The sequence below is a fragment of the Marmota monax genome, unplaced genomic scaffold (assembly GCF_021218885.2).
Source record: "Marmota monax isolate L192 unplaced genomic scaffold, Marmota_monax_Labrador192_F-V1.1 WCK01_AAM20220418_F8-fsc00125, whole genome shotgun sequence".
NCBI classification, from domain to species: domain Eukaryota; kingdom Metazoa; phylum Chordata; class Mammalia; order Rodentia; family Sciuridae; genus Marmota; species Marmota monax.
The window spans coordinates 2,202,769-2,346,947 of record NW_026695235.1 but is presented as its reverse complement, the minus strand read 5'-3'; the positions used below and the strand labels follow the sequence as shown (position 1 = coordinate 2,346,947).

Below are 144,179 nucleotides of genomic sequence, written 5' to 3'. Positions count from 1 at the left end.
CCACTCGGATGGATTAACTGGGCGGTGGCAGTAAGCAGATAGGGTGTGGCTGGAGGAGGTGGGCCCCTTGGGGTGTGCCTTTGCATATGCTGGTGAGCAGAGCTCCCTCTCCCTGCTTCCTGTGCCATGTCCTGAGCTGCTGTCCTCCACCATGCCCTTCAGCCATGGTGCCTGCCTCACCTTGGGCCCTGTGGAGTCGGCCATCTGTGGACTGAGACCTCTGAAACCATGAGCACCAAATAAACTTTTCCTCCTCTAAAATTGTTTGTGTCGGGTCTTTGGTCACAATGGTGAAAAGCTGCCTAAGACAAGGGACAAAAGGTAACGTGTGATAAATGGTTACTGTTGTTATTTACGCCTGACGTTCAGCTGGGGCAGAACAATCTGTCAAACACTGACACCGCTGTCACTCGACAGCTCTGCCCACACGAGAGTCCACAGCTGACCCTCAGTACTTAAAACACCATGCTACGCCTTGGGTATGGTTTGCGCATGCTCCCTAAAGGTCCACATGCTGGCAGTTTGGTCCCAGCCTGGTGTTGAGAAGTGGTGGGATCTTGCAGTGGTAGATCTTAGCGCAAGGTAATCAGGTCATGGGAGGCGGGGCAGTGCCACCCTTGGAAGGGATCAATGCAGTTCTAGTTACTTCTCTTGAAAGGGTGCTATGACAGAAAACAGCAAGTCTGGCCCCTTAACTTTCTGGCTTCCTCCCTATTCATGTGATCCCCTCCTCTTGCATTTGCTCCCACATAATGCCATCTGCTGTACTGTGATGTAGACAGAAGCCCCTCACCAGAGCTGAGCGGATACTGGTCACATGGGTTGTGCATCTCCAAAACTGTGAGCCAAATAAACCTCTTTTCTTTAGAAAGAACCCAGCCTTGGGTATTTTATTACAGCAATAGAAAATGGACTAATATAAGATGTATCCAGTGTGTGTATGTGTGTGTGTGTGTGTGTGTGGTCTTTCTGTTATAAACAACAGCTGGGTTATTAACAATGCAGATATTGGCTGCTGGGCTTTGGTAAATCCCATTGGTCAGAGGATGAATGAGCTCTTAGCAATCATAATGAACTCTCCCATTCTGAGGCAGAACCAACTCCACCCTTGTTCAGTCTGTACTTGGCACAATGTGCTGACTACTATGACATTATCAGAGGCAGCCCAAACTTGGCTTGTTCAGGAAAAGCAAACCCAAAAAAGAAAAAGGCAATTTCTATGACTGCAAAGAGCAGAGCACATTTTGTGGGCAGTGATAAAAGGATGAAAGAGGGTCAGGAGGACCCAACCCTGGAACATGATATGACGGACACCGTGGCTGAATCACCAGCAGCCATTCCATTCCTTCTTCTCTAGAAGTAGCAATAAGAATCGATTTTGCAGGTGGGCAGGCGGGCACATAAAACACCACGCCCTCGAATAGGGATCGCAATTGGCCAAGGTGACCTCGCCGGCTCCTTCCCCTGGGCCAGTGATTCATCTAGAAGTGAGCACGCGTGACCCAGTGCTGGTCAATGAGACATAGAGGAGTCTACGGGAGACTTGCTGAGAAAAATATTCATCTTTGTCAAAAGTAGAACTCAGTCAGAGCCCTGTGATGCACTTACCTTTTTATTTGCTTTTTTTTTCTCTTTCCAGTATTTGGGATCAAACCCAAGGTCTCATGCATGCTGGGCCAGTGCTGTACCACTGAGCTCGTCTCTAGCTCCAAACTCCTATCTTCTGTGCGGTCACTTGTAGGACGTTGCCGGTTGCATACTGCAAGCTTCTAAAGAACAGGGATGACTTCTTGGTCACATTTTTACCCCTCCAGTTTCCGGTTCAAGTAAAATGTTTAAACACTGGGTTATCATCAGGTGTGTTCAACACATACATGTTGGATAAGATTGCTCTGCAGCAGTGGTCCTCAGCCATGGGTGACCCCACCCCAGCCCACCAGGAGACATTTGGGATTGTCATGACAGCCACGGGAAGTGGATGCTGCTGGCACCGGGTGGGTCAAGGCCAGGGGTACTGCTAACCATCCTACAATGCTCAGGAAGGTCCTCAACACCATCAGCCTGGGACATCCATGAGGGCAAGGTTAAGAAGCCCCGCTCTGCCGAGAACCAAATAGAAATTCTTTCTCTTGATTCACTTTGGTAAGACTAAAATAAATGTATGAAAACAAAGATTTTTTAGTAGGGTAGAATCTTAAACTCACTATTGATTAACAAATATACCTGAATGATTCTCTCTTAATCGGGACAATCTTTTTCCATTAGTCTATGGTTTCCATTAGCCAAGGTGACCCTTCAATAAGCAGGTCAATGTGGCTGAGGCTCGTTCTCTCCTGTATCTTACCCCACGGGGCAGGTTCTGTAGCATAAAGGTACACCAGTCATGGCAGCCACTCTTGGGTCATTGTGGTGGGATTTCCATCTGCATAGATGGTGGTAACTAAAATCCTTTCCTTTCGTTACTGAGGTGAAAAGTCTCTGTCAAAGCGAAATCTCTGAGACCCACCCCTCATCCGGCCTTGGCAGCAAGGAGAGCCCAGAAGAACACAGTGACTTGAAGGATGGTCAAAGCAGACTAGAGGACTAGGACATGGCTGGTTCATGCTGAACAGGTCTAAGGCCCAGCCCCCAGCCAGGGGACAAAGTCCTCTCTGGGGCCTGAGGAAGGTGGATCTGGTCGCCATCCCAGTCTCTCACCCCAGACACCTCCCAGGGTGGTTTGTTTCATTTTCACTTCCAAAAAAAAAAGCTGCCCCTTGCTATTTATTCCCCCCTGATTTCACAGTCTGGGGTGATTGGCAGGCCCCTAGATTGGCTCCTCCAGAAACAGCCCTGGCCTGAGCAAGACAAGCAGATTTGTTCCGCCTCCCTCCTCTCCACCAGCCAGCCAGCACAGGCTTGGTTTATGGGCCCCGAGTATTGGTGGGAGAGGGGTTCCAGGACCCCCACAGATACCCAAATCCAAGATGCTCCAGTCCTTTGTATACAAGGGTGCAGTATTTGCATATGACTTCCATAAACCCACACACTTTAAACCGTCTCTAGATGACTTAAACACCTAATCAAAGTCAGTGCTATGTCAAGTGTCGATATATTGTATGGTTTAGGGAACAGGAGAATAAGTCTGCCCATGTTCTGTGCTGAAGCAACTTTTCTCAACTGTTTTCTACGGGAGGTTGGTGGAGCCGCCAGTCATGCAGACACTGAGGGTGGATTGTATTTCCACGTCACCAACACAGTGGGGTGCTCTTCCCGTGAACCCCTACCTTTAGCTTTGGCCCGCCAGGTGCTTTCCCAGACGGCTGTTTGTCTAGTCCTCAGACGCCCCAGATGAAGACAAGAAATAGGAGGGAGCATGTAGGGGTTCTCACCCCACCCTGAGCGGAGGAGGTAAGGAGGATAAACAGAGAAACACTCACTCTCTCTGGGGGCCCCTGGTGAATTCATGTTTTAATTTAGGATTTGGGGAACTGCTGGTGGGATTGGGTGAAGTCCAGGATGGAGGAGGGCCCCTGAACAGCCTTGGCCTCTCGGGCCTCCTCCCAGGCCTGGAGCTCATGCTGTGGGCCCTGCCCCCCATCTGGAGACAAGCAACCTAATAAACGCATTCAAACTGGGGTGTCAATGACATCATGCTTCTTCTCAGGGGGTTGAAAAGCGGCAAGGGGCCTCTAAAAGAGAAATTCTAGACTCTGCTGTCAGAGCACAGACCTGTCTGTTTTAGGTCCTGGGAAACGTTTCCTTCACTCTTCCATTTGCTGAGTTCTCTATAGACCAGTCCTGCAGGTTACCCCTCCGCTCACCCTCACCTTCCCACATCCCCAAATGGGAACCCAACCACTTGTTGTGTCAGATGGGCAGGTCTTTCTTTTATATCTTACGGGGAGAAGAGAAGACAAGGTCTGGATGCACATGGCCCCAAACAGTGCTCAAGCTGGATGCTTTCCATCTGCCCTGAGAAGAAGGAAGAGAGAATGAAGAAAGGAAGGGAGGGAGGAAGGAGGGAAAGAAGGAGGGAGGGAGAGAAGGATGGAGGGGGGCAAAAAGGATGCATGGATGGATGGGTGGATAGATAGTTGTGTGGATGGTTGGATGGATAGGTGTGTGGATGGGTGGATGGGTGGGTGGATAGATGGGTGGATGGATGGGAGGACAGATAGATGGATGGGTGGGTGGATAGATGAACAGTCAGATAACATACCAGTCCCCTCTTATCCACATTTTCACTTTCTGAGGTGTTAGTTACTCACAGTCTGAAAATATTAATATGTATCTTGCTTTTTTTAAGAAAGAGTGACCACATTCACATAACTTTTATCATAGTATATGATTATAATTGTTCTACCTTGTTATTACTTATTTTTAAAGTCTTACTGTACCTAATTTATGAATTAAACTTCATCATAGAAAAAATAATAATCTCTGCAGGATTTGGTACTGTTTGAGACTTCAGGTCTCCTCTTGAGGTCTTGGAATGCATCCTCCGTGGATAAATGGGGACCACTGTACATGGAAACATATCCCTCCCTTCACATGAGGGGAGATTTGAGGCATTTGGGGCTTCAAAGATGTGAACTGAGCAGCCAGAGAGATGGGCCGCCATTGCTGCCTGGGGACCCAGTCTCCTCCATGTGCCCCAGAATAGTCAGGGTGGCCGGAGACCCAGGAAGAAGTGGGAACAGAGTGGTCCCTGACCCTGTGGCCAAGGTTAAGTCTCAGCTGGTTCCCACACTTTTGGGAAATTGCAGTCACTTTGGTTGGGGAGGGGGTCTTGTCTAAAGTTGCAGCTCATGGGATATACCTGTAGAGCCTGAATTGGTCTAAGGTGGACCCAGGACCCACATTAAGAAACATCACCATGTGGCTCAAAGACAGGTGGTTCCCTGCAGGTCTCCATGTGGCCCTGAAAACCAGGTTCCTAGAGAGCAGTCTATGCTTAAGTGGGGGTCACAGAAAACATGTAGTCTTCTAAGAAGTTGCAAAGAACTAAGAAGAGCTAAGAGCCTGCAGGTGGGCTCACCTGAGAATATAACCCAGTCCAGAGAACTCTTGCAAAAGGCACAGTCACAGTGACCCCACCTCATCTGAAGGTCACACAATCCACCCAGTGGCATAGACCTAGCACAGGTGTGCAGAGCTATGGGCAGGAAGTGGAGCTACCAGCAGTTAACACAAGGGTCTCCTGTGTTCTCAAGGTCTAATCAATCTCTCACTTACGGTGAGCTCCCTGTAAGCATCTGCTAAGTGACAGTCATGCACAAGGAAGGACTATGATGAGTTAGTAAAAACCACATATTTTAAAAATTCTCAGCCTTGACAGTCTATGGAAATCTCTTGGGAAGTTTAAAAAAAAAAAAATCTTGTTGTTTGGGTTCCAACCCTGGAGATTCCAATTTAATTGGTCTGGAATATGACCTGGGTTTTGTTTTCATTCTGTTTTGTTTTTAAAGCTCCCCAGTGAATCTCACATGCAGTCAAACTGAGAACCCCTGCTTTAGCTGTTAGCAGACTTGTATGGATTCAGCTGAACCATATAAAACAGGCCTACAAAAGTGGCAGCTCCATATGGCTAAACTCAATATTTCTCTTGAAGCTTTGCTTCTCTTTAATTCGTTTCTGTGTTTGGTTATTGAAATAAAAACACCTGAACACAAATAAAGCCCAGGCAGTCCTGATTTCAGATGCTGGATGAGACATATCTAAAGAAGAGCTGGTCCCAGGTGAGGAGAAACTGCCTTCGAAGATGGTGATGGCCCTCGCGGAGGTCTTGAGAGGCTTGCGCCCCAGTTTGGGCCAAATCACAAAACTATTCCGTGTCTGAGAGCGAATAAGAGATGCTGATATGAAGGCTTCTCAATTCAACTTCTATTAGAGGAAAGGCTTAACTGATTCATGTGTAAAATTCTCTGCTTACATGAAAATGAGTGCTCTGCAAATCACCTGCACTTCCTCATTGTTAACTGGAACTCAGTTCCAGCAAGGCCCGTGAAGAACCACTGAAGAGGAAGGAGAAAGGATGACGAAGGGGGGCCAAGACCCAAAGTAAGCCACAAGGGAGAAATTAAGCTTCAGGCTTCGCCTTCTCTCTACGGTTCAGGTCTTGCTTGGGAGGAGGCGAAGTGCGAGAACCATCCAGGAGAACAACCTCACTTTTAACACCAACTCCAAGTTCAGGAGGCACAGTCCCTACCTTCCCTGGAGCTCAAAAATTAATCATGCACACTCACAGGATTCACTGGAAGCTGTTATACGCATGTTTATTGGCTATTACAGGGAAAGGATTCACATTAGACTTAGCCTAGGGAAGAGGTCAGAATCCAGGAGTGTTCCAAATGTGGGACATCCACTGTCCCCTCTTCTTGGGAATCAAGGCAGCATTACTCTCCCAGCCCTGATGTGGGACAGTATTCAAGGAGTATTGCCAATGAGGATTCTTCCCTGAACATCAGCAACCAGAGTTGATTGGGGGACTCCATCACTTAAACATGGTGGGCCACCCTGTATGGCTAACCTCAGACTCCAGTCCTTCCACGGGTTATCTAACATGAGATGAACTCAAAAACCCAAATCTCCACCCTGAATCACATTTTTGGTAAAGCTCAAAACTCTAGGCAAACAAAGATATTCCATAAAATGAAATCCCAAGGACTTAGAGATCACTTCCCCAGAAGCCTGTGGCAAAAGTCAGATCTCTCTTTAGGCAAGGTTGAAATTTCACTACACCGTAGATGAGATCTCCTTCTCCCGTCGCAGAAACCCCATCTACTTCTCTTCACTTGGCCTTGTCAGTGCAGGCTAAATCAATCCCTCAACCCATGTGTCTTTTTTTAGATCAGATACTGCTATAGTTGGAATCTGGAATATTCCCAAAAGAGCATGTGTTAAAGTCTTGGTCCTCAGCTTGGTTCTGTTGGAGGGTGATAGAAATTTTAAGAGGTGGGGGCTGCAGGGAGATCTTTGGATTATTGGGGCTGTGACTTGAAGGGGATAGTAGGGCCCTGCCCCTTCCTCTTTCTTTTTTGCATCCTGGTCCTGAGGTCAATGGCTTTGCTCCACCCCATCCTCCCTGTTATGATGTGCTGCCTGACCACAGGCCCCAAAACACTGGGGATCAATTGAACATGGACTGAACTCTCCAAAACCATGAGCCAAAATAAACCTGTTCTCTTTATGAGTTGATTGTCTCACGTATTTGTTACTAACAAAGATGCCACCTCCAAATTCTAATCTTAGTAAGTCCTGAATCTATGGGCTCATGGATGTGAGCAGAGGCTGGAAAGAACTGAAATTTTTGCACCTTATAAAACCTCCCATGTAGGTGATGCCTAGATGCCTTAAGTATAAGCCAAGTCTGATTCCTTTTATTTTTTAATTTTAGGAATTTGTCACCTAAAGTGAAGGTCACCATCAGGTATAACATGAATTTGTCCAATACTTGAAGGATATTCGTTTCTGCAATAGAAGACAAGGAAGAAAATGAGTTGTGTGAAATTGATAAAAGGGAAGTACGGAGAATAAGTTAGCAAGTAGCTTTTGAGAGATGAGCAGAAGTCGTAAGTAATGTTAAGCATAGATAACAGGTTGGCACTGTCTTAGTCTGTTTTCTGATGCTATTAATACAATACCACAAAACAGGAAAGTTATAAAGAAAAGAGGTTGGTCTACAGTCAAGGAGCCACATCTGGGCACGGCCTTCTTGGTGGCAGAGTCCCAAGGTGGTGTTCAGCATCACAGCAAGAGTCAGGGAGGAGAGAGAGAGAGAGAGAGAGAGAGAGAGGGAGAGAGGGAATCTGGCCACACTAACTTTTATAGCAGGCTCATTCTCAAGATAACCATTAATCCATGGAACGAGTTAATTGCATAATGGATCATTCTATTCATGAGGGACAGTACTAATCATGGCTCAAAAGTCCCACCTGGATCTACCTCTTAATAGCTCATAATGGGGATTAAATTTCAACATGACGGGGTTGGAGGTAGAGCTCCATGGTAAAGCACGTGCTTAGCAAGTGTAAAGTCATGGGTTCAATCCCCAGCACCAAAGGAATAATACATTCAACATGACCGTGGGAGAGTCTAACCATAGTGGCAACCTGTATGAGATGTATGTGGTTAAATAAAATGAACTAGCAAGAAAAAATGGACTAGCTACTTCTATATTGAAAGGAACAGAAAGATCAAGTTTCAAGGCATGTATCATGCCACCTCCCAGCTGATGGTTTGCCATCCTTATGTTGGGCGCCCATTGGTGGAGCTCAGTATGGCGCGTTTTGGATCCATTCTGAATCCCATGTGCTTTGCCCAAGAAATGCAGATAAAATCTTCAGTTTTTCAGTCAGCTGGTTGGCAGATTACTACTTTCCCCTTAATAATTCCCCATCCTTTTGTTTGTTTGTTTGTTCTAGGGATCAAATCCAGGGATGGTCTACCACTTGCTGAGCCACATTTAAACATTTTTAAAGTTAAAAAAAAATTATTGTAAAAGTTTTTTTTTTTTTTTTTAATTTTTGAGACAGGGTTTCACTAAATTGCCCAGGCTGTTCTCAAAATTGCAATCCTCCTGCCTCAGCCTCCTGAACCCCTGGGTTTACAGGCCTGTGCCACCATGTTCCTCTAGTCCCCCTAATACTAAAATGATCCTAGGAGAGAGTGAAGGAAATAGATGTGGAATGAAGGTCCTTGGAGCATTGTAAATGACCTCACTAAGTCATTCCAGGAATGGGGATCAAAACCAATAGCACAAGCCCTTGGGAGGGTTTTAAACAACTGGGGGAAGTTATCTCTGCTTGAGCCAACAAGACACTCATAACTCGCCGGGTGGGCCTGAAGATGTAAAGGATTCTGATTTCAGGGTTTTTTTTCTTATGATTGTGAAATAACACTGTTATACCAACAAAAGTTGCAGGCATTTATAAAATTAATAAAAGCACAATAGTTAGGATTTGTCAAAATCATGACCCAATGCAGTCTTGTGAGACGACAGCCTCTTGCCTTTGCCTTCCATCATTTGGAGGTTTCCTTTGGAGAAAGCAGAGTTGACAACTAGCACTGTTTTGCCTAAGGAAATTATCCAGTTCCTGGACTCTCTCTGCCTGGCTGGGACTCCACCAACCCCACACCCCAACCCTGACCTGCTGTCGGCATGTCTTCCACATTCTGAAAAAAATAGGACCAATAAGCTCTCAGAACCCGGATTCCTTTCTTGCTAGCACCTTTTCTTCTCTCCCCAACAGAGAAAATTGGGATTTGGAGGTACAGCTGAGTCTGGTTCCCCATGAAATGAAGTTGAAATGGCATCATTAAGACATATCCAGAAGGGAATGTTCACATGACCTCATTACCCGACTCTTGTTGAAGGACAGATTTTATTCTGCGTGCTGGAAGGAATTTCCTATTCCCTCTCTTCCTCAGGCTCCTCTGACTCCACTAGGAAAGACATGTCAGTCAATGCTTGAAGCTTCTGTGTGGCAGAAACACCATAAGGCATTTCCTTGTGCTTTGGACTGTCTGTATTCTACCTCCAGAAGCGATAGCTCTATAAGATGCCAGGGGTACAGATCTTCCATAGATCTCATAGAAATGGAGCAATAGTTCTGAACACGAAGAGTGGAAAATTCCTGCATTGTCATCATTTGGGTTTTCCCAACCATTTTCTGGGCAGAATTAGTGCAGGATGGTTTCTAGAATTTCACTGGTCACCAGTATCATGACAGGCATATCATCCTCTCATTTTGCAGACAGTGAGGTGCAGAGAGAGTAACTTGCCGAAGGGTAAAGAGTTTTCATTTTGCACACCCTGACTTCAAACATCTGGCCTCAGAACTCCAAACTTGCAAACCATAGAGCAGGACCATGTGAAACAGAAACACTGGCCAAACCTCTCAGCTTGGGCTTCTTTTATAAACTGTAGTGGTATATTTTGCCTGAAGCCTTTGAAACTTACAAGCTGGGGTTTGTGGCCAGCACGGAGGTCCAAAAACACTGACCTGCCTTGAAATTCCCGACTGTGTCCGCCCAGGAGCTGTTTTGGCACCACATGGACGGGGACAGGCTGGGCGCCAGAGCTGCGTGCCTGTTCCCGCCATCAGGTGATGGTGTCTGGCACCTGCCTCTCATTCATAATCCCTGAGCTTTGCCAACATGGTTCCTCCAGTAATGTCCCCACCAGGGACTCTGAGAGGGCAATACCCAGGACACCCCACCACTCACACTTCTGACTGTGAGCCCACTGCGGTCAGCAGCCCAAGAGAGGTCCAACTGGTGGAAAAGCCCCGGGAGCCTGGAGACTCCTGAGCCCCTCCAAGGTGAGCGTACCCCATCATCCGTGTCAGTAGTGACAGCAACCCCATCTACAGCGCTACCCAGGAGGGCTGCCTTCTAGGATCCTGCATCTGGCTAATGTGTCTGTGGCCACAGGCAATTTCAGTGCCAAAAAAAAAAAAGAGAGAGAGAGAGAGAGAGAGAGAGAGAGAGAGAGAAAGCCCCTCCGGTAAACTGGGACAAGGTGGTCATCCTACCCAGGTGTCCCTGAGCCCTCCATCGTTCTTCCTATAAAGCCTCAGGTGTCGATCCTTCGAGCCCTCCTTCGACCAGGGGAGGGCCAGTGCTCTTTGCATCATCTCCAAAGAACACCCATCAGCCCTGGGCTGCAGGCTGCCCCAGCAGATGTGAACTCCCAGGACTATTAGTTCCAGGCTCTTGAAGGTGAGCCAGGTCCAAAGCAGGCTTCAGAAGAGGGTCACAGGTACAGGCAGGTGGAGGGAAAGCACACAGGAGCCAGGCAAGCACACACAGATCAGGAAAGGGAACTCGGGGACCTGGGCAGAGCACCAGGCTGTCCCCTGGGGCTATTATCCTCTCATTTTGCAGACAGTGAGGTGCAGAGAGAGTAACTTGCCGAAGGGTAAAGAGTTTTCATTTTGCACACCCTGACTTCAAACATCTGGCCTCAGAACTGTGAAAGAAGAAACCCCTGCTGCTCTGGACCCCCCAGTGTGTGGTGCTGGGTTACAACAGCCACAGGGACCTGACAGAAGGGATCTGGGACTGTGGGTTGGAGGGTGTGGCTATGAGTTCCCTGGGCAGCTGGGGTGTCCTGAGGTCCAACCGTGCTGGTGTCCTGATGTCAAGGTCAAACCCAGTCCCTACTGGCACAACTCTCCCATCATCCATGGTTAGCTTGAGCCTCATTCCCTAAGAAAACCCCAAATTGCTATCTTCCTTTTTGAGCCTCAAGAACACATAATGGAAACCAGGGCTCCCTCTCGTCTCCTTTCCTGGCACTGCCGAGTCTGGCAGCTTATTGTGTCAACAAGCTAAAGGAGACTTGTGTTTCCAGCACTCCAGGAAGTCTCTGTACCATCCCAGGTCAGGCTTGCGAGTTGCCCAGGGCACAGTAAACCCCGTGACATGCTGAGCTCCCAACCTGGGACTCCTCTCTGCTCCCCATGACATCATTTTAGGGACTCCTCTCTGCTCCCCATGACATCATTGTTAGGAGCCAAGCCATGGTCCCTCGTGGGAATATGAGGCTACCAGATAAATAGTACTCATGGAGAGGTTTTAGTGTCAGGGCCAAATGCTTTTGCTATGTATAAATGTCTTGTTTAGCAAGTAAAGATGGGGGCAACAAAGATTGCATGTGCAAATAAGGCTTTTTAAAAGTCTTGAAATACGGATATTCTTGATGTTGTTATACGATAGTTGCATATGATGTTACCCCTGGGCACACCTATTATGATGGTTGTTATTTTAAAAAATTAAAAGTAACAAGTGTTGGTGAGGATATGAATGAATTTGGAATTCTAGTACATTGCTAGTGGAGATATAAAATGGTGCAACTGTTGTGGAAAACGCTAGGTTCATGCCTGTAGTCCCTGCCAAGGTTGAGGCAGGAGGATTACAAGTTCAAGACCAAGTCTGGGCAACTTAGCAATACCGTGCGTCAAAATAAAATGAAGGGGGGCTGGGGATGTGGCTCAAGTGGTAGCGCGCTCGCCAGGCATGCGTGCGGCCCGGGTTCGATCCTCAGCACCACATACAAACAAAGATGTTGTGTCTGCCGAAAACTAAAAAAAATAAATAAATATTTAAAATAAAATGAAGGGGAAAAAAATGGCTCAGGATGTAGCTCAGCAGTAGAGTGCTTGGCCACCAAGGGCAAGGCCCTGGGTTCAATCCCAGTACTCTAATAAATAAATAAATAGATGTGAGGTAGAGCTGGGATGTAGCTCAAAGGTACAGCAACCCTTGTTCAAGCCCCAGTAGAGTGGATTAAAAACCAACCAACCAACCAACCAAACCAAAGCAAACAAACAACCTCCTAACAATTACCAGATGATCCAGGATTTCTGCTTCTAGGTACATGATGAAGAGAAATAAAAGCAGGGATGCAGACATGTATTTGCACATCAAAATTCATAACAGTGTTATTCACAATAACCGAAAGATGGAAGCAGCCCAAGAGTCCATCAACAGATGAATGGGTAAACAAAATGCAGTATATCTATACGATGGGCTATTATTCTGCTATAAAATGGCAGGCTGGTGTGTGTGAGGCCCTGGATTCAATCTACAGCACTGAAGGAGGGAAGAAAAATGAATGAAATGTTGATGCAGGCCACAGCATGGGTGGATCTTGAAGACATTCCTGATATTATGCTAAGTATAATAAACCAGTCACAAGAGGACAAACCCCACATGGTTCCACTGACACAAGATGCCTTGAGTGGCCAGTTCACAGAGACAGAAGGTAGAATGGTGGTTGCCAGGGCCTGGTGGGAGGGAGCTTGGCCAGTTGTTTGAGTTTTGCAAGATGAAGAGTTCTGCACCTGCATGGAGGTGACGGTTGTACAACAAATGGGAATGTCATAACCTAAAAATGGTTGAATGGCACATTTTATGTTATACATATACAGATACAATTTAAAAAAAAACAACCCATAACCATCACTGGGGAATCTGGGGAATGGTACATGAGAATTTGCTGTACTCATTTTGCAATTGGAATTTGAGTCTAAAATTATTCCAAGATAAAATTTAAAAAACAAAAGATAAAATTAAAAAAACAAATGGAGGAACTATACAAAGGGGTAACAAATGTATTTATAAACACACAAGAACAAATTAGGAGAATACTCTAAATGTTTTAGCTCATGGGGTTTGGGGTACCTTTTTTTTTCTTCTACTTTTCTGAGGACTTGCAGAATAAGCCCTATTATCACAATGGGGTGGGAGTGGGGGCTTACTTTCCTAAAGTTCCCTGTACTTTTCTTGTAACATATAGACAGTGATTCTGACAGTGATCATAAGCCTGACTCCCTAGCAACATGGAGGAAGAGTCCTCAGCCTTCCTTATCAGGACTGTCCCACTTGTGCATGTCAAGAGGTGAATGTTGCTTCTCTGGCCTTCCCGGGAGGCAGAACATGAGACTGGCAAACAATGAGCTGTGCCCTTTCCTCTCTGAACCAGAAAATTCTTTAGCAATGTTGGCACCTATCTATCCCAGCCATAGGACAGAGCTTAAAACCAAAAACAGGTGTCTAGTTATGCAGCATCCAGCAAATATTTGCAAAGCACCTAATGTGCTCCAGGCACAGCTAGACACTGGGAATGCAATATGAAAAAGATATTCCTAAGCTTGCAAAGCACATAACTGGGTGTGAGGCTGCTCTCCTTACAAGAACACCAATGCTATTGGATTAGGGCCCCACCCTCAAGAACTCATTAAGTCTTGATTGCCTCCTCAAAGAACCCATTTCTGAATATAGTTACATGGGAGATTAGGACTCCTACAGAGAAAGGGAATTCTGTGTCTTCTACATAGAATTCAGGCCATAACAGATGGGAGTCCAGTGAAAGAAATGAAAAAAAATGTCCATTACATTTGGCAATGAGGAAGTTTCCAGTGACGCTTGAGAATAATTTCAATGAAGTGACAGAAGAAGAATCCAGAATGCAAAACTACAAGATGAACCGGACAACATTAAGAAATGGAGGTAGCAATTTTGATTTCAATAAGCTTCAATTCAACATTTCCAATAAGTTTGGGTAGGTAAAGATGACAAGGGAAGAACAGAGTAGATTCTAGCCAACCGTGTTGGGTCAGGCCAGGGTAGTACTGGAGTAGCTTATATCCTTTATGAAGACTCATGAAATACAACTTGGTGGAGGTTTCTGGGGTATGTCCTTGCTGGATCACATGCAGTCCATCTAAGGACAGAATAAATATTTCTAGCTCTTTGTACCACGACTGTTTGTCCATCCACTGCAGTGGCTTTCTGTGCCCCCAAAGGGGTATCCTACGAGGCTTGTGGAAATCAAAGACTGATCTGAAGAGGAATTGTGCAGAGGCTAGACAGGGGGCATGTGGCTTCACACCTCTGTATAAATGAGAGCACTTTCAAGAGCAAAGGCTCTCTAATTTTATATAAACTAAAACATTGGGCACACAAGATATGTGACATGTTAAAATGAAATATTTGGAGAAAATGCCAAGAACAGACGGCCAAGACAAGCGTGATTGTGGTTGTCACAGAACGTTTAAGGAAGGAAGGATAGGGCTATCAGTGAAGCACAAAGGACCTTCCCCGTCACTCACAAGAGCAGGGGAGATGTTGAAAAGTTCAGCCTGTGGGACGGTGAGTTTCACGCATGGAGGCTGATATGTTACATTTAGATGGAAGAAAACTTGAACACCAGGGAAATTTCTGTGAACATTTGCCGAAGATTTTGATTGATGAACTTCAACTAAGAAGCCTTGGCATTTGCTCTGGTTCTTTGAGGGAGATTTAAATATAAAAATAAATAAATAAAAAGCACACCATTTTTGAGAAAAAAAATAGTCACTGATCACGGAACATGGTGTTTCTATTATAACCCAGAAAAAAGGCTTCATGATTTGTAGCAGAAAACTTCCACATTGAGACTTAGAAAAAAAAATACCCATTTCAAAACCGAAAGTGCAGAGAATGCTAATTTGTTTTCTTAACATCAGTGACATTGTTCATGCTCAGATCATTTCACAAAAGCAGAGAGCTGATCAGATTATTTTATGCATAAATACTAAAGTGATTAGTAAATGTTAAATACGTTTTAAAGAACTCCTGCTATGATTCATTTCTCAGGAATGAGAATACTTTGGCCTGCCACTAACTTTCTGTCACACGATTTTTGGTGAAACAAATGACTTAATGCACTCAATCACCAGTCGATTTCGCCAGATACAATTCCAAATGACCTGCAGTCATTACTAGGTTTTTTAAATGCACCCACAAAGGAATGGGATTTGCCATTACTGGTAAATGTCAAAAGAACATGATGGACTAGAATTCTTTGGAGAAATGGTTGGTTCCAGGGCCGGGGCAAGGAAAATATTAGATGAGCCTGGAGCATCTGGTAGTTTTAGGAGTTAAGGAAGTACTCAAAAAGCAAAGGGGAGGAAAGCGTGTCCCAGGGACACTTAACCAGCTGGAAAGAGTAGCTCACATGCTGAGTGACATCATGCACCTGCCACAGACTCCCCGGTGTGACATGGTGAGAAGGTACTTCCCCTCTGTGGCATTCCTTACAAACATGCATAGCTCCAGTCTACTCACGATGACAATAACAGACAACCCCAGGCAGGGGACATCCAATAAACAGAACACAAGCCAGTTCTTCTCAAGACTCTCAGGAAAAACAGTACAAGACCGACTAACTGCCCCAGACCACAAAACGTAGGAAGAAGACATGACAATCAACTGCAATGGGGTGTCCTGGATTAGATCCCGGGGCAGGAAAATCTCATGACATTCAAATAAAGTCTGGAGTTGCGTGCACACTAATCCCCAATGTCATTTGTTTGTTTGTTTGTTTGTTTTTGACAAATGTTACCATGGTTGGGTGAGATGTCAACAATGGAAGAAACTGGGGGAGGGGTATTCAAGAACTCTTTGAACTTTCTGTAACTTTTCTGTAAAAGTAAAATTATTCCAAAATAAAAAGTTCATTAAAAAAAGGTAAATTCTGTGTCAGCTTTCCACTAGTATAATACCTGAGAGCATCAACTTATAAAGAGAAAAAGGGTACGTGGCTCACAGTTTTAGGGGTTTTAGTCCTATTGCTTTGGGCCTGTGGAAGCAGATCATGATGGGATTGTGAGCTGAGTAAACCTTTCTCCTTGTAACTGGGAAGCTAAAGAGGAAGAGGAAAGGACTAGGACATCCCACAGACCTCCTTTAGGTCAAGGGATACCCCCAATGACCTAAAGATTTTCCACTAGGCCCCACCTGCTAAAACTTTCATGACCTCCCAGTGGTGCCAAGGCTGGGGACCAAGCCTTTACCTAGAGGTTTTTGGGGCCATTCAAGATCCAAACCACAGCAAACTCCAAGGTCAAAACAGAATCCCACAAAAGCATTTTGAAAGGTGGTAGTAGCAGGAAAACAGGTGTTCAGTCTCAAGGGGATGAACTCAACTCTAATTTCTGTTCTTGTGCTGTTGATGTGGGATTGGTCCTTCAAGAAAAAGGTGACTTTGTAAACTCCTTAATATCAATCAAGGCTGAGAACTCAGATTTCTGACTCTACACAATAGCATAATGTAGCCACACAGTACAGTAAGTAGTATTTCTATAGCACTCTCCTGTACTAGAAAGTTGAGCCTGGTATAAACTATTTAATTCTCACTTATACTCTTTCTCCAATCCCTATATGGCAGAGGGTTCCTGATTTGATGTCTTCCACTGCACGATGCTAAATAGCAATGGTGGAAAGAGAGTGGGTGTCAGGCCTTCCATCTGGAGGTTATAGGAAGACCTTTGCTAGCCTTTCATCTTTGGAAAGATGGTGGTGGAAGAACTGAGGGGAAATATGAATGGGCTAGATGTGGGGGTGATTTGGGAAATATGAATGGGCTAGATCAGGGCCAGTTGGAATCTGTGATGCCCTTCACCATAAGAAGGAGCTCAGAAAAGAGTCTCTGGGGAAATGAGATCACTGGTCTTAGACATCCTGCCTTGAATGTGGACTTTCTCTGGAATTTAATAAACGTGCCTAATGCCACAGGGTCCATTCTGTTTTGAGGATTCAGTTTTGGGGTCAGCAACATGTTGATAATCTGGGCTTTGCAAAGGAATCACAAACAACCTTAAGATTTTATAAACCCTCGGTATAGTACTTCCACAGTTAAGTGACCCTCAGTTGTTTCTCTGTTCATTTCTAAAAGTCTGTCAGGAGATCACCAGACCCTGAACTCCAGCGTTGGCCTTCCCTGGCCTGCCAAACCCTCTGCGTGGTCAGATGTGGATTCTTCTCCCATTTCAAAAGACCCTAAAGTTTCCACCCAAAAGGCCACTTCCTAAAATCTACTCCCTGGACATCTCAAGACTTCACTGAGTTAAATCCCCCACCATGCCCAAGGTGCCATGCCAGGTCCAAACCTGGGTAACTTTCAGACTTGGTGACAGCAGAAGGGCCCTTTACCACTGGAGTGGGTTGAATGGTGTCTCCCTCCAAATTCATGTCCATTAGAAAGTGGCCTTATTTGGACACAGTGTCACTGCAGATGCAATTAGTAAAGATGAGGTCATACTGGAGGAGGGTGGCCAATGTCCACCCATGAATGTCATTAGACACACACCAGGGAAAACACCGCATGACGATGGAGGCAGAGAACCCCAAGCACCACTGGGAACCACAGAAGCAGGAAGTGGCAAGGAAGGAGGCTCCCCCAGGAACCTCAGAGCCAGGGTGGCCCTGCTGGCATTTTGCTTTCAGACTTCTGGTCCCTAGAACGCAGGGGAATAAATTTCTGTGTTAAGCCACCAAGTTTACGGCGATTTGTTAGGGCAGACCTAAGACACAAATACAATGGAGACATCCTGCCACTCCTGGAGGCACTAAATACACATGCGGATGATGGCCAGGCCATATAATGTGACAAGGGGACTCTGATCCTTAGCTCTGCAGCCCTGAGCCAAACCTTTGCAGCAGTTGTCCTGGAACAGTCAGGACTTGGTCAAGGACCATCAGCTTCCCTAAGTTTTGCCCTCCTGCTTTCCAACCAGAAAGAAGCCAAATAAGTTCCCCAAACTAGTCACACACAATGTCCTGCTTCTGGCCGGGTTGCCTCTAGGCTCCTCCTGTCAGCAGGCTCCCCTCAGAGCACACTCTTCCTCTACACAAAGACATTGGGACAATGATACAGGCTTTACCATCCACAGCTGCCGTGCTCCGTCTGTCCTTGTGTCTCCGCCAAATGCAGGTGACGGTGGCCGACTCCCTTGCACAGTCAGGTCTGAGTGAACTCCTGTCTGTTCTCAGGGGATGGGCTTCATTATTTCTACACCTGGGGTTTGTGGGTGTGTTACGTTGCTAGGGCCACTATAATTAAATACTACAGATGAGGTGGCTTAAATGACAAATTTATTTTCTCACTGTTCTGAGGATGAGAAGTCCAAGATCCAGAAGTTGCTGGTTGGGTTCCTTCTGTGCCTCTCTCCTTGGCGGGCAGATGGCAGCCTTCTCACTGGGTCTTCACATGGGCCCTATTCTCTGACCTTGAATCCCTCGTGTGGATCTCTGTCATCCAAATTTCCAGTTGGGCTAGTTTAGGACCTATCCTAAGGACCTCATTTTAATTTAGTCACTTCTTTAAAGGACCTACCTCTAAACAAAGTCTGCGGCAGGAGGGGATAGGGTTTCAATATGAAATTGGGGAGACAAACTTCAGGCTATAAACAGTGGGGAAGTGACTAGGTCAGCTGGGGTAAGAGGGCATTGTGTGGATGCCATCTGGATTGGTTCCATGCCTCCTTGTGAAAACTCATTGTCCAGCTGATTGTGGACCCGGGTGGTCCGTGCACAGCACAGCTGGGAGCTTGGGCTGACAAGACTGAAATTGAGGATGACACACTCTTTCAAAGTCAGTTTCCTTTTACTTTACTGTGGAGCTTGGGTCTCCAGACACCAGCCTGATGAACAACTTGGTGTGTGGAGGGAGTGGCAAGGTGACTGTTCTGGCTTATCTGATGGTCAGCCTCATCTGGCCAAATCCCTACAGGCTCATCAAAGGAAACAATCAAATGCATTTAATAGAGGTTTTACCATACAACTGAGGTCCCTGATTCCTTAATTCTAGGGCAGTGAAGGGACCTATGTCAGAAGGATCTGTAAAGGATCTTAGTACCCAAAGTCAGGCCTTCCTTCTTTAAAAGAAATCACATATTTGAAAACTTATGCTCTGGATTATGGGAGTATATTCTTTTCCCTTAACTGCCCCTCCAGAAATCCACAAATGTAAGCCATATAATTCCTTTTAACATTTACTCTCAGTCCATTCATATATCCACCTATCAGTCCATTCATCTACCCAACCATCTATCCATCCACCCACCCAACCATCTCTCCATCTATCACCTACCCAACTATCCCTCCATCCATCCATCCACCCACTCACCCAACCATCCCTCCAGCTATACACCCATTCGACCATCCCTCCATCCATCATCCACCCAACCATCCCTTCATCCATCCACCCACTCACCCAACCATTCCTCCAGCTAGCCACCCACCCAACCATTCACCCATCCATCCATCCACCCACAGATACATCCATCCATTACCCACCCAACCCTCCATCCACCCATCATCCACCCAACCATTCATCCACTCACCCAACCATTTGTTCATCTATCCACCCACCCAAACATCCATTCACTCACCCACCCATCCACCCATCCATCTACCCACCCACCCATCCATCCATCCAATCATCCACCTATTCATATATCCATCTGACAATCCACAGGGACTCCTTTAATTCTAGGTTCTCCTGGGTTAGAAAGAAGAAAACTGAACTTGTAGACAGATGTTGCCACCAACAAACCATGAATTTTTCAGTATATCATTTCTCCATTCAAGGCCTCAAATGCAGCCTCAGTAAATGAGGGCAGTTGGACCTGGCCCCTGCTTCTTCAAATTATTCCCCCAAAGTCCCAAAGCAGACAGGATGATGAGGGTTGTACTCACAAAACTCACACTAATTTTACACCAGTACGTGTGACCCATTAGTTTTAAGGAAAATGGTTTTGTTGTTGAATTAGCAGAGTTACAAAAACCATGCTCAAGGAGCTGCACTGGGCTTCTCCAAACTCCTGGGGATCTAGGCCCAGAGGCGAGTAAACTCCAGAGTCCCTGTGGTTCTCTGACGTGGGCCTGACTGTTGTGAGAGAGCATGGCTCACGTAACTGAAGTGGCCGTGGGTGGGAGGGACACTGAATGGGCTATTTGGACGCTCTGACTCAGATGACACATTCATCTTTCAGCAGAGGGGGCGACTGTCCAGCCCGCAGCCCCACGTCACACAGTTGTGAGTAATGGTCATGATAAGTCTGGGAGCATCACTGGGCTCCACATCCACTCTAGGTTTCCCCTTGCTCCCCAGGACTCTCCCTTCTCATATGCAAATGAGCCATTTTGTTGTTGTTTTCCTTTCTTTTCTTTTCTTTTTCTTTTTTTTTTTTTTTAAGAATCCATTCTCAAAAGAGAAAATGGGCTTGAGATGGAAAAGAACTCAAAAAAACTGAACTGTACAGACAAGGCAGGAATGAATCTGAGAGTGTGAACTCAGTGGCAAAGGTGGACTCGTGAACCGGGCGGCCTCCCGAAGCCTCGCCATGCCAGCGGATGGCTGGAAATCCACCGCTGTGGTCTGAGTGTGTTCCCCAGCCTGCATGTTGAAGTTTAGTTTCACTGTGAGGCATTAGGAGTGGGGGAAGCTTAATCCAACTATGGTATTTAGAGGTGGGATCCTTGGGAGGTGACTTAAACTAGATAAGGCCATTGGGGTGCAGCCCCTTGGGTGACTACTATTGGTTTTATAGAAAGAGAGGCCAAGGATGTAGGAACACATGCACACTCCCTGTCTCTCATCACGTGATGCCTTGTGCCACCTTGACACTCTGCCAACAAGAAGCTTGTTTTGGCCTTGGGTCAGAACCCCGAGCTAAATAAATTTCTTTTCTTTATAAAGTTAACCTACCTTAGGTATTTCATTATAGTAATGAAAAACAGACTAATACATCTACCCAAAGCAACACAAGAGTGTTAAAGAGATAAGCCAGGCTCTCTGCCCACCTCCTCTTTCACTTAAGTCAAATCATTTTGCCAAACTCCTGACCTGTTCATTACTATTATTAACAGACCCTTCTGCGAGTCCAGAAAGCCAGCCCGTGGTCCCAGACACAATAAAAAGAGTTTTATCTCTCTCTGTCTCCAAGTGGTGAATTCCTAAAGTGATCATTTGTTCTGTGTGTTGATTGAGTCCTAGACAGAATTTTCTAAATGGAGAAAATATGACACGATACAGAGTTCTTGTGAAGATTAAATCAGGGTTAGCAAATCATAGCCTGGGAGCTGTAGAAGTCTGCTGTGATCTGTTTTAATGTCTACCAAAGATAAGAATGGGTTTCACATTTTTAAGTGGCTGTAGTATAAAAACTAAACTGAAAAAAAAAAAAAAAACCCACAGGAATATGCAACAGTCTGCATGGTGATCCTCTAGTCACTATCTGGTTCTCTGCAGAAAAAGTTTGCAGATCTCGGGGTCAAAGGAGGAAATATTCTTGAAAATAACTGGGACACTAAGCTTAGCACTCAGGGAACATAAATAAAAGGTCACTCCCCAAATAGGAAACTTTCTAAGAGTAATTTAGTTGTCAGAAAAGGGTAAATGTATTCAGCAGATCAAACTTCTAAGATATGTGGACTATGTAAATATTACTATTTGGCCTCCCCCCCCCCCCCAGGACAGCCTACTGGGGCTGCCATGACAAAATACCAGAGTCTGGGCGGCTTAGACAACAGAAATGTACTTTCTCACGGTTCTGGAGGCTGCCAATCACATCGGGTGCTGGCAGAGATTCTCCCGAGGCCTCTCTCCTCAGTTGGCAGACGGCTGGCTGCCTTCTCCCTCTGCCACCCCTGGTCTCTCCAGCGCCCTCTTTATCTCCTCTTACATGCACACTGGTCAGATCAGATTAGGTTCCACCCAAACAGCCTCACTTTAACGTGGCTGTTTAAATGCCCCATCTCCAAATACAGTGACGTTCTGAGGTACTGGGAGATAGGGCTTCAATGTATAAACTTGGGGAGGACACAACTCAGCCCCCAAACACACCCCTTAAACGAGACATTACAATTTCCCAACGCTAATCCCCTTATTTAAGAAAAGCGGCACCCACCAAGAGATGCTATAAATGGTGTCACGATGGGGCAAGGCCAGTCTAGTTGTAGGGTACCTTTAAATGTCAACTTTACCCTCTAAACATAGTGGCCACATATACACGGCAGGTATTTGTACCTTCCCTAAAGTGACAGAAATATCATCTGTATCCGAAATAGCCATTTGCTTTCCCCATTTCCTAGCCCGGAAGACGAGTTGCAGCCAATGAGCTGTGAGGGGAAGTGATATGGCCCTCACAGAGCACTCAGGGCTGGTGGGAAACTCCCCAGCTCTCCCTTTCTTGCTATAAGTGGCTGGAAGCAGCCAGGATCCCTGAGTCACCACAGACGGCTGCTTTGGAGTCAGTGAGCCTCATAAAAACTTCAGTAGGAAACAAATCTTCCTTGGGAAGGTCACAGAGATTCGGGGTTAAATATGTTACCTAAGAAAAGCCTGGTTGCCAGAGGGGAGAACAGAAACGAAGGGGTCACGGTCACGGGAAGGAGACCTGCCACGAATCCATCACCTGTTTTAGACAAGAAGCCTTGTTCTGGTGATAGGATGGCAGTCTATCCTTCTCCACCTGACTGTGGCCACAGGTCTAGGAAAAAATGAATTTTTGTCACCATATAGAGTTTACATATAAGTTAAAGCCTTTGCTTTCAAAATAGCTTTCAGGTCATTTTCTGAGTAGGGAATGCAAGCAGCTGAGGCCCTTGAATCAGAGCTATTAATTTTTTCACCAATAAGTAACAGTTTCCTGGCATCGTCCTTTCCACAATGTGCCATCCTGTCAACGTAAACCAGTCCACTCCAGTTGATCCCCAAGGCTGCTCCACATCAAGCTATTCTATGCCCCCAGATGTGGGTCCCCAAATGCCTTATTATCTGAACACCAGCTCAGATGTGGATACTTGGTGGGGGGGTGCAAAGCCTGAGATGCTCCTCATCTTCTCTCAAAGACCTCTGCTCCACCTCCCCAACTCCCCCTTCCTGGATGCCCACAGGCAGCAAATCCCAGGCATAACCGTGTGTTGCGGAAACACATCCACAGAAAAGAAGAACAAATATGTGCCCCATTTGTCTTTGGAACCAGATGTCTGAAAAGCTCCCTTGACAAAAAAAGCTGCCACAAATAATACACTCATTTACTACTCAGGAAACACGCTCCTTTCATTGAAAAGTGATGACATTAAATTGAACCAGCTCCCAGTACTGCTCTGAATTATTCTTACTGTGCCTATGGCACACGGAGGATGCTACAAAGAAAACAAACAAAATAACAGACTTCCAGACCCACCCCCCTAAAAAATACACCAGTCTTGCGTCCTTTATGAATTTGTCTAACTTTGTGATATGGCTGTATGCAAGAGATGTTTTATCGATTTCACCCAGTTAAACCCAATAGACTTAGAATGGCTAAAGTAGTAACAAGCTATCAAGAGGCTGCTGCTTACCTGGGAGCTCTCTCAAGGAAGACAAGAGTCCAGTAAGAGCTTCGATACCTGGTGATGGAGGGTGGAAAGAGTGGGATGTTCAAGAATCTGCACAATTAGGACAGTTATTCTCGAATTGTGCAGAATCACAAGAAGCTGCCCAATTTTGCACATAACTTAAAAATGAAGACTGGATCCTTGTAGAACCTCAGAAATTCTGTTGGAATGACAGCTTCATCTGCTGTCAACTTTACCCTCTAAACATAGTGGCCACATATAAATTTCTCTGTTCTTTGAGAGAAGAATATATGTTCCAGACCGGCTCTGATGCTAGCTCACTTGGGAACTCTGGGTGTCTTGAAACTACTGGGGCCCCCACTTCCTCTTCATTAAAAAAAAAAAAGGCTGTGATTGAACCAGAGATTCTCAGGTTTTCTTTCTGCTCTAAAATGTTGTGATTCTTACAAGAAAATATCAAAATTAGATACTGTTCCTTTATCTCGGCGTCAAATCCAGAGTGAGCTTTGTGTGGTAGAAATGGAGGCCTCTCCACTAAGCCTCATTTCATCACTGTAAAAGGGGTACGAGGCTTAAGCAAGCTGGTATGTGTGAAAAACGTCTTGTGCACAGTTAGGAATGAAGCAACGATTGGGACAATCCACCCAGCTAATCTAGAACCCCCTCAATCCCCTCCCATCATTCCCCACCCCAACCTTGAGCCAGGCCTGAAGGAAGGACAATATCCAGAAGCAATGTTCACAGACATCATTCTGCAAGTGCTGTTTTCTGAGTTGCCATGGGAAATCTTGACCCCTCAACACTGTAAAATGCTGATTCATCCTGAGCTGCCATCTGCAGTGTGTCAGTGACAGAGGCTTTTGTAGACATACCTGGTGCAGGTGAAATGTGGCTGGAACACTGGACTAGAAAATGCCCAGGATGATTCTGTTCTTTACAATCTTCTTATTTTAAGATGTATGAGCAAATAAAGAAGCCGTCATAGTGAGGAAAAAGTGTATTTCACAGTCATTATAAAAGTACATATATTTAACAGTGGTGACATAAACTTACTTATGACCAAATCATACAATTACAATGGACTTTTCCTCCAAGACTTTGTGACCAGTTGACAGTTCAGTCATTCCCATCAGTAGCTACTGAAATCACAGGCACAGACTGAGGGGGGACAGTCATGGGTCAAACAGACAACACACTTTGTACTTACCAAAGGGATAGTCAAGTTTTCCATATAAATATAATAATATAATAAAGAATTTAACATTTCTTCTTTCACTTGGTTTCATAGATTTGCCGGGTGCTCACACACACACCAAAAAATACAGCTATTCCCTTTCCTCTCACTGGGTTCAGAGTAAACCTGAGTTCAGAGTCCAAGTTACCAGCGGCAACGCGATTCAGCTAGCGGTAGACATCTGCGGCCTTTCTTGAAGTGTGAGAAGAAGGGGAAACATGTTTCTCACACACTAACAACGACACAAAAGCACACACATGTGCGAGGAAAGTAAAATGCAAGAAAGAGACACAGGGGCTACAACAAGTTCACAACACACAGGTCGGTGTCCGCCATCTTGCAGAGCAAAGCGCTTGCAACTGGAAGCCATCTTTAAAAAAGGATCCTTCACCACCAGAAAGTCCACTTTTCATGTCAGATGGCTGGAGGTTCTGCCAGATGATTCTTTTCTTCTCTCCACTTATAAAGTTCTATTTTCAATGTGAAGTTTGGAACCCAGTCTGAAGCACATAAAGGAATAACACCAGCAGCCAGGATCCTGACCTCTTCCTAACATGCCCTAGAGCTGGAGGGAGCCCCTCGAGAGGGATTAGGCAGCCCTGGGTCTTGCTTAGGTCTGCCCAGACTGGGGCATCTCAGTGGCTTCCAGCAACAGCCAATGTCTGTTTTCTCCTTGCTCAGTAAGAGTCATGAGGGGCCAGAGGAAGTCTCCACCAGGAAACGAGAAAATGGTAAAGGTCAATCTCACCACTTTCTGGTTCAGGGTTAGCTGCAGGAAAATGAAGGCTGGCTTTGCGACTCTCAAGGGACGGGCCTATTTTGGAATCACTGGAATCAATGGACTGAGATGACTACCAGGAGGTGGCCAAGCAGTGGTGGATGGTCACTTTTCGCACTAGTCGAAAAGTCAGAGACTCTAGGCTGTTCTGTAACCCTGTCTCCTAAACTAACTGATATTCAGCCTGGGCTGACTTTCCCTTGCAATTCTGCTCACGACTGAGTCCCCTGCCGAGTGCCAGGACCCAGTTCCCACGTGGAGACAGCCTCCGTCAGGCTCCAGCTGGACATGGTCAGACAACACTGGGGGGGCCACAAAATGCACACACACAGGGACGGCACAGTCACGAGACGGGAAACGCGTCTTTGGTTTGATCCTTGGCAAAAGGTGTGAAAACACAACACGAACTGAAACCCTGTTGGAAGGATGCTGCTTCCCTCAAGGAAGAAGCTGTCCTGTGTCTGAGCAGGCTCCTGAAAGCCTCTTCACGGCTCACAGCTAACCAGCTCAGCTCTAACCCGCACAAGTTTTCTGGGCAACCTAAAAACTGGTACCTTCTTGTTGAATTCTGCCACCACATCCTTTCTCTGTCTCTAAAGAACCAACTGTCACCGTGTTCTACGCCTTCCGGAAGGATCAAGGTTCTGTGGATGCAATGGGATGAAGACAGGCTGGCTGGGTCCTGCCCCCTCTTGCAGGCCATCGCGGTCCCACACCACAAAAGACACCACCCCAGCCAGCCCTCCACGCTGAATCCTCTCATGAAGACATTAACTTGGTGGAACTGCTTTTCATCTCTCCATCTGGGCTTTTAAAAATTATGCAATATTGATTTATCAACATGATATAAAGAAAAATCTCTTTGGACAAGATCATTCAACCATCAGAAAGTTTTGACCAAATAAAATTAAAACCTGCCTAAAAACTCTGCTTGGGAATGAGTGTTTCTGTCAGTCTTTTCCTTCTAGAGTTCATACTGTTGGGTTCCATCCTAATCTGAGGCTCTGCCCCGTCTTCCTCTGGGGTTCCTAGGGCCCGGTGCTCCTGGTCACAGCTTCTGCTAGGTTGTAGGGATTGGATGCTAGGAACAGGTTCTGGATGAATGACCTTGTGACACTACTGGTCCCCGTGAGACTGTGACCCACAGCTGAACAGAGAGCAATCCACTGGGAGGCATGCATGTAGCACAGAGTGAAGAAAGATCTGGTAACAGTCTATAGATCTGAGTGGCCCAGAAGGTCAGAGTGTGGTTTTCGGCCCCGAGTCCAGCAGGGGTACACGGAGGAGGCTTGGTGAGTGGGCGGGAGGAAGGAGGGTCTGAGACTGGAATTGGAATGGGCTGCCTCTGTAGCTGACCCTCCTAGTGATTTCTCGCACCTCGGGGGTCCCTAAGCAAGGCTGGGTGGTGCAGGCTTTGGGTCTGTGGATTTCGGCTGATCCACAGGTGAGATACTGCAGGGCAGAGTGGATGAGGCCATGGAGGACGCTTCTGCGAGGTCTTGGTTCACGTCCTGGCAGACGTGTGGAGCCCTGTTCCATTGCTTTCCTTGCAGAGGCTCAGAATCTCACGGACCCAGGTTAACACTGGCCCTTGACCCCGTCAGCCATGTCAAAAGAAAGACTTGCGGGGGCTGTGGGCTGCAGCGGGGGCATGCTGGCCTCCAGGGGCCTCTCTGCACAAGGCTGCAGGCTCTGGTGCCGCTTCCTCAGCATCTGTCCAATGCCCATCATGGGGAACCTGCCCCGGCTCTTCACACAGTTGGGGCTCCCCAGAGGCTGAGTGTGACCGTTGCTGGGAACTGGAGGTGGGGAATACACGCCCTCCTCCTTGGGTGGGCTGTTCTTATCTTCATGAGCAAAGGAGACCAGAGTGTGATGCAAAGGAGTCTGCAGAGGTGACGTGCTTGCAGACAGCAGCCCTGGGGACAGAGTCCTCTCACTGGAATTCCTGCGAGCCAGGCTCACAGGTGAGTTCAGAATCCTATAGTGATGGGAAGGGGACAGCAGTTCTATGTGGTCGTCATGGTCCACAGACTCGAAGGAGCGCACCATGTCCAGCATCAGGGGATCTTCCTTTGGCGGGATGCTGGCGCTCCCAGGCCCTTGCTGATGGGGCTCCGGCTTCTTTAAAATCCTGGGGGTTCTGGGGGGTGGGATGGGGATGAACTCCATGGAGGAAGAAGCCACACAATTGGAATCAGTGGTTTTGCGGAAAATGTTTCGACAGCCGAAGGAATCTGCACACCCAGAAAACAAAACCATTAAGACAGCCACAGAGACGAGGACGTGGCCCCTCTCCCGCCTGCACTGCCCCCCAGTCTGGCTGAGACGCTGAGCACGTGGGGGGCAGGAGGAAGAGGAAGCAAAGGACTCAGCCACGGCATCTGATTGTCCCACAGAGGCCGTGACAGTCCTTCTAGGATGCAGGAAACAGAAGGCTGGTGACGGAGGCCCCAGCTTAACATCTTGCTCCCCTTTTGGTGGCTTAAAATTCTAGACCCTGTCAAAGGACTTCTGAATTAAAAAGGTGCACCAGCTGACGGGACAAGCCTGGAACTTGTGGAAACGCAGGAAGCGTGGCTCACTGAGCACCACAAACCTGGTCCTCAGACACTGACATGGGAAAGACTATTTCCCCGTGTATATTTTTAGAAAATTTATCATGGTAAAAAATATACAGCAGAAAATGTATCATCTCAATCACCTTTTAGATACAGTTCAGTAACGTTAAGGACACTCGCATTGTTGTGCCACCAATCCCCATGAGCCATTTTCACCTTGCAGATCTAATCCTCTGTGTCCAGGGTGAACGGGGACTCCTCGTTCTCTCCTCCACCCCTGGTAACCATTCTACCATCTGCCTCTGCACACCTGACCACTTGAGGAATCTCCTGTGCGGAGCATCTGTTCTTCTAGGACTGGCTCACTCCACTTAGCCTCGTGTCCTCAGGGGCCACCCACGCTGCAGCATGTGTCAGGACTTCCCTCCTTCATGGCTCCCTCATGACTCTGATCCCCACGAAGCCTCAGCCCATTCTGAACAGGGTAGTCCATCCACCAGCCAGTCCCCGCATTTTCCATCTCAAGTCGGCACAGACTATGCCAGAGAAGAGAGGGATCCCTCCCCCACCAGAGTTGGAGCCGAGGGAAATAAAGCCAAGTTCCTGCTCCGTGGTAGCGTCTTTCTTCTACGTAACCGTCTGCAGGCTCTGCGGAGGCCTAGCTGCAGGTGCCAGCTGCTGCCCATGGGGAGAGATGTGGGGAGCAGCGGAGGGCACTGTATTCCTCCTTGCCTCCCATAAATAAACCCACAGACACCAAAATAAATCTCCTCCTAGATGCACACGGCCCTGAGGCCCATCAGCAGGAAGGAGTCGGGTTTTGTTCATCACGGAGGCCTCCAGTGCTACCAGCTGGCCCGAGAACACGGTCTCCCTGCAAGGAGTGTTGCTGCTCTGCACCAAGAAGGCAGGCGGCTTTGGGCAGGGCCAGGACAGTGGCTGCAGTCATCCATGAGTCCCACTACTGCCCAGCAAGCCTCAGTTGACCTCAGCTGGCTATGGCCCTCGCTGAATTTTGGTTTCTTCACATTTGAAACAAAAGGATTAGAGAGTGTGACCTCTATATCCTCTTGGTAACAGAAATCTCTCCTTCCCCTCATGGCTGTGAGTCAGGAGGCCCCTGGCTCCTGTGTCCCTGCTCTTAGCATCTCCCAGTGTGTTAAGCCCACACCTGCTGAGCTCTCCTACTTCCTCCCACGCCCATCTAAAGGTTGAAGACCCACATTTATTATTTATCTGCAATGGGCTGGATTCCAAACCAAGCAGAGGCCTACATGTGTATCTCACTTTATCTACCAGGTAGCTCTAACAGATGGGAGCTGTTATAGGGAAGGACACCAGTGAGGACCCAGGGTCTGTGAGCAGCAGAGCTGGGCTTTGAACTCAGGTCCGAGCATCCTACCTCTACCAGTAGCCCAGACTCAGTCACACTGCCATGCCTCCCTGGGGCCACTTTTCTGATAAAGGTTCCAACAAAACCATGTCCCAGTCTAGGCTTCCGCCTGCCACTCTCTGCTCCATCTCTGTTCTTGCACCCTGATCTCTGCTCCCGCAGCCCAGTCTCTTCTGCAATACTATGCACCATCCCTGGCTCCGGACACCATGTGTTCTCCACAGCCCCACTTCTGACCAGCATACCTATCCCTACACCCCATTCTCTACTCCGTAATGCCTTATAGCCTCACCTCTCATCCCACAGAACCATACATCCCAATCTCCACTCCTAGAATACCTTGACCCTAATCTCTGCTCCTGTAGCCCCATGTGCCCCACTCTCTGTGCCCACAGTACCACACCCTCCGACACCTGCTCCCACAATACCATACCCCAGCCTCTGCTCCTGCAATACCATTTGCCCCAATCTCTGTTTCTATATTGGCCCGAACCCTGTTTTCTCAATCCTTCCTGTACGGGTGGCTAATCCCCCGTGGCTTGGCCCTCGACTGTTCTCCCGTTGCCTCAAACATGGGACAGCTGCTTTCCCAAGGGCACAATAATCATCTCTGTCCTGGGCCTGCACCGCCACCCGTGAGGGGAGCACAGGGGACTCACAGCTCCACATGAGTGCCGAGAGCGGCCCCAGCTGAGCTACCTTTGTCGGGGAAGCCAGACTTGGAAGCCTTGCGGTCCTTGAGCAGCGCCTTGGTGTTCTGGATCTGCGTGACAAGCGAGGCGGAAGGCTGTCTGTACGAGGGCGGGTTCTTGTCCATCTTCTTGGCAAATGGCCGGTGAAGAAGATCCCCTCGTTTTTCTTGTTCTTTGGGCTTTTTGTCCTTCAAATCAGAAGCAGACATACATGCTCAGACACACAGTGGGATTCCTCTTTGGAAAACCAACCAAGGAGACTGGAGAATCTCCGCTCTTCCCGCTGTGTGCTTTCAAGGGCATGTTGAATGAGGGAAGGACTGAGGCCCAGGATCAGCCAATACCGGGGCCTGCGTCCCTCTGCCTGGGCAACAAGGGCCCTCGCCTGTCTCCAGCTCCCTGGCACTGTGACATTTCGAGGTGTCCCAGCGAGGGTGAGGAGGCCTGTTATCCTGGCACAAGCTGAAGGAGCCAGAGCGAAGCAGATCAGGACTTGTGGGAACCTCCCATCTGCATTTAAAGTGGCGCCCTGGGATTCTGCACACAGGGGCAGCTTTGCAGGTTGAGGTACAGCTGCTTTCATCTTAATGCCAGGTCCTGTTTGTACAATCAAGCCAAGGAGGCCCTCAGGACAACGGGGCAACTATGCAGCCCCATGGGGTCCTGGGGCGGGGGACTCAGGCCCTTTGCGCCCTCAAGCATGTGAGCACTTACTTGAGAATCTAAAGCTTGCATGTGCATCACCATGTGCTCTACATTTTACCCATATGCAACTAGATTATCATCCTTCCGATGGGAGAGAATTTGACTATTTGATGTATCTTTAGCTCCACAGCCGCGGCCATAAAACTAGGCACTTAGAGAAAGCATAATAAATAGTTATTGAAATTTTTTTGAAAAAGGTCAGCAGAGGCTGAGCTGATTAAAATTAATCAAGTTCAAGTTTCTGGGAAGGATGATGCCACTAAGAAGAAGCTTGATGTTTACTGTTAAACACACAGTGGCATTCCTGACCTCGCCCCGGCTGAGGGAAAAAGACATATTGCCACGTTTTTGCCTCCAACTTCAAGAGCATTTGCAATTCAAGAGAGCTCATCTATTTTTCATTTCTGTTACTGAAAAGCTTCTCAAGGAAACTTCTGCGCTTTTATAAAAGTGCCTTTCCAATAAGGACTTTTAGCGCCTTTGCAGAGCAGGCAAGTTTTTCGTGGGAAAGAACAACAGGGGACAAAGAACCTTCAGAGCCCCTTGGAGGGACAGGAGATCCCTAAGGATCTAACCCTTAGCCAAAGTGGCTTGTCCCCGTTGGAGGGGCAAGGTGGGACCAAAGGAGAGGTGAAACTTCTTCAGCACCATAACTGTCACCACCGGCCTTGGACGGGGACACACACAGCCGTGTGCTGCACCAAGCGTGACCTGCAATGAGCAGACTGTTAGTCCCTTTAGAAACAAGGAAATGGCCTGGGTGGCTAAATAATTCACCAAGAGCAGGCTGAACATGGAGATTGCCAAAACCCTGAAGTGGGCGCTGTGATGGCCTCACTCCACACAGCCTGCAAGTCCTGGGGTGGGTCGGGCGATGCCAGGGGTGCAGAGAAAGCCGCATGCAGCGGTGCCCAGAGGCAGGCAGCCGGCTCCCGAGAGCCACACGCATGCCTGGGAGAGGCATATGCTCTGGGTCTCCATCTGGTGCTATGGTTTGAATGTCCCCTCCATACCCATGCTCAAATTTAATTGCCACTGTCTCAGTATTAAGAGGTGGGACCTTTAAAAGGTGATCCGGTCAGAGGCACTATCCTCCTGCCTGGATCACGGTCGTGACTGCAGGAGTGGGTTAATTATGGCTGCAGCAGGTTAGTTAACCTGCGAGTGGGTTAGTTATCACAGGAGTGGCGTAGTTGTCTGTTGCAGGAGTGGGCTCCTAATGAAGGATGAGTGCATTCAGCTGTTTTCCTCTGTCTCTTGGAAACACTTCATAACCACCTGACGCCCTCCACGCGGCACAGTGTGGCGCAGAGGCCCTCACCAGATGCTGGACCAAGCTCTGAGACGTCCCAACCTCCAGAAATGTAAGGAATACATCTCTGTTCTTTAACAACGACCAAGTCTCTGGTGTTCTGTCATAGCAGCAGAAAATGGATTAAGATACGGGGGAAGCTACCAAGGGGACCATGTGCTCCAGGTCACCCTGGTCAAGGCCAGCAGAGGACAATCGCAATTTTTAATTGTTTTCTGCTCCTTTGTTTCCATGAAACAAGAACAGGCCTCCTCTAAGGCAGAGGAGAACAACCTTTCACACACACATCCCTACCCAGGATCCTAGGGGACACGACTGGTCCGACCTGAAAAGTCGGGCAGAACTTCTTCCTTTTGCTCTGTTCTCTCTGTTTTTATATGAAACTCACCATTTTTACTTTAAGAAGGAAAAAACCCCAAATGTACTTTTGTGATATGTTTTTGAAACAATACTTGATAGAAAAGATCAAACTACATTCACCCTTTTGGAGACTGTTTTTTAAAATGATCAGCAAAGCCTCCCTCAAGCTGTTCTGTGTCCCCATGACTAGAGAGCTGCTGGCAGTGACAAGGGTCCAGTTCAGCTAATTTCCGACCCTCCTGGGGTCTCAAAAGCTTAAAGCTCAATCAAAACATTTATGGGGTCAGCATCGCCATCCGGATCGAGTTCAGTAGCACCGAGAGGCATCCAAGGCGTGAGAGTTTGCTCTGGAAGGAGACCAAGGTTGGCCTGGGAGACCAAAATTCTCCTGTAACCAAGGGATGTGTGACCACAAGCAGAAAGACCTCTACAGCAGCAGAAGGAAGGGCAACTGCACTGCCCGACAGAAAACTCTGGGAAACCCGGCTAAGGCCACTCTTGCTGCACTTGACCCCAGGATCCTGCACCCTGGCATTTCCTCTCCCACCCCCCAGAACATCCTTCCCCAGGCTAAACAAAATCAGTGGTTTCATAGTAACCGGTTTCTAGGAAAAGTGAAGAAGAATTCACTGCTGACCACTCCCCGAGGGGGACAAACCCTGCATCAGCCCATGCAGAAGGGTCAACTGCCCAGAGTCAACGTGTTTGTTTACAACCAGCTGAGCCCACTGCCCTCCGAGCAGGTTACCAAATGCAACGAGCGCCCAATTATACCTTTGCATCTGCATGGCCTACTTTCTCCAGAAGAAACTTCCTAGGGAGCAGGATGCTAAACTGCCTTATGTAACAGGAAAAGATCTTCAGAGGGACTAATTACACTCCCCCTTTCACATGCATGCTCCCTACCCAGCAGTGCTGCAGCCTGTGGTGACCTGGCTTCCCTCCATTCTCCCTGGACTTGCTCCCCAGCACCCACGAGGGCCTGGGGGCCGGCAAAGGGCTTCAAGCTCTTGGCTCTGAGAACATCTTCTTTGCACCCCCATGGCAGATCAGAGAAGCCCCAGATGCGAGCCACACACAATACAGCTTCTCACTTTCTAGAAACTGTTTGCACCCTCTAGAAATGTGCATGGACATCTACGAAACTGAATGATTGGGAAATATGGGCCCATAAAGGATTATCTGTCCCTGACTCTTCTAGTGTCTTGTATTATTTCATGGGGAAAAGGAAATGGGGGTGATGGTCCCCTGGGCTTCTAGAGGAAGACCTGCAGCCAGTGAGAGGAGGAGGCCCAGTCCTCCGCCTCTGAGGTCTGAGCTCCAGAGAGGTGGCCCCCTTGGACTCTTCCCCTACAGCAGTGCCACTGGGGGCGTGCAGCCATTTTGTAACGACTCTAGGCTTCTGAAACTCCCAGGATCCCAGCCATGGCGGCAGCTGGGAGGTCTGGAAATCTAGAACCTATCCCTGGTCCTCTCTATAATTTGCTGGGTGACCCTGGGGCAAGTCACTTCACCTTGAGGGAAGTGTTTCCCAGTCTGCAACAGAAAATTGGTCCCGCCCCGCTCGGTGAGAATAAGCAAGAATCCCCACGACACCTGCTTCACTGTCTGAACAGCAAAGGCACCGACTTAAGACGACTTAAGACGGATGGATGCTCGGAGCCTCCCATCACCCCAGGCTGGGGAGGAGCTGCTGCCTGGGAAACTGAAAACAGGCTACAACAGCGCTTCTGGCAGCAGCGCCCTGTGGGCTGAAGGCGGCCAAAGCTGCCTTCCTGAGTGACTATAAGGTCCAGCTCACCAGGGGCTTTTCTGGAGCTTTCTGACGGGCAGCCTCAACCAGCTGTTGGAGCAACAGAACCAGATGTGACCACTACCACCTGGGATGGTGGCATCGGCTGGTTGGTTTTGATTCCTTGCTGCCCATCACGTAATGGAAAGCATGGTTTTGCCACAGGGAAAAAAAAGCAAGAGTGAATTCATAAAAGGGACTTTGGATATAAATTAGGCCACGGAGCCTAATTTAACAAACCCCACTCCATATACAGTAAACAGGCATGAACAGCTGGGTGTGTGGTCATGCAAGACAATGAAACTATCTCAGCTCAGCATAGAAAGCACCGATCTAATCTGAGGGGACTCAGATAAACCCACCCACAACAGGTTAATCCTGGATAAGGACAGGCATGCAGAGTGTCTGTTGCCCTGGGCAGAGACTGAGCAATTGGTAGGGACCCTTATGTGATGGTTAATTTCATGTGTTAATTTGGCTAAGTCAAGTTTGGTACCCAGCTATTCAGTCAAACACCAGACTAGATGTTCCTGCAAAGGCAGTTTTAAGATGTGTTAACACTTGAATCAGCAGATATTAAGCAAAGAGATCACCCTCCATAATGTGGGTGGGTCTCATCCAATCAATTGAAGGTCTTAAGAAAAAAAAAAAAAGAGATCTTCTGGAAAAAGAAATTCTGTTTCTAGATGCCTTTGGACTTGAAACTCAGCACCAACTCTCCTAGGTCTCAGGCCTGTTGACCTGCTCTGCAGATATCAAACTGGCCAGGCCAGAATCACATGAACCAATTCTTTAAAATACATCTCAATTTCTCTCTCTCTCCCCCTCCCTCCCTCTCTCTCTCCCTCCATCTCTATCTCTATCTCTCTGTGTGTGTGTGTGTGTGTGTGAGAGAGAGAGAGAGAGAGAGAGAGAGAGAGAGAGAAAGATGTGTCTGCCTCTCAGGGGAGCTTGACTAATTACTCAGAATCCACCATGCTCTTACCTGCACAGTATGCAATTCAAGGTCTCTTGTCCAGGTGTCCAGGGAGGCCTGTAAAGAGCAGCATTTTTCAGGAATTGAAGCAGCTGTAACTGCTATTTATTCCCTAAACCCTCCCCACTACAACTTCCCCTATAGCTCTGATTGAATATTATTCATTTCAACGTTTATAGAAAAAAAAATTTAAATCTCTAAGTCATAGTGGCAGTAGGCAGCAGATGTCCTCATTCACGTGCTGGAAAAATTGTTTAGGTAAACTTTTTTTTTTTTACATTTTTTATATAATTTTTATTAAATTTAGAAATTGTCAAACAGCTTGGGTTTGAATCTTAGCTCTGTCATATTTCATCTGTATAATGTTAGTCAAGTTTCTTTCTTCTTTAAAATTTTTTCTTTATGAGTTACACATGACAGTATAGTGAGGTAAACTTTTTATTAAAAGCTGAGACTAAGAACAAGAGGGCTCTGAAAAGAGGTAAGCAGCTCATTTCTTAAACAGCAAAAATACTCCCCAGGAATGGTGGCCAGGTCGAGAACCAGAACCTAGCCAGCAGCTGGGAGGGTCTCCCCATGTCTTCTCCCAGCCTCTCTGTCCCCAGAAGGAATTACCAACCTGAGCTCCAACGGCGCAGCTTGTTTGACCTGGTTCCGAACTTTACTTTAAGAAGTTATATAGACTTGAAGTGAACACGAAGTGAACGTTTAATTATTTACCTTTAAACTTAGAGTGCATGTTGAGAGTTCAATTACACTCTCTCAAAATTTACATGTTCAAGTTCTCACCCCCAGGATCCCAGAATTTGGTCTTATTTGGACGTAGGACTTTTATAGAGATAATCAAGTTAAAATGGGGTTATTAGGGTGGACCCTGATGCCATCTGAGTGGGGTCCTCATAAGAAGGGGAGGACCCCATGGGAGAGACCATAGTGGCCATGTACGATCCAAGGAATGCCCAAGATGGCCAGCAGGTCTTGGAGCTTGACGGAGGGAGAGAGGCCCAGAGCAGATCCCCCTTGCAGCCCTCAGGAGGAACCAACCCAACCCACACCTTGATCTTGGCCTCCCAGCCTCTAGAACGAGAGGCAATACATTTCGGCCCAGTGGAGGTATTTGTCACAGCAGCTGGATCACAATAAGCCCTTCCCCTCCCTCCTGCACAATTTTTCTTCCAAAACCCCAGTGTCGCATGGTAGAGAAGACCTCCTACTTCTGTTTCACGTTTTCTATAAAGCAACACTACTTTTTAAAAAAAAAAAAAAAAAAAACAAGACTGACTTTGGGCTCCACACAGCTTTCACAGCCAGTTAAAAAAAAATGCTGCCTTCAGCCCCTCCTCAACCTAAGTTCTGTCCTGCACAGCCCCCTTTTGAGGAAGAGGGTCCCTCAGGCACACACACACACACACACACACACAGGTGTTTTCAGGTGAAATACGTGTCCCACTTTTACAAATACAATCTCTGCCTTCCACAAGAAGAAATAGAAGGGTAAGTCTTCACATCACAGCATTGGAATCCCAAGGGGGAAGTTTTTTTAAATTCAATTCAGCTCATTTGCCTCCTAGGAGAAAAAGAACTGGAATGAATAGGAAAGAAGAGGCCATTCTTGTACTCAGGGACAGAGCCTGATGACATCCTTGGGGGACATGGACCCTGAGTCACACCCCAGTCACCTGCACACGACCTGCAACTTCAGTCCACCACGCTCCCTGTCCCCCTGCCCTGCCCCCTGCCCATGCAGGGTCACCTCTCCTCCTGGGCCAGCCAATGGCAACTAACTGGTGGCTTTACCGGGAAGGCTGGGTCCTCTCAGACCTTCTGAATGCTTTTTCTAACAAGCCCCATTCCACTTTCTAGGCTCCAACCGAGACAAGTTGTGCCATCTAGTAATAGCCTGTAATCTAATTAGCAGAAGTATCGCTGCCGTTTGGAGAAAACAAATGGATCATAGAAAATTGAAATGCCGTTTGCCCATTAGTGTTCCTATTTAAATCCTAACCGTTCAATATTTCAACAAATGTTTAAAACGTTCAGCATGTGTCTCTGGGCCAAGTGAACTAATCACCAGAGAAAAAGGATCTGAATGAAAGAAGGGGCCATTTCCCATCAGGATTCTGGCACTTTCAGAGAAACGCTGGGGCTGAGGATCGCGCCAAGGGCGTCAGCAAGGAGACTCGGGGCTGCTCAGGACACGTAGATTGGGCACTTGCTGCAGCTAAGTTTGCATTATTATTTGAATTAAACACAAACCAACAGGCAGGGAAGCTTACCAGTTAATTCTGCATCCCCTGGACTCCAGCTTGAGTGCCACGCTCAGTGAGGGTGACCAGGAGAGGCCCCACCCTGCCTCAAGACATGGCCATCTGGTGGTGATAATGCCTCATGGGCCACACCTTCCCCCTCACTTTAATCCCCGGGGTGTCCCACCTGAAACCTTCCACCTTCTCCAGCTGCTTCCCCAGTCCTATCCATTTCCCAAGACTTGGGGCAAGGCTCACTGGATTCTCTGATCTATTCATTTATCAAGTATTTATTGAGCACCTACTAGATGCCAGGCATCATGTAGATGCCAGAGATACTGACCTGATCCTTGTTTTATGGAACTCAGTCCAGTGTGGGACAGAGACATTGACCAAATAATCCCCAAACAAATGAAAAACTGCTCATGTGAACAGCCAAATGCAGAATGTGGAGTGACAGCAGCCGAGGAGTGTGGACAGAGATCTGGGGAAGGCAGGGGTCCGTGGGGAGCTGAACTCATGTTGGGGTCTGAGGATACATGGACGCTGGCTGGGAAAGAGGGGTGGGGAGAAACTTCCGGAAGAAGGGAACAGTATGTGCACAGCCCTGGCGGGCAGAGGAGGCACAGCAAGCCTGAAGGGCCAGGGCGGCAGGCACAGAGCAAGCAGCAGGGCTGGGCACGCGCAGGGCATGGGGCTGGGACAGCAGGCAGAAGCTGACCCACACAGATGGCCCCAGCAAGGGAGAAGGAGAAGGACCTCCCTCGGCCTTCAAGCAGGGGGTGACATGATTGACATGATGCCAGCAGAGGGTGAAAGCTCTCTCTGGCTGCTGTGTGGGTAAGAGGGTGGGGGGCAGCCATCGGGGAACCCAGGGAACAAGGGATGAGACTGCAGCGGGGCAGGGCAGAGCTGGGACCAGGCGGGGGACAGGGACAAGAAAGCAGAGGAGAGACTTAGGAGCCCAGTCAGCCGAGGGGCTAGCTCTGGGGATAAGGAAAAGAAGAGAAAGCTTCAAGAAGGACTCTCAGGTTTCTGTCCCGTGTCCCTGGGGAGGACAGGGCTGCCGTGAGGACGCGTGGGAGGACAGCTTGCTTCTGGGCACGCTAGATCTGAGACATCTTCACTCAGGCAAGAGAGGTCACATGTGGTAGGAACTGGCCAGGGGGCTGGGCTCGGGTCCCCACACGCCCCTGCTCGCCTGCTTTCCGCCCGACGGCCACGTGGCAGCTGGTGGCTCAGCCCCTGCCAGGCAGGACCCACCCTCCAGAAGCTCCTCTCCACCACGTTGTCCTGTGCCCCACAGCTGGTCTCAGATGAAGAGGCATCAGCCCAGGGACAAGGCTTGCCCCAGCTCCGCCTCCGGCCCTGCAAGTCCTTCCACCCCTAACCCACGCCATCACTCTCCTCCTCCTCCACTTCCACAGGGCGGGCCATCCCAACACCCTAGGACGTTAACTGCCCGGCCAGCTCTGCTCAGGTCTGCATGCCACGGTCTCTCTGGCATGGGTCCCCCCTGCCTCTCCTCCCTGGCCGTTCCTCGTTACCGTCTTTGCCCCTTCCCTCTGCCCCTCACTCTCTAGAGGAAGGGCAGCCATGCTATCGCCCCTCGCCCGGCGCCTGGGGATGAGCCCTGTCCCGAGCTCCCACCAATTCACACAGGATCGTCTCGTCCCGGGCACAGCTAGACCCAGTGAACCCCAGAGAGAATCCTTCGCAGGCGGTGTGCGGGACTCGGGGGACCAGGAAAACTTCACACAGAGGAAGGGCAAGGAAGATCCCTTTTTGATGTCTCCTCCCATGAGGGAATTCCTGAGTGTCCCAGGGCAGGTTCCTGTGACGGGGACACAGGGGACATGGCAGAGGTTTCAGAGAGAGAGAGTGCGAGTGGGTTCCCTGGGAAAAAACTGAGAAAGAAGAGCCCACTTGACGGAGACAAGAGGGAGGCCCATGCTCCTGGCCTTGGGTCTGGGATCCCCAGGCCCAATCTTACAAACGTGTGCGTGGGGTTGAGGTTGTGACCTTTTGCCGTGGGACACTGATTTTTACTCTGAAATTAACCGTTGGTGTTTCCCCTCAGGTATGTTCTACACGGCATCAAGGCACCACAGAGCTGACGGGACAAGCTTGCTGTCCTCCGGAACGTTCCCTGCTCCTCATCTTGCTCTCTCCTGGCATCCAGCTGAATTTTGGGCACCTTTTTGTTTGTTTGTTTGTTTGTGTTTTCCTTTTGGATCGATGACAAGGGTTTCCAACCTTGACTGCTCATCGGAATCATTCAGGGAGCTTTAAAATATATCGACCCAAGATTAGATATAATTCTCTGCAGCGGGGCCTGGGCACCCGGATGTTTAAATGCTCCCTGTGACTCTGACGTGTGGCCACAGGGAGGACTGCAGCACGGGGACTGGGCCGTGGTGCTCCAGCAAACGAATTCCCAAGGGCTCAGTGACAAGGTGTCTGTCTCTTGGTACCTCTTGTCCCACAGTAACCAGCTTCCTGTCCACCCTCCCCTCTCCCTCAGAGCGTCTGGGCTTGCTTCTGGGCCACTCACCTCATACGGCTCCTTGGGGCCCCTGCACTTCTCTATCTGGTAGAGCTGGGTCTTGTAGCACACACTGTCCTGGACGTCGGACTTCTACCAACAGAGGGAAGAAAAGCAGAGCTTAAGTCTGAGAAATGGAAACGTCCATTAAGCAGTCATTCATTTTTAAACCAGAGCTTGTCTGGGACAGGGCCAAGAATGGTTGGTAAGTCACGGCAAGGTGCAGTCTCATCTGAGGAGGAAGCATGGAGGGGACTGGACTCAGAGTCTGGCGGCTGTTTTTATTATGGGCTCTGAAGCAAAGGGCCGGTGACCCTCCAGTCACTACCCACTGCTGGGCTTGGGTTCTTTCATCTGAGTAACAGCAATTGCTCTAGGCTGGAAAGCAGAAGCCAAACGGGTGAGCAGGCAAAACAACTTATCTTTTGGAAAGCATTGAATGGGGTCTAAATCTCACTTGTCTGCTTACTTTAGCACAGCATATCCCTCCAAAGGGAAGCCACCGCGATTCATCCTGTGCCTTAAGGAAGAAGATGGATAACTGCACCTAAGATGATAAAGGTGGAATTTTGTCTGGAGACAGAGAAAATGAAGTGACTAATTAACTAATCAATCAATCAATATGAAAGTGGAGAAGGCAGAAGAATGATGGCATGGATTAGGGGTGGGAAGACAATCAAGAGTGCCCTTACAGACTCTCTAGCTTCCTCGTTTTAAAAAGAGGAAGCCAAGAGAAAATAAAGAAAAGGCAAAATAATTAAGGTATCATATTCTACTTTTTTAGTCCAGTGGATTAGATTTAAAAAATTATATGTGGGTGGTTAGTAATTGGCTGATAAGGTTAGTAACCAGGATGGTGCGTACGGTGCAATTAAATTAGCCACCTCTGGAAATCTCCGAGCAGGCCAGCCGTAGTTGTCTGTGGAGATTAATTCACTTTGGATTAAAAACAGCCACTTGACTACAGTTTGGATTATCAGACCAGGCATGCCCTACAACTGAAGGGTTAAATGTGAAACCAACACAAAAAAATGAAAACCTTCTCCTGTTTGAACTGTCAGCTGAGTTTCCAGGGAATGTTCTCAGCAGACAAAACCATGCCCAGCAACACCTGACACTCCAAGTCTAGACAAAGCAGAGGGACAGACGCGTAGCAAAAAGCTAAACACCCAAACGAATCAAGGGCTTTCAGCAAAACAGCTTTCTTGATTCAGATGGACCATGTAATTGTTTCACAAGTGCACAAATGACCAAATTTTTTTTTATCTGAAAATGTGAAAGTAGCCACAGGAAACTATTTTAAAAATGAACACCTCTCCCATCTTACTTGGTAAAGCACTCAAAAACCAGAATGTTTGGATCTGTTAACTTAGGAAAGCAGCAGTCATCCCGTAAAAGATGAAATCATGAACCTTATAACATGGCTAGTTTCATGAAAATACTTCTTGATTTTTGAATAACACTGTCTCTTAAAAAAGAAAATCAGTGTGTTAACTCTTCTCTTACTTGAGAACCATTTGAAAACTTCTGCCCTCTCTAGCATGGTGGTCTCCAAAGAGTATTACTGTGAGCCCTTAGGAGAGGAAAAAGTATACAGAGGGACGTAGATAATATGCACATTCAGCCATCAATCATAAGCAAGGACCACTGTACTAATATATCATCTGCATTATGAAATATGCAATAGGAATTTAAAAGGATAAGATAAAAGAAATTTGGAGCATATGATTCAGCTTCAGGCCCGTGTCTTTTAAATTGCTCATGATGACACTAGAGGAACACTGTGTGGTACAGAGATCTTTTTAATCTCTCCTTATCACCTAGTAAAATCCTAAATATAAAATAATAAACTATGGTATGACCTGTGAAAATTCATGTGCTAAAAGTTTGTTTCCCCACGTGGTTAAGTTAAGAGGTGGTGGAACCTTAAAGAGGCAGGGCCTAATGCAAGATAATTAGGTCACTGGAGACTCTATCTTATGGAGTGAGGCAGTACTCTAGGAGCAGGCAGTTACAAAGTGAGGCCACCCAACACACTTGGCTTTTATCCATGTGGTCACTTCTCTTTCCTATTCTCTGCCATATTGTGATACAGCCAGGGAGTCCTTACCAGAGACCAAGCAGATGGAGCTGCCTAATCTTGAACATTGAGCTTCCAAAACCATGAACTAAATAAACACTTTTTCTTTATAAAGTACCCAGCCTCGGGTAGTTTGTCACAGCAACAGAAAATGGACTGATACATGCACTATGTGTCAAAAGTCCTGTTTTTCTGGGTTTGACACCTCTCCTACAGTAGTTTTCCTATGAGTGATGCAACAACACTGAAATGCAACCTCAAAGCTACAAATCTATTCCCAGTGGAATAGATTCTCTGCTTACACAGAGCATATTTTACACCCATAAAACATCGTTCTCATTTTGAAATGCCTTTCACTGTAGAGAATGTTTCTTCTCTTTCTTTTGGTGGTTCATTAAAAAAAAAAAAATCCGTGGATAATTCCCTACGGAAGAAAAATCTAGCAACTATCTGAAGCTGAATCAGCTTGGAAACATCTGTACTTTCATCCAACTGTTCAACAAACCTTCCATAGAGCTCCTTCATATATCAAGCCATGTTTTCTAGCCATCTCCCAAATCTATCCGCTAATGAGACAAACTGACCCTCTTGCCTTATGGATAGTATTTTGGTCATTTGTGCCATGGCAGGGAGAATATGGATTCCCCAGCTGCAGATGGATTTTAATCTTTTGCTCTAATATTCAAAAAGGTTTCTAAACCTTGGAAGAATTTTGTGACATATTGGGCTATCATGTGACTTTCAATAGCACTGAGAAAGCTCTAAAAGTTTATTCTTACCATCTAGATTCTAAATGATGTCCCAACAGAGACAACTGCACTCTATCAGATCTCCAGGTGCCACATACACAGGATCAAGGTTATCCTTCATGAAAGCAAATATTCCATCAAATCTTAGATGGGCTTCCTACCAATTCTGAATTTCTTTACTGACCTCCTGTTAGATCTGGTCTTCACTAACCCAGCTGAATAGAAGCAGGGATAGTCTGGTATAGGATCTTTATTGTCTTAGATCCATTTTAGGTGTAGAATTAGTTTAAGTCATTGTCAACTTGGAAAGAGATGATTTAGTCAAAACTAGATGCCAAAGCACGTCAGCTCTCCTTCCCAGGCACAATATGAACTGCTTGTGGCCAGAATGGTACAGGACACCAAATGCACTTGACACATGACACCAGGCATGAACTTTCTGACACCCAGACTGCACTGAAGATAGGGGGTCAAGCTAGTGAAGCTCAATTTCATTCTTATTTTCTGGAGAAGTGTCACCACAGGCATCCCTCAGTGTCCTGGGGCAATAGGTTCCAGGACTCCCACCCCCACCCCCAGTGCATACAAAAGCTGCCAATGTTTATGTAAAACAAGGTAGAATTTGCATATAACCTATGCACACCCTCTTATTTACTTTGAATCTCTAGATTACTTGGGCTACCTACAAGATAAATGCTATGTAACTAGTTGTCATACTGTATTGTTTAGGGGAATAATGACAAGGAAAAAAATTTGTATGTGTTCAGTAGAATTTTCTCCACATACAGAGGGCTGTCATGGCTTTCTCAAATACCATGCTGTATGGATGAATGCCCAAGAGGATCCTCTCCCCAACTTTTATGACCAGAGAAGCCCTCAACAGCTCTAACCCGGGGAACCTAAATGGGGCAGAAGAAAAACAGGCAACTGAGAAGTTGAAAGAAAACAGGCTGGAACCCCTCACCATTCTGCCCAGGCTTAATTCTGCACAAGAATCTTGGAAAAACATCTCAGGTTAAAAGCGCTACCTGAGAAGCAGGGTTTGCTACCCCTTTGTCCCTCCGTCTAGAAACCCAGCTTTGCATCAGGTGAAGTTAGTAGCTGGGATCAAGTGTCAGCAACTGGGCAACGCTGGACAGAAACAAACCTCCCCCAGGGTCCCACTTACCCCTGACAAATAGCGCTCGAGTTTCTTGTTTAAGAGGAAGTAGATGGCGAGGATGTGGCAGGCACGGTTGGACAGCACCGTGTTGATCACGTCACTGTTCTTGTAGCCCAGCTTCTCCGTCATGTGCAGCACCACGCTGGGGCTCAGGTCCTCCAGAGAAATCCTGCGAGGCACAGACACAAGCGGTCACCTCTCCACAGCGTGGCTCACAAACATGGCGGCACCGCAAGCCCCAAAGGCCCCCTGTGGACAATCAGGTCTATTCGTTCATTCATCCACCTGACTGTGAAAATTTCCATGCATCCAGGAAAGCGAAGGGACCAGTGTGCAGACAGCCCTCCAGATCCAGGCCTTCCCCACCCGTGAGGTTCAACCAATACAGATGGAAAATATGTTTTAAATTTCTCTGTACTGAACGTGAACCAACATTTTTCTTGTGATGATTCCCTAAACAAAGGCAATATTGTAACTATTCACATAGCATTTATGCTGTATTTGGTATTATAAGTAATCTACAGGTGTTTCAAATATATAAGAGGATGTGCATAGGTTATATACAAAAACTATAGTATCTTACTGTGCGTAGGGATTTGAGCATCTGTTGATTTTTGGTGTCCCGAGGCAGGATCCTAGAACCAGTCCCCCAGATATAGGGGGATGATCATAATTGCCTCATGTCATACCATCACTTGGATGTAACAATTACCATCTCACTACACTTGCTTCATTCACTTTTTTTTTTTTTTTGGCCAAAGTATTTTAAATCACGGGCACCATAACATTGTATTTTTAAATCCTTCAGTGTATGTCTTTGAACCTCCCCTAGAATATCCCCTATAGAATCATGCTCCCTTAGTATCATTTTAATAATTCCTTGGTATCCTCTAATACCCAAATCACATTCAAATTCTCCAACTGCCTCCCAAGTCTCTTTACAAATAAACATTTTCCATAAAATGTATTTCTTGCCCGTGGGTGGAGCCCACACTCTGGTCTTTGGGATGGGAAATAAAGGTATTCAGAAGCTGGCCCACACCAGGGTCAGGAGCCAGCGAAGGCTCACAAGTTCACAGCGGGGAACTTGGGGCTCAGCTGGGAAGTGGGGTGCTCTCAGAGGAAGACAAGCCGAAGCTTCATCACAGGCGTATTGTGAAAAACTCATTAAGTCAGAAGGCTTAAGAAATCCTGGGCATTTACTTAATCACTCATTCACTCACCCACCCACCAGATCCCTGCCTCTTGGAGCTGATGTTCCAGTGGGAGAGAGAGAATGTAACTTGATTCAGTCCTCCTGACGGTCCTGTGAGTAGATTCCATCATTATGCCCATTTTACAGAGAAGAAAACCAAAGCCCACATCAGTGAAGTAATTTTCCCAGAGTCACACAGGTGGAAAGAACAGCCCCAGAGTTATTGTTGGGAAAAGTATAAACGGCAGCCGTACCCCAGAGAAAAACCCCAACATGGCGCCAAAGGACCTCTTCTTCCTACCTTCCTCTTTTCTGCAGTGGCGCGAAAAGTTCCCGCCTGTGTGAACTCTCCCGCCGGCGCCAATTTCAAATCTCGCTGGCGGGGAACCTTACCCCCAATAAGAACTAATTCCTGGGCTCCGGAGCTGATATCTGGAAGAACTTGCCAATAAACGGGTGGCCTGCCATTTATCTAAGCCCTACCATCTCCCCCTTAGTTCTATATAAGCACACAGCTTTTTGCAATAAAATTGGAATTCTCCTGGCAAAGTGTCTTTGCGTGGGAAATTCTTTCAGTTATGACCTGGGCAGCCTGGCTGGGTCTGGTGGTCAAATCTCTACACTCACTGCCTCTCAAGGACACACAGAATGGCTATAGAGCACAAGAAATCAGGCTGAGGGTCCTAAGGCACTATGTGCAGGTAGTGTGGGGTGCATCATCCTAAATCTCTCGAGAGACACAAATAGGGCCCTCCGTGAGCAGAAGGCTAAAGCAAATGGCCGGAGAGCCCCATAACTGCCACCAGAGGGTCTGAAGACATTTCTGATGGAACCTCAGAGGAACCCCACAGTGCAACCTATAATTGTAAAAAGCAGGGGCCCCACTTGCCCAGTCCACATGGCCAGCTGGCACGGTGCGGAGGGTAAAACTGCCTCCTGACCATCATTTACCATCTGTAGGTGTGACCCACCTAAGCTCTCCTCTCACTAGATGGGAGTAGGTACTGCCTCATCCCAGACAAAAACAAAAAACAAAACAAAACAGGCCCAAAGAAAAATGAAACCCTTCTCCTCACTCCTGTTTGCTATAAAATCACAAACTCTAGGTAATGGCTAGGAGGGAAGTTGAAACGACTAGTTGTAAAAAAAAAAAAGATATTAATAACATTAGTTCAAATATATAAAACTACTTGTGGTTGGCTAAACCACTCAACACGCAGGGTGAGACTGTTTGAAAATGCAGGGTAGGGGCAGAGGGGGGTGTGGTCCTGCTCCTGGCCAATCAGATCACAGCGACACTTGCGTGGCTCTGCTCCTGGCCAATCCGACCGCATCCACACTCACACGGTCCCACCCTCTAGTCCAGCGCACGTTCCTGGGAGGTGGTGAGGCGCCACTGCCCGGGGAATGGGGGATAGTGTGGCGAGGGATGTTCTTGGGGCAGATACTCCATGGCTCCCTTTATATCAATTGTCTTCAAAAACAGGAGAGCCCTGCCAAAACAGGCTGTCAACAGTTTCTTGACTGCAAGTAATACATATTTAAAACATTTTCCAATAAATAATGTATATATTTGGCATTCTCCAATATCTGTTATTGAATTTGTATCATCTCTGAATGTTTGGATGACACAGAGAATAGCAAACCGTTCCAGAATGTGAGGTATAATTTAAACTAAGTACATCTCATTAAATCTGGTTTTATACCATTTTGGACTATTCTATATCACCCATCACCTCCTTTCCTCCCACCCATCTCCAGAGCCAAAGGAGAGGTGGGCAGCCAGGCTCCCCACAAACACGTATGGACTGATTGGCATGAACATTCATTATAAAAAAATTCACTTCCAGAGTTATTTTCCTCTTTCCTTTAAGAGATCAATTCAGAAGTCCAAATAACTTTATAGGAGAAGCTTTCACAGAAGAGTGATACAAAACCTGGGACCTTCCTTTCCTAAAGGAAAACACTGACAATGTCTAAAATAATCAAATCTGGGGCTAGGAATGTTGGGAAACTATAAACCATACTTTATAAATAGTCCTTTCTTTAATTGTATGTTCTTTCTCCTTTTATCTATGTGTTAGTAAAACAAGAAAAGTAAGTATCAAAAATATATTTTCGCCTTAAAGATAAACATTTTTCAAAATAAAGACTATAAATAACATGGACCTCCCCCAAACCGTTTGGAATTCTGGCTTCCTGTCTTAAAACTTGAGCACTGATTTGACTCTAGTATAGGATGAGTAATGGGCCTTACATAAACAGAAGACACTGAGCTGTGGGGGCAGGGGGTGGTTTATATATGAGATCTTAACCATGTTTACAACCTACCTAACCAATTACATGTTCCATCTCTGTGTTTCTGACCAAGTTCAAATGAAAAAAAAAAATTAAAAATATCAATCTGGCAAAACCAGTATAGGAACTTGAACTTAAGTTTTAATCTACCAAATCCTGTTTGCAAATGTGAGAAAGCTCCAAAATAAGACACCACATCATGACTCTCTGTCAACAAAGATGTGGCCAACAAGGAGGAGGCTGGCTGGATTTCTAATACCAGCCCCACCCCTTCCACAGCTGAGGAGCTGGTGGATGGATTATGCTCATTTAGGTGGTGATTACATTAGCTTAATGGCTCATCTGGCTGCCACCAATGCCCCCTCCTTTAACAGAAAGCACACCTGAGTGCTGCTATCCATTGGTAATGAGGCCCGGCCCCTCAGCTCTGCTTTCTGTCTCACGTTAGGGTAATATTTCTGGTGTGTGTTTCAGATACTGGCCCAAATTGAGCAGGTGTTGGAAAACAGCAATCTATTTTCAGGTTCCCTTGGTAACCTAAGTAATCTAGACTTTGTCTAAATTACCGCCCATGAGCCAAATGCTAGAATTCTAGATGGCAACTGTGCAAAACCACCTCCTCCCTGACCACAGCAAGTGTAAGTTTGGCCAAGTAGTGTGGACAAAGTGGTGTGAAGGGGTCCACCCGCCCCCCTTCAGTTCTTCTAGACCTACTCAGCATTTCAGCTCTGATAAGACCTGAGGCGTGTTTTCAGAATTTTCTAGGCGTTTTGGAACTATGACCACAGAGGACACCTCCTTCCCTGCCCTGCCAGTCCCCCCCTCGATCAGCGGTCCTCTGGTCCCCATGCAAGTGTGGTCAAATGTGCAGGCCTCCCTAGGTCTGAAAGAAGAAGAAGAGCGGTTCTCAGACCTGCAAGGTGTCGGGCCGGGTGGTCTCCAGGTCTGCTCTAAAGTAGCCGAGATGAGGGTCCCCTCCCTCCCTTGCTCACATTGGTTAATACTATGTCAGATGAGTAGGAAAAAAAAGTGTCAGGACATGCTTTCTTGTACTTGTTCTCAAAACTGTAGTCAGCACCCAGCATGGAGAAGCCTGGGCCACACAAAATGCCTCTGAGTGTTCCTGGCTGTGGATCCCTGTCCATCACTCTCCTTAATAGGCCCTCCTCATGGATACTGACAGGTCAAGCCTGACAGGAAGTCCACAGGGAAACCCCGCAGGAAGCGAGTGACCCCTACCCCCTCTTCTCCCTGCCCCCCAGTGCATTAAGGGGAGGTCTCAGGTCTGCAAGAAACATCAAGGACAAAGAGGCCTCTGAGGGGTGGTTTGAAGGAAAGTTCCCCAGGAGTCTGCCTCATGTTGGCAGGAGAGCTCGGGGGTGGATCACACAGGCTCACAGGCTCACAGACATGCACACAAACACACACACACACACACAGACCCAGGCAGACACACACACACACACACACACACAAATATACGCACGTCACAGTTTGTCTACATGGTCCCTTCATGGGAACTAAAAAGCAGCACCCCTCAGGGAAGACACAGGCCCTTAAAGAAAGGCTAGGAGGGGGGAGCACGGCCTGATTTCAGCCTCCACTTGCCCCTCTGAACAACCACCCATGCTAGCCCCGTCTTCTTCCTCTTGTGCACCGAAAACGCGGCTCTGCTTTGAATCCTGTGCGACCTGCTGTCCAGAGGACTACCCAGGGCTTGAAGGACAGGGACTTCGGAGTCCCTGTGTGTGCACTAAATTACCTGTTGGGGTAGGTGACGTTGCAGGGCACTTTGCCTGTGTAATTCTCATTGAGCCAGCGATTCGCCAGTGCTTGCTGAATATTTGGCCTCTTCACGGGGTCTGGTTCCAGGAGAGAGCGCAGGAAATTGATGGCTCCTGGAAGACATTTGGCAAAGAACATGCTAGTTACAGGCTGAACGCAGATGCAGACACCATGAGAGTCACAGCAGGAGACCCACCAGCTCGCCTGTCCCTCCCAGGCCACTGCTGCTGGGATCTTTGTCTGTGTCTCCAGGGAGAGCTTTGACTCAATCATTCACAGAGTACGAGTTCCGCCCCACCTCCCCTCTGATAAAACCCCATTCAGAAGATGGGGTTTTATTTTATTTTATTATTATTATTTTTTGGTACCAAAGATTGAACCTAGGGGCACTTTACCACTAAGCCTCATCCCCAGCCTTTTTTGTATTTTATTTAGAGACAGGGTCTCGCTAAATTACTGAGGCTGGCTTCAAATTCGTGATTCTCCTGCCTCAGCCTCCCAAGCTGCTGGGATTACATGTACACACCACTGTGCCCGACCCAGATAGGGTTTTAAACCCCATTCCTTCTCTCTCTCTCTAAAAAGGGATGCAACTGGTACATTGGTATGTGACAGCGAGAACCAGTCTGGTTTCCCTAAGTTGTGTGCTTCCCAGCACAACCAGTGATCTCTTACTGTTGTTTAGAATAAACCAAGAAAGTGTGTATTTACACACTTGAAGGACGAAAGAAAGCAAACAGAAAATGCCTGCTCTCCAGGCCAGTTACTCAACCCCAGAAGGAAGCCAGAGGGACAGGAGAGGCCTAATTAGACCCCAGACTTGGCCTTTACCATGGGGCAGGCACCCAGCTCTCAGAAGCCCAAGGAGGTTCTTTCTGGTCCTTTTTTTTTTTTAAATATTTATTTTGTAGCTATAGGTGGACACAAAATCTTTATTTTTATTTTTATGCGGTGCTGAGGATCGGTGCCTCATGCGTGGTAGGTGAGCGCTCTACCTCTGAGCCCCAGCCCCAGCCCCAGCCCAGGTCGTTTCTTTTAAACAGTTCTCCACGGCTGCTCACTTCTTCCCAGACTCTCTGAACAGATGACGCAGTACCCAGACTGGACAGAGGCCATACCCACCAAGTCAAGCTCTTCAGGCTGATGTGACACCAGAGAGCCACATGCTCTGGCTAAAGTGCTAAGTAAGCTCTGTAATGGCGACTCGCATCTTCAATTCCTAATTTGTGTACAGAGCTCCAGCAAGCACCACGCTGACCAGGCGGACTTCCTCCTTTTTGTGCATGGGCAGAGTGTATGCCAATAAAGTTTCTCCTTATGTTTTGGCCTCAAGAGTTTGCCGCAGTCACATTAGTCATGCTGAGCATGATGTGTGCGGACAGGATATGAAAAACTGTTGACAAAACTATAAAATCCCAACAACCCCTTTTCCTTCTATTGCAGGCAAAAGTCATCTTTTAAAATGCGCTGGGTCTGCCTTCGCTGAACAGTCACAGAACACCTGCTATCTGCTGAGCTCTAGAGATCAGAAGCTAGTTCATCTCCAAGCAGAGCATTTGCATCCTTGAAGATTATAACAAGGGAGATAACTACATGACATAAATATATGCATATCAAGGTCACGGACTGCAAAACCGTTCAGCTTGAAAACAGGCAGGGTGTCCACCTGTGGTCAGAGAATGCCGGGGATCACTGCAAAATGACGATGCTCTGACTTGCTTGAGTTCTGGGATTACGATATTTTCTTATTCTATATTTCTTATTTTAGGGAGCATTATTGTAATGTCTTGCAATATAAAAATAGTCTTTTATGTAGCCTTGTACATGATATCCAATTTCCAACATCCCAAATAGTAAATCCCAGAAAAATAATCTGAATTTACTTGGTCTCCAAATTTTTCTATCTTTTCCTCCAATGTTATTTTCCAGTTTTCTAAGAGGGCCCCACTTTGCAAGGAAAAGTCATTAAAAATTCTCATTTTCTTACCACCTTTATGTTTTCATTTTAATGCTGTTCTTAAAAATGTATTAAGGAATATTTAATGCCTGTAATCCCAGTGGCTTGGGAGGCTGAGGCAGGAGGATCACAAGTTCAAAGCCAGCCTCAGCAACAGCAAGGCACTAAGCGACTCAGTGAGACCCTGTCTCTAAATACAAAATAGGACTGGAGATGAGGCTCAGCAGTTGAGTGCCCCTGAGTTCAATCCCTGGTATCTCCCCCAAAATAAGGCCATCATGAGGGGCCACCTGTGATACAAGAATCAATTCAGTGGAACTCTCTCTTGCTAGGTCATGCCCCAGGTGACTCCTCCAGGGAGGGTTCCCAAGTAGCTAACAAGGTCACCAGAAGGTCATGTCCCTTTAAGAATGAAGCAGGTAAGAACATATGTTAGACACCATAATAATCACGAGGAATGTTTAATGTCATAAAGGTGACAGCTGGATCTCCAAGTAAAATGTTCCTAAAATGTTCTTCAGTGCAAACAGCTCTCTAAAAGAAGAGGTTCCTTTTTTGGGACTTTCCATCTCCCTTCCCTTAGCACCCCTCCATTGCCCAGTCATTTGGATCTTAACCAGGGGCACCTACTGGTCAAAGGATCAAGATATGGGCTTGATGAAGGGAACCGGGGAGCTGTTGAGTAGGATGACTTCTGAGACATCTCTGTTGCTTACCCTCAAAGGACCTGAACAACCCTCCCAGACTACGGCCGGGCCTTTGCAGAGTGTGATTAACCAGAAAAGCTAAGGATAAACTGGATGTGCGTGTTTGTTCTATTTTCACAACCAAGCGCTCTGCATCTTCACAAACTGCTGATGAGCCCAAGTAATTTTAGTTCAAATCTCTGCTGACGAATTTTATTCCCTTGGACGTCACAGACATTGCATTGCTATCCTAAAAGGACTTTGAGCACATCCTTCAACTTCTTTGGAGTCTGTGTTAGGTCTTGAATATCTCTAGGTCTCTGGGGCAAAAGGGATTAAAAATATTCCCCACCGTCCCAGAAAGCCACAGTGAGCCTGGCCTCACGCCACCTCTATCCCTTGTACCCTTCGTCTCTCCATTCAGGCTGGGAGAGTTGGGAAGAGCCACAGGGCTCCGTCACCCTCAACACAGCACAAGCCACATGCTGTTGTGGTGTGGAACCCTCTTTCCTTCTGGAGCCGTCACTGTGCCTAGGCAAAGGGCTGTGAGAGGGAGGAAGCCGTCAGACTCAGGAGTGACTCCAGTCGGACACAAGTGGAGCGGAGCCCCATCTCCAGGGCTGCTGCCCCCTCACCTCCCTGGAGAAGGGATTCTTTGAGTCTGACAGCCAAGTCTTCTTAGAAACCTTAACTAGCACGGGCTCACCCTCACCCATGCCAACACTTCTCCAGCTTCGCTTCGGTGATTCCATGGCACAGAACCCTCTAACTCTGAAGTGACTCTTGGGCTGTATTGTAAATGCTACCTACAGCTGGGTGCAACGATCAAAGAGGCAAAATTTCTAAGCCGTGAAAGGCAGTCACTGCTCTATCATACACAAGGGCCAATGCGTGGGAAGAGGAAGTCATCTAGAAGAGAGAACTGGAAGGGCCCAGAAGCTTGAGTGTCCACTGAGGTGACAGAAATGAGGGGCAGGTTTCATGGACTTGCAAGGATAACAATGCTGATTCGACTCAGATTTCAAAAATTCTTTAAGCTGATTCTAAAAAGATGACGAGGATAAAATAGATATGATCATTACAACTGGGAGTGACAGAACTGTCAAATTAATAAAAATGTGTGTTACCGAGGCACGATCAAATTGACGTATTTTCAATCTGGATTGACATTACTCAAAGCACAAAGACCTACAGGCACTAGATACTAGTAAATCTTAGGGAGGGGAGGCATCTTATACTCAATAAAATAAGGAAATGAAAATAGCACAATACAGTGGCAAAATCTAGAAGCCAGGCAGGCAGATGTGATCCCCCCGAGACTCGGCTTCCTCGTTGGTAAATTGAGAATGATGGTACTCACCACAGAGGTTGAGTGGGGAAAAAAATGTGAAAAACACCTATGCACGGTTATTCCATAAACAGCAACTACTCTTTTTTAGGGTAAACTGGTCTTCCTGGAAGTTACAGGTACAGGTGAGCTGGGCTGGTTGGAAGGGAAAGGAGATAAACCAGGTGGGGTGCAACGGGTTGGAAAAACAGGGACAATGAGGACAGCAGCTGATGCCCAAAGCCCGAGTCCTTCAGTCCATAAACAATAGATGATGCCCGGGGCTACCTAGCAGCTGGTGCTGGACCCTTCTGCAAAGGGCCAGTTCCCAGCCCTGAGTAGTCAAATGAATGAGCAGGCTGTCTGCCCAGGCCACACATGCACTTTAAATCCAGAGGCAGCAGCATAGAGTCCCTGAGCATCAACCGTGGGCAAACCCTACACCTGACACCTGGCGTAGAGGATTAGGCCCTGGTTGAGTTCCTTATGTATACCAATAGTTTTAAAAGCAGAAAAGGGAAACCAGACTCCTTAACTGGAAAATCAGATCTAGAAATGCAATTCATGCTTGACAAGTCAAAAAAATAAAGTCCTGTAGAAACATGAGGCTCTTTAACAGGCACGCTCACGAGCTGTGCACAGGGTCCAAGTAAAAAGCTCTCTGCTCAAAGCAGGAGCCATGTGAAGTCACAAAGTGAGACACCAATTCCAGTGACCCTGAAAGCACTTGGAAAGGTTTCAATATTTCCTCTCTGCAATTACCTCTAGAGTGTTTCTTAACATTTCAAAGTGTGCATTTTTTTACTTTTTTTTTTTTTTTTTTTTTTTTTCACTGTGCCCGGCCATTTTGTCTTTTTATTTTTTATTTATTTTTTTTTTTTAATTTTTTATTGTGGGTTGTTCAAAACATTACAAATTTCTTGACATATCATATTCCACACTTTGATTCTAGTGGGTATTTTTTTACTTTTTTAAAGAAAAATTTAATTTTCCCAATTAAAAAAAAAATACTTAGAAACCAGCCTTAGTAGGTGGGCAAGGGTATTGGGAGGGAAAACATGGCACGTCTCTGAAGTAATGAGACTGATTCTCTTGTGTTCTTAACCCACTTGCCTTTGTGTGGCTGCCCAGCCCAGGCCCATGATGAAAGTAGGCTGAACTGCCAGTCCTCCTGCCACAGCCTGTGTGTGTCTCACACTAAGGCACCTGGCAAATCTCTTTGGCTTCCCACCTTCAATACACATGGTACAGTGGCACTGTTCCACCTCATTTCCTAAGTGAAGTTATGTGCCATGCTTTAGAAAGCTAAGAGGTTTAAGTGGAAGGGACACACTGCAGGAGATTTTTATTGCTGGTGAAATACCTTTGGTGAAACACCTCTTTCCCTGCTTCCCTCTGCATGGACCAATAATCTTGGAATGGCAGCTGTTCCACTAGCCTGGGGCTATAGGAGGGCAGAGCCCTTCAATCTTTGATCCAACTCTTAACAGATATATAGCATGAGTGGAAATAAACCTTCATGATCTCAAGTCTCTAAGAACGGGAGTGGGAGATGATTGTTACTGAAGCTTAACCTGGCCTATCCTGACTAATACAGTGAGAAGGCAGCAGATCAGCAGTTCTCCATCTGCTCAGGCTCTCAGTGGGATTCAGAGTGAGCACTGCCTGCCTTTTCCAGGCATGCAGTGCAAACACATTGCTACTGTACTGTGTTATGGTCAAAGCAAGTTCCAAACCATCTGAGTCACTTCCAAATCACCCTGAGAGATGGCAACATTCGTTGACTATATAATGTTGCTATAAATGAAGGTTGCAAGAGGGAATACAAAATGGTGCAGCTACTCTGAACATGAGCGTGGCAGTTTTTTACAAAACTAAACATGTGCTTACTATCTGACTCAAAAATTTCAGTTTTAGGCATTTGCTCCAGAGAAGTGAAATCATATCCATACAAACATCTGCATGTGAATGTTTACAGCAGCTTCCCTCATAACAGCCCCAAACTGTAAATGACCCAATGGTCCTTCAGTGGGTGACTGTTACCAACCTTGATATATCTATGCCAGGGACACTACTCGGCATCAGAAAGAAACAAGGTCCTGACACATGAAACAACTTGGATGGACCTCAAAGGAATTATGCTTAGTGAACAAAAAGTGACATATGTATACACACGTACACACACACACATATACACATTCATAAACACACGCACATATATTGCATTTTTGAAATGACAAAGTGACAGATATGGAGAACAGGACAGTGGTTGGCAGGGAGAACGGGAGGGAGGGAGGAGCAGTGACTATAGAGGGACCACACCAGGGATTCTTGAGATGGAACTGTGCTGTCTCTTCACTGTGGTGGCCATAATATGAACCTACCTCTGTGATGAAATTGCATAGAACTAACTACGCACCAACACGAACATGAAAGCCTGTGAAACCTGTGGAATCTGAATAAGGCCAATAGATTTTATCAATGTTAATTTCCTGGTAGTGATATCATGCTACCACTATCCAAGGTTCTGCCATTGGAGGAAACTGAATGAAGGCTATATGAACCTCTCCGTGTTATTCTTACAATCGTGAATCTGGAATAATGCCACAAAGAAAATTTCTTTTTAAATATTCTTATTAGTTGTTGATGGACCTCTACTTTATTTATTTATTTACATGCAGGGCTGAGAATCAAACACAGTGCCTCATACCACACATGCTAGGCACACACTCTACCACTAAGCCACAAACTCAGCTCACACAAGGAAAAGTATTTTTTAGAAATCTTATTAATAAAAACTATCCCCTTTACTCTCTATCCCCTTATGCTGATTTTATGTTAAAGCACTTATGCTACCAAATATTGCAATTTAAACGTATGTGTGTGTGTGTGTGTGTGTGTGTATATATATATATATATATATATATATATATATATATATATATATATTTATTTATTTATTGCCCTTACTCATTGAAATCAGTATAAGTTCTATAAGGGCAGAGACTTTGTTTCTTGTGTTACTGGCACTTACATGCCCAGCTCACAACTGGTGCATAATACATGTTCACAAAAAAAAAGTGAATCAATGAAATATGCACTGAATGAAGGAATGAGAATTCCCCATGGTGCTCTGCAGCACTTTCCAAATTTCTGAAAGCTGTAAAAGTACACATAATCATTCCTTCACCATTTTGCACATTTTCTACCTCTAAGAGTTAACAGCTCTCAAAGCAGAAATGTTTCTTTTCGAAGACAGAACTGGACCATATCTTCCCAAGGATGGAAGGCCTCCTTTACTAGCTTGCAACCTCCAGGGATTCCACCCTGCCTCACCAAGGTGACAGTGTGGCCTGAGTTCATGATTGCATACAAGAACTCACTTCAGGGCGGGGGTGCCGCTCAGGGCTAGAGCACTCGCCTAGCCTAGACAAGGTCCTGGTTCAAGCCCCTGTATCACAAAAAAAAAAAAAAAAATCTTTTTAAAGGACCTTTGAGAACTCATTTCAGCTTTGATTCCACTGGGCAAGCATGAATTCAAGGTCAGCTTCATGGATGCTTTATAAACTCAAGAAAAAAAACAAAAACACCTAACAGTAGTAAAATAAATGCCATTTTAACCATGTATCACAGTTGAATTTTAAAAATTACTTTGTGGAGGGGGAGGGGTTGGGGGTGTCACAAGCAACCTCCCAATGAAGCTGTGTTGATTCCAAGGGAACAATTAAAGGATCACCAAAGCCAAGCTTAGGTCAGGAACTTGATACGAACTTTGAACCAAACAAAAGAACAATTTGTCCTAACTCACAGGCTCAGAAACCAAACCTTAATATGAACTGTTTACAGAAATGTGAACCAGCCAAAGTCTGAGAGTACTTTTCTAACACACCTGATGAGTCAGTCTAATGAAGTCACTGAACCCATCCACATACATTAAGAGCTTTTGAACAGGCTCAAAAACTCCCAAAACAAAACAACGTGACTGAAACCAAGAACAGACTGTGGAAAACATAATAGAAATGGGACGATGACAGACCCTCTTCTTCAAGCCAACGTGATGACATGGAGAGATTTAAAACAACGAAGCCTGAAATTATTTTCCAAGTGGAGAACAGAAGATTCTTGGATATGTGTGTCTTGTTTAGAAGGAAGGAGTTAGGGCTTTGGAATTCCAACAGAAATGGAGAGGATACAGGTGAGATGAGAAGAGGGGCTGCTCGAGAGGGGAACCCCAGCCTCCCCTGGAGACTAAACAGTGGGAAGACACTTACACTCCCCGGACAGCCATGACAGCATCCCTGCAAGACAAAATGCCGCTTCACCAATGGACCCAGGCCAGTCAGAACCAAGGTCCTGCAACCCTGAATCCAGAGCTGCAGGTGAGTTACCTGTGGAGAGCTGGGTGGGGAGGGGGTTCATCTCCTTGTCCACCATCTTCTGGTACAAAGCCCTCAGGCTGAACGGCTCCACCGTGAAAGGCAGGGTCCCCGTCAACATGGCGTACATGTTCACACCTCTGAAAAGAGACACCAAAGCGTGAGGCCAGGGTGAGGCCCCAGGTGCGGAGGACAAAGAGGACACAGGCTTAGTCCATGATGTTACTTCCATGATGTTAGTTTCTATGATGTTACTTCCACAGTTCTCTTTCCCGGTCATCTTTCTAGAACCCGCAGCACCATGTCAAAGCACCCACACTGAAGGGCTCTGGGGAGGTCAGGACTCCAGAGATGAAAAGGAGCGTAAAGAACTTCCAGATCTGCCTCCTCAGGAGGGGAAACCACATCCCTCTCTACTCTCTGACATGAATGGGTTGAGCATCCCTAATGGGAACCCCCTCCCAAATTCTCCAAACTCAGAAACTTTACCGAGCCCCAATTTGCCACCATAGTGGAAACCCTACCTCTGATCTCATGTGACAGGTCAATCAGAACACAGGTTCACTACACGTGTGGCATAGTTACCTTCAGTGGACATGAAACATCCATTCAGTGATTCGACTTGGGCCTTATCCCCCACATATCTCATTATGTACATGCAAAGATTCTAAAATCTGGAAAATATCCCAAATCCCCAAAATTCAGGTCTCAAGCATTTCAGAAGTGGTCCTGCCACGATGCAATTGTCCAAGTGTGGTTTACAAGGTGGAATCTACAAGTGGCCAGGCAGACCAAAACATCCGGGGCAAGACCTGCCTGTGAGCACCCAGATCCATAAGCTCACCAGGTTACCAACCAGGCCTTTGAAACCAGGTTAACAATCAGCCCTTGGAAAACCAGTGTGTTGCTCTTCTCTTGAATTTTTCTTTGGTTTCTCACTAGAGGAAACTCCTTTCCACCCCCATTCTTATTTTATTCCTTATTGTGAGACCCTGTCACCCAGCGCTGGCCCAAAACCTCAGCTACAGTTAAAATACCTTCTGAGTAGGCTTAACTGCTGATATCCACAGCCAATCTAGAGAATAGCAACATCTTCTCAGAGGGTTTTTATCTTCCTGATGTGCAAGCCTAATATCATTTTGATGAGATTTCCTGAAGGGGATGAAATGCCTGCCTGCCAAGAGGTCTCCACCGTTCAAAAGCACCCAGGGGAGTATGTTTTAAAAACAGGCAGTAGGATTGCCAGTCAAAACAAATCCGATGAGACTGATTGAAATTAAGACCCTTGAGGCCTAATTCCACAGAGGCGCCTCTGAATTATGGCATTCCAGATAATGACAGGTACCAGAGCCCACGGGCTCTGACTGGAAATCATTCTCAAATTTCAGACACACAAGTAAAAGGCAGTTCCTGCTCTGAACTCACAGCGGAGTGAGGGAGACAGTTACACAAATGTTCATTCCTCAAATTCCTGCCGGATGCCTCTCTGCCCACACAGGGTTATAGGTACCCAAGAAGGATGTCGCCATCTTGGATTTGGGGCTGGGGAGAAGCAGGCACTTGGATACACAAATAAATAAGCACATCCTTTCAAGTGCACAGGAAATAAGAAAATGCTGAACTGAGCTGCTTTTGAGGGCCACTAGCAGTAGTTCAAGGAAGGGAGAGGAAGGATAGACCCACAGGCACCGGAAGACAGGGAGGCCTCCAGGGTGGTGAGTACCAAGGGAATGAGCTTCTATTTGTAAATATCTCTGGCTGCTTGGAGGTGAAGAGGGGGAGAGGAATGGCATAAATCAAGAAATGGAGATGAGAACAGACAAGGCAGCCATTTACAGCAGCAATTCTCACTGTGGGTTCAACGAATCTCACTGCTCAGGATATGCACAGATGCGAAATGAACACAAATGAGGGCCAAAGTGGGGAGTAGCCCTCTCCTGTAAATGGATTAAAGGGGTTCAGAATGGGGAGCAGGAGACTGGCCGCAGAGGCAGTGAATCACCATTGATGTCAGAAGGAAAACAATGGCACAGAATAGACAGAGAAAGCAAATCAGCAGCATCTGAAGGGGACACGCAAAACCGCCATCATGGGACACCTGCTACGGTGGCCACAGAGGGAAAACAGAGGAGGCTGAGAGAGCAATTTTGGGGGTGGAGGGAAGGAGCGTTAGGGTTGGAAACACGTTCGAGAACCTACTATACAATGCTGCATTTAAGATAGGTTTAAGATAAAACCAAACACCTTTACCTTGAAGAATTTTTGGAGATTTTGGTAAGAGAAAAAACTTAGCAGAAAAATTCAAAATTTATAAATATGAAGAGGCTTTAATGGATGTAACCCTCTAGCACATCCCAGAAAGTTGATGGGAAGCACTGAACAGCCTCAAGGGCAAGCACCCACCCTCCCTAAGGCATCCTGATCCACTTAGGACAGCTCTGCAGGAGGAAGGGCTTCCAACACTAGGCCAAGGTCGACATCCCCCATCTTCAGTTCTGGAACAAGATCAGCTGCTCTTCCGTGGTCAGCACTTGACACGTTTGAAAGCTGGAATCAGGACCTCCCCACCCCAGGCCCTTTGCCTGTGCTTCATGTGCCATGGCTTAGAGTCCCATCCACAATCTGGCTCTCTGCCCTGAAAACACACCAGCTGGTTCATGTACTTAATGAATTTTAAAGTTTTCATGCTGTAGAACAAATTCCTAATCTGGCAACAGAATTTGATTGAATTGAACTTAAGGGCAAAAAATAAAAGTAAAATAGAAATGTTTTTAAAGGATTCTACCCCTGCTCACTTGCGTGCATCTCGTCTCCAACCTTCACACTAAAGCTAAAGAGGCTGGTGGTACTTAGATCAGTGTCTTATAATGTCCCACCCAAGCAGTGCTTCTGAAATTGAGGTACACAGGCATGTTCTCTGGGGTTCAACAGTTCTTATTTTGATTTTCTTTTTGATGATGTACACGCGCGCGTACACACACACACACACACACACACACAAACATTTTGTAAACCAGAACCAGGGCACCAACAGGACTATCACATAACCAAGACCCTCCCCTGTACACAGAATTTCAGTGCTGCTTTGGCAAGGCTGTTTAAAGATGCACAATTTTTACCAAAACATATCCCTTTCATGGTCACAGTCTAATGGGAACAGAGCAGAAGTGAGGCTTCTGAGCTTATATCTGTGGAAAAGATATATTTATTCCTGGCAGCTGGAATAGTGCAGTGGTTCCCAAAGGGTGTCCCCCACTTCTGCAGCATCAGCAAGAGCTTGTGGTGTAACCTCCCGAGTGCTTCTGTTGCACACTCAGGTTTGAAAGCCATCGGAAGTTGAAAAGTGGTGGAGAACTGAGGCCAGCAGGGAGACTGCACTCAACAACTCAGCACCGCGGACCATCCACCACTGCGTCTCATTAGTGTTGCTTATTTGGAAAACTTGGGGGTTCTTTTAGTCCGAGTCATATTTAACTTGTAAATTTTGGTTTGGGCAGAGGAGTTTGATTCTGGATTCATGAACTTGTAAGTAACATTTAAATAAAAATAACCTAAGTCGACAGGTGAGGTGATCAAGAACATCATTCCTTTAAAAAGAGAGTGTGCACTACTCAAAAGTTTGAAGACCTTTTATATGCCCTTTTGTCTTTAGGGGTCACGTGACTTCCTGTCATGGGTGGAGTGGATCCAACCTGCAGGATGCTGTGGCCATGGGGAGGAACCCAATTGAAGGGGTCTGGGGAGTGTATGGGGCCCGCTCTAAAGCTCCATGAAAGTTTCTTTAAGGAGACCTGGAGGTGCCAAACTGCTTGCCTCCTTGTCACTGAATGGCTTCTAAAGATGACTGAATCTCCAGTCATTGCCTACGACAGTTGTCTTTGCCTCTCTGTTGTCTGGCTTGGGCCACAGATAAAGGTGACAGATGCTGTCTCAAAAGATGGTTCCAGGGAGCTCCAACCAGGGTCCAGCAAGTGGTTTCTATAGAAACACTTGATTACCAAATTGACACCAGAATTCTACTTCTTTTAGAGGAGTCAATCATCACCAATCCTTAGAAAGAACTTTCTTATCCCAGAGTCTTTCATTTAAAATACGGGAATAACAATGGCACCTACCTCCCAGGTCAAATGGAGGTCAAACAAAGGAAACCACAGAGAGAACCAAACGCTGAGCCTGGTAAAAATTAAGTGCTCAGTACATGTGATCTGTGGCTTCATTTTTTAAAAAATCTTTTAAAAAACAACAGGAAACATTATATTTGTGTCCTGTAGCCAAATAATAATGGAAACCTACATTAGTAGTCAGAAAGCTCTACATGTCAAAAAGGAAACCACCAGACTGGGCATCAGAATTCCTCTCCCCTGGAGTTTCAAACATGTTTCATGTCTGGATGAAGAGAAATGTAGTCCCTTTGACGTTTGACAAGTGTGCAGAAATACCAAGGGGAAACATGGAATGCAGTTGATAAACCTCTGTAATCCCATGGAATTAGGAGGAGTTTCCAAACATGTTCAGAATTTCCTGACGGGTCTTTGAAATATGGCTCAGGGGCTTTCTAGGTTCTCTGTGGCAGACATGGGACTCCTAAGAATCGAAGATAGTTTTGAAGAAAGGGAATAATTAGAGACAGGAATGAGGGAGATCAACCAGCTAATACTACTAGCATGCTTCCAAGCAGAAAGAAATATGGGTGAGTCATTGTTGGATGGGAAAAAACCCAAAGGAGACTGGACAGTGGAATCCTCTGATGTTGAAGGAGAAAGAGTGAGGTTAAGGGACTGAAGGAAGGAAAGGGGCCCCATGAAGCACAAATGTGGAATATTTGAAGTTAAGTCAGAAGCTACATGGTGGTCCTGGTGTTTAGTCGAGACACAAAGACATTTCCTGAAGGAAAATCTGGGGTAAAACTGCCATCCCAGAGAGGAAAGACATAGACTCGCTGCTCCCTGGATAAGCCTCCAGAAACTGTACCAAGATGCAAGGGACAGAGCAACTGGCAGCACTGCACTGGAAGGAACAGATCCCGTGTCCCCACAGGGCACACAGAAAGGAGTCTCAACAACCACCCAGAGAGAGCTGGAGCGCAGCTAAGAGAAGCTCCCAGATACAGACACCTTGCTTCTGTGAGTCTTCCAGGAAGGAACCTCCTTGGAAAATTGAGAATATACTCCACCTGAAAGCAATATCCTTCCATTCTTCACTATCAATTTTCAATAATACAACTTTCAATTTAAGGTCTTATAAGAAGAAGAGGAACAGATCCATCTCTTTAGATAATCTCACTTTTCAATCCTGCTCCATAAATGCTCTATGGATTTTCTTGTGGGTTTCAAGACTTGTGTTTCCATTTCCTATCCCCCTTCACCTCTTCTATTTGAAATGCTCATGTGAGCTGCAAAAAGGGAGGGGAGGCTGGGGTCTTATAACTTTGGAAGCTCAAAAGCTTTCAGACTTTTTATAACTTTTAAAAGTCAAAAGCCCTGAACTTTCCAAAAGCAGCATAAGTCTCTTTCCACCTCCTTCTCCATCCGTCCTTCATTTTGAGGGAGTGTGAGGGGAGGAAAAAATCCTTCTACACCTGATTCCTGCTAATAGCTGATGGTATCTGATAGTACTTTTACCAAGCACTGAGTCTGAGGCCTGAAATAAATTCTCTCACTCTGCATCCTGGGTGTCCAGTTCTCATGGAGATGGGAGACCTGGGAACAAACAAGATGGCGCCTCTCGGTCAATGTATCTACTCAAAGACGCGGGAGCCTGGCAGAGATTTTTTTCTCACTCAGCGAAAATAAATTCAGTAATCGAAGGAGGTGACTTGGGTGTGACATGCATGACTCTCCATGAGGCACTCTGCCTTCACACAATGCTCCATCCATTCCAGAAACCCCCCAGGACAGCAAAGAGCAGCTCCAATGTATGAAAGGTTGCAGTCTCCATTCTTTGGGACAGAATTCTGACAGTCCAATGTCTTTACCCTAAGAGGCTCACAGATATTCTTAAACAAGCCTTGTCATATTCTAAACAAAAAGTTAATTTTGATTCTTTTCAACCAAAAAGTATATCTGCATTAAAATTTTTTAAATTAGCATATATACCATTCTAGAAAAAGATCAATTAGCAACAGTAAAGATTTGATGCACCAGCATAAAAATCTTGGTTTTGTGGGTAAAGTCTCAAAGTTCAATGGAGATTTTAGATTGTGTGTGTGTGTGTATGTGTGTGTGTCTGTGTGTGTTTTATTTATCCGAAGTAAAGGAAAAAAGTGAGTAATTTTAAGGATAATTTTTATGGTCCTGAAAATAATGGAAAACCTCTAAGGAAGAGCACATTTCCATTTCCCTAGTTAACTCCTGTTTCACTAGAAGTGTTCCAGGGACCCTACGTGTGGGAAAGAGCTTCCCGAGGTTCCCTGGCATAGCAGGCTGGTTTTCCTCCTGAGTCAGTGTTCCACTTAGGTCTTAGAATAAGTCCCTGTCAGCCACTAGAATCTAAAACCTCTGTACAGGGGAATTTTGATCTTGGAAGGGAACTCTTCATTCTGTTGTTGTTTCAGAGCAATGAAAAGAGAAGATATTTCATAACAACAGTGTCTAACCCAGGGAGAAAATTGGCTCCATTTTTGCTTTTGTCTTAAATAGGCTTTTAAATTAAATTCTCTTTGGGTTTTCCATTTGCAATTCTGTCAGCAAAGCTGTGGGCACCAAATGGTAAGCCTTACCTGTATCTCAGACACAATACCCTAAGGCAGTGGAAAATCAATCTCTTAAAGAAGCTCTGAAGTCCTGATTCTCACCAAGATGAAGCGCTCTGGTAGTTGGATGTCCCGTAACCTCTTGGCCTGTGCACACGCTGTACCCTCTACTTGGAAGGCATCCTCTCTCCTTCTCCACCTGGCCAGCTCCACTCATCCCGCAAAGGCAGATGAAGCCTCCTCTGATGCTTTCTTGACTTATCCCAGAAGTACACCTGTGTTTGCTCCTCTGCTCCACCTGACACACTGTATTTGTATACAGTTAAGACTCACAAGCAAGTAGCTACCTCAGATAGCTTGGATGATATTATGGCTTGAATAAATGTCCCCCAAATGTCCATATGCTAAACATTTGGTCCCCAGGGTGGTATTATTGGGAGGTGACCTTGAGGAGGTACTAATGTCATTGCGAGTACATCCTTGAAGAAGACTGTGAGACTCTGTCCCTTCCTCTTTTCTCTTTGCTCCCTGGCTTATGACGTCAGCAGTCTTGCTCTGCCACATGCGCCCACAGTAATCTGCTGCATCGCTACTGCCCAAAGCAACAGAGCCCATTAATCATAGCCTGGAGCCTCCAAAAGTGTGAGCCGAAATTAACCTTTCCTCTTTATAAGTTAATGATCTCAGATATTTTGTTATAGTATAAAAAGCTGACTAACATAGGCTGCTATAACAAAATGCCACAGGTTGGCTGGCTCAAACAACAGACATCTGTTTTCTCACAATTCTGGAAGCTATAAGCACAAGATCAGGGTACCAGTAAGGTTGGGCTCTGGAAAGAACCCTCTTCCTAGTCTGCTGGATTCTTGTGAGAATGATCTTCCTAGCTTTCTGTCCCCTCACAAGGCACAGAGAATACAAGCTCTCTGGTGTCTCTTATAAGGACTAATTCCATCATGGCGCCCCACCTTATGACCTCATCTAAACCTAATTAACTATGTAGGGCCCCATCTCCAATATCACCACATTGAGGGTTATGGGTTCAGTATATAAATTGAGAGTAGAGGGTACAACTCAGTTCATAGAGGTAGGTAAGTGTTTACAACGCAGGCGCACGTGCGCGTGCACACACCTACACACACACACCCCCACACACACACATATGCAAAGCTACAGTTTTTGGCCACACCTCAACAAGGAGTGAGGTCTACCTCTCCTCCTGACTTAAAGCCTACTGGTTCAACTGGCTTGGCCAAATGGGACATTAGCAAACATGAGAGATTCACCTGGAAAGGTCGCGTGCCCTTGAGTTTGCCCTCTCACATAAATGCAATTCTACATATTTTCTGCTTTCGTGTGTGCCTCCACGAACTGGAAAACCACATGGTATTTTGCCACTTGTCTAGGACTTTTGCATACATGACTGTATTTCACCAGGACTAAGAATGTGACCTCTTAGAGCTTTTTTGGGCACCTGCAGCTGTGCATTACCTTCTTGGAGGAAAAACAATGCAATAAAGCAGGGGAACTCGGAAATGTCCAGCTGCCCCAGGAGTGACCCCACCATGTCAGGAGCCAGGGTTGGGAGGGAAGTGAACTGCTCCCTGGCTGGAAGCAACAGACCCCAGAGTGTCCAGGCATCCGGGTCTGGTATCATCTCTGTCCCTCTCAGCGGATGCCACCATTCCTTCTAGGTAGAGTCACTGTTTCTGCTTAATGGACAGAGACAGAGAAGGTGGCAAGGGGCCACGTGGGTTGGAAAGAGCCTTCACGGAGGAGCAGGCTGCTTTCTTTTAATCATGGGCCTGAAGCGGAGAAACACAGTGTCTGTGGTTACTAAAAATGAACTCTTTTCCCCGGTCAAGCCACCTGGCAGGAGGAGCAAGAACAAAGTCTGACCTTTCTGCCGCTGGGGCTTTTCATCTCCTGTCGTCTCCCTCCAGACAGATAACTGATTCACTTCCATGTCGCAGTGAGCGGAGGAGACAGAAGTCCCAGGCTGAGCACAAAGCCTGCTGTGCCTCTTGTCGGGAGGCCCAGCCTGGGTGCCTCCTGCGGCCCTTCCTCCTGCTCACATTCTAGACTTGGGGGAGATGCCTGCTTCACCTGACACAGTCTAGAAAAGGTCCCCTTCCTCAGGCCGAGCCGCTTCAGTCTGAGAATTAGAGACCACACAGCAGGGACCGTCCCCTTAGGTCCCCTGCTCCCTAACCTACCAACCTCTCTTTCTCTTTGGTCATCAGGTCTCCCTGTCCCCAGTCACAGGACACCCTCGGAGGCTCTGCTGCAATCTCAGGTTCCCAGAGTCCCATCTATTTATTTACTCATTCACAAACTCTACCCTCCACCATCTTCTACTGAACATAAAGGGTTCCCCAACTGTTCCAGAACCGTCCCCTCTGACTGGCGGAGACAGACCTTCATTGTGAATCAGGAAATGACAGGCAGGGACAGGTGTGAAAGAGGAAATGAACAGGGTGAGGAGAGCCCGGGGTCCTCCAGCAGGGTGCTGGAGAGTGTGGCAGGGGGGCTGTTGGATTATGGCTGGAATGCAGGGACAGGTGGGCCATTTGAAGAGCTAGGAACAGCAGATTAGGCACAGGAAATCGCAGGTGCAAACCCCAGAGGTGGACAAGGTGAAAGGGTGGTGGAATGTCTGAGGAATCCTGGGTGGAGGGCGAGGTAGGGCTCAGAGAGGCCAGAGAAGCAGGCAGAAGTGAGATGAGGCTTTATGCTCGGAAAGTCACAGCTGGATCTTAAGTAGGACCTAAGTGGCTCGTGCAACCAGAGTGTGAGGTCCGTGAGTGCAGGACCTGGTTTTCTTCTCTCCCCAGCATCTTAATGAATTTAGGTAATGGCCATTCTGGCAGTTTATGCAGAAAAGACTAGAAGGAACAGAGAAGAAAAGCCAGGTTCCAAAGAATCACTGATGACATGTTCCAGAACCTTTCCTAAACACATTCTCAGCAAATACGAAAGAATTATCTCATCGGAGAAGAACAGCAGAGACAGCAGGAGGGAGCACTGACTTGTACACGCTCCATCACTCACATGGACCAGACGTCGATTTTGGGGCCGTATTTCTTCCTGGCCAGCAGTTCTGGTGCGGCGTAGGCGGGGCTGCCACACTGCGTGCTGAACGGATCGGAGTAGCCCAGGATCCCCGCGCAGTTGCTCAAGCCAAAGTCTGCAAAGAGGAGAGGATAGAATCGCCTCTGCATTAGCAAAATGTGGACATGAGGAGGGAGGGGAGAAAGGAGGAAAATAATTGCATAAATAGCAGGAAAGGAAACAGTCTCTGAGGCTAACGTGTCATTTAGCATCCCACAAGGAAAGCCTCTGGATAAGGAGACTCAGGGCAAAGGAGCGTCAGGTGGCGGTTCCCTTGCTGAGCTGAACATTTTCCACCCTTCCTACCATAAAATCCAGATACAGTTCACAGCGTGTGGAACCAAAACATATTTCCAACAAGTCTTGTAAATGAGTCATCGGGGAAAGCAGAGGTGTGCTTTCTAGGACTAAGGCAGGAAGCGAGAACAGGCCAAGAGGCTGCAGTCCACGTTCTGGCTTCCGAGGGGCCAAGCAGGGGAAGGCTGGAGGAGGACGGGCTTTCTCTGGCTGGTCGTTGGCGTCACCCTCGGTGACATGCGATCCCGCCATTGACGGCTGACTTCAGCAGAATGTTTCATTTCATAAGTCTTTTTGCAAATTCCTCCCTAATGTATGTGGCACCTACAGGGATCTGAAGAGGGAAAAAAATGGAGCCAGCAATTGAGCCAGCGCTCCACGTTGGCTGGGAAAAGGATGCTGTCCAGATGTGATGCAAACTAGACCCAGTGACCTCACGGCATGGCTTTGTTCTTGGATGAGGTGGGGAACTGGGCCGAGCAGAGGCAAGCCCAGGGCATTTGAAGCAACTCTGGGTCTATTACGCCTTCTGAGCCTTGTTGCCGTTTGATCTTCAAGACAGACAACTGCCAGGTAATTAGAGAGCTGTTAGTGTCCTGCCCTCGCCTGATCTTTCCTCAATCTTTGTTTTGATCTCAGAATTAAGATCACGGTTCCTCCTTTGAACTTCAGTCTAAATGTTTCGGCCCTACCCCCGAGACACAGCACTGCAGGCTGCAGGGGCTCCGCTGGAGACTGGCTCCGGGTCTGGAACAAAACCCTGGTACTTTCTCAACTGGCACCGAGTTTCATGCCTGTGTTCCCCCTACATGCCACAACGTGCCTCCACCAGCAAAGAGCACGGTGATGAAGAAAGCCGTAGGAAGGCTCTGGAAAAGAGACTCAGCACAGGGGCGCCCACCAAGATCCCCCCACACTGTGAATCAAGATGACATGACTTAAAGGTCCCCCAGCTGCCACTGGATTCCACTGTGCAATGAACCAGCCTTTGTAGAAAGAACCCCATCCAATCAGGGCTCCAAAACCCTGTAAGGCCCTGAAGATCATCTCCTGGCTCCCTCAGAGGAAGAGCGTGCAACAGGAATTGGCCAAGGAACCAACCAGGGAGGCTGCGTGTTTGAACACTTAGGTCTTTGGTTTCCTTTGGCTCCAGTTTGAGTTTTCTGTCTTATCCTCCTCCTGCTGCCTTTCTTTGCTCCCTTGGTCTTCCCACCCCCACCCACATCCTGCCCCACTTCCTTTTCCAGCAGCCCCAACAAACACCAGGAGACACCACAGACTGAAAAGCCCCTCAGGAGGCACGGAGGGTCCCTGGGTTCCCATCTTAGGAGGAGCGGTCTATTACAAAGAACCTGATAGACCCTGTTTTCAGACCCTGGTGTCCTAGACTATAATATCTCTGAAACAGTAGAAGGGTGTTTTTCGTTTTGTTTTTGTTCTTTTATGGTTTTGGTTTAGTTTTGGGCACTGGGGATTGAATCTAGGGGCACCTTATTCCTGAACTACATCCCCAGCCCTTTTTATTTTTTATTTTGAGATGGGGTTAGTGCGGAAGCTAGCCTCAAACTTGCAATCCTCCTGTCTCAGCCTCCAGAGTTACTGGGATTACAGGCATGCACCACCACGCCAGGCAAGAAGGGTGAGTATTTTTCTAAGAAGAAAAATCATATCGTGTTTAGCACTGGAGGATTCTTTCATTGCCAAAGGGCATCTACTATAGAAATACCACCACAGAATAAAGACGGTAGTCTTACTGGGGGTGACATTTTAAGGAAAGCTTCATGTACTGTTACATTAAAGGCCCAATCTCATCATAGGTGACTCAGAGAATCTCTCCCTAAATCTCAGAGATTAAAGCAAAAGCCTGGGTTTCTAATCAGCAGGGTTCCCGGAGCAAAAGGCTGCCTCCTTCATTCAGTTCACTTCTTAACACCCCTGATCTGGGGATATAAAAAAGGGTGGGAAAGACCAGATAAGAGACCAGATCACCCTGCATTGTCCAGGCAAGTTAAAAGTCTGGCTTTATCTTAAGCAGTTTCAAGAAGATAAATTAGCAGAGGGTTTGGGGAGTAGAGGGAAGGAACAGAACCTACCTTTTAAGTGACTTGTGTTGGTCTGGCTAAAAGTTGATTTAACTAAAATGCATTGCAGAGGAACAGCCAGCGTGTTTCACATTTGTAACTGAAATTATTAAAATTTTACACATATGCCTATAATTAGAATCGTGAAGCTAAAGAGAAGTCCGCCTCCCGGTAATGTCACCCAGGTCTGCCTCAATTAGATTTGGTAAATACATAAGCCAATTATCACTCGATTTCCTGAGAACTGCAAAATGAATCTCAAAAGAGCACCCGAGTGAATGCTGCTTTGAAATATGTACAAAACTGTTCCGAGCCGTGGCTCCCCATTTTAAGATTAAACTCACAAACACCAGGCTGCTTTTTTTTTGGAAGGGGGAAAAGTCCTGATTAAATCAAATGCTACTCCTGATAATTCTAGTTAATTTGAAACATGGCTTAACTAGATTTATTTAAACCAAATTCTTTCAAAGAAAGAGAAACTTACTAACTACCAAGAGGAAATGATAATAGCTATAATCACCTTTGAAAAACAAGCAGGTAATTCCTTTGAAGGAAAGAGGTTCAAAGGGCTTTCAGACACAAAAAGGCAGCGGGGAGACTTTGATCTGCATTGCCCAACCCAGAGGCAAGAAAATCCACAAGACCCTGGGCCTTCTTCCCTCAGGAGGGCGGAAGTACAGATTGTGCTAAACAGAATGCAATTCCCAGCTGCCCCAACGTCTCTTTCATTTTTAGGTGTTACCTCAGGGCTCTTTAGCTGATCATGGGAGAACTGGGAGCTAATGGAAGAGTTCTAACAGGGAGACCCAGTTTTCAAAGCCTCCTTTCTAGCCATCCTAGAATCCTGGCTTCTAACATCTGGTCATTCTTCCAAGCACTGGGCCTATTTCCTCCTGTTGAGCTGAATTAAGTTTGGCTTACAGCTTCCTGTGAGCATATTTTAAGTTTGGCCTAAAGGCTTCCCTTAGATAGTGAGGTGTAACCTTAAAGACATGTAAACAAACCGCAACCTACTCTTCTACAAAGGAGCTGAGTCTGAGCCACTCACACGCCGCCAACTGTTCAAGCCATGTTCAGGTAAGACAGTTGCGAGCTCTGCAACCAATCAGGCTCTCATACCTCACTTCCATTTTTCTCTAGCTGTAAATACAACCATTTTGGGTTGGGACTGCTGCCCAATCAAACAGATTACAAAAACAGACAGATGAGATCTGGAAAACCATATTCACTTTATTTTTGTTTATTCCAATGACCTGGAATACATGCTTAAGTTCCCATGCAGGGGTTGCCAGCGGAGAGGTGATACCTCTGAAGGATCCGAGTAAAGTAGTTCCTGGTCTCCAAAAAGCAACTCACTAAAACGGGAACTGCTGGCTCTAATTTAGGTACATAATTGCTTCATATTACTGTACAGGTTTCCTCTAAGAGGTTTTCTTATTCAGCCAATCTGCAAGCTACTTGTAAATGCATTTGCAATTTACGCTGATTGGTTCTTCCAGAAACATCAGAGCAACCTTCTAATCAATAAAAAGGTCTGTGCTTTTCAACATTGCTTATCCCACGGGGTGGTTTTTTTTTTTCACATGGTCATCTAGGGCTATTATTTGAGGAGAAGAAAGAGGGGGCAAAGTGAAGGAAAGACACAGAACAAGCAATGTTCAATTGGGATCTGGAAACTACCCACAGGTAGACTGCTCCTCACTTGGTTCACCAGCCTGGTGTCCGTGATGCCCAGCAGTGCCCAGTGGAAGTGACTCAATCTTTTACTGTAATCTGAATCCAGCATTTACCAAGCCTGTTTTCTTCACAATCTCTGCTGTTACAATAACTCTGTACTCTCACCTCCACATTTTCCAAAATACAGGTCAGCCTTCCAGAAAACCTTTTTAAAAATCTTCTTTCCTCCATTCCTTACCTCCCTCCAGGAGGGTCCTTTGTTTAGGGCTGAGGGTCCCCAAGAGCAGGATCAGAACAACATCCTGCAGACATTTGGCCTTGTCTTATTTCACTGTTTCTGTTTGGTCCTCAGGAAAATTAAATGCAATAATAAAACAACTTAACAAAATGAAAATCCTTAGGATGGTTTATGAATCTGCTAAGAATAGATGCTTTCAAATGCTTTGGGGGAAAAAGGATCGGTTTCCTTTTAACTGTTAATCTCCTAATAATGGGTATATCCATCAACCGCTATCAATGGTGCTCAATCACCCAGCCAAGGGGGCTGGAGTCCCTGCAGCCTCTGCCTGCTTCTGTTGGAGCTGGCTGTGATCCCAAGGTATCTAACAAGTCATTTCAGTGATATATTTTGGAGAGTCTTGAGACGATTTTCAACATTTTCTTAACAAAAATCTTAGGTACAAAAATACCCAAATTCACAAAGTTCTATCGATCCTTCTCTTTCCTCTTAACATAAAGCTTTTTCAAGCCATTGGGGTAGGCGAAATTACTTGAGGTGGGAAAAGAGAAAACAGAGGAAAAAAGATGGTGCTAACATCTGGGTGCAAAAGTAAACAAGAGCAACCACACCGGCAAACCACCTGAACAAACAGACAAAAGTGCCTTGACTCTTCTAGAGAAGGAGCAACAGAGCAAATTCCCTTGTGGATCCTGAATTATGAACCAGTGCTGACCCGCACTGTCCTGGAGTCTCCTTGCAATTGGTACAGATTCTAATCATCCATCTGCACGGCCACCACTGTATCATGGGGCTTGGAGGCTTGGATAAAGATTATATCAAAAGAGAAGCAAGTTTCACCTCTGCTTATCTTGGAAATCCCTAGATTCAATGAAAAGTGGAATGAAACATGGCAAAGTCACAGGCTACATTTCTGAGCCAAACTAATTTCAATTTTTAAAAATTTTTTTTAGTTGTAGATGGACACAATATCTTTATTTTATTTATTTATTTTTTATGTGGTACTGAGGATCGAACCCAGTGCCTCACATGTTCGAGGCAAGCTCTCTAACACTGAGCTACAACCCCAGCCCCCTTTCAACTGTTTTCAAGATGCTTGCTTATTAATCTGAATAAAAATAACATTCATAAAAGTTCAGCTCCATCTCAATTTCAGAAGAGGCTGAACCTTGAATAATCCAAAGAAACACATGGCCAACAAATACTTATTTGGGACGATGAAATTCATTTTCACAACACAAATTACAGTATTTTTATCTTACTAATTATGTTTAAACTGTTATTTAAATGAATTGTTGAATTACTATAAAATTAATTTTCATTTTCAAAACTATTATTAAATATTTTTAAACATAAAAGAAGGTAATCTAGAATTCTTACCTAGGGATTACACAAAGAACATGGATAATTTTCAAAGTTGAGAATTCACAACACAACCCTTAAAAGATAATGTTGCTTAAAAAAAAAAAAAGCCATACCAATCAGCTTGATATTATTGTCTTCATCTAGAAGCAAATTTTCTATCTTCAAGTCTCTGAAATAAACAAAACCACACAATATTTCAGATAAGCATTTGAAATAGTGGAAAGACATTTTGCTTCTGAAGGGCAATGAACTGTTTTAGGGTCCCTTCCGACTAACCCATAAAGCTTTCTGCCAAAACTCACTCACTCAGGTAAATATTTATAAAACATGACACAATTCATTGCCACTGACTATAAACGCTAAAGGATTTCAGAGAAGCCAAGAGCATAAAAGAAATCATGAAGTTTCCAGAAGTAGGGCCTCAACTAGAACCTGGAAGCTAAATACAACCAGAATGAGTAGAAACCAGAACGCACCATTCCAGACACCATTCCAGACAGGGGCTATCTGAGCAGTCGGGAATAAAAACGTGGCTGTGGGTTTGTGACAGTGAGCAACCTTAGCCAGAGGCAGGAATAAATTTGGAGAAGCAGGTACATCATCATCATCATCATCATCATCATCATCATCACAATAATAAAAATAATGATAGAAAGCTGACTTATCAGTATGACAACCGCCCTGATTACAGCCTAAGTGTCAGGACAAATTGGCAAGTGAAACTAGATTAATATTAATCTATTTAGCAAGTTAATATTATCACGGGGCAGAATAATGGAGTCCAGAGAGATCAGCGCTCTAATCCCTGGTGTTCTGCCTGAGGATATGTCAAACCTGACATGGTCAAAGGCAACTGAGTTTGCAGACAGAATAAAGATTGTTCATCAGAGCTGTGGCCCACACCTGTAATCTCAGCTATTGGGGAAACTGAGGCAGGAGGGTTGCAAGTTCAAGGCCAGCCTCAGCAATTTAGCAAGACCCTGTCTCAAAATTAAAAAATGAAAAGGGCTGAGGTGTGGCTCGGTGGGTAAGGGCCTCTGGGTTCAATCCTGGTACAAAAAAAAAAAAATCTATGTCAATTATAAACTCTGGCACCTTAAACTGTAGCCTACCAACTCAGACACACCCTGAATGTTAATGATGTAAGAATATTTTTCCCTTTCATAACACACGTACGCACACATTCTCTTTCCCCATTGTTTTGAAACAGTCCACTCTTGGTCCAGCTTTTGTTTTTACATTTGAATAGCGAGACAGGGGTGGTGGGGACTCCTTTTCTTCTTATCTCTGTTGTATGGAACTGAGTATCATAATCATGATAAAATGAAAATGGCAGCTGATATGAGGCTTCAATGTCTAGAAACCAAAGAGAATAGTAACTAGGGCTGTCTGTGGTAAACAGGACAAACAGTGTCCCATTTAATAGGGACAGTTGCTCAAAGGCCTGTCCCAGTACTGCCAGCTTATCCCACTTTAAAAGAGAAGCCAGATTTGTGGATTTGGTTTCAATTTTTAAATCTTGGCAACAAACTCACATTTAAAACAATAACAACACTATGTGAGCCAACCTCGCAGGCAAGATGTGGCCTGCCAAATACCAATTCCCAACCTTCACATGGGTAGAAGCTGAAGTTTTGAAAGGACTTGTGGTTGCCCAGGAAGAGGAGAAAGAATGAGAGAAAAGGACCAAGAACCACAGGTGACCTGGAGGGCAGGGCCATCCACAGTCAGGGAGGCAGGACAGTAGCTGGCCAGGCTGTTCTGGAAGGAGCCATCAAGGGTGGGATTTCAAGACAGGAGGAGGATTTAAGGAGTCAAATGGAGAAAAAAGCTAAGCTCTACAAAGTGTCCAAAGGATTTGAAATTGGAAGGCTGCCTTGGGTTGGATACGTGGATGAGAGGAAAGATCTCTGTTAAAAATGCCCGGCTCAGGATTATAATGGATTATTCCCATCTAAATGCACTCACAAGTGGAAAGGACTGTCTACTTCACCAGCTTCAAGGAAAACAGTACACAGTGTACATCGAAACCACGGCTGCCTTTAAAAGGTGTCACAAATGTCCAAATACAATGTGACCCAAATATAAAGTGACCCCTATTCCTTTTGCCAATAGGAAGACCTTGCCCCCTAGAATGTGGTGGAGGGTGGGTTGGAAAACAGAGATACATAATTTTAGGAATGGAATGAAATCATCAGGGGACTATTGCTATTATTTATGAAGCTACACCATCATATTTAGATTATCTGCTATTAGCAGAATTTAATTTTCAAAATACTATTTCCACATACCCTCATGTTTCATGAAATAATGTTATTCAAATTTGTCAAGGCAGAATAAAAGTGGCTCCCTCAGTCACTGGACGATGTTTCTGGTGGAAAGTGATCTTTCTCTTGACTAGAAGTTTGCAATAAAGCATTTCTGGAGTCTGAGTCTGATACACTTGCTAGAAATCTGATCCCAGTCCATAAACAGCCACTTAAATTTGATGTAAATGAACCACTCAGGGAAATGTTGTTATAGCAGGGTCTCAAACCGTTGCCCCCGTGAGGCCATACCTCTAGAAGCTGTGATTAAAGCCACCCAGCGCCTCTCTTCCTACCAGATTTCTCGGGTGACATCTAGAGCATCCAAAGTCATCAAAGAATCCAATCAAGTCCGATGTGTCTTCTCCAACTAGTACTGCATTATTAAGGAAAAAATAATTTCATAATAAAATAATATGAGAGCTGGACATGGTGGCTCACGCCTGTAATCCCAGCAGTTTGGGAGGTTGAGGCAGGAGGATGGCCTTAGGAACTTAGTAAGACCCTAAGCAACTCAGCGAGACCCTGTCTCCAGTAAAATATTTAAAAAGGGTTGGGGATGTGGCTTGGTGGCTAAAAGCCCCAGGGTTCAATCTCTGGTACCAAATAAATGAATGAATGAATGAATTAATTAATAATATGAGAGGTTCATGAGCATGCTTCCTCTTTCCCAAAGATAATTAAGACATGATAGAAGCCTCGCTTCTACTCAAACAGTAACTTTAAAACACACACACACACACACACACACACACACACAGAGTGTCAGCCCAAACTGTAATTCTGTGAAAATTGATTATATAGCAGCAGCGCTGTTTAAGTCTGAAGAGAGACTACAGTGTGTTTTGAGTGAAATTTAACCTCTTTGCCTGGGAAGAACAGAAGGCACACTAAGTCACAAGGAAAAATTTGGTTCAAAACAAATAGGGAGGAGAAAAACATCTTAAAGAGAATAGGTAAACGCAAGTAATTGCCAAGAATAATAAAAGTCAGCTGGGTCATTCTGGGGCGGCAAAAAGTCCAGAGAACCAGAACAATGATCAGAAGAATGGTATGAATGGGAAACTCAAAAGAAGAGATAAGGCAGCAACAACAGGAAAAGCACCCATTTTTAAAATCCAGGAAAGGCCGTAAACCAGGGGAGGATGTATAAAAACATGATTATTAGGCAAAAATGAGAAAAATAAAATCAGTTCAAAGCCACTACCTTCCCACTCGGCTTCCCAAAGTTACCAACCCCAACCCCTAGGAAAAAGTGGAGAGAACAAGCCCGGGTAACCAGGGCACTTACCCAATCACACTGTGTCCAGGAGTCTAAGGTTTCCCATCACCTGTCTGACTGCCTGAGGCTAGTTTATGGGAAAGGGCAATCAGTGGGCGAGACCTGCCCCGTGAAAGAAGCACCGACCTGCCTCCTTTGCTTGCTTTATCTCCACCTCCACGACTACAAATGTTTTTAAGTAGCTTTTAGAAATTTTTCCCTTTTGTAAGAAATTCAGATGAAGAATGCTGTGGCTACCATGAGCTGCCCACCGTGGGGCATCCTTAGTGCCTGAAGTTATTACCTGAGTCTCTTCAGCACAGTGGGCCACCCAGACCCTCTGCCCAGCTATTCAACAACAATCAAATGATCCCAAGGGATCACATAATAAGAGACATCTTGAATACAAAAGGAAGTTATTCATCATGTTTCGGTGTTAGTGTATTACAATATACCTTTAGAAAATACTAGCAGGACTCTATTATCCAGGAAACTGCTCCATCAGAAAACCTGCTGCGGTCCAAGTGGAAAGTGTGGTATTTCCTCTAGCTCCATCCCAAGGGCAAAATATTTGGCTCCGTTATGTGTCAGATCTGCTCTGTGGGACAGAAGGCAGGGATGGCAGACTAGTGCACGCTTGGTGATAGGAGCTGGGAGGAGTGCCCATGTCACACCAATCTTCTCATCAACCGCTCTGCAGAGGGGAGAGAGACCTAGGAGGCTCTTCCTTCAGTCTTGCAATCTGAAGAGTTCCTCCCCATGGGAGGTAAACGTGAAGCTCAGGGTGAATTTCTAACTGGAAACAAAGGGAAGGGCCCCAGGATGGATGAAAAATAGCTTTTTCTTGGCCCTACAGGCTTCAAAAGAGGAGCAAGTCATATTTCACTAAATACAACGTCCTCCGGGTTCATGCCTATTGCCACCAATGACAGGAGTCCCTTCTTCTTATGGTCGAGTCGTGTCCTGATATGTACATATACCTTTTCCTTACTCATTCATCTGTTGATGGACGCCTAGGTTGATTCCCCAGCTGTGGCCAGTGCCACAGTAAACCCGGGAGTGCTGGCATCTCCTCGACGTGCTGATTTCCTTTCCTTAAATAAGCTAAATACTGCATGTCCACAAGCATTTGTGGAAGCTAAATAAGCTGACCTCATAGAAATACAAAGAATAGTAGCTACCAGGGAAGGGGCGGGGAAGGGGGAGAGAGAAAGACGAGTGATCAGGAACAAAGCCACAGTGAGATGTGAGGCTGGTGTTGCACAGCAGCGTGGGGCGACGCCAGTTAACAATAATTTGCGGCAGATTTAAAAATACCCAGAAGACAGGATTTTGAATTTTCTTACCACAGGAAATGAGAAACGTGGAGGTGACGGATATGGCAGTTACCCTCATCTGGTCTTTCCACACTGCACACGTGTCCACACTGCACACTGCACCCCAATAAATAGGTACAATTATGTGCTGATTAAAAATAAATGTAAATAAAGAAAAATAAAGAACTTTTAAAACTTAAAAAGGGGGTGGGGCGGGCCACAGGAGAAGGTGGCTTCAGGAGGCAGGTCTGTAGGACAGCACTGGAGGGGACCAGGTGTCATCAGAAAAAGGAAAGTACCAGGGCACACAGAGGGAGAAGCCCCTGGAGCACCCCTCTGGCAAAGCACGAGGAGGGAGCCCAGCAGGAAGAGGTGGCCAGACAGTGGACACCAGAACAGAACAGGCTTCTGGCTCCTCTGCTAATTGGCGGGATTCGGGGAGAGATGCCCCTGGGAAGACCTAACATTGAGTTGAGGAATGTCGGGGTCCAGAGATGCAGAGAGGACCCAAGGGCGGAGGGCTCTTCCACACCCACCCAGGCACCACCTAATCTTTGTCCCTTTGTTCTTTTGAAAGAACTAGCACCAACAGGTCACCACTAACCACTGGAAGTTCACCCACAGGCTGTTAGGTGACCTTCCTCTCTCCTCCACCCACCCAGCTCTGCCCACCTTTCTTTAAAGATGGTCATCTCAAAGGTTTGGAGAAAGGCCACCTTGACCTCCAGTGGTTGCCCTCCCGGGCGGACAGACGGGTATAAGGGGATTCAGGGAAGACTCTTGCTCTAACCAACACCGGGTCCTGGTGGATCGTGCAGGGAGGCAGCTGCTCACATCCTGCAGAGCAGAGGCAGCCAGAGCTATGCTGGGGAGGGGAGCAGCTGGGGCGCAGAATGTGCACGTGTCTGCTGGGTACACACCTGAGTGTGTGAGTGCACACAGTAGGTGCAAGCCCACATTCATGTGGGTGTGCATGTCTGTGAGTGCGTGTGTGGGAAGAGCATGAGTGTGCATGTGTGTGTGTGAGTGCACACATTTTGTAAATACACACGTGTGCTGCATGCATACATGCATGTTGGAATCATTTGTGGCAGTGTGGCAACACAGTGAATATGGTTTTTTGTGTGCGTGTGTGCGCGCGCGCGCGCGCGCGTTCATCACACACATTTAGGACAGTGAGATGGGAATGAGTGAGATTTCTCAGGGGCCTTCGCATGCTGTGCCCAACCCAGCCATGAGGGTCAGGCCAGGCCCCCATCAAACAGGAGGCCTAGACTCAGGGACAAGAAGAGCCCAGGGAGCCACCAAAGTTGATACCCCAGATGAAAGTAAAGAAGTGAGTGACAGAACACCACGGCGGCAGCAAGGAGTCCAGGACCAGCGAGAAGACCTGGGGAACAGTGCATCCCTGGAACCGGGGAGCAGAGCAGAGACCAGGAGCAAGACGCAGCAGCCTGGGGAAGTGAACAGACCAGCTTAGGCCGCCTCCTGGGCCTGGTCAGTGCACCCGCCCTGCGCAGGTCATCCAGACTCCTGAGTCCGATTATTCCTTGAAACATGGCATCATACCAGGGACCCCATGCCAGGCCATGGCGGAGGAAAAGGACGTCTGCCTACATGTCCTTCCAGGAGGACATGAGCACCAATGGTGACAGGCGAGAGGCTGGTGGTCAGGGCTCTAGGATGACATGCACGAGGCCCCGGGCACCACGGCGGGGGGGGGGGGGGGCGATTCTAGGATGAGGTGGGGAGGGAAGTCTCCAGAATAGAGGTAAAGAGGGATTAACTTGGCAATAAGCCAACTGGGCTGGGGGCACAGCCCTCAAGGGGAAGGTCCGAGGGGTGGGCCCACCGAGGACTAGACCAAACACACAGATCACGTTTGGGTGGTGGGGGGCGAGTTTTGCCTGTGGGGAGGCTACAAGATGGATTTTTGGTTACAAACTAAGAATATAGCATTCAAGAAAAGCCTGTAACTCCCCAAAGCAGTAGACATTTAGTAGTGAATGAGAGGGATTTTTTAGGTCTTATCTTCAAAAGCACTGTATTACAACCAAGTGATTTGTAAATCTTTTATTTGTTTACAATATGGTAAATTCTTGTGTTGATAAAACACAAGCATGGACCTGATTTATTTATTCAAAGCAAAACCTTTATTTGGTTCCTAAAGTGTTCTAGAAACAAGTTCTGTTTATAAAATCAAAGTGAGTCACTAAAGAGATGCCACTCTGTGGACTGTGACCTGAAAAACAAACAATTGGCACTAAGTCAGTGAAAAAAACTCCCTTGAAATTCCAAGGAGAATATGGAATATTCCAGAAAGAACCTGGGTCTGCCTACCAGAAAGCCTCCATCCCTGTACCAACTCCGACACTGGCTGTATTTATTCGATTTTCCTTCCTTCATTTCACAAAGTCTTACCAGTGCCCACTGGCCTTGGCCCTGGGCTAAACAAAGGGCAGGAGAGGACAACCAGGTTAGTATCACCTGAGAGATATTTAGAAGGCAATGGGAGGGTGCCCTGGGGGCACATGGCCAGGGCCCAGCCTGGAGGGCTTCCTGGAGAAGATGAGCTTGGAGCTGGAACCTGCAAGACAAGCAGAATTCAACCAACGAAGATGGCCAGGTGGGCAGAAGCAGAGGACGACTGTGGGTCCTGGGAGCACCCAGGACTGGATCCATAATATTACACCTAACCCCACCCTTGCAGAGTCTGGGCTCGAGAACCAGCACCTCCAGGTACGTGCTTGCTCTTAGCAGAAGGCCTAGGATCCCAAGCAGCTCCTGGATGTGAGCAGAAACTATTCCCCCCTCGTCTGCCTTCCCCAACCCTCCCTTTGTGGGGAGTGGGGGAGGCTCCTAAAAGTTAAAAAAAAAAAACTTCTTAATCCTCTCCTAGCACAGGTTATGCCTGCTCCTTGTCCTCCCAAGTGTGGGGACTCTTTTCCAACATTGATGAATGAGTAAGGTCACAGCCCTGGGGGACGGTGGCGCTGACACACATCCAAGCAAGTCACCGGCTCCCTTTGATCAGAGGTCCCTTTCTCCTAGTCCGGAGGCGCCCTGGCTTGTCTCTTCCTGCTTAGGGACAAGGATATTGTATTACCCTGCAATGTTTTGTCTGTACAGTTTGATTGGACTTTGTCATTTCAAATGAACAGATGAATCTCAAATTAGCTCTTAGCAGAATCAGCGGGTCTTATTGATTCATGGTAAGAGTCAACTCTCTGTATAAATAGGCAAATCATCAGATCTGGGCATCCTGCCGGGAGAGCACGCTGGATGGGAAGGAAAAAATAAATAAACAAACTCTTTATATCGTAAACGTGCAGTATCTCGGGCAGTCCTGAAACTGGAGTCGTGAAGTTAGACCACGCTCTGCTCGTGTGAAAGTTCCTAAGAGCCCCCCAGAAGCAAAAGATGCAGACTCCAGACAAGTCCAGGTTCCTATAAAGCTGGGAATCTGTTTCATGCGGCTTAGTTTCCTTGTTTCCAAGTCTACCTGTAATAGTCACGTGACTTGTAAAGATGTGCTTCTTTTAAACGATATTGAGAACTTCTGGGTAGATAATTAAATATTTAGATTTAATGTCAGAAGAAATGAGGGCTCTGCTCGTATTAGGCTGATTAGGACCTAACAGCACACACAGTATCAGCCTAATCAAGAACTGAGTTTTAAAGCATCCTCTAACACTCAGAACCAAAAGCCCTTTACATGACTGCATGTACGTAGCCAGAAAAAAACTCATTCCAAGGGGTTAGGGATGTGGCTTGGTTGGAGAGCATTTGCCTAGCATGCACAAGGCCCTGGGTTCCATCCCTGCCGCTGGAAAAACAAAAAACAAAACAAAACAAAAATCGTTCTAGCTCCTTTTGAATAATCCAATCTATTTGCTCAGAAATTTCCCCACCAGGGACTCCAGGGTTTCTCTGAAATGCTAGGCTCTCTTATTCATTTGAAAAATCTAACCTCAAAATAATTTATGAAATTCATTCCTCCTCTGCAGCACAAAGAAAATTCCCCATCACTGGAGAAGGCTACAGTAAAAAAATAAAAATAAAAAAATACCAGCAGCCAGCCAAATCACAATCTCCGATAGTCAAGATCTTCAGATGAAGCTACCCATGAATGTATCCTATGAAAACATTTTAATGCAATGTCTCAGCTACCTGATCACCTATGTTCAGGTGCTATACACACATTAACATGATTTCTACAGAGAAAAGCAAAGAAATCCTCCTAAATCTATATTTATCTAGATTCCAATCTCTTCTAACTTTGAAAGATCTGAGCCCTCACCATTATTGGATTATGAATATATTTCCAAGGAGAGAGAGTAAGAAGGAGAAGCTGGAGATGAAAGAAAAAACGTCCTGTCTTTGCTATCAAAACATTATTAAATTCATTCCTTTGACATTCTGACAGTAATTGCACTGAGAAGGATTGGATTTTGTTAAAATTACTTTAAAAGGGTTGTTGAGAATTTCCTGCGGGAGAAAACCAGAGTGCAATGCCGGCTTTCACCTGGTTTTGCTTTGCTGTCCTCAACATCCTGAGAAACTCCTCTCCCATCTTATTTTTGACAGCACAAAACCCTTGGAAAAACACCCCAAGTCCCACAGAAAGCTCTGCCACTTGCCCCCCTGCTCCACCCCGCTCCTATTTTCTGCTGTGACCCACAGAGTCAATATTCCAGGCTGATTCATTCATGAGGTTTCTGGCTTTGTCATCTTAATAAACAAAGACAGTGCCAGGCACCCTCACGACCATCATTTTCCTGATAATGGCAGAGCCGTGACACCACAGGCCACAAGAGGGTATTGTGGGGAAGAGCCAAAAATAGTGTTCTTCACCTCCAGTTTCTGAGTGTTCCCTGCCTCGCTGATGGAAACACAAAGACTTGTAATAAAGCATGATGATACCATGACAGCCTGGGAGACTAAGAATATGTCTGTGAAGAGGGTCTCGCACCTCAGTGAGGAGGAAGTGACTAATGGGAACAGTGCCCGGCCAGGGCTGGCTCTGGAAAAGCCCCGAGCAATGGATATCCCCACAGCGCCCCTGGGTTTAGACTCCCCAGGGCTCCCAAGGAGGAGACAGCCCTCTCCATCTGCAAAGCTCCTACAGAGCTCCTACAGAGAGCTCTATTAAGTAAAGGTCTCTAGCTGCTTCCCTCACTGATCAGAAAATGAATGACTTTTGGACAGAGAGAAGGTACCATTAGATATTCAATTTTTTTTTTTTTTTTTGGTACTAGGGATTGAACTCAGGGGCACTCAAACACTGAGCCACATCCCCAGCCCTATTTTGTATTTTATTTAGAGACAAGGTCTCACTGAGTTGCTTAGTGCCTCACCAGTGCCGAGACTGGCTTTGAACTCGTGATACTCCTGCCTCAGCCTCCTGAGGCGCTGGGATTATAGGAGTGCACCACCATGCCCGGCTTAGATGTGCACTTTTTAAAAAATACGTGTTTCCTCAAAAGGCAAAACTGAGAATTGCCCAGCAATTCCACCCTAAGCATGTAATTCTCCAAAAGAAACAAGAGAAGTGAAAACATGTGTTCACCCAAAAACTTGTCCATAAACACTCATAACAGCCAAAAACACTGGAATGACCCAAATGTCCATCAGTTGATGAAGAGATTCACAGACTGTGGTATATCCATACGGTGGAATGTTATTCAGCCATAAAAAGGAAGGAAGTACTGATACTTGATATGACAGAATCTGAAAACCATCATGCTAAGCAAAAGACCTTAATCCCGAAAGACCATATATTATATGATTCCATTTATATGAAAAATCCAGAATAGGCCGATCCATAGAGACATAAAGTCAACTAATGGATGCCAAGGAATGGCACAAGGAAGCATGGGGAGTGTCTAATGGGAACAGGGTTTCTTTGTGGGGGTAATAAAATTATTCCCAAATTAGACTATGGTAATGATTGAATAATTCTGGATACACTAAAAACGTTGGATTATACACTTTCATAAAGTAGATCTTAGAGGATGTGAATTATATCTCCATTTAAAAATATTCAAATACGTGTGTGCATGCATACTTCATGCCATCAGATGACTTTTTAAGTGAGAATTAATTAAACATGATTTTTTATTTTTATCTATAATTATTGATTTTTCTCAATAATTACAATTATCATTGTAATTATTGATTATAATTCCATGAAGAAAGAACTATGCATTTATGGGTGGAGCCAACAGTTTCTTAGAAAATTTTTTAACTTTTTAAAATGTATTTTATTGTCAACGTAAGCACCCACAATTGCTAAGAACATCATTTCCATTCACTTTCTTGGAAGCCTCCTCCCCAGAGGGAACAAGTTGCTAGGCAAGTTCGATTTTCATAATTATTCGCAAGGTTGGTTTGATTTATGGGGAATACCCCTTGGTTTCAAGGGCGAGTCCACGATTTGGTGATTCAATTCAGTTGACTAAGACAACTATCGAGCAGCTACCATCTGAAAGTAAATAATACCGTGAAAGCCCTCTCCCTAGCTGAAAAATCATCTATCACAGAGTTTTCTTTCAGGCACCTCTATGGTTGGTCTCATGACTTCATAAATAACAAGAACAGCAGCTAACGTTTATACAGTACTAACCGTGCACCGAACACCATTCAAGCTCTTTCTACATAAGAACTCACTGACCACCACATCAATGGAAAGTGAAGTATTATTATTCTCATTTTACAGATGAAGAGACTGAAGTTCAGGGCGGTTAAATATTTTGTGCAAGGTCAAACAACCATTCAAAGGCAGCGCCAGGATACAAGAAAAGGTACTCTGCCTTTGGACTCTCTTTGAACCCCGATACTGGCTTGAACTCAACTCATAAAACAATCCAATGGAAGAAAAATTGCAAAACAGGATGGGTCGCTTAGCATTTCTTGGAGCGTCCACTCAGCACAGATTCAGCCATCTCAGCCTCTCAGGGACCTTACCTGTGGACCACCCCAGCGCGGTGCAGGTGTTCCACTGCAGAGATGAGCTGCCGGATGTATCTGCGGGCCTCGGACTCCTCCAGCCGCTTCTTCTCGTAGATCTTGTGCATCAGGTTGCCTCCTGGGCACAGCTCCATGACCAGGTAGTAGCTGTTTTCTGTCTCTAAGATATCAAGGAGCTGCGTGATGTTGGGGTGGCGAATCATCTGCTGGATCTGCCCCTCTCGCCGCAGATTTTTGGTGACATAAGTGTCCTTTTTAGCTCTCTTCTTATCGATGACTTTTATGGCCACCTGAGGACAAACCAAGAGCTTGGGTGTTAAGAGACGCTGCGGGCAAAGGAGACTCCTCGACTACTCTCGGGATCTCTAGGGAAACCCAAGCTACTTCTCTGCACCAGGAGAAACACTGGATCCCAAACCATCAGGACTGGGGTCCCGCTCATTGGGGAACACCTGCCTAGCAAGCGCAGCCCTGTGATCAATCAATTTAATTGATTAAATTTAATTTAATCAATTAAATGCCATCAAAGGGAAAAAAAGGAGATCATCGGGGGAAAAAAAAGATCCATTTATTAAAGGAGAGAAGGGAATTTACTTAAGCAAACTTGAACGGTAGCCTGGAAGGATCAGGAAAGGGTTGATGTCAAATTTCGCTGTCTGCAGGGAGGGTATCAGGAGCTGAATACCAACTTCTGGAGCAAAGGTCCCCACTACTTCTCAGGACTCTCCATCATCCCCCTGGGTCTGGTTCCCCCCACTCCAGCCCACTTCAGAAACGCCTAACTCTGCCCCCAGTTTCCAGTTCTAGGTGCAGTTAGGCAGCAGCAGGAGGTGCTGTCCAAGGATGCAGCTTTGGCCTCCTGGCCCTCTCTGAGCCCTGCACCCCCAGGCTGTCCCTGGCCTCCCACACTGACCTCTCTCCCTTAGTGAGTCACTAAGGTGAACCCACGCCCAGTCAGGACCAGCCCCACAGCTCAGCCTCCCGTAGGAAGCTGCTCTGGCGCGGTTTCCCCACCAGCAAGTCGTCCTAAACAGTGGGAGGCAGGGACACAGGGAAGGAGAAGGACAGGGAGGGAAGACGTCTTTTCTACCCCAACTCTCCTTGTTCCTTTTGGGGTATCATCTCTTCACCCTCCAGGCCCAAGACATCCTGCTGTTCCTCTCTCATGTGACCAGCCACTGACATAATGTCAATTCCTCCATACCCACTTCCTTTCTGTCGATTAGGCACCTTGCCTCCCAGGCTGGGGTCACTGCATCCAAAGGACGCCCAGGGCTACTGCATCCAAGGGACCCCCAGGGCCACTGCGTCCAAGGAACCCTCAGGGCCCCTGCATCCAAGAGACTCCCAGGGCCACTGCATCCAAGGGACGCCCAAGGCCACTGTGTCTAAGGGAATCCTAGGGCCACTGTATCCAAGGGACACCCAGGGCCCTTGTGTCCAAAGGACGCCCAGGGTCCCTGTGTCCAAGGGAACCCCAGGGCCACTGTGTCTAATGGATGCCCAGGGCCCTTATGTCCAAAGGACCCCAGGGCCACTGTGTCTAAGGAATGCCCAGGGCCCTTGTGTCTAAGGGATGCCCATGGTCTCTGTTCAAGGGACACCCAGGGCTACTATGTCTAAGAGAACTCCGGGGCCATTGTATCCAGGGATACCCAGTGTCTGTTGCATACTTCATACTGCTAAAAGAGTAGGTTTCAAATGTTCTAAACACACACAAAAAAAATAATAATGATGATGAGGAGGAGGAGGAGGATGATGATAAATGAGGTGAAGGTCATGTTAATGAGTTTGATTTTGGTAACCAGTTCACAATGTCTACACATATCAAAGCATCACACGACTCGCAGGAAATATATGCACTTTTACCTGTTAATTAAATCTTGATAAAGCTGTCAAATAGACTTTTTAAAAAGAAAATGGAAAAAAAAGTGCAAATCAGAGGCAAACTTTAAGTCAAATAAGTTAATAAAGCCACCACCCGTCAGCCTGGACTAGCACATCGATGTCCTTCCTCTTTTCGGTGATCCATCCTGGCCTCCTGAACTCACCCTGCCCTCTGCCTCGAAATCCGTGGGCCTGGAACCTGATTTCAGGCTGAAACACTTCGGGGCTCTCTGCGGCCCCAGGAGCACCCCACCTCTCCACAGTCAGCACCACCATGGACTCACTGAGTCTCCAGGTTGTCTGCAGGGGAGGGTCTCGTGCTCCCCCGGGACACGTCTGTCATTCTCCAGGTCCCCTTGCCACCTGTTTGCCCACTGCCCTGCACACAGGCATTTCAAGATGCACAGCACTAGCCACTTTAACACAGGGCCCAGGGGCCCACTCCCCTTTCACCAGAGTACACAATAGGTGACCAACAGCTTACTAACGGTTGGATCCAGCAGAGCAAAAACAGCTATAAACAGCTTCGCCTGTTATCTCATCCAGAGAACAAAGTTTCATCTTACTAGGGAACCTCAGGCCCTTAATCCAAAGACCTAAAAACAGCCAAGGCCAAGGACAATCAGCAGAGGGAAACAAATTAGCTAGGGAGCCCCCCTCTGCATGCACCACACAGAGGGGCACCTGCAACACCCCAAGTCCCAGAGGCCAACACTTCCAGCCCACAGAAGTTAAAGTTACACTCCAGCCGCAGATGGGCCCCAACTCGCTGCATGAATGCTAGATAAAAGAAGCCTTATAAACTTCACTTCTTCCTGTAGCCCCCACCCCATACACACACACGAGTATATTTTGCCATCATCTTAGGGGGGGTGGAGAGAAAGATGCTGAAGAGTACAATTAAGTTCTGTCTCTGCTTGACTCTGTGTTGCAATGTTTTAAAAATTACACCCCTTGGCAATGAAATCTTACAAAGTACTACACCAGGCGGGAATACGATCCACCTTTTTTAACAGAGCACACGATTATTGTCAGGATAATTTATTTAGCTCGTTAATTGCCTGTACTAGGTTGAATAATGGCCATCCAAAGATAGGAAGTGCTAATCCCTGGAACCTATCAGTGGGACTTTATTTGGGAAAAGAGGTCTTGCAGATGCGGGTTTCAGTGAAGGACTTCCAGGTAAGATTAAATTGGATTCCCTGGTGGGTTCTACATGTCCTCACAAGTGTCCTTACAAAATAGAGGCAGAGGGAGATCTTGTACAAATAGAGGAGAAGGCCATTTGAAGACAAAGACTGGTGTGGCCACAAGCCCAGAAATGCCAGTTGCCGCCGGAAGCTGAGAGGGCAAAGTCTACATCGCCCTGAAGTCTCCGCAGGGAGCGTGGTCCTGTGCACATCTTGGTTTTGGCCCAATGTGGTGATTTTGGACTTCCTGACTCCAGACCCTGAGAGAGTAATTATGCCACCAAGTTGATGGTAATATGCCACAGCTGTCCCAGGAAACCAACATACCAGGCCTGCGCCCCACCATCATTTGATATCCAGGTCCCAAGTTCTACTGGTTGAGTGGCCCCCAGGGAAAACCCTGAACTGGCAGCCACTCCCCCGGGAGGAGGTGTCACCTAAGCTCCCTCTCCATTTTCAGAAACCAGTTGGGCACCTACTTGTTTCCATCCACCTCTACACTCACAAGCTCCACACCCGGGAAAAACACAAGGGCACTTGGATGACACAACACCGCTTATCAGCTTCGTCTACAACAACTGAAAGTGGGGAGGGGAGGGGATAAGTGGGAAATTAAGAAAAAGAACATCAATGGCAGGCCAAGGGAGACACGGAATTTAATTTGACAGCAATCAGGTTTGCAGGCAACACAGGTCCAACACTGATTCTATCAGGGTAAAAGCCCAGTACAACGAGGGGACTAAAATAGGCTGTGGACAGGAGAGTTTTTTAAAAGAAAAATAAATCTGTTCTCAAATGGCAGTAAAATAAGCAAGTTTAGCATGTTTCAGACAACAGGAGAGAGAACACCTGTGGTTGATACCAGCTCTGCAGATTCCCTGACGTGATGGGGGACTGTCACGGGCAATGCTGTCTAGGAACTCCAGTCTGGTCTGGGGGGTGTGAGTGTGTGTGTACAGGGGAAGGGGGCTCAGGGCAATATCTAAGCCTCAATGCCATCGTGTGCACACCTAGCAGAACAATTTCCTGTGAAATTATAACCCTGGCTCTTCAATGGATCCAAGCTACAAAGCCTCCCAGAATTCTACAGTGGAATCTGTTTTCAAGATTGCCCCCAAACGCCCAACAAACTAAGCAGCAATGTCTTGCATGGTTCTGACATGTGACAGGAGAAAACAACAGACTATCCACCAACTTCGTTCATTAATTAAGGAATAGGATGTCTCATAATATGGCAACTGTCCACCATGGTGCCCCTTTCTCCATCAAAAAAAAAAAAAAAAAGCCTTCCAATGATGAATAAAACCAGCAAAATCAACTTTTAAATAAATTGGCTAAGCTCATAAGAAAGAAATGGAAATCCTCCAAAGCTTTAAAAAAAAAAAAAAAAACAAAGAGTAGAACTCCATCACTAGGCAGCAGCCACAGGGTGGAGAAATAAAAGATATGAGAGATGTCACAACCCAGAGGAAGAAAAGGAGCAGACGGGATGGAATGGGAGCATCGCTCTACCAAGAGAGAGGAGGAAGAAAGGATGCACAGGGGTCCCAATCCACGAGGACAGGGGCCAGAGGAAAACAAACGGATTCATGCTCCAAGGCTTTGTCACACACTAGGAGAAAAGAATGAGGAACACACAAAATCCCCGGGAAGCAGTACTGGCACACACTTCCATAAACCAACTGGTCCCCAAGACGATGCACATAAAGCTCCGAGTACAGGGTCTGGCACATGGTAAATGCTCCTTAAATGGATGCCATTATTGTCATTACTTTTGTACTTTCAATGAATCAACCTGTACAGAAAGTGGAAAGGCCTCCAAGCTTGAGTCAGCTGAGGAAAAATGGTACATTTCCTTGACTCACAGTTGTAGCATATGAAACAAGAACCTGAACCACATTCCAGTGGTTTTATTTTTTACTCTGGAGTAAAACTGCATTTAAATCCCACAACAGTGGTCTCCTAACCATCCAGTCTCCCATCTTCTTTAAATATTGACTTAGGGGAGACTGTCTACATAGGATCCGAGTTAACAGGATTTCAAATTCATCCTTTCGCCCTGGATCACGCTTCCTTGCCTTTAAAATTCATTACTCTGAGCCACACCGAGAATTGTCAATGTGTCCAATCTCCAAAAGGAAAAGTCAGATGTAAAACGAACCTTCCGTATGACTGAGAGGAAGAAAAAAGTACTGATCAAAGAGACTCCTTTTTAATGTCTCAAAAATACACATGCATGTTTTACGCATTATACAATGTATGCTGCACTTCAGAAAGCTCATCCTTTCATCAAAGCACTTTTATACCGTAATGTTTTAAATAATCAAAATGCACAGGGAATGGGAGGTCCTGTTCAACTGAATTTTTTTTTTCTACATGGAAAGGAGCCAAAAAAAGAGCTTTCTTTCCAGAACACTTTGGTTTCTTAATGACTAGTGTGTGCTAAACTGAAAAGAATTTCCCTCCTTCTTCAACAAACTTTTATTAAGCACTTAAAGTTCACCCAATCCTGTTCTAGGTAACAAGTATGTGCAAGGAAAACACATGGCTCTTCAGGACCATTTGTGGGGGACGATTCTGATTCTTTGTAGTGGTTCAAGATTACTATTTCTTTTCAAATAAATTGTGTCTCCCTTAAAATGCATCTATTGAAGCCCTAACCCCAGTGTGACTGTATTTGGAGATAGGGCCTTTAAAGAAGCAATTAATGTACATTATGTGCTAAAGGTGGGTCCTAATCCAAGAGGGTCCTAATCCAGCTAGAAGATGGCCACTTGAATGCTAAGGAAAGGGGTCTCAGGAAAAACCAGCCCTTCCAGCACCTGGATCTCAGACACCCAGCCTCCAGGACCACAAGAAAACAAATGCCTGCTATTTAAGCTACTCTATAGTCTCACCAAGCAGAACTAATGGACCACCAGGCATCTTATGATTCTACAGGATTACCTACAGGAACGGGAACAGGGGGCTGGACATCGTTCACTGAGGGCTGGGGTCAGACGTCATGATTCCACTCCCGACCTCATCCTGCTGTCCCCATTGCAGCAAGTCCAGGGTGTCCCAGCAAAGCAACATGGCGCAACAGCCTGGTAGGTCTGTCCCAGGCCTCTTCGCTCCTCCCATCAGGGAGGTGCATGTCCACCTCCTCCATTGCCCTGACTCCCAACACCATCAAACACCTGTCCTGCTCACACCTCTTTCCTGAGCTCCAATATGCTTGTGGCCATGTCCCCCTGCGCCTCACAGGGGCCGCAGGAAGGGCATGCTCAGGTGGGTCCAACGTGCTGCCCTCCTCAACCCTAACCCCTCCTCTCCTCTACCACCCCATTCCCGGGTTGCCCCTGTCCCCTCCACCTCCTAACCACCCCTCTTCTGTTCCTTCCTGACTGCTGCACAGACCTGGGTTATACTCCTTTAATGTCCTCTGACTCCCACCCACCCCTGCCTGGAATTTCCTTCCACAAGAGCTCCCAACTCTCACTCCTTCTCTCTGGCCTCCGGTTACATGTTGCTTCCCCCTGCAACTCCTCCCCCACTGTCACATCCATCACCCACACGTGGCTGTTTGTGACACCCTCCCCTGTACTTTCCAAAAGGCAGGAATTGCATCTGGCCTCCCAGCACCTAGCAGGTCAAGAGCAAAGAGGGAGGGAAGGAATGAATGACCGAGTAGAAAAAGCTACCAGTCCCCCAGGGGGGTCGTTGTAAGTTCCTGGACACCTCTGCGTACTTAAGTCCTCAGCTTCCTCAACTACAAGATAGGTAGACCAAAGATTCCCTTCCACCTCTGAAATGCTCGAAATGCTCAAATGTCAACGCCACCTGTGGACATGGATTGAGCCAGTGAGTGACTGTGATGCAGAGTTTACGGAGCCCCCTCCGAAATACGCCACTTTCTGAGAGAGCCTTACAACAGTGTGGCCCACCCCAGCATCCACAATCCTCTTACCCTCTTCTGTTTTTCCCCATCCCTCACCAGATTATGGTAAGGATTTTTCTTACTATATTATTTTTTCACAGCACAAAATTCTCCCCACTCCAGACCCCCACCCCGCCCAGACTCTGGGGTTAGGCCTGTTGGATTCAGTCCTTCTCACCCTTCAAGGCATTTATTCTTTCCCTAGAACACACTTCCAGACTCCCCTCTGGCACCAGTCCTTGTGATATTCCAAAAGGTGGCTCACCCTCAGATGCCCAGCCTGGCAGTGTCAGGACAGAGACGGAGCTCAGTGAACATGCTCCGGATGATGACAGAGCCAATGCATACAGGTGAAGGGAAGAGGAGAGGAAGGAGGGTGGAGGAAGAGAGGAAGGGTGGAGGATTGGATGGGTGGATGGATGTGTGCATGGATGGATGGATGGATGGATGGATGGCTGGCTCCACTCCTGCTCTTCCCCAATTATGTGGGTGTCTGGTGGGTTCCACACTGGACTGGACAGCAGCCATTGGCTAAATGCCAACGCTAGAAAGTGGATAACAGGAGCCTGCATGGCTCTGGGTGAGTCTGAGCCGAGAAAGAAATTTAAGATCGCTGCCAAGTTCAAGCCTTTCAACTGTAGGAAGCAGTTTCTCGCTTCCTAAAGACTTGGCTAAGAGCTGGGGGTTAGGGGAGAGCTTACATCACCTGTGTTAAAGCAGGCTGTCGGGGGACCCAGGGTTCCATGGCCAAGGGACCTTCATTCTTCACCCTTAACCCCTCCTGCCCCTCTAAAGTCCCTCCCACTCCAACGGCTAAATCTGGGTGGAGCTCCTGCCCGATACACTTTCTCCCTCCCAAACTTGTCTGAGCCATCTGCCACCTTCTCCAGAGCAGCTAATCTAGGAGGGCAGGAAAACTCCCCAGATCCATGAAAACACACCCAAGAGCCAAAGTCCTGAAGATGCTGTCTGATCCCCTCACTGTCTCTGTCCTCCTCCCCTCCAGCTCTCCCTGCTGACCTCCTCACTGGCCCTCGGGTGACACAGGTGCATTGCCACCTGGAGCCTCAGCCACACACTCTCTCGCTCACCTGCAAGACTTTGTGGAAATGTCCCCTCTCAGACAGAGGCTTCCCAGGCCCTACTTCCAACCACACAACCTGCACTCACAGTCCCCTGGTTCTAGTCTCTTTTCCCAGAGCCACTTAGCACCTCTAAGATCCTTCAGAACTCAATGACTGGATGTGGGGGTCTTTCTGACCCCAGGAAGGAAGGGATGGTCCTGTCCTCTTTACTAACGGTGTACGTGGCATCCTGAACAGCACCGCACAAAGGCAGGACTCAAGGAATATTTCTTAAATAAATGAAAGAATCCGAGTATACTTGGATTAAAAAAAAAAAAAAAGATTCTATTAACTAGAACTTGTCTGGGCTGAGTTATATCCCCTACCAAATTTATAGGTCAAACTCCTAACCCTCAACGTGAATGTATTTGAAAAAAGCATCTGAAAAGAACTAAGGTTAAATAAGGTCTTAATTAAGGTGATGTCAGAGTGAGTCCCCCATCCAATAGGACGGGTGACTTTATAAGAAGAGAGTCACCAGTGGTGTGCACGCAGAGATAAGGCCATGCCAGGACACAGCAAGAAGATGAAATACATGCAGGACAAAGAGGGGCCTCAGGAGACAGCAAGCCTGCTGGCATCTTGATCTGGGACTTGAGCCTCCAGACTGTGAGAAAATAAATAAACTCCTGTGGTTTACAACGGCAGAGTCTCCGGGTATCTTGTTACGGCAGCCTGAGCAGACTAACAAAGTTATTCGTATAGCTTGCTTAGTAAATCTCATTATAAACAGGAAAATCTGGTTGACCAGGCTGGGTGAAATGGATTGGGCAGGGTGGGCAAAAAGGGAAGCCCCCAAAGCCAGGAAGAAAATGCAAGAGACCAAGAGCTCTGCGCTGCAGCCTAAGCCCGAATTCAGTGTAAAAGGGCTGAAAACTGTGCTAATTAGCATGACCCGGTGGGACGTTTTGAAAATAAATTGGTTTCACGCCTTCTTCCAAAGAAGATGTGTGCAAAACCATCGGGGTGGAACGTGCCCCTGTGTGGATGATACTTATTTAACAGGAAGCAGAAAATATCCTTTGCTGGCTTCATAATTAATTTCGGTGTTGCTCCGATTCTCAGAGAAACGATGGTAGACAGCAAACACACAGGGCTGTCTGTTATAGGGGCCCATTAATTGCTGCTATTTATATCGTCAAGCTCATCTGTTTCTGACCCCTGGTTCCCCATGGGCCTCCTTCCTGCTGAGAGCTCAAATCTCTCCTTCTGTAAATGAGGAAGGGAGAAAGTACCCTTTCCCCATTTTGGGAAAAGAAGGGAAAAAAGCTTTCTTCCCCAGTTGAAATCTCAGAGCTGAGTAGGACCCATCTTGTCCACACTGACATTACCTGGGGCTGGGTAAAGCCGGCTCCCGGGGCAGGGCTGGGAAACCTTCCCACGCCTACCCTGTGGAGTTGTGAAACCACTTTCCCAGGGACACTCTGGGCCTGCCCTGCTCCAGCTCCAAGTCACTAAACAAATCACCCTGGAAACACATCCTGCTGGTGGGAAACGAGGATTCCGTTCCTGCAGGAGAGGAGAGAATGTGAAAGGGAGCAGGTAGGAGGCGGGTTGACATCCCAGGGCGGTCTGCAGGTCGCTGGAACTCTTACCAGAAAGCCCAGGATGACTGGGATACAACATGCTTCTTCCTTTGTCGTCAACAACACGAATTCACGATCCAGAAGGAAAAAGTGAGGCCAAGTAAAACCCAAATTGCTTCTGGGTCAGAGTTCACCAAAACTCAGTAATCTCAATGGAAGATGAGGTACTAATTAAAACAGCAATGCAAACCTCCTTTTTCTTTGGCTTTTGGAATAGTGCAAAAGGCCCAGAAGACAACAGATTTCAAGTTTCCAGAGACCCTGTGTAATTCATGTTAGGAAGTCTCCACCACGCTTGGTCTCTGAAGCCAACTGATGAATGTATTAGCTAAAAATCAGAATGAATCTCTTTAAATTCCCATTTGCTCCTCCAGCAGCTCTTTCTGTGCCACTTTTTCCCAACTGGGCCCCATTTCTAATTCTCCAAAGTCAGTCAGTGACAAGGGACAGGAAGCACCTACTTACATAATCTAAAAGCACACAGAGGCAAGGAATCCAAAAGATAAGGGGTTGGTTTTGCATGACTGCCCCCCCCACCAGCCACAGTGAACTCAGAGAGGCGACCCCACTGTGTGGGGGACACCCCAAGCAGGCAGCCCACACCCCAGCCCTCCCTACCACCTGCAGTTCAGGCCTTGCCATCCCCACCTGGTACCTCGTCCCCTCCCCTCCTCATAGCCTGTCTCTCCAGGTAGCCCTCTGCCCTTTCCCTTCCCTCTCAAGTCAAGGCCCCTGGGTTTCTTCCTAAGGATAGTTATAGCACCAACTGGTGCTAGCAAATCTGAAGGCCAGATTCCTTGATGAGACATAAATGTCCTTCATGATCTGGCCCCAGGCCCTCTCCCCTCCCCCTCCACTTTTCTTGTTCTGGAAACAGATTTTATTCTGATTACCTTATATTCTATCCATTTTTACTTTAGTCCTGTTGCTATTGGTCAAACCCTTATCATTCTTTAAATGCTTTTATATGAGTCCCAGAAGACACTCCTTACATTTCTGTTCATCATTTTTTTTTTTTACTTTTTTACTGCAGTTTAAAAAAAATGCATAACTTAAAAGTTACCATCTTCAGCAATTTCACTAGTGTTAACTAGGCTCACCTTGTTATAACACCACACCAAATTTCAATGTACCCTGTTATGGTTTAGATATGAGGTGTCCCCCAAAAGCCAACTGTGGGACACACAAGAATGTTCAGAGGTGAAATGACTGGATTATAAGAATTTTTAATCTGTGGATTAATCCACCTATTTGGATTAACTGGGTGGTAACTGTGGGCATGTAGGGAGTGGCTGGAGGAGGTAGGTCCTTGGAGGTGCGCCTTTGGGGTATATATTTTTTGCTTGTTTAGAGGAGTGCTCTCTGCTTCCTGCCTGCCATGTCCTGAGCTGTTTTCCTCCTTCACACCCTCCGCCATGATGTTCTGATTCACCTCCAGCCCAGAACTATGGAGTCAATTACTGATCAGGAGGAATCACTATCACCTCTGAGCAACCCGATGTTCCTCCATCAGAATGATACATGAGAAGCCCCTGGAGTTCCAGGTACAACATTTGAATTAAGATTGAAATCATGAGGCTGGGGATGTGGCTCAGCGGTAGAGCGCTCGCCTAGCACATGCAGGACCCTGGATTCGATCCTCAGCACCACATAAAAATAAATAAAATAAAGGTATTGTGTGCAACTACAACTAAAAAATAAAGTATTAAAAAAAAAGATTGAAATCATGGCTGGGCACCATGGTGCACGCCTATAATATTAGCAGCTCTGGAGGCTGAGACAGGAAGATGGCAAGTTCAAAGCCAGCCTCAGTAAAAGCGAGGCACTAAGCAACTCAGTGAGATCCTCTCTCTAAACAAAATATAAAATAGGGCTGGAAATGTGGCTCAGTGGTTGAGTGAGTTCAATCCCCAGTACCAAAAAACATATATATATATATATATATATATATATATATATATATATATATATATATTAAAATCATAGCTCAGCCACATGTCCAGTGCTGTCTGATCAAAATATGCCTGCCACATATATAATTTTACATTTTCTAGTAGCCACATAAAAAAGGTAAAGAGAAACTGATGAAATCAATTAACATATTTTCTGTAACCTAATTTATCCAAAACATGATCATCTCAGCATGTGATTTTAAAAGCTCTTTTTCGTACTAGGTCTTTGAAGTTTGATGTGCATTTATATACCTGCAGCAAATTTTTTTTTCCCCAGTGCTAGGGATCAAACCCAGGACTGTGCACACATTAGGCAAGTGTCCTACAACTGAGCTGCATCCCCAAGCCCACATCTTTTACATTTAGGCACACTCCAAGTTTTCAACAGCCACCTGTGGCAAGAAGTGAATGTAAGTAGAGAGCTAAGCTCTAGCCACATGGCTTTATCCAGATCACTTACCCGCTAAGTGCTGGGACCCAGCACACTACCTGCCTAATACCTCGCACTCAACTAAAAAGTCCAGTAAAGAAATGAAGATGTGCTCCATTTTCTCATCAGGCAAAGCCACGTGAAATTAAATCATGCCTTTTAGAGCACACCTGCCGTCAGAGTTCCAGTGCTGAGAAATCCCTACCATCTCAATCAAACCTCAGATTGTTCTTCAGCAACCTGGGGATTAAAAATGGCAGCCAAGGTGAGTCACACAAGGCGCTTAGCACACGGGGACCTTCTGACAGCACAGTGGGATCATGATACCGTGGGTATCAGCAGATGGTGCTAAGAGGGAAGGAGGGAAAGAAAGAGAGAGGAGGAGGAAAGGGAAGGAGGAAAGGAAGGGAGGTGGTGCTGCGAGGCTGGACGGACAAAACCCCAAGGAGGGACAGACGTGGTGGCTCCAGAAAAGGAAAGCTGGAATAACAGTTGTGCACTACACTGAGCACAGGAGTCCTTCCCATGGCGCCTGACCCCCCCGTCCTGAGCCACTGGCTGCCATTCAGAGGAGGTCCTCAGCACACCTCTGCAGGTGCTCCACTATGTCACAGGAACAGGAGAATTCCCTCCCCTCCGCCTAAATCCCACGCTCAGTGTCAGGGCCAGCCTCCATGCTGTGTTCATCAAAAAGGGAAAACTAGGCCTTTTTTCCACTCAGCACTGATTTATTCATGTGCCTTTATTGTGTCAGTCTGAATAAAGCAAAATTTGTGTTCCTGCAAGGACTCCATGAATCCTCCGGGCCTCCTTTCCGCTTGATGGGAATTCAGAAGCTCTGCTTCCACCCACAGCAGATAATGGCTCTCAGGAAGAGCATGGAATGCACAAGCAGATAACAAAGGCACTCAGTGGGAGGTGGGCATGTGCTTGCACTTGTGTGTGCACAGGGCGGGGGCTGCCGGGGAGAATGCCTGATTCCTTTCTCTTCTTTTAACCCAGGTTGCTCTTTCGGTCACTTTCATTAGTATCTCCCATGTATTCGTTGGCTAGGGCCGCCATGACAAAGGTGCACACACTGGGTGGCTAAACGCACAGAAATCCACGGTTCCACAACTCTGAAGGCAGAGTGTCTGAGAACAAGACGCCAACGGAGTTGGTTTCTTCTGAGGCCTCTCTCCTTGGCTTGTAGCATCTTCTCGCCACGCTGTCACATGGACTTCTGTGTGTGTCTGTCCCAGATTTCCTCTTATGAAGACACCCATCATGGGATCAGGGCCCAATCTCACAACTTCATTTAAATTTACTTAATTCTTTCAAGAGCATATCTCCAAACACAGTCACATCTTGTGGTACTCAGGGTTAGGACTTCAAGGTATGAATTTGTGGGGGGGTGGACACAACTCAGCCCATAACCTCCAGTTAAACTTGTCAATGACTTTAGTGATAAGAAAGGAAGCAACAGATCTACAGGACAGAAGCCGAAGCGCCTACAGAAAGTCATGTGACTTAAGCAAACTCAGCTCCAAAGAGTTGTCAAGGAATCTCCAAGCAAACACAACACCCGGGGCTTTTCTGTCCCACGTTTTCCCAGCTCGTGAATTTCAACAAACTTACTATTTTAAGTTATTAACTTTTCCACAAATAAATGTATCTTTTGTATCTCAACTCTGCACAAGTATGCTTCCAGCTCATCTTTGAAAAAGGAAGCCACCATCTCTTGATTTGCCTTCATCACATGAGTTTTCCTTTAATCATCTGCTTTTAGTGATGCTCAAAGTTTAGGAAACATCAAATAAATGCCCTTTTTACTCTTTACCATACAAAATTTAGTAAAAACATAAAGACACTGAAAGGGGCCAAAAGAGTAGACTCCAAAAGAAGATTTCCTAAAGCAAATCCATGTCGAAAAGCATCTTGGAAATTGCATGGAAATGGAAGGAGACCCTCAGGGTTATACAAAATTACATACAAGAGGAAGTGAGGAGAAAGGGAAAAAAAATACAAGGGGGAGAAATGAATTACAGTAGAGGGGGTAGAGAGAGAAGAGGGGAGGGGAGGGGAGGGGAGGGGGGATAGTAGAGGATAGGAAAGGCAGCAGAATACAACAGACACTACTATGGCAATATGTAAATCAATGGATGTGTAACTGATGTGATTCTGCAATCTGTATACGGGGTAAAAATGGGAGTTCATAACCCACTTGAATCAGAGTGTGAAATATGATATACCAAGAACTATGTAATGTTTTGAACAACCAACAATAAAAATTTAAAAAAAAAAAAGAAGAAAATCTCAAATAAAAAATCTAAACTATTACTCAAGAATTTAGAAAGAGTGAAATAAATCTAAAGCAAGCAGAAGAAAGAATAAAGATGAGCAAAAAAATCTATGGTACTGAAAATAAAAAACAATTGAGAAAATTAAAAAAAGAAAAAGAAAAGCATCTTGGATTTCACATTGGAACATTAAAAGGCAATTCATTGGTGTATGGCCATGATTTGAATACTGGACAGACAAAGCTGATAATAGGAAGAAACAATTTTAACCATTAAAGCAGTTAAAAAAAAAAAACTAGTAACAAATCCCATAAAGAGGCCTTTAAAACCCTTTCTGTAAGTTCAGTAAGGAAACCATTGAATGAGAAATGCATAGTCTTCACCCAAATAAGCAACCAGATTAGCAATTTTTTTTAACTGACTTGTTTAGTTTTCTTAAATGGTAGATGACTTAAGAGTAACATCACCTAAATCAGCTAGCAGAAAACAAAAAGAGGGAAACCAACCATGTTAAACCAATATTGTTCATCCTATTAGACACAATCTGAGAATGTTTTAGGAAGATTAACTTGAAACAGTGCACTTACATTCTCCAAACACCTCTGAATCTCATCTCATTGAATATGCAGAATGGAACAATCCCTCTGAAAACGTGACCATTTTAGGAAGGACTAGTGCTTTTAGTGATGCTGTTAGTGTTAGATGCTTTTAGTGTTGTTTGTTTGTTTGGTTGGTTTTGGGGTTTTTTTTTTCCCCAATAATGGGAGGGGCAAGCTTTCTCTAATGGAGGTCTGGGGACTCACATAGCGTCACACAAGGCACCATGGCTACTCCAAGATTGAAATACATTTAATTCTATCCAAGAAATTAATGTTCAGAACTCTATTTAAAATGTTAGAATTCTAATTCAACATTTAATCAACCACCTCCCTATAAAGGTAATTTTTTTCCAAGAATAAATTAACCTGAGTGGGCAAGAATTAATTTCAACTCAATAGTATTTTCAGTGCCTAGAAAACTTTTTAAAACTATTCCTATGGTTAAAAAAACTAGTAAAATGATATGAAATAAAAGCAGACAACAACATGAATATGTATATAGTCAAGTCCGATGAAAGAATCATTTCAAGAAAGCAGACTATCACAGACTTCAAAGGGATGTTTCCCATTTAAAAGAATGTGATCACCAACTATGAAAACACATTCTAAATTCTGAGATTTTTAAAAAATTCTAAGTGGAGGAATAGCTGTGATTAGAGTTTTTCTTCTCAGTCTGTGATCTCCTATCCTATTGGTCCCACTCTGCGAATTTGGGTCAAGCATCAGTTATCCATTTCTTTCATCACAATTAGTGGAGCTTTGTTATGTCAAAATAAGGTTGGAAAGATTTTAATGTTGCTTTCATGGGAAATAAGATGTACTGGTTGCAAATTTAACCTCTCCCTCTCCATCAAAAAAAGAAAGTAAGAAAGAAAAATTAGATACTTTGATTTGTATGATTTTTTTAAAAAATGGATCAGTAGTATGGATCTCATGATACTGAACACATTTTTATTTTCATCATCGCATAAACAATATAATTAAGCACCATCCATGGTACAGATCAATGAACCACTCAAGCAATATAACTTAAACTTTGTAAATAGTCCTTCATATCCCTGGATTCCACCTCCAAATAGTAAACCAATTTGAGATAGAAAATACTATGTTTGTTGGTGGAGGTGGGGAGAATTCTAGAAAGTTCCAAAAAGCAAAATTTGAATTCTCTACACACCGAGCACTACAATAAACCCATGAGAATGACATGCAGCCACTCCCTGCTATAGTCTCCCACCATTGAATCCCATCCCTGGCCTAGAGTCTCATTCACATCCTCTGTAGTTAAGACTACAGCTGCTCTGCACTGAACAGGTAGAAACTTTGTTTTCTTTGTCTTTATCTCCCAATAATATAGCACAACAATTACTTATAGAGCATTGACATTGTATTAGGTATTATGAGTAATCTAGAGATGATCTAAACTATAAGGGAAGGTGTGTGTAGATTATATGCAAATCCTATGCCATTTGACTTCAAAGACATGAGCATCCACAGACTTTGGTATCCACTGAGGCTGGGGAGATCCTAGAACCCATGCTTCATGAATACCGAGGGATGACTGCATTCAAACTGGTCTAACTTATCTGGTGGAGCTGTCAATGGGCATAACATTGATTTGGACACTTCTTTGTCAACCACATAGCATGAAAACAAAAAGAAGCACATTGGGGCCACACTCATCATACCCTGTAAAGCTCAAATTGAGACTGGTCCCACTTAGTAAGCATTTGACAAGCAAGACCCATTTTATATGTCTCATGTCAACTCTGTGCCACCTAATGAAGATTCTAGTACTTTCCCTCTTTGGTTTACACAGAGCAAGAAACTTGCCCTAGGGTCGCCCAGCTGGGACATGACTGGGCCTGGATTTGACTCTCAACGCATGGCCAAGCTGATTCTTGACATCTAGCAGTGTGATCGGATCTGGGTCAGGCCTGAGCTGGACATCCCAGGGGCCCTAGGTCACTGTAGGTAGTTACATTGGATAATTCAGTGTAAGCAGGGAAAAACAGCACTATCTTCAAAAGCATAATTCCCAAACCTATATACACTGCATCCTAGGAGATAACCTCTGCTATCTGTTTTAGTCACTTGTTATCAGAACTTGGTTTACAGAGGAAGAGACAGCATGGGTGGGTCAGGGCCCACAGAAAAGGAGAACTGACAAACTTAGCTAAGACAGATGTGTCTGATGCTCAGTTCTTAAGTCTGAGATCCTGAAGTCTCCTTCCAAGAGGGCCTACTATTCTTGGCTGCTGGAAGAGCAGGCCGACCACTGCCTACACCCTCTGTCCAGGCCTGTCACTCTTGGTCACCAGCCTGGGGCCTCCACATCCAGAACTGCCGGCTATGTACCAGCAACCAGATATATAATCCCCAAGTTGTCTTCCCAAGGAGCAGAGGATGGGTGGATGGAGATGGTCACCCTCTTCCCCTCACCTCCAAGGGAGTATCCCTCTGACCTGAGGAACTTCAGTGCCCTGCACAAATCACCCAGCAGACACTCCCAGACCCTCAGGAGAGCCCTGGCCAGTACTTGCTATGGGTTCAATAGTGTCTCCTGAAAGAGCTCCTGTTAAAGTGCAGCCCCCAGGGCCTCAGAATGTGACTCTATTTGCAAACAGGGCTACTGCAGACAATTAGTGAAGATGAGGTCATTAGGGCAGAGCCTAATCCAGAATGACTGGTATCCTTACAAAAAGAGGAAATTTAGATGCTGATGCACAGGGAGAACTCTGGGAAGCCTGAAGTTCTGCTGCCATGTCGAGGAACCATGGGAAGCCGGGAGAGAGGCCTGGGAAGGATGCTTCCCTGCACCTTCAAAGGCACGTGGCCCTGTCACCACCTCCATCTGGGACTTTTAGGCTCCAGAACTGTGTGACTGTACATTTCTGTTGTTCTAAGCCACCCACGTCTTGGTACATTGTTAATGGCAGTGCCTGGAATCTAATGCAGCACTTGAGGATTATGGCAGCTGGTCTGTCCTGAAACCTGTCTGGGAAATTCTTTCCAACCCCTCTGCATCCAGGCCATCAGGAAGTTAAAAAATAAACCACAATAACCCCTGGACTGACTTTGCCCTGTGCACGCAGGGCTCAGGAGGGCCTTATTATGAGAGGCAAACTCAAAGAGGAAACCTTTGGACCATGATGAAACCTCAAAAGTGCAGCCAGAGCTTCCACATAGATCTTCCTACCCCGAGATTGTCTAAGTAGCCACTGTCGGTGAGAAATCATGACAGGCACAGCACCGTTGTGCTCTGGATCATTGTGGTTGTTTTGCTTGTTTGTTTTAATCACTGAGACTGGTTCTACCCTAAGCAATCCTACAATACTCATTAATGCCCAGATGCCATGAGGAATGTGAGGGGGGATGCAGGAGGCAGAGCAAGGAGACGGACAAAGTGCTCCAGGCTGGGCGGACGGGGGCAGGCTCCATGGTGCACACAGCATTTCAGCAGATGGGGCTGGAAAGGCACAGCAGAGAGCAGAGGCAGCCACGGGTCCCCACAGAGAACGGAGAACCCACTTCGCCGGCCCCAAGCCAACGGCGCTGGGGGAGAAACTCTGAAGTGGCACAGGCACTGCCTCGGGAGCCCCGGACACAGGACTCATCCAGACTTTGCTCTGTCGATTATCAGGGAACTGGTCATGGTTTTCTTGGCGGGACTGTGGCATGACAAAGGTTTGTTCTAGACAGGATGGATTCTGCCAACTAGGGGAGAGGGTGAAGGAGGGTAGACCAGACCATGGCAGAGTCATTGAGCAACAGGAGAGAAATCCAAAGAGAGCCAGAGGTGGAACTCCCAGAGGCCTGGGGAGGATGGAGGAAGTGAGACAGAGGCCTGGAGAAGCAGAAAATGGCCAAGAGGGAAATGGGGAGATGGAATGCTCAGGGGTAAGGACAACGGATTGGATTTAGAGCATACTGTGGGATGAACTGGGTTCCCCCCAACATATATGACCAAGTCTTAACCCCCAGGACCTCCAAATGTGACCTCACTTGGAAATAGGGTTGCAGATATAATCAGTTAAGAGAGGTCATTTAGGTAGACCCCTAATCTGATGTGGCTGGAGGAGACGCAGACAGAGGAAAGGCCACGTGCAGACGGAGGCAGAGATAGAGTGACGAGGGTCTCGATCGGCTTTCTGTTGCTGTAATACACTGCGTAATTTAGAAAGGGAAGAAATTTTTTTAGCTCGTGGTTCCCAGAGAAATCCAAGAGCAAGGAGCTGGCTTCTGCCTGGCTTCTGGTGAGGGCCTTGTACTATGTCATAACATGGCAGAAAATCAGAAGGGCCAGCAGATGCGTGCAGAAGACAAACAAAGGGCCTCACCCCACTGCTAACCACCCGAGTCCCATGTGAACAGCATCATCCATTCATGGGTGGAGCCCCATGACTGAACACCTGGAGTCCCACCTCTCAGTTCTGTACACTGGGGACTAATTTTCCAGCACGTGAGTTCCAAGGAACATATGCAATCCACCCACAGTAGCTAACACCGAAGGTAGCCAAAGGCTACATACACAGGCCACCCCCAGAAACCAGGCAAAAAGCCTCCCTCTAGGTTCAGAGGGAGCGCAGCTTGATTTCCTACTTCTGGCCTTCAAAACGGTGAGCAAACGTCTCCACCATCTCCATGGCCTTAACCCCAACCATACCCCTCATCTGTTGGACTTTCTCACGGTGGCCCCAGGAAATTAATACAGAATGTAGTGAGGTCGGTCCAGCAGGGAATTGTTGCCAGCCTTGACTTTTAAAATCCTTTCCTCCATGGAGCCAAGGACAGAATGAGCTTTTTTCCTCTTATACTTAAATATTTGTTGGGAACCATGCAAGGGGGTGATAACAGGAGCCACTTGGAATCATTAAAACTGATTCCACAATAACATACATTAGAAATGCTCATAACACTCAACCACAAAAGACAAGAGGCTCTCCAATGGTGTTCTTTTTATTTTTAAAATTTTTTAGTTGTAGATGGACACAAATATTTATTCATTTATTTTTATGTGGTGCTGAGGATGGAACCTAGTGCCTCACACGTGCAAGGCAGGCACTCTATCCCTGAGCCCCAGCCCCAGCCCCAGCCCATAAACTGTCTCCTTTATGAGGCTCCTCACAAACTATTTAGGCAGGTCAATGGGAAGCTTCACGGATGGTGAAGGCTCCACTTAAATATCAGATCTCTTAGTTTTTACAAAACCTGTCTTTTCTCAAACTTTCCAAATACTTCACTTCAGGCAGAGGCAGTCTGACATCAGTCATCCTCGCCTTACTTCTGGAACACAGGGAACAGAGGGCAACTCAGCTACCTGGGGGTCCAGGCACAGCTCTTTCTCCAAGTCCAAGGAATACCAATGCCCGGACAGGACAGTCAGGCCGTATCCACAGTTGTACGTCCACAATTCAACCAATCATGGATGGAAAATATCACATCTGTACTGAATATAGACAGACCTTTTTCCTTGTTATTATTCCTTAAACAATACAACTATTTACAAAGCATTTAAACTGTATTAAAAGCTATCTAGAGATGATTTGAAGTATGTAAAAGGATGAGCACAGGTTGTATACAAATGCAACACTATTTTTCTGTATTTAAGGGACTTGAACATGTGCAGACTTTGGTATCTAAGGGGATCTTGGAACTAACCCTCTGCAGATACCGAGGAACAACTGTGTATCTCTGGGCCCTGAGACCCCATCCCTTCCACTGCCCCTGGACCTTGTCTGTCTCTTGCTCTTTGATTTGAGGGGCCGACAATCCTTCTTGGAGATAGTAAGAAAAAACACAGCATAATGCTATGGGTTGAATTGTGTCCCTCATCCAAAAACAGACACAGGGGTCCTAATCTCCACTATCTGTGAATATGCCCTTATTTGGAAATAGGGTCTTTTCAAATGATCTAGTTAAGATGAGGTCATCAGAACAGGCCTTAATCCAATGTAACTGTTATAAAAGGCAGATATACGCAGTCAGAAGGCAACGTGAAGACTCAGGCAGAATGCCATGCCAAGCCAAGGAACACCTGAGGCCACCAGAGCTGGGAGAGAGGCCGCGAGAGAGGCCTTGAGAGACCCTTCCTCCCAATCTTCAGGAGAAACCAACCATGCAAACCCCTGATCTTAGACTTCTGGACTCCAAACTGGGAGACAATCAATTCCTGTTGTTTAAGCCACACAGTCAGTGGTAGCTGGTTACAGGAACCCCAGAGAATGATCACCCATGACACCATGCTACTGGTAATGACAACTTTATTTAGTGTGAACACTTCAGGAGCCACATAGCATAGCCTTTTAGATGCATGCAAATTATATGCAAACTAATCACATGTAAATATCCCATAAACAATTAACATCAATGCCTTTATGGGCCATTCTAATAATTTCGTATATCTAAACTGTGTCCCTTAAGAAATTCCAATAAACTTAAAACACTTCTTTTTCCTTTTTCTTTTTCTGATGGTTGTAGAAATATGCCAGAGAAATCAAGAAACTACTTCTGGAACTAAATATTTTCAAGGAGGAATTTTGTGCCCCCCATCCCCCTTCCACTTAATCAGACAGCACAGGGCACCACACCACACAGCAAACCAGCAGTCTGCCAGCAAGATCCATTCCTGACTCCAAGGAGGTTGCTTCCGGTACAGGTGTCCTGGGTCTAGACATAATGTGGTTCAGTACAAAGCAGAAATGAACGAGCAAGGGCGTGAGAGGCAGACCCCAGGTTCTTTCCCACAGGGAAAAAGTCACTGAAGAAGGAAAAGGTCTCACCAGAGGTCTTAATAATTAACTGCAGTTTCCCAGCCTCATTCTGGAAGCCTTCGCCTGAGCATTCAGTACACCCCGAGAATTTGGATCTATAAACGTGGCATTGGCTTGTTTGGTGCTTGCCATCACAAAGCACCAAAGACAGGGTGGCTTATGCAACAGAAATGTATTTCCTCATACTTCTGGAGATCAGAAGCCCACGATCAAGACATGGACAGCATTGGTTTCTCCTGAGGCCTCTCCTGGGCTTGTAGATGGCCACCTTCTCCATGTGTCTTCATAGGAACGCTCCACCCCCACTGCCCCCATGTGTGGCCAAATTTCCTCTTCTTACAGGAACAACAGTCATATCAGATTAAGGCCCATACATATGACCTCACTTCATCTTAATTACCTCTTTAAAGACTGTATCTACAAAAAAATCACATTCCAAGGTCCTGGGAGGTAGATCTTCAACTTTTGCATTTTAGGGGGACACAATTCAGCAAGGCAAACACCTTGACATATGCAAGACTTGTTAGGTCTAGGATGACCCTGGCTCAACCTGGGCCTCCATGTGCATATGCTCAGAATGACAGCGTCTCTAGGGTCACTGCAATAAACTAAGTACCAGTCTAGGAATCTTTCTAGAAGCGGAAGCCATGCTGAGCAGCTATTTTTAAAAGGTTACTTTTGCCTAGGCACCAGTGAGGCATGGCCCACCCAGCTGTTTGTTATAAATCATAAGTTCCTTTCCTAATGCTGAAATTTTTCCTGTGTCACAGAGAGATGGATGTGCCTCTCGGATTACACACAGAGAAACCCAAAACTGCCACATTCCTTTCCCAGAGAGAAAAAAAAAAAAAAAAATCCCTGTTCAAAGGCTCTGACTTTCCATTCTCTCCATTTGCATGTAATTGTCACAGGTCCCTTATTAAATTGTCACACTATTTGCTCATCCAAGAAAGAAACAGCACAGAGGGGGGCCCATGAGCAATCGGCATTTTGAGATTTTTCTCCCTGAACTTGTAGCCAGGGGTCTCTCAGGCCAGACTGAACAGCTGCTTCGGCTCTTAACACACAGGAAGTCTGAGCCCTGGGCCCTGCATCAGGTTGAGTGATGGCTCCGGAGACAGAAGGTGATAGGTCTTGAGGGTCCAGTGCAGGGCATTTCCCCAAGACCCTGATTGTTATATATGCCGCAAGATGTCTTGTCTCTCGCTGGTAGCGACTGACACAGACAAAGTGAATTTATTTCTCACCCAGATTCTTCGTCTTGCTTTTCTCCTTCTCTTCTAAAGCAAGCAGCAAAGTAGACTGCCAAAGACAGACCAGGACCAGTTTTGCAGATTTTTACTTAAGATATCCTGAAGTCCTGGAGTATTTAATCTGTCACTCTAGTAGGAAACATTTCCTTTTGCACTGTGACAGCATGAGTTCTGTCTGTGATTCATGCCCAGCTCCCATTCTACAAGGCAGGTTCCAATGAGAGCACATCTGATTTTTGGACCTATTTATAGAGTCTTTGGTGCTTTAGATGCCAGCACCCATTGGAAAACACTACTGGGCACAGAAACCCAGACCCCTCTTGGCTTGCCAGCTTCTGTGCCTGGAGGAAAGGGCAGATTTTTCTCCTGAAATGGGGCTGCTTGCTAAACCATGCACCATACAACTGGATCCACTCAAAGAGGAAGCATTTCTCCAACTGGTCCATCCAGAAGAGGAGACTTCTAATTGGTCCACTTGAGGATATACCTTCTTTTAATCAGCCTATTCAGAAGGGATGCCTTTTTCTAATTGGTCTTCCCAGGGTGATGCCCTTTCTAATTGGTTTGCCTAGGTATAGCTTTACTGATCTGTACAAAAGTCCTATACAGGTTATCAGCAGCTCCCCAAGAAGAAGGCAATCACGTTTGAATGAAAAATAAATTGTCATCTTGATAGTCAGGGAAAGGTAATATGTTTTGGTACTTTTTTGGTTTTTGTTGTTTCTTTCTGCAGCGCTGGGGACGGAATCCGGGCCCTCACTCATGCAAAGCGCGTGCTGGACCACTGAGCTACATCCCCAGTCCTGTTTTAGTTTGTTTTAAAACTAGTTATAACTGGGAAATTTCCCAGTAAGGAGAAGCCTGACCTCACAGTCCATTTAGCAAATGGCTTTAGATTAAGAAATAAACTTTAAGATGACCTTTACAGAAACCGAAAGAGTTTCCCAGGAGGGTAGAGGGAATGACACGGAAAAGGATGGAGTCATCAGTGTTTCTCTCTTTTTCCCTTTCCTGTCTTCCTTTCCCTTCCCCTAGGCCTGGGATGCCCTTCCCTCTGCAACAAAGAAGTCTCAGACATGCTTTCTTTCAGTTTGACATTTAATACTTTAAACTCCAGAATTAGTTCTAATTCAAGAAGCATTCCTGTCCCACGGGCAACAGGAAACAATCGCTATCCACATCATACAACAATTGGTGGCCAAATGTAGCTGAAAAGGTACAGGAATAAAGTAGCCTTGCGGGATGGGAGGCTTGGGGACATGGTAGGAATTGAAACACAGAAAATCTGGCCATCGTAATGCAAGACAAAATTCTCTCAACCCAGTCCCAACCTCTAAAGAGATCTTAGATCACTCGAACTTAGATCACGCGAATCATAGGTTAGATAACAGATGCAGCTAGGTACCCCCAAAATCATAAATGTGGAGGAATGTGACTGTGGAGCAAAGAGGCAGCTACCAAAACAAGAACATGGGGAAGGAAGTTGTCCAAACCATACCAATTTGGGAACTCGTGGAGCATCGCCTATAGGTGTATTCTTTCTTCCACTGTGAAAATGACTCTGCCATCCAAGGGCATGCAGTGCTAAGAAGATAAGGAGGAGGTGAGGCCACTAAGTGTTCAGTTATCATAGCCTCCCAGCACTATCTCGTCAACCCCAGAAATGTCAGTGACAGTGAGAAGCCAAGAGGCAGAGGGCAGGCTGGTTGGAGGAATAATTTCTAGGAGCCAAAGAAGCTGCCAAGGCAGCTCCAAGGCAGAGGCAGATAGGAGGGAAGTGGAATCTGAGGAATGCAGACATCTGACCCCTCTGGGGGTCCCCAGAAGCCTTCCAGGCCTCAGGGGGGTGATTAAAACAGAAGGGCCCCATCAGCTTCCTCCCCTTTATCCCGAAAGTGAAACTCCATCACCCCTGATAAATTGCAGATCTGTTTCTTGCTATGTGAAAGAGCCTAATTTACACCTTTAAATTTTAAACATAGCTGTGAGATTAAGAGAATAACCCACTGCCATTTGTTCACTAAAACAATAATGAATGTTTTCAAGCCAACTCTGTGTGTGTGCTTTGTTTTTTAACCAAATACCCACTGAATATCCATGATTAACACCACTGTACAGATACAGAAACTAAAGTTAAGAGTATTTGAAGTCAAACCTGGTGGGGCATCTCTGTAATCTTAGCCACTGAGGCTGAAGCAAGAGGATCACAAGCTCAAGGCCAGCCTGAGCAACTTAGAGAGACCCTGACTCAAAATAGAAATTAAATAAATAAAGAGTTGGAGGTGCTAAAGTGCCTCTGAGTTCAATCCCCAATACAAAAAAAAAAAGAGTTTTGAATGCTGTGCCCAAGATTACCCAAATGCTAAGGAGCAAAAAGATGGGAACCAAAACTGTCATCCCTAAAGCCTATATTTTAGTACATGTCACCATTATGCAACAGATTAGAGAACACAGGCAAAAAGTCCCTACTCTACTGGTTTAACAGTAACTTCAAAGAATGGAATGCTATCAAAATCAAATTTTTAAAGACTATAAAGGAACACGGGGAAATGTTCTATTATCAGTGAAATAAAGAATACTTGCAACACAATGTGAACAGTGTATTCCAATTTTGGAGCATATGAATTCAAAGGGGGAAAAAGAAAAATCAAGTGGTCTACAAAGGAATGTGTGATTATGGATGATTTTTATTTTCTTATTTGTGTTCCTGTTTATTTTCCACAAGGAACAGGGGTTTAGGGGGAGGGGTCCTATTTAATTCACCGGAAAGAAAATTAACATTTTTTGTAAGTCATCTAACACAGAGGGGGAGTCAATAGTGAAGCAGGATGGGTAAAGCGCACGGCAAGCCAAGAGTAGGTGTAGGGGGTATTTTTAAAAAGCACATTACAATTACCAAATATTAGGCCTCATGGAACAAATATCAGCCCAGGATTCATTTGAATGTGTTTAAAAACCTCAACTATTCTAAAATGCACCTGTGACTGAATGATTAAAGGAATCTTATATTGCTAAATAATTGGTCAAAAATACTTTTTTAAACATTATTTTAAAACATTTAGGTGGAGGGCTCAGTGGAAGAACAGCAGGTGGGGCATACACAAGGCTTTGGGTTCTACCTGCACCACAGCAAAGGGAAAAAAAATCACAGTTGATCATAGGAACAACACTGATATATTGGACAATTTATCTGTGTTTAAGTACATATGCTGTTGAATAATAAATCCCTTCAAAATCTGGAAGACATTCTTCATCTGATTATTAGAATTTAAAAACAAATTTTTTTTATTCCAAACACTCTTAGGTACTTTATCAGCTGCTTTAATGGCCCTCTATGATTAAAAAAAAAAAAAAAAGCGAGAAAGAAAGATTAAAAAAAAAAAAAACAATACTTCAACACTCCATTCCTGATCTAAGAAAAAGCATCTCAGAGTAATGAATTAGATAGGAGCACAATAGTCACATAGCACTTGCCCTCCAGAGGGAAATTCAAGTTTTATTACATCAAATTGGCCTTGAAACTGCAACTACTGCTCACAAATGTTAGTTTTTAATAGAATAAAATGTCATCCTATGGGAATGACACATTACAAACCTGCAGAAGTGTTTTCAAAACAAGCTTTCTTTATTCGCATTATTAAATGTAAATGTTCAACGGAGAACTGAGTCATAGACTAGTTTCTCTAATTAAATTTTTAATCTGGAACAAAGAATGCACTTGGAAAGCTAGATTTCTATATCAGAGCAGCAGGAATTCCAATGAATACCCCGATTACATAAGTGATAACACTTATCTTCATCCATTTGGCTTCACTGAAGCAGGGCTCAGATAAAACACTAAAATATTCAGATCCCAGACTCTACAGCCAACTTTCCTAAAGTTTTACTCTCACCCCAGGCACTTCCTCATTCCATTTGCCTCTGATGTCCCCTCTCAGCTCAAATGAGAACTATGCAAAGGCTTGAAAAATCTGGTCTAGTTCCAGATGGTCTGTATATTAAACTAGGAGACACACCAGGTATTCTATTTTGCTTTTAATGAATATTCTGTGTCCATTCTTGTAGAGGAGGGTTGAACAAACAGACTCGAAGGGCCTGTACATTGTGCTACTTAAGATACACACTTGCACTTAAGACACACACTTACCACTGGATTCAAAAACCTCTCTCCTATCCTAGGTTTTTCTCCCTCCAATGAAAAAGAAAAACTAAATTTAGACTGAACGCTAACTTGAGCAACTCAGTCTCCCCTGCTTCCTTCATTGAGAAAGTCTCCTGCAACAAATTTATGGCATGATAAACTTTGCATGGTATTCTGTAACTTATATTTAATAGTATACATACAAGTGCATATGCATTTGTGCATACATATGCTACACACAGATACCTTTGTGGGTGTGTACCCAGAGAGAGAAATACATATTGGCTCAGGCTCTTCATCTCATAGTAAACACACAAAAGTAAATAAACAGCAGACCAGAACTGCAGGTGCAGGAAAGTCTCTCTCAGTCCCCAGACCATGTGGAGGTTACTGCCTACAACACCCATCCCAGCAGTTATGTCCAGGGCTTTGAGCTTTCATTCATCACTGATTAGTGACCTAATTAGCTGCTGACTAATTCTTTCATTTGGAAACTCTTTGTTAAGACTCCAAATACTCAATCTGGTTTTGCCATTATCTGTTGGTTTTCCTAAAATGTGGGGCTTTCTGAATTAAACTTGAAATAGTCCTGGGCAAATCAGGACACTGGTCAATCTATTCTGCAAAATAAGGACAACAGGACCTACCACAAAAGGCTGTGTGAGGCATATATTGTCTTTTGCAGCCAAACATCCAGGACGAGGCCCAGCAGATGATATGCAACCTATAAAGGTTAATCATTATTCGTGTTATCAGTGCTGTTACCGCCTCATGGTCAAAGAAAAGAGCCTCAGCTCATTTGTTCATGGAAGGTTTTCCTTGGTTCAGTGTTTGGTGATCCTGCTCCAGGAAGATGAATCTGGACTTTCTCCTATCATCCCTCACTGGGACAGCAGACTCTGTGGGGACACTCTGAGCTTGGTGGACACCCATTCTTGCTGCACACAGAGCTCTGGCAAAGAGCAGATGACCAAGAGAAAGGCCTCATGGAACAAAAATGTCCAAACAGGGTCAGGAAGATGGCCTGACAACTTACCCAAAGCCATGAGGGAGGATGTAAGACAATTACAACTCGAGCAGGGGATTAGAGCAGAGGTACCGCAGGCAGGGGGATCAAAATGAATCCAATGGCTCAGAAAATGGGCAAGAGAAGCAAGCAGGATTATAAAATGTTTTGGCAGGAACTTGACTTTGGAGACTAATAAACTTATAAAAAAAAATATAGTCAAAGAGACAGACGCCAAACCTACATATATCTCCATGGGAAACATCCAAAGAAATGTATGTTTGCAAATAGCAGCTTCTCCCATCTGTTGCAGTGTTGGTACATTTCTCAGGAAAGAGCTGAGGGTCCATTAGCAGTCCTGTGACACTGCAAAATATTTGTCTGCTTCTTGTTGATCACCTGTCACTCAGATCCTCAGGTGCCTACCTTAACAAATCTGTGCAGAAAGCATGGTTATTTCCAGGACAACATTTTCTACAGAGTGCCAGCCAAGCAACCCATTCAACCTCAGGCACTTGTTCCCAGAAGCAGCAAGGAGCAAGAGAAACAGAAAGCGCCTGCAGATCCATAGCCTGCCAACTTACATATTGCCATCCAGGAGGCTGTACGCATGTCCTGGAAGATGGAAGGTTTTCTTAGATCCATCCCAAAACTATTTACCCAACGCCTTCTCTGTGCCAGGTACTACTCTAGGTACCAGGGATAGAGCCGTGGTCCACTTTCACCAGGTTTACAGTCTAGTGGGGGGATGAACGAAAAGCACATCGACACAGAAATACATACTGTGTTAGTCAGCTTTTGTGTCACTGTGACCAAAAATATCTGACAAGAACAACTTAGAGGAGAAAAAGTTTATTTGGGGCTCACGGTTTCAGGGGTCTCAGTCCACAGGCGGCCAGTCCATGGCTCTGGGCCCAAAGGGAGGTAGCACATCATGGGGGAAAGGACCCAGCAGAGGAAAGCTGCTCCCCTCAAGGCAGCAGGGAAGCACAGAGAACGAGGGGGAAGGGGCCACAAGGAAGATGCACCCTTCCAGGGCACGCCCCAATGTCCCTACCTTCTCCAGCCACGCCCCACCTCCTCCAGCCACGCCCCACCTCCTCCAGCCACGCCCCCTCCTCCAGCCACGCCCCCTCCTCCAGCCACTCCCCACCTGCCTACAATCACCACCCAGTCAGTCCATTCAAACTAGGATGAACTGATTAGGTCACAACTCTCACAATCCAACCATTTTTCCTCTGGATATTCCTGCATTCACACAGGAGCTTTTGAGGGGACAACTCATATCCAAACCATAAAATATACACAGGGTCAAGTGAAAGTAAGAGTCAAATTGTGCCCCCTCAATTCATAAATAGGAATCCTAGCCCTCCATACCTCAGAATGACTTTATTTGGAAACAGAGTCTTTACAGAAGTTACCAAGTTGAAGTGAGGTCATTATGGTGGGCCCTTATGTAGTAGGACTAGTGTCCTCATACAAGGGGACACTTGTTATGACAGAGTCAGACAGGCCTCCAGGGAAGAAAATGTGAAAAGACACAAGCAGAAGTCGCCATTGAGAATGGGAAGAGGTTGGAACCACCCTCCTTCAAGGCTTTCAGAGGACCGGCCCTCCGCCCACAACCTTGACCTTGGACTTCTAACCCCCAGGGAACCCACAGCCTCTGCTGTTGCAGACACCCTGTCTGAGGCAGTTATTTACTGCAGCCCAAACAGCAGTGAGAAACGCTCTGAGGAGAGCAGGGGTGACAGAGGACACGGGCATTTCAGGGACAGCTGTCAGAGTGAGGCCACGCTGATGCTGATTCCGACCAGCGGACCCAGTGATTTCCCCACCACTGCTGCTCCTCGGAGGACTCTTGGTAGGAAGAATTCAGAGTGCCAAGGCATATTTTAACACGTGTGCACACAGCTGACTTAGTGCATTCAGTGTCCAAATTCCATGGTGGTTCTTGCTCCTTAAAAAGTCACTTCCCTCTACATTCCCCCTTTTTCTTTGTCTTTGTCCCTTTGGGATGTTATAACAAAATACCATAGAGTGAGTGGCTTGGCAATAGCAGAAATTTCTTTCTCACAGTTCTGGATGCTGTGAAGTCCAAGATCAAGGCTTTGGAAGATTTGGTGTCTGGTGAGTTTGTTTCCTGGCTCATAGAAATGGTTTCTTGTTTTGTCCACACACAGTGGAGGGACACTAATTACAGACAGGAAGCAGATCTAATTACCCGCCAAAGGCGCCATCTCCAAAGACCATCACATCTCCAGACAACCAAAGCAACAATCCACCATAAACTGTATTGCCTGTTTTATGAAGAGGTGATGAGACATAGGTGCCTCTTTGGCTTATCCCAGCTAGGGTCAAATATGCCAATGTCCACTCTTAATCATGTCTCTCCCCTGAAAGCCAATCATGGCAGGGCTGGGGCAATAATCAGACATGCTTAGTTTAGGGTCCTGCTTGTGCCACCAACCCACCTAACCTGAATATGATCTACAACTTTAGCCCAATGACACTGATGCTAACAAATCAAGGAGACCCAAACCGTTGTCCCAGTAACCCACAAACCTCTCTGCAGTCAGTACAGCTGACAATGAAGCAGTAGCTCTTAACATTTTGGAAGCAAGTAACTCCTCATAAATCCTCTCCCCATAAATATGATTACATATACAATCTTTAGAGGTTCATGGACACCCAACCCATCAGTGGTCCTTTCTAGTTAGTATAATCCAAGGAAGTAACCGCTGCAGATACCAAGAACCACCAAGACACAAAGACAAAGAATAAATGAGGAACAGGGAAAGATGAAGCAGCCTGCAAACCATATCACTCAAAGAGAACTAATTTCCTTAATATACAAAGAGGCCTGACAAATAACTAAGAAAAAGACCAAACACCCAAGAGAAAAAATGAGGACTAAACATGAAAAGTGAACAGAAATGAAATGTAAATTGCCAAGGACATGTGGAAAATATACTCAATTCCCTTGTAAATAAGAGAAACAATAAACAAGATACCATGTTTAATCTACCACATTGCAAAAGATCAAAAAGTATAAAAATATCCTGTGCTCGCAAAAATGCACAAAAAAGCAGACACCCCTAAACCAAGTTGTTGTGAGTATAAATTGAGACATCCTCAATGGAAGACAATTTGGCACTATGTATCAACAGTTAAAACAGACATGTGATTTAGCCTAATACTAAGATATACAGAAAATACCCCTCAGATAAACTGAAAACATTTATGAAATAACAAATGGGCATAGATATATGTATTGCAGCATAATGTGGAAATAACAATTCCCAAAATGTTTAAAATCTAAATACCCATTAACATGGAATGGTTAAGTCAGTATATTATCTCCATATACTGAATATTATGTAGCGTTTAAAAAGGATGAGGCAATTCTGTAGTAGTTCTAGAGAAGACGTATTGCTAAGTTTAAAAAAAATGGGGTACTGAACAGCATGTACGGTGTAAAGACACATCTGTCCACACTCACACGTTTACAGACATGCACATGGGCATGTGTGTATATGGGGCACCTCCAGAAGGATGCATGAGAAACTAGAACCTGGGGTCACCTCTGGGGACACAGGACCTGGGAACAGAGGCGCATATATAAGAGGCAGCTATTTCTCACGGTGAGCTCCCGCAAAGACTTTGAATTCCAGACCATGAATCTGTATGACCTACCCCAAAACGTCACCAAATGCATCATAAAAACACAAAAAATGATCTCAAAACAAAAAGAACTCAGGAATTAGAACTGCGTGCTAGGGCAGAGTGGGCACAGTAAGGCGATAAGAGGACATCAAAGGTGGTTCTGCCCTGAACCGTCTCGGTGTCCATCAGAAGGTCTGAATTGGTACTCTAGTTGTCAAAACCCATTTCCCACCACCCCCTCAACGACTTTGGCCCAACTCATGATGAGAGGAGAAGGGTCTCTCCCACGGAAGGGCGATACCATCTCTGAATCAGGCACACAGGTGACAAGTCAGCCAGGCTCTGTTGCCACAAAGTTCTCCAGAGAAAATACACAGAGCAAAGGGAGACTTCAACCTACAAGGACTAAAGAACAGGAACGAGTCTTGAACACTGAAACTGAAGAGAAAGGAGAGGCCAAGTTTAGATCAGAGCGTGTGGAACGCGGAGCCTGCCCATCAGCCACCTTACTGGAGCAGGAAGTGAGGAAACTGCCCCGCTGTGCTGGAGATGAAGAGCCTGGCTCCAGCCCAGTCCCTCTCAGCAGGCGGTAGATGACTCCCCCAGCTTCCTACTCTCAGCTGTGAGACCTTCCCAGGAACTGCCCTTAACATCTATCGTGTTCAGGGTTATGCTGCCTTCTCAGGGCCTGATTCCTGAATTGTAATAAAGGTCCAACTTGGACCAGGGCCAGCTGGGCTCTAGGGCTCACAACAGCATAGGCAGAGCTTTGCTCCAGACTGCATGAGAGTCTGGCTTCTCCTTCTGCACACTGCTGCTCTGTCCCTTCCACCCCCTCCCCTACCCACTCCCCTCACCCTCTCCCTCACAGGTATTGGCCCTGCTGTGTACTCCCTGAAAGCACATTCATTTCCTTCCCAAGGTCAGTTTGCCAGGAAGTCACCTGCAACACCATACTAATGATCTCAGGGGTCGTGGGTTGAACTGTGCTCCCCCCTAGCCCCAAGAGATATCTTCAAGTACCTGTGAATGCCATCTTATTTGCAAATAGGATCTTTGTACAGTTAATCAAATTAAGATGAGATGATACTATGAGGGTAGACCCTAAATCCTATGGCTGGTGTCCTTATAAGGAGATGGATAAGGAAATTTGGAAACAGAGGAGACACTCAGAGGAAAAAACATAGGAGATAACACAGATTGGAGCATTGAAGCTACTAACTAGGGATTCCAAGGACTGCTAGCAAGCACCAGAAAAGCCAGAAGAGGCAAGGAAGGATTCTCCCCTAGAGCAGTTTCCAGTCATTCATTGTGGACTTCTGGCCTCCAGAACTGTAAGTATAAATTTCTGCGGTTTAAACCTCACTGCTGGTGATCATTTGTTATAGTCATCCTGGCAAACTAACAAAGAAAGTCAGAGAGTAAATCTACTCAGAGCATCTGTTACGGTTTAGATATGAGGTGTCCCCCAAAAGTCCAGGTATGAGATAATGCAAGAAAGTTTAGAGGTGAAATGATTGGGTTATGAGAATTCTAACCTACCCAGTGCATTAAGTTAGCTAGGTGGTTACTGTAGTAAGACGTGGCTGGAGGAGGTAGGTCACTAGGGACATGCCTTTGGGGGTATATATTATGACCCTGGTGAGCAAAGCTCTTGCTGCTTCTTGATTGCCGCGTCCTGAGCTGCTTTCCTCCACTACACCCATCTGCCAGGATGTTCTGCCTCACCTTGAGCCCAGGGCAACAGTCGGCCATCTTTGGACTGAGATCTCTGAAATCATGAGCCAAACTTTTCCTCTTCTAATTGTTCTTGTCAAGTCTTTTGGTCACAGTGACACAAGGCTAACCAAAATAGCATCCCTCTCCTTAGGCAATGCAAGTTAAAACACCAGCAAATTGGTTCTCACCTGCCCAAGGTTGCTGCCAGCATCTAATGAGAAACTGCAAGGCACATTCTCAATAAGCCACAAAACTCTCAATACCACTGGATGATAAAGGAGAGGTGAAAGCTCCCTCAGGTTTGCCAAGGCATCAAACTGCACAGGTAGCATTCAGGCCATGAGTTACTCCCTCCTTCCTGCTAGGACCTTACCAGTCAGTAGCACCCCCATCAGAAGGCGTGAAATTCAGTGCAGGTCAGCAGTTGAAAGTGGCCAGCGCCCTCGCTGAGCAAATGAAGCAGCACTTAGATAAAATAAGTCTTGACTACTGGGTTGCAATTAGCTGAGAGAGTAAGTCTCTAGGTTTCCATGAATAACCGAGACAGGGTGTATATTCCAAGAGAAATGATACTTCAAGTCCAAACTGCCTTCCTACAGAGAACACTCAGCCTGCCCATGTCTTTGGGTGGGCATGTCTGGCCACTCCCAACCCCTCCTGGGAGGGTAAGCTCTGGGATGGATGATTGCCACGCTGCTCAGGGACAATGGGCAGCATGCACAATTCTCTATTCTTGCAGACCCGAGTCTGATTGTTAGGTACGGGAACCAACTCCTGCAGAGAAAATGTAGGGTTGTACTCCTCTTCGTGGGCACCGTTCTGCACTGTTACGCTGACTCGAAGCACCCTTTGAAGTCCCTGGGACCTGTATCAATGAACACTAGGAACCCAGCTCTATGTGCCAATTTCCACCATTCCCAAGTACTTCAAAAAGATGAGGCAGGCAGAAAGTTCAAAAGAATGTGCCCGCAACTGCAGCATGCAATCTGGGAAATTATAGGCACTGCCTTGTCACCCAGGACACACTGAGCAGGTGCTTTTGCAAACGCCTCCTTCTTGCCAAGAAGTCCCTGCTGAGGATTAATAGGAATTTCCAGTTCTCTAAGCATTTCTTGTTCCCAGAGCTATTACCCCTTAAATTTCTAGCACTTAAAAAGAAATACAGGGTTTAACACCTGTTTGTTTCAGAAATACTTGCTAAAAAGAGATCTGCCAAAAGGCCAACTCTAAAATTAGTCATATTTCCTGCTCTGCAAAACATAGTAAATTGTATTTTTAGTAACTCCTTCACTCCAGGTATCTGTCACTGTCATGCTCTATGCTGATTATTGGCAACTTACTAAGCGCGCAATCCTTATTTTTAGCCCCAAATAGATAACGAAGTGATAAACAGGCTTTTCTTTTTCTTTAACCAAAGGTTGGAACAAGATATTTAAACATCCTAAGCAGTCATTATGTACCCAATTTTGTCTCTTAATCTCAAAAGAAGGTAATGGGTGACTCTGATTGCCCTTATAATGAGTTTGCCTGCCTTTCAAATCAGCTCTACTCTCGATACACATTTACACTTTGCTCAATAATGCTTGTCTAGCTATATTTTATCAATTTTTTCAAATGTAATAATAATCTATTATGGGCCAGAGACTGTGCATTAGGTGTCAGTTACCAATACCAGGGGCAGGAAGCACACGTGCTCCGGGATTTCCCAAGTCCTCACTCCAAGCTCCTGCTCTGCAACTTGGTTCTCTGTCTCAAAGTCATTGAGATACTTTTCAGAATCTAATTCTATGATCATTTTCCTGATCTAAACATCAACTCAGTTCAGCCCTGAATGAGAATGGACCAATTAACAATTTCATAGGATCCAGCGAATTTTCATTTTTAAAGCCAGATTTTACAGAGGTTACATTAACTCAGAACCAGAGGGGGCACAATCAGGTCTCAGCCTAAAGCCATCCTTTGTTTTCAAGCAGTCAAAGGGCCATCTAGATTCAAATTACTTCCAAACTTCAGAGGACAGAGCAGGTAAAAGACTGTCCTGCAAGCACCAGTAGCAACAGAGGCCTCTGCATAAGATAGGATCAAAGCCTCAAAGAAAGGCAGGAAAAAGTGGTTCCTTTGTCATCCAGACTCACAGTAATTCCAGGCAAAACACAGAGAATTTCACTCACAGCGTTTTGGAAATGTGCTTCACACTGAAAAGGCACACAAACATCACCACCATCACCACCTCCCCAGATGCCTTCGACCACCAGTACTCCAGATTTGGGCAGAAATCACCCAACACAAAGTACACAGTTTGAGATCATAGCTACGAAACAGGAGAAACCCAGGGCACCCCCTCATCTTCTCTTTCCCTATCCTGTTTCATGAACTGATTTTCCAAGATAACCTGCCCTGAATCCTTCCATTCGGGGTGGGTGAGCAGGATACATCTATTTCTAAATCATGTTCATGATTTCATTTCCCTTTCCATATAGGCTGTTTCCTTTAAAAAAGAAGTAGAAGCCAGGCACCGTGGCGCATGCCTGTAATCCCAGCGGCTCAGAGGCTGAGGCAGGAGGATCGCGTGTTCAAAGCCAGCCTCCCAAGCCAAGCAACTCAGTGAGACCCTGTCTCTAAATAAAATACAAAATAGAGCTGGGGATGTGCCTCAATGGTTGAGTGCCCCTGAGTTCAATCCCTGGTACCCCTCCCCCCCAGAAAAGGAGAAAAGTACTTTATCTAAAAAGTATGCACCCCAAGAAAGGAGGAAAAAGTAGGGGAAGGGGGTTGCCTTCCAGGTTCCCTTCATATCAAGGTCTGCCACTGATTGATTGATCTGCTCCCTTTAGTACAGCTTCCCAGCTGAAGCCTGCTCCTTCTAAAAAGGACTTGTGGTTGCAAATAGCCTGAGGTTGCTTTCACCTTTGTTTTGGTCGGAACTTAGTAAGGCAATACCCAAAACAAGAGTGGGAATGGAGACTCATTAACTCTGTGATCCTTCCCAAGCAGAGTCATGCATGCAAGAGCTCTGTGCCCACACACACACACACACACACACACACAAAACCACCACACATTTTAATCTCTACAATCTGCTAAACTCCACATCTATTAGTTAAGCATTAAAGGTGCTGAATTTGGGAGATAAATGCTATGAATGACACCATTGTTTCTTTAAAGCCAACAACAGAGTGTACTAAAATCCAGATTTCTCCTAATGCTTGCTTACAGCCACAGAAGCACTGGTTCTCACGCTGGAGAGAAACAGAGCTGGAAAACCAAGTTTTTCAACATGAACATCCCTCCCTGGCCTCTGCCTCCCCACTAGGAACCACTGTCCTTAACTAGATCAAATCAATTGGTCCAGGGAAATAATTTCACATCCAATTAATACCTCCTCTCATTGCAAAGATGAAGTGAGAATCATCAATTAAGAAAGATAAAATGGGAGGGGGAGGAGCGGAACACTAGGGGTGTCACCCAGCTCCTCATTTGGAACTCATTTGGGCCGTAATTCCCTGCATTCCAGGGGGCCCAGCAACGGGCTCCAGAACCCAATCACTCCGAGTAGCAGAGTAGTGAGTAGCAGAGTAGCGGCTGAGCTCTGAATACATCCCCAGGCACTTCAGCAAGGCCAAGAGCTTTATGTTATGAAGCAAAAATGTACCGGTGAGGAGCAGAGGCACAGCCCAACAAGGGAAAGTGGAGAGTAGCCAGGGAAGCTGCGGGCAGGGCAGGGAGATGAGTGTACTCCCAAAGTGAACTCGTAATGTTTGCCACTACCTGGTTTGCATGGGACTCACCTCTTTTTTTTTTTTTTTTTTTTTGCTACATTTAGAGAGGAAACATCAGGACCAGACAGAATCCTATACGTTCCAAATGAGATAAAATGCTACCACCCATTTACACAGGGACAGAAGTGAGCTCACCAATTAGCGCGACATCCATGTGCCCTGAACAGACCCACCATATGTAAGGAGGACAGCCCACTCGAACCAAGAAGTAAGGTGTTCCTTGCTCCCTTTGGACTAGAATGAAATTCGGAGGGCTTTGGTTTTTTGGTTTTGCTTTTTTATTTTTTTCTTTGAAGATTACTGTAGTGAGTTCATACTGGATCCTCACATTAGCATAGAAGTCCAGAAGCACCTTTTAAAACTCCTCATTCTTACCCCACTCACCCAAAATAAAGGGGTCCCCCAATTGAAATGGCTACAGAAATAAACGACAATTTACAAGGATGATGGGGGTGTGCACTCAAATGCAAGGGGCTCCAGGACAAGGTGGGGAATAGGGAGGCGAACTAAAGGTGAGGAGCGGCTGGGGCAGGAAGGCAGGCAGGGCAGCTTGCCTGGCCACCAGGTTCACAGCAGTCTGGATGGAGGATCCACTTCTGAGGCCAGAAGGGTTTGGCTCTCTGGCTACTTGCCCAGTTAGGAAGCCCTGAGCTTCCCTCCTCCCTCCAAGAGGGGCTGCTCCCCTTTAGTGTGAGCAAGTCCCAGCCTGGGGGGAATCTTGAGTCTTAGATGACTATAAGCTGAGCAGCCTGGAATAGCTCCAAGTCTGGGACAACTCCGTGCCTGGGACGCCTCACAGCCGGGGTTGACCCAGCCTCAAAACTAAGTGGTCTCTAGGGTTTCTTCTCAAGTTACACCTGGCCTGGAAAGGGATCACCTCATCCCACTCTGACTTGGCCAGAGAGGTGTCCCTCCGTGTCTTGAGGAGGGCTTCCTTTACTTGCCCCTTTTCTAGAAAGATAAGAACACAACTCCCAACCTCTAAAGTCTGGGGGATGTCTGTGTGGATCTATACCTGCAAGAAGCAGGGTCTGCAAGAAAGCTGCCACCCAGGGATGGGAGGGATCCAGGGATGGGGGGGAGGGGAGAAAGTGGTAGGGGTGAGCATTGGCTGGTGCTCATGGGATGCAGATGTGGGAGGGGCAAATGGAGAGAAATGCAGGTTGAGGAACAGACTGGTGGAGTGTAGGGAGGGTATGTGAAATCTTCTGTGCACAAAAATCCCCTAGCTGCCCCAGCCCAGAGGTGAAGAGGAATATCTGTAGGGTTTCAGCCTTTCCCCAGCTCCTCCCCAGAGCCTAGAAAGGGATCAAACCTTAAGCCACCCCTAAGGCGGGCTATATCGGCCCTTCCGCCTCGCACGTAAGAGTCAGGTCCTCTATCTCTTATTCTTGCCTCTCGAAGGATCTGTCTCCCCTACCCACAGAGAGCGCAGAGTCCCCGAACTCCTGCGCCCTGACCCTCCTGCTCTGGTGTCCGCCAGGTGGCGCCTTTCGAAAAGCAAAAAGGATACGTGGGACCACTTCGCGGTGAGTCGGTCGCCACCCCCCACCCCGCCCCAGGAAAATGACCCCAGACCACCCATCAGTGGGTGCCAGATGACCTCCTACGGAGAGGGCTGAGTGCGCGTTTAGCTCGACCCCTCTTTTGGCCAGAGAGAAAAGCCAGGTGGACTGGGGGGCGCCTGGCCCGGGACGATGCTTTGGTACTCCCGGTGCCATGCTCTCTGCAGGGTCCGGCTGTCCGCTCCCTCCCGGAGCCCGTAACCCGCGGGCCAGAGGCCGGCGCCCAGGAAGCTCACCTTCTCTCCGGTCAGCACGTGCAGCCCCTCGCGCACCTTGGCGAAGGAGCCCTCGCCCAGCTTCCTGCTGCCGATGAGGTAGTTGCCCACGCGTTTGTGGTGCTGGAAGTCGCGGAGCCGCTCGCGGGGCACGCCGCTCACCCAGGCCGGCAGGAAACTTCCCTCACAGGCCGCCGCCGGCCTGGCCGCCTCCTCCGCGCCGCCGCCACTACCCGGCGCCGCCGGCTCGCCCAGGAGCCCATCTCCCGCCGCCGCCGGCATCCCGCCTGCCCGCAGCCCGCGCCGCTCGGACTAGGCTCCCGCGCGTGCAGCTCCTCCTTCTCCGGCTCCCAAGCTGCCCCAGCTCCTCCCGCCGCCACCCCAACCACGGCCCCGCCCGGCCCGGGTCTCGGTGCCCAGCTCCTGGGGCCGCCGCGCTCACGCCCCCAGCGCCACCGAGAGCAGCGCGCAGACAATAGCGGCCGCCCAGGCGACGGGGCGATCCGGGACCCGCCCCCAAGAAGTTCTTCCTCCGAGGGTCGCCCGGGCTCCTTTCAGGACCCGCGATCCCGCCCCCGATACCGTCCAGGGGGTTGATGACAGTCCCCCTACTCGGGTTCGCAGGGATCTGCACGCCCGGGAAGAGGTGCGGTCGGTGGCTGGGTCCCGGAGCCCGGGCGCCGCCTCCGCCTCCGCCCTAGCAGCAGCCGTCTGGCCCTCACAGGCTCGGGTCCGGCTGGTTTGCTCCTAGCCGTGCGCTGGGCAGACGCTCCCGCCCGAGAGGAACTCGCGGCGGGCTGCAAGCGCCCTCTGGAAGGCAGTAGAAGAAAGCCCCATTCAGTTTGAATTTGCAGAAATTTAATCCGGTCGCGGGCGGCGGGAACAGATGCGAGCTCCACTCCGCAGCCTGTGCACTTTCAAATCCCTCGTAGCCCCTCCTTCCCCGCGCGCAACAGCCAAACTCGCCCCTAGCTGGAAAGGGGAGGGGAGCGCCGAAGTGGGCGGCGGAGCCACCTGAGCACCAGACTGGGGGACCCTGCGCGGCCTCGGAGACGCGCGCTCCCGGACCGCCCAAGTCCGGCAGTCTTCCTCTCTGCGGCTTACCCAGATTCTGGGTTTGGGTTTTCTGGACCTTTGGGCAGTGAAATACCCACCCCCGCCCACCAGCCGCACCCACCCGGGAAGTGGGGAAGGGAGGGAACCCTGTGAACTGTGGATTGGGTTGAGTGCTCAGCTCAGAGCCTGGCGCACGATAGGACCCGCTGGACCCTGGATGGATGGCTAGATGGATGGGTCCAAGAAAGGATGGGGGAGGTGGCAGGACGAGTGCCCCTGTTCACACGCAGACCCGATTGCTGTATTGAAGGAGGAGCAGCCGCCAGCGTAATAGTAGCGGCTGCAACGTAGGAATCAGGGCGTCTGCTGCCTCTACGTGTACGTTTACACCTTCTTTGCCTCGGGTTGAAATGCTGCCTTTGAGTGCAGGTTGAGCTGGACGTGAGCACGCCGCACCTCGGAGCTTTTGTTCTATGAGCGCTGGGGCTATGTTCATCTCGCATAAACAATTGCAGCTGCTCTGACGACACAGACCCTCTTCAGGATCTCCAACATCTTCCTGAACCGAAAAATGAGGAATTCTCTAAGGGAGAAGCTGCAGAGTAGGTAGGAGGGAGACATTTGTAAAATGCTACCTGTTGAGGTGCCCGCGTTTAATGCAAACTTAACCTCGGATTTGGTCCTAACGAAGTTCCTTTCATTGTTTACTCCTCAGTAAACAAGTATGACATCAATCCACCTCAGTGCTGGGAAACTGGGGGAGGGGCATAGAGCCATCGTTAATCCAGGCTTGGGGGCTCCCAGACCATCTGAAAAGTAACCCAGAGAAACACCAATTTTCTATTTTAAATAGATATGATTTCGAATATGGTACTTTGAACCACTCGTGCCACATATCACCAACCTTGTTATTATGATGGAGCATTTTGTGGTTTCTGTTGGTTCGCTCTGTTTTCCTATATTAAAGATACACTTTAATTTTTTTCTCTTGCTGTGTTTAAGGGACTTTTTTTTTTTAAATCCCTGGTCTACACCTACAATTTCTGCAGGCTTTCGCGTTTCTAATTTAGTAATCAGATTTTAAGAGGACAAGCAACGTGGGAGAGAGATGGTGACCGGCGGCAGAGTAGATGTTCAACAAATGTTTAATGAATGAGGAATATGGAGGTTACTTTAGGATCAAAACCATTCTAAATCTTCCATCAGAAAAGGTTTTGGAGTCTCTCCAATGTTGTATTCATTTTTAAAGAATTTAATTTTATGACATAACTATGAAAATTTAGAGATTTATTTATTACAGTTTAAGGCAAATTTCAGAGATTGTTCATCAAAGTATCTTTATGGCAAAAACAAAACTCCATGCAAATTGTGGAAGACACAATGAAATAGAGATCTTCTTTCCTAAAATGTTTCAATTATCCTTTCAAGGTGGAGGTCAGGAAAGGGGTGAAAAGGAGAGAAAATCCAGGCCTATTAAATCTTTTTCAAGCCTGCTGCTTGGGTTTGATTCAAGTTCACTGCTAATTCCATCAACTGGGATGGATGCCAAAGAGAAGTCCAAATCCTACTCTGCCTAGGCTTAGCCACTGCATTTTGAACTACAGGTCCTGATTTCCGAAATGGGCATGTTTAATAAGGAATGACTCCGGAATTGGTACACAGAACATTGCATTGCCCTAATATTAGAGATGCAGGAAATATCTGATTGACTAGAACTAGCCCAAACTCAATTCTGGCTTTCTCCACCTTTGGGATCTTCTGGGCATTACATACCAGCTATCTTCGTGCAGGTTTGGATTTCTCTACTTCCACACCTTTACCCATGCTATACTCACCACCAGTCTGCTGTCTCTGACCCATTCTCACCTGGCACAGGTATTCTCCTCTCCAACCAATGAGCTGCAAGAAACTAATCACCCTTTTCTTCTCTTACTCCATAGCATGCATTTCATCTGCTTCTCGTGTCTCACATAGTATTTATTGTGAATGTCTTTCTTCACTTTTAGAATAATTAAGGGCATGGGGCTAAGTGTGATTTTATTTTTATTTGCCCTACAATGCCTAAATCACAGTGCCTGAGACATGGTCATTATTCAATCAATATTTGTTGAATGAATGAAAACAATCATTCACTAACTCTCAAGTGAAGTTTTCTTGCTCGTGGTAGCAAGACCCCATCTATCCTGAGGGAGACATTACTAATAACTCTAAGAGCATCTTTAGTTACGTTGTTGGTTGTCTTTGGGGACCAATAAATATAATCATTTGTCAAAGAAGGGCCATTCTCCAACTTGGATGAGTTAACCCTTTAAAAAACATGACCAATCAGAGAGGGCCGCAGAGCCTTGCAGAGCCTCTCGGTTGACTGGGACCAGCTGCTTCCGTCTTCCTCTTCTCCTTCCCCATCTCCTTCCATATGGCTGAGGGGCTGTCTGTGTGCTCCCACAGAACGCCAGCTAGAAGACCCAGCTGGAAGCAGTCAGAGACAATTAGAAGTAATCAGGCTGGCACGGCCAGGAAATGAGAGTTGGCTAGAAGGGGTTAGGCTGGCAGAAGCTGCCTGGTAACTGGCTAAGGAACAGACAGAAACCAAAGACAGCAGGCATGAGAAAAAAGCACCCGGATGACATCCTGAGCACTCTGTACGTTCATTGTCCTAAATAAAGCGTCTATCTCATAGAACAGACTCTGGACTCGAAACCATGTCCCCAGAGCTCATGTCCACCATGATTCCCATCACGAGACCCAGCAGTGGAATGTGCACAGCGCTGAGGCTGAGGAAGATAGGATTCCTCGTTCATAAAGTATATGTAGGCAGCCTGTCATGTTGGGGAACAGGCTGTCACCAGTACCCTGCAATGAAGCACTTCTCAAAAATGAATCATGACAACGCACTTCTCTGTGCCTCAGTTTCATTAATCTGCTGAAATATCAGGGGATTGTGGGGATTGAGTGAGATCATGCATCTAAAGTGTTTAGTTCACTTCTTCCATCCATACTACAGTCATCATCACAACACAGAAGTCACTGAAGAATGTCCCAGAAGTCCCTGTTACTAATAAATTGCAAACATGACCTCCAGGATGGATTTCTTCCCTGAATCCAGAGTCCTGTAGCTAAGCTTCTTCATTGTCTGATTTCACCTAGGAACACACACACACACACACACACACACCCTACTTCTTGCTCCTGTCCTAGGGCTTCACCTAAGTTCACCAAAAATCTAGCAGTCATCCTTTGCTCCCTCCTCCATCAGCAAATCCTACGTCTCAGACTCCCACCTGTATCACACTATTCAAGTCACCATCCTCTCACCTCCTAATCAATGTCCCTTGCTTCCTCCACAACAAGCCAAAACCACCCCTTAAAATTGGGAAACAGATCACATTATCTCCCTGCCCCCTTAACTGTTCAGTTGACCCCTGCAGAAAAGATACCACAATTGCATTATCCTGCTGGGGCCCCTGCCTCCCTCCAGTTTTTCACATTCTGAGAGCAAATCAACCACCCTCCTGCTTCTCCTGAGAGCTACCAAGCGCTTCCCTACTCAGAGCCATGGGCCTTGCTGCCTGTGTGTTGTTGAGCCTTGGACCTGTGTCTCCATCAGCTCAGGCTTCCATAACAGAATAACTAGACTAGGCAGCCTTCATGAGTCATGAGGGTACCATTCTTATGACCTCAAATAATCCTAGTTACCTCCCAAAAACTCACCTCCAAAAACCATCACATTGCAGATTAAGGCTTAAACATAGGCCACATAACCTCCCGATCAGGGAGATTAATGAGACCAGTGGAGGACAGAAAGCCAATCAGTGCATTTGCTGTGAAGAGGAGGGTCATCACAAAAGGGAGACATTCCTGATGCTTCCAAGGGAAGCCACATGGTCAAGCAAGGCCTGGACCCATCCTAGCGCAATGGCACTAGCAGAACTGAGAAGCTGCTGTGAAGTTCCCGAGGACTCCCAGGGAAGCTCAGCTGACTGTTAACAATAGATAAAAACAAAAGTCAGTTTGACTTGCTTCATCTTAAACACTTAGCAAAGACAGTCAAAGCCAAAGCACAGCTGTTCCTGGACATTTTAAATAATAATAATAGTTAAATGTAACTTCCAAAACTAAGTAAACTGGAGGCTACAAAAGAGATTCTCAGACAGGAATGCCTGATAACTATCAAAAGGAACTGCCAGAGTAGTTTTTAGTTTAAGGCCTTTATTTCTACCCTACACAGGTAGGCTTAGTGTTTGCAAGTATGGTTATCCAGCCCTCAGTAACAGAATTAAAGATTTCTCTATTAGACACAGAGGTCATACTAGTAAAAGGATTTTGCAAGACCAGATGACATTAAATTATTAAACTATATCTTAAGGGAAAGAACGTCTGTAACCGTTAAATGTTGTGTTTACATCCCTGACATTTCTGGCAATGTGACAAATGTCCTTAAAGATTTACATGCTCAGATAGAAGCCATGTCCTCAGCAACTTTGTCATGGAAACAATATCTTAGCTCCTGGTTCTTGGTACTTCCTGGTGGAAAACATTGTTAGTCTTTGTCTTTGCCATCATACTCATTGGCATATTCCTGTGGTATGGCATTTATTGCTGCTGCATCGATATGGTTCCAGTACTAATGAATTCTTGTTTCTCTTATAGACCATCCACCACTCAAATGGCCCTCCAGCCTATTACTTCTCAATCAGACGTCTATCATGGACCACTCGATAGACCCGATTTTTAAAGGGGGACTCCAAACTGCTTGCCCCACACCGTCCCTTTTCAGCCTGAAGAAGCCAGAAAGATCTTCTTCGCCCCCCTTCCTTACAGCAGTAAGGAGTTCCCAACTTAGAGGGGGGAATGAAGCCAGATTTAAAGTTAGGTAGTCAGTGTAGTTAGATAAATCCGGGTCTAATATCGAGTGAAATCTAAAATGGAGGCCATGCTGGCAATGATTCCGGGAAACGCAGGACAACTCATGGAATGTTAATGAAGTCCCGAAAAGGCCCTAGGCCAAAGTCCACCTCAAAGAAATGTTAATGAACAGCCCCAGCGAAAAGGTGCTGACTCAGAAGTCCTTCCTGACCAGATTACTTCTTTGGCCCACCTGTGTCCCACCCCTCGGGCCTTCCCACCTACATTCCATCACTGAAAGAACTATAAAAAGGGGAGACAACATCCCTTCCACGGATTCCACCTCTTGGTTCCCCTTCTTCCTCCGGGAGAAGTCTTTTCTGCTGTCCTTTAATAAACTTCTAATTTCTACTCTGAAAAAAAAAAAGGCTTAAACATACAAATTTGGAGTATGGGGATACAAATATTGAGTCCATAATACTCTGCCAGCAACACAGCTCTTGTACACCTTCTGAAGTTCCTCACTTCACACAGGTCCCTGGTCTCTCCATAAGAAGTTGGGAGACTGTCCTGGGTTTCCTGGTCACCACTCTGTGTCCCACATCCTGCTCATTCTGCCATTGCTATTCATCCTTAGGCACTAGAAGAATGCACATCAGCTGTCTATGTGTTCGCTGTTGCTCCTTCTTGGATTTAAGGTCCAAGAAGGCAGGGACTTATATCCCAGCACCTGTGCCTGTGTGGCACATTGTAGATGCTCAGCTCCAGCAAATGTGGAGGGATATCCATAGCTGCCCCTCTCCCCCGCAGGAAAGCACCACTCACCATGGATGTGCCTCCTTCAGTCCCTCAGAGCTGAATGGAATGGCTATTTCAGGAAGAAGAGTGTACCCCGACATTCCACTATAAGGCAGCCTAAGTCTTTAGGACTTCACATCTTGGTGTTTGGTCCCTGACTCCAAATCCCTGGTAGAGGCTATTGAGGACGAATAAAATCTAGAATATTCTATGGGGAAGACACCATCACACAGTCTCCCGTGCATGCATTTCTCCTCTGGAAGCAATGTGCCATCTTACATCAATTCCAACGTCTTCCCCTGACTCTACAAGGTCCCAGGATCTGCACCCCACTTGCTTCTCTCCCCCATCATGGTTTTCCCCTCCCCTCCCCCTCCCCCTCCCACCCACTCTACTCCAGCCACACTGGCTGCTCCCCCAGTGGGTGCATTACATATTCACATCCTTGGAGTATCTTTCCTCCAGATAACTACAGTGCTGCTCTCTCACCAACTTCTAGTCTTTACTCATATGTTACCTTCTCTGTGTGCCTTTTCTCTGACCTTTGCTCTACAATGCAAATATCCCCAGACTTCTCCCCACCCCCTGCACCCCACCTTCCTCTTCCCCTTGGTTGCTTTGTTTTTCTTCACGGCACTTACAGCCATCTCACAAATCATATAGTTTGTTTATTTTGATTATTGTTTGTCTTCTTTTCCAGAATGTCCATGAGGGCTGGAATTTTGGTTATGTGCACTATGCATGGTGCTGACCCCTGGGAGGAATTCAAAACAATGTTGTGGTGGTTATGAATTTGTAATTCACCACAATGAATGAGAAGGCAAAAGACAGAAACAACAAAACTGGGTCCTGCCAGAGAAGTATGTAACCTAAGGGCAGACTGGAAAGCAGTATTCATGCCACAAAGGTGCGACTCCATGGCAAGATCCATATTTATAGGAAATTTGTAGGAAAGGAAGGCTTAGTGTTAGCCCTAAGCTTATTGGTGGTGGCTGGCAGAGTGCTGTCCATTTCTTACTGGGGACTGGGCACAGCCTGCAGTAGTTGACCTAGAGAGTCAGCACACCCACCGGGCAACTCTACCATGTGACCCGCAGACAGAGACACAGAGGAAGAGCACTCTGGGCCGGAGCCCACTCCCCATTCCCTATTCAGGGAAGGCACCCCAGCTGACCTGATCATAGCAGCCTGCCTAGCACAGATAGACGGATGCGGACAAGAGGCAGGCGCCCCCTGCTGGTCGACTCCTCCACAGCACAGAGAGGCAGCCCCAGGAACCACAAAGCAGGTCTTATGCTCAGATCAGAATCTCGCTCACCAGTTGGCCCCACTGCCCTGGGCAGGGTGCTCATCATCTCTGAGCGTCATCTTTCTTCATCTGGAAAGGGAAGAACTTTCCTGTCATTCTGAAGTCCCATGATGGTTGCCAGGACAAAATGAGGCAAATCTATGTAAATATACTACAAAAATAGAAGCTATTTTGGTTATTGTTCTTAGCACAACAGTCTTACATCAGAGTGGAAAGCGTCTACGACGTAAGTCAGAAAATGATACATTTAAAATAAAACAGAGGGGGCTGGGGTTGTGGCTCAGCGGTAGAGCGCTCACCTGACATGTGCCAGCTGGGTTTGATCCTCAGCACCACATACAAATAAATAATAAAATAAAGGTATTGTTTTCAACTACAACTAAGAAAAAAAATTTAAAGAATAAAAAATAAAACAGACATGGCTGTTCAGCGCCTATTTGGTGGGGGCTTTCTGGTGAGCGTTATATTTGTGCCTACAGCCACATGCATGCCTCCACCCCTGATCCCTGACTTTGCAGGTTTTCCCCTTTCAGGCCCATGATCCTCTGGACAAGCCATTTGTTGCTGTTGTTCATTCTGCGTGTGTAGAAAGGTAGAAGGTAGATCTATCTATGATGGATGATTGACAGATAACAGGTGATTGACAAAGAGGTTAATAGATGATTATAGAATCATAGATATAATAGGTGATATATAGACAATTGGTAGATTATAGAGAGATACATAGACCAACAGATAGATGACAGATGAAAATAGATGATAAGAATAAAGAAATAGAAAGTTAGATGGTACTTAGTAGCTATATAGATAGATGGGAAAATAGATAAATATATGGGTGATGATAAATTAGAACAAGAAGGAAGGAAGAGAGAGAGACTGGGAGGGAGGGAGGGAATGGATATTCTGTACCTACACCAGGAAGATGACCCAGTGCACACGGAAGCTCCATCCACAGGGCTTCCCCCACTGTCTTTAAGGCCCACCCCAGTGCAGCTGTAGTACAGGCATTGTGGCTCTTACCCACACACACCATCCGAGATCCAAGCTCATGCCTCTTCCACCTTATCAGTGAGTCATCAGTGGCTCTTCCTGGATGCAGCCATAAGACTGAGCTGAGGGACAGCCCCTGGGGCAGCAGTGGCAGGGGCTGGGCAGCCTGGGCTGGCTGCTTGGGCATCTGACTTGGCCTTCAGGTCCTGCTCAGGCCTCACCTTGGCGTCTTTCTGTCTTGGCAGTGGATTCTACTGAGCATTCCCAGCCTCACAACCTGGTGAGTCTGAAGGACCCAGCCCGTGCTGAGCAGGAAGAGTGGCTACTTGGTGTTCATTGCCACCTGCTCCCTTTCTACCAGAGGCCAGTGGCAGAACCCTGACAGCTCTTCCCTGAAGAGTGTGAGGTTTTCCACTTTAGGTGGCAGGACCTTGCTGCAGAATCTTAGGGATCTGCTCTGATTCTCCCAGTGAGGCTTACAGTAAGCCACACCTGGCAGCTTTTTCATGCCACTGATGTCACTAATTACCCAAGGTCTGCGGAATCGTTTGGCCCAAGCAGCAGGGCTGTTTGCACAATAGCCTGGATCCTCAACAGATCTCTCTCTTCTACACCTTACCACTGGCAGCCTTCTTTGTATCCCAGTCTATGTGTCAAAAGAGTATTCTCACATATAAAATAGGTGCTCCCAGAAACGAGGAGACCTACCAATGTTGTGCTTTCTTCTTCATCATGGGAACTGCAAGATGCAATCATTTGTGCTTGACCTCGAAGTGAATGCCCAGCTTGCCTTAGAACACTAGACTCATAGGGCTGAAGTGACAGGCTTCTGAAACACAAGATTCAGAGCCCATGTGTCTCTCTAAAACCTCCAGTCCACTTGCTTCTGCTTACTCATCCATCCCATTGACGTGAGGCATTGAAACAGGGGACCAGGTAATGTCCTACAGGATGCCCAGTTGGTCTTTGGACTATACATGAGAGAGGGCAGATACTATTATCTGACCTGAGTGATGGCAAACTTAATTTTTCTCCTTTCTGATGATACTAGAAAAGGAAGCATTCACCAGATTGATAGTCACATACCACATATTAAAGTCTGCATTCACCTATTTTAGTAACAGTGCTGCTTTGGCAGTTGCGATTTGGACTACTTCTATTGGAATTTGCAATTGTCACTCTCATTGTCCTGGATCCAGTGTTTTTTTGCAGAGGCCAGGCTGCTGAATGACATGGAGATATGCTGGGGATAATCACACCTGTATTCTTTAAGTATTTAAGCGTGGTACTAATCTCTGGCATTTCTCGTGAGATGTGCAATTGTCTTTCAGTTTTAGGGTCTTCCACTTGGCCTTCCTCCCTATAATATCTTTTACTCCAGATAATCAATGCAGCAGTTGTTAACAGGTACCAGATATGTCCATTCCATTTGTGTATTAGTTAGGGTTCTGTAGAGGAACAAAATCAACAGGAAGTATAATTATAAAAAGGGGATTTATTAGGTTGGCTTACATAACCTGAAGCTGGATAGTTCACAGTGGCCATCTGCAGGCTGGAGAGCTGGATGAAGTAGTAGCTGCACAGTACAAGAGGCTGAAGCCTCAGAACAAGAGGGATCAATGGTGCCACCCTAGTCTGACACAGAAGGCTTCCGGAGAAGCACTGGCAGAGTCCTCCTTGGAAGAGTGAAGAATCAAGAGTCAATATCCTCAGATGATCACAGCAGCAATCAAGAACCCGAGAAGAATCAAGCTTGCATCTGCTGCTGCTTCCTTGTTATTCCAACTTTTATTCCATCCAAGCCATCATCCTATTGGACGGTGCTGCTCATGCTTAGGGAGGGTCTCCATTTCAGTTGGCCATCCCACATGCCAATCACTCCTAGACACACCCTCATTGACACACCCATAAATCTCTTGATCATTGGCATCTCTTAATGCAATCAAGTTGACAATTCAAATTGACCATTACAAATTGTATATTTGGAAACTGTGGGGAAAACCACCCCATGAATCCATAGATTCAGTGGCCTTGACCTGGGTCGAAACTCCATTGCTCACCCCTATCCACCCCCACTTCATCAGGGGATTCATGATGAGGTTTCAGGTCTTTGGGTATCAATTCAGGCCTAATAGTCATTGAAGTGTTTGGGTATTTCCCTATATTAATTATTTATCAATGTATAACAAATTATCTCCAATATAGGAGCTTCAAATAGCAATAAACATTATCTTCACAGAGTTTCTATGGGTCAGGAATTTGGGAATGACTTTCCTGGGTTGTTCTGCTCAGGGATCTCTCATGAGATTGCTGCCAGTTGAAAGTTTTACTGAGGTTCAATCATCCCATTCCAAGAGTTGGCACTGGCAACTTCACGCTGGCTGCTGCCAGGAGACCAGAACACTTGAACCGTTGGAAAGGCTGATGTGAGTGTCCTTATGAGATGTCCATTGGCCTTTCCCAGACGCATTGATCTTTAAGAAAGAGCAAGAGAGAAGCCATCATGTATTTATGGCTTAGTATTAGAAGGCACACTCTCTTGCTTCCACATTGTCTGTTGGTGACACAGCTCAGCCTTATTTAGCATGGACAAGGACCACACAGAGGTGTGCAGTCTAGGAGGTTAGAACCACAGATTCCATTTTGAAGGTCAGCTGCCCCACACCTTTCTCTTTTGTATTCTCCAAGTGAGTGGCCACAGGTCCCTCTGGTGACAGATTGGCTGGATCATTACTGTACATGCTAGCTGTAATATGGTAAAGTCCTGCTTCCTAAAGACCTGGACTTTCCTTTAGTCATCAGTTTACAGGCTGAAAAACTAGTGTAAGTCTGGAAATGGAACAAAGGATCATGGTTTGGTGATTGGACAGCTGCCCTCAGCCTCCTGATCATTCATCCTTGACTTCTTCTATTTGCATAAATGAAATAATGTCCTTGTTTGCTTGCCATCTGTCTTGCCCCTCACATCACATTCCACAGGGCTCTGTGGAGATCACTCCCTGGCCGCCTCTCCACTTTAGTTTTCCCCACAATAACTGATCTTCTTGGCTTCTGGTAGCCAAGGACTGCCTCCTGGTCTCTGTTAGTTCACAATCCCATGAAATTTATTGATGCCTAATCCCATAAGCCAATTCTGCAATGGCATGTCCTCCTGCAGCCCTGGAACTGCCACCACAGAGCTTCTCATCGCAGAAGTGTCCTCTCACCAGCACACTCCTTAGTGTTAAGAAAAATGGAAGGTCCTCTGCATCTTCATGTGGAATATAACTCATTGCTGCTATAATGTGAATGTTTGTATCCCCTCCAAAATCCATGTTGAAATCCAACCCCCAATGCAGCAGTAGTAAGAGGTGGAGCCTGCAGGAGGTGATGATTCTGTGCCCTCGTGGATGGATAAGATCCTTTTATCCTTCTTAAGTCAGTCTGTCAGAGATGAGAGCTTTGAGGAAAGAGTAGGAGGGGTTGTCCTCCCCAGGGAAGATGGAGCTTGTGCAAATGGTGAGAAATAGTTCTGGGAGGGAAATGAAGCAAGGAGTCAAGCCTACACCAGTGAAGATAAATGAGTGCTCCAAGGAAACGTGGACATGAAAAGTAAAATAAATGTGGAAACCAAATCCTCTGTTTAGAGCAAAAGCACACTATTCAAAATACAAACCCATCTCAGAATCAAATAAAGGTATCCACATTTAAGGTCCAACCAACAGAAATCAGGATGCATTACAGAAAATTCAGAGTCCAGCCTTGTGTCAAAAATGGAATAAAAGATTTCAATGAGGTCCACCTTAATTAAAATCAAAATTGTAGCTTTTGGTGGTGCAGTGTACAGTACAAAAGAAAACAAGCATAAAAATGAAGTTTGACACCAACCAACGGTGTGTATTTACCTCCACGAGAAACTGAAGATGGCCAGGCACCTTGGTAAAAGCCACTCGGTGGAAATATGTTCAAAAGAAATAACTTAAGGGCTGGGGTTGTGGCTCAGTGTTAGAGCACTTGCCTAGCATGTGTGAGGCACTGAGTTCGATTCTCAGCACCACATATAAATTAATGAAATAAAGGTCTATCAACAACTAAAAAAATTTTTTTTAAAAAAGAAATAACTTAATCCTCAGGAAAAAAGAAATGTAGGAAAGAAATGCTTTTGTGAATTGAGATAGTGGACTATTTCCATTTTGATTTACTTAAGAGATCCACGTTCCTCTGAACTTTCAGAAATTTTAGTTAATAATTCAGACATCTAAAGAGCATTTTTTTTACAATTTCTATGGACTCTAAATAGGACCATCGAACACTGTCATGAACCTGAGCATGAACACTATGGAATTCTTCACAGCTGGGGGAGATGCTGAGATAGTGTCTCATGCCACCATGACTTATGAATTGAGCCTATTAATAGGAATCAGATTCTTTCCTAAGGGACTCTGGCCCCACAAAAAGAGAGAGAGGAGAGGGAAGAGGGAGAAAGAGAATAAGATGAATAAGATAGACACTTCTCAGTTCTCTCTGTTGTCCTTCAAAATCCAGATGCCCTACGCACCCTACCAGTCAACCTGACCCATCATGTTCAAAGTGCATGAATAATGAAGCCCTCAAAATCTTAGTTGAAATGAAGTACACATATAACAGAAATTTTCTTGCTCTAAGAAAAAAAAAATAAGTATTGCCAAATCTGTTGAGTAAACTTATACATCCTATTGCACATCTGAAAAAAAAATCGAATTGACTTAAGAAGGATAAAAGGACCTTAAATCACTAGTTATTTCATCTTTTCAAACTTTCAAAGTCTTCATGTGCTAATTTTCATCTTCTTCCAGATCCCAGAGAGAGAGTGCCAATGTCCCCCAGGTGCTAGGGGAGAAAACAAAGAAGCCAGGTTTGAGCCCATAGTCACCTACTCAAGTAGACAAAGCTGTGGCTTGAACAAGATCAAAGCTGTTTCAAAGAATTCCTCACAATGCCAGCTCACTTAACTAATGCAGGAAAGAGACAGGAAAAAGTCAAGAACTTGAAAAGTCAAGAGCAAAGATCTAATGAGTGTTCATTTTAGGCTGCCATCAGTAATAGCAACAGTGTCATTAAAGATGAACCCTGCTCCAAGATGCTGCTACAGTACTGCAGAAGAAAATCACTATAAATCATGTTTGTTTCTTATTAAATCACTTGAAGCCTTTGGCATTTTGCTCTACTGATATTGACTCTAAAGAGAATAGATAGACATATTAAAGACACGTACATACATAGTTGTTATATGGTTATCTTCCTGAAGTAGCCATCACACTGAAAAGACTAAATATTAAATGCCATGAAACCAAACATGGAATGTGTACTTTTAAGCATGTAGAATTTAAAACACAAAGTTAGAAATTATACAAAAACCATACATTGTAAATCAGATTTATTATATGTATAATATTATATTGTATTATATCATACCATGCTTCCTTTTTTTTTAACCATACGATTTATTTTTATTTTTTTAGTCATACATGACAGCAGAATGTATTTTGACATATAATACATACATGGAATGTACATACATCAATCATAATGTCTATTCTATTCTGCTGCCCTTCCTATCCCCCCTACTCCTCCTTTTCTCTCCCATCCTTTCTCTCTATCCAATCTAATGTGATACCATGCTTCTTTACAAGTTTAGTTAGACTATAAAAATTAGTTTGTGTATCAGTTCAACACCCATCATTAATATAAAACTAAAGTTGTGCAAAAATGCAAAGACAATGAATTAGTCTGCTTTCTGTTGCTATGACAAAATGCCTGAGGCTGAGTTCTGTAACAAAAAGAGGTTTATATGGCTCACAGTTTGGAGGCTGAACATTCAAGATCAAGTTACATTAGTTCAATCTCTGGTGAGGGCCTTCTAACTGTACCACAGAAATGCAGACTATCACACTGGATCCCATGAGAAAGGGAGAAAGTAGTCACATGATAAGACAGGAAGCAAGACAGATTCTATAGTTACTGTACAACAACTTTCTCTCAGGATCACTCACCAGGGTTCAGTGTCCCCAGGGACCTGACTCTCCTCCAACAGGGCTCACGCTTAAAGATTCCACCACCTCAACACTGCCACACTGGAGACTGCGCTTCCAGTACATGAACTCCACTATATCCAGGCCATAGCAAACAAGATGCTCCCTAAAAAAACTAAGACCTAAAGTATGCCATTGTATGTAGTATATAGAGATGAAGTATGGCATCCCCGCATTGCTCTAAAGCTTGAATTTTCTCTTTATGTACCTCTAGCCTCCTGATTTTTGATAAAGCAAGTTTCCAAGTCACGGGTAATGTGCTACAGTCACGACTCTCACTGTGCAATGTTCTCTGCTCCTTGGAACTGAGATGAATTGGTTTGCAGTTGGGATTCAATTACGATGGACACATTTCATTTTTGAATCTGAACATTTTTGCCATGATGTGATATTTTTAGAAAACCTCCTGATATTTTTCAGAAGCACTCTGATTTTATTGAAATACCAACTATAACAAAGCAAAATCCATAAAGGTAGATATTTAGAATACATTTATTCTTTACTGTGTTAAGGAAAAATAAATATAAGATATACAAGGAGAATTTTGTTGAATGTTCAACTTTGGTTCCTCAGAAATGAGAAACTCACACTGTATTAAAAAATATAAAAGATTTTATAAATCTTTCTTAACCCAGAAACCTTATTTCTAGATATTTATCTTTAAAAGAATTCCTTCAAAAGTGTGCAAAGAGCCAGGAGCAGTGGAACACATCTGTAATCCCAGTAGCTCAGGAGGCTGAAACAAGAGGATCACAAGTTCAAAGCCAGCCTCAGCAGCTTAGCAAGACCCTAAGCAACTTAGCAAACTCTGTTTCCAAATAAAAAATACAAAGGGGCTGGTGATGTGGCTCGGTGGTTAAATGCCCCTGGATTCACTTCTTGGTACCAAAAAAAAAAAAAAAAAAAGTACAAAGACATGCACACAAATACAACAGGCCCCCTTGTCAATTTCTAAGGTTTCAGGCTCCCATAGTCAATGGCAATCTGAAAATATTAAATGGAAATGATTCAGGATCACCCAAAGTAGTTCATCCTCCTTTTGATGCCTGGTCAGAAAATCAGTCATAGCCTGTCACCAAGCCTATGTCATTGACGTCAATATCACTCATTGTGTAAGGATTGTATCAGCTCAAATCACTCCAGTACAGTAAGATTTTGAGGGAGGAAGACCACATTCACATAGCTTTTATTATATGGGAGGTGAATCAAAGGGGTGAATCAAAAGAGAGTGTCTTAGTCAGTTTGAGCTGCTGTAACAAAAAAATTCCCAGACTGGGTGCCTTAAACAATATTTATTTCTCACCAGTTCTGGAGGCTAGGATTCCAGGATCAACCCACTGGCTGATTCAGTGTCTGGTGAGGGCCCCCATCCTATGATGGCACCTTTCTCTGCATGTCTTCAAATGGCCCAAGAGACCTCTCCAAACTCCCTTCTAAGGACACTGATTCCACTCACGAGTGGCCTTCCCTCATAACCTAATCACCTCCCAAAGCCTACATCCTACACCATCAGGTGGGGTAAGAAGATCAAAATGAGTTTAGGAGGAGACAGTCAGCCTGTTAGGGAGTAATGGGAAAATGGTTACCAGGGGCTCCAAGTTTGGAACTCAGGCAGCCTTCTGCACCAGGTGCCCTAAGAGAAGCCGTCTGAAGGAGGAATGGAGTTTTGAACAGGGGACATTGAGGTGAAAGGAGACGAGGTAGACACAGCCAAAAGGCTCTGGGGGTTGGGAGTTGGGGGTGTAGCTTCACGGCAGAGCCCTCGTCCAGCATGCATGAGGCTTTGGTCACACAAAACCGGAACTCAGAAGAGTGGCTGAAGGTATCCATTTGGGTGTTCACAGCAAACACAGGGAGGTGAAGCTCGGGACCTGGAGGAGACCACCCAGGGGCTGGGCATTTAGCAGAAAAGAGGAACACTCAGAACAATCCCTCCCAGTTTCCTGCTGTGTGCCTCTAATTTCCAAGTTTTCTGTGGTCATCATATGTTACAGTTTGAATTAGGGGAAGGAAAAAAAAAGAAGCCAAAATGTCATCTAAAAAAATGAAAGGGCGTCACGTTGAGGTTCCTTCCCATTGCAAACAGATGGCACGCTAGGAAGGGAAATGCATGATGAGTCAATGGAGAGAGGCCGAGCAATAAAAGGCGGCAGGGTTGAGGGAAGCAGGGGAGAGGAAGTCCTCCGAGGAGCACCTCACTCCCTGGGCTTGAAGGAGCTGAGGAGGGAGGGAGCGGGGTCCAGTGCAAGCCGTGGCCCCCGGCAGAGAACGGCAGCTATTGCGCCTACAACCCCCAGTGGGGAGGTAGGCAGCAGGGCCATCTCTTCTGTCCACCGCAGCTCTGGCTGTGGTCTCCCAATGGCCAAGCCCAGTGGGGATCCCAAGGACAGGGAGCCCAGCTGTGGCTGCTGTGAGGCCGGCCCCCGTGAAGCACAGAGCAGATGAGTGATGTTTAGGGCAAACCTGGAGGAGGCATGGGGGAACTGTGGGTCATGGTCACCTGCCCCTGCTATGTAGAGCAGTAAGCCAAGGTGACTCTCGCACTGAAGTCTTCTCTGGCATCCTTCCAACCCCAGGAGACAGTTTCCCCAGCTGCAGGATCATATGGGAGTTCTCTAAGTGCTTCTAAGGAAGCCTCTTTCCCAGACCTGGGAGGAAGAACAAGCAGCCCAACCACCGTTTGGGGGTCAGGACTCACTTCACCAATCGCTCTCTCTAAGGAAAATCCTCCTCTAACTCCAATCCTCGTTCTTTTATACACCCTGTCTTTTTAAGGGTTCCCACGTTGAGACATCCATTCTCCAATCCTCCATGGTGCCTCCGCACAGAATGTGAGCCACGACACCTGCTCTTGTGGGGAGTCAACTGAAATAGGACCAAAATAGCTTCATTCGTCACTTCCTGCCATGCCTATGTGTATGGGGATCTGATATTTGACACAATGGGCACTTAAATTAGAAGGGGATACAGCTCAGTTGGTAGAGTGCTTGCCTTGCCTGCCCAAGGCCCTGAGTTCAATCCCCGGTACCACAAGTAATGATAATAACAATAATAATAAATCAGAAGGGAAAGACCAGCCATTCAGTGAATGATGGTGGGACATACATATATCAACTGATGGCTGAGTAACTCCTGATTTCACACCACTAGTACAGATAAGTACTATCTCTGTCTAGTACAGATAAGGCCCATGAGGATTCAAATCATCAGTACTAGGGATGAGACCTGGGGTGCCCTGCCACTGAGCCACACTCCCAGACCTTCTTCCTTAATTATATGTTTGTTTTATTTTGAGACAGTCTCTTTAATTTGCCAGGGGTGCCCTTGGACTTGTGATCCTCCAAAGTCCTGGGGATTACGGATGTGTATCACCGCTCCCAGCTATTCCCCCAAACATTTTTAAAAGTATGAACTAGAAATAGAAGGTCATGTGTATATCCTCAGCTTTCTTACAAGACCAGAAGGACTGGGAAATGTAACTCAGTGGTCTAGTGCTTGCTGAGTATGCTCAAGGCCCTGGGTTCAACCCCAAGAACTGTAGGAAGCGGGTGGGGGAGAAAGCAAAAACCACACACACACAAATTGTCCACCTGTGGAGGCCTCGAGAATGTGCATCGTGGACCTCCAAAGACTGGCAAGGAGAGGTCCTGAGGAATGGAACTGATCAAATCAGGCTATGTGCATGAGTGGATAACAGAGCACAGTCTCACTATGATGTGCAACTATAATGCACCAATTAAAAAACTTAAAACCCCTGCCTTCTTAATCCCATTTCACTGCCTGCTTCCTCGAGGACCCACAGGCTTACATGGCCACGAGAGAGAGCAGACGGCACAGGCAGCAAACCAGTAATTTAAGACTCCTTTATCTACAGTCGGTTGGGCAAAGAGGATGATGTCTGGGTTGGAAGGCGCAGCAAGTGTGACCCCTGTCACAAGTAATGGCTCAATTGCTAAAGGTGACCAGTGGTGGCCTGGGAAAACGTCCAGCGGGAGGGAATGCAACGGCAGGTGTGATGGCGTGGGCGTTTGAAAGAGCAGAGGCAGGAGGAAAACAAGGCCTAGAATGACAGCCGGGCTGGCTGAGTAATGCTGTCCCACTGACACCCTGTGGAAAGATCATGAAAGACTGGTGGCTGATCACCAGCATGGCCCAGGATGGGAGCCAGGAGGTCTGGATAGGAGCTCACAAAGAGACCCTATCAGCGGCAAAGGAAAAACGAACCCAGGCCAGCAGCCAGCGGTAGACTGACTTCTGTTGCAGGCAGCTCCAGAGATGTTTGAAAGTTCAGCCAACACAGGTGGAGAAAATCTGGATGTAGTCAACCCAGCCTGGAGCACAAACTTGAACAGGCAACAAGAGACAGAATGCACATAATATTCCAGGAACTCCTGGATCCAGCCATACCTAAAGCCAAATCTACCTCCAAGTTTTTCAGCTCCGAGAACCAGCATCATTCCCTTTTGCTAAGGTTGGCTTGAGTGGAGTTTTTTTGATTTACGCTGCAGAGTCCACCCTCAGCTTTCCCTTCTGTATCTTTTTTTTTTTGCACAAGAAGCATCTTTCCTCTATGCAACTCAGCCACTCCAAAAATTTCACATGCTTCCTTTCATGCTTTTTGCAGCAAAAAGGGGAAATGATGGACTCCCAGAAGGAAGGATTCCACAAGCTGGTCTTGTTTCAATCAAGAAAATCCTCGTGGTTGTCTGGAATCCATTTCATTCCTTCATGCTCTGCGCCCCCCTTGGAGGCTTCCTGTTGGCGGGCAATTTGTTTTACATAGGACGGCTCCAGATTTCTTTTAAAGCCCCATTTTATACAATCTGGCTCTGGAACTAAGCTCTTCAACTCCTGGGGGGTTTATAGCCTGAC

General features: G+C 46.1%; 1 protein-coding gene across 2 annotated transcripts; it reads right to left on the bottom strand.

The window, feature by feature from the left end:
• Positions 1-24,640: 24,640 nt before the first annotated feature.
• On the bottom strand, positions 24,641-125,338 carry Hunk (hormonally up-regulated Neu-associated kinase). Of its 2 annotated transcripts, none has more exons than XM_046439102.2 (11): positions 124,281-125,338; positions 85,177-85,469; positions 73,441-73,496; positions 67,610-67,745; positions 57,880-58,007; positions 49,499-49,634; positions 44,250-44,412; positions 40,262-40,345; positions 35,471-35,518; positions 30,324-30,504; positions 24,641-27,907 (listed from the first exon to the last, which is right to left on the bottom strand). In XM_046439102.2, exons 1-11 carry the CDS (start codon positions 124,539-124,541, stop codon positions 27,249-27,251), a joined length of 2,145 nt encoding a protein of 714 aa, XP_046295058.1. In that variant the 5' UTR covers positions 124,542-125,338; the 3' UTR covers positions 24,641-27,248. The 2 variants fall into 2 exon arrangements, with proteins under 2 accessions (XP_046295058.1, XP_046295059.1); XM_046439103.2 differs by lacking the exon at positions 124,281-125,338 and adding an exon at positions 94,895-95,332.
• Positions 125,339-144,179: the final 18,841 nt, after the last annotated feature.

Excerpts from the sequence above, each read along its gene's own strand:
- Hunk (XM_046439102.2), bottom strand. The coding sequence starts at position 124,541 with ATGCCGGCGGCGGCGGGAGATGGGCTCCTGGGCGAGCCGGCGGCGCCG. Across the intron at positions 85,470-124,280 it reads ACGTGCTGACCGGAGAGAAG|GTGGCCATAAAAGTCATCGA; the intron begins GTGAGCTTCCTG and ends GTTTGTCCTCAG. Across the intron at positions 58,008-67,609 it reads AAAATCGACGTCTGGTCCAT|AGGTGTGAACATGTACGCCA; the intron begins GTGAGTGATGGA and ends GTCTCTTTTCAG.